Genomic DNA, 144,179 nt, shown 5'->3' on the forward strand with positions numbered 1-144,179 from the left:
ATCGTGAGTTACAACTCCCATCATCCCCAGCCACAATGGCCAAAGGAGCAGAAAAGCAGCTGCTTGCATGTAGTCCCAGGTTCACTCCCTAGGAGCATCTCCAGGTAGGCCTGGGAGAGTCTCCTGTCTGCAACATTGGAAAGCTGCTGCTGCCAGTCAGTGTAGACAATACTGAGCTGGGTAGATCAGTGGTTGACTCAGTAGAAGGCAGCTTCCTCTACTCCTGTGACAATGCCACTCTTTCTTGAGTAATGAGCTAGCTCACCCGACCAAGTGGCTGGATGTCAAGCTTTCCAACAGCTGTTGCAAAAAGAAGAACAAGGATGCACAGAAAGTGGCAGGATAGAATCAGAGTTGAAAACAAGACCCACCATTTAATGGCTTCATCTTTTATTTTCCATTAGGAGTTTAACAGCCTTTAGAAAAAGGTGGAGTTTTCTTTTCTGGGTTACTAAGGAAGAGCTGTGTGTGAACAGCTTTAGTATCAGACCCTTAATGATAAAAGTGAATTCTTTGGTCTTGGCCAAGGCAAATTGCAGGAAGGATTTAAATGTGGAAAAAGTGATCAAATGGCTTCTTTACGATGGTATTAAAGACACATCATTGTGTCAAGTAAAACAAACAAGGGATTACAAATACAGATGTCTGCTAAACAGCAAAGGGCTTGTAATTCACAACCTAAAAGCAAATCCCTGCAATGAGAATTGAGATTTTGTCTTGTTTTCTTTTCACAGGCTCCTTCCCAAATTCCATAGTTTGCTAATCCATCTAGGCTTCGCATGATGCATTAGGCCTTCAAATGAACGCTCCCATTATTAATGTGAGTAATATTCTGTGAACATTATACCAAAGCACCCAGTATTGCCAGCAGTCAATGGATGGGGTTGCATCTTCAATGCATCAGTAAAACTGACACGAATGAATGTAACTTCCTGCATGCTGAAAGCTGAGCAGGTAACTTTAGGCCTCTGGAAAACTCTAGGCTGGCATGTTTGGTCTTCCACATTCAAGACAACTGCAGGGCAAATGGATGAGACAAGCCAGTTGTCCTGCTATGCTGGGAACGACGAAATATCAGTGTGATGAAGTCAGGATGCTTTGCACCAAGAAGTTAGCAAAAACCTTAAAGAAGTTGGGTGGGGGGTGGGGGAGATGAAGCCATAATTCCATAGTAGAGCATCTGCTTGCCTGCAGATGGTCCCAGGTTCAATTTTATGGCATCACAGGGTAGTTTGACAAATTCATGGAGGACAGGTCTATAAATAGGAACATAGAAAGCTGCCATATACTGAGTAAGACCGTAGGTCCATTTCACTCAGTATTGTCTTCACAGACTGGCAGCAGCTTCTCCAAGGTTGCAGGCAGGGATCTCTCTCAGCCCTATCTTTCAGATGCCAGGGAGGGAACTTGGAACCTTCTGCTCTTCCCCGAGCAGCTCCATCCCCTAAAGGGAATATCTTGCAGTGCTACATCAAGTCTCTCATTCATAGACAACCAGGGCAGACCCTGCTTAGCTAAAGGGACAGGTCATGCTTGCTACCACAAGACCAGATCTCCTCTGATGGTTACTAGTCTGATGGTTATAGGCCAACTCCAACCTCAAAGGCAATATGTCTCTAAATACCTGTTGCAGGGGAGCAACAGCAGAAGAGAGGGCATGCCCTCCCCTCTTGCCTTTCACCTCGGTTCGAATTTGGACCAAACCGTACCAAGCGATTCATACACACCTCTACCCTCCATTCCAAGCAGGTACAACATTTGCCTCTACAGCAGCTAACACTGCATCCAGGGAGAGTTTCTCCCTGCAATTTGGAATGCAGTTCATTCACTTTGGACCCAGGAGGTATGAATACAAAGCATAGGGTTGGGACTAATTGGGGCACTCTCACTGGCTTGGTACCTGGATATACTTGGGTAGACTGTACCCAATTTGAAAAATGTCTGAGCAGCAGGGGTCTTGGCAGGATCAAAAGGGGAGGATAGATTAGCTTGCATCACCAGATTGGAGACTCCACAAAATTCCTCCCAAAACTGGTAAGGATGTCAATCATGACTTTAATTGGAACAAAATTTGTATTTACATAAGAAAAGCCTTGCTGCCTAAGGCCTACCTAGTCCAGCATCCAATTTCCCACAGTGGCCCACCAGATGCTTTGGAAAACCAAACAATGAGGATATGAAGGCATGCCCTCTCTTCCTGTTTCCCCCTGCAACTGGTATTCAGAGGCAATCCTTTCTCTGAGCCTGGAGGAAGCCTATAGCCATCCAGATGTGATAGACCTTTCCTCCACAAATGTATCTAAGTAAATTTTAAAGCCATCAGCTGGTGGCCATCACATCCTGTGGCAAATAATTCCATAAAAATTAAGTATGTGTTGTATGAAAAAGTACCTCCTTTTGTCAGAGGAGAGCTGGTCTTGTGGTAGCAAGCATGACTTGTCCCCATAGCTAAGCAGGGTCTGCCCTGGTTGCATATGAATGGGAGACTTGATGTGTGAGCAGCACTGTAAGATATTCCCCTCAGGAGATGAAGCTGCTCTGGGAAGAGCATCAGAAGGTTCCAAGTTCCCTCCCTGGCTTCTCCAAGATAGGGCTGAGAGAGACTCCTGCCTGCAACCTTGGAGAAGCCGAGGCCAGTCTGTGAAGACAATACTGAGCTAGATAGACCAATGGTCTGACTCAGTATATGGCAGTTTCTTATGTTCCTACGTTCCTATGTTTATTCTAAATCTCCAGGCAATCAGTTTCATGGGATGACCTCTGGTTCTGGCATTGCAAGGTGGGGTGGTACTTCTCTCTGTTCACTCCATATCATGCATAATTTTATAAACCTCAACATTGCCATCCCTTAGTCTTTTTTTCTAAACTGATGAAGTGCCATTAAGGCAGTGTCGACTCTTAGCGACCACATAGATAGATTCTCTCCGGGATAATCTGTCTTCAACGTGGCCTTTAAGGTCTCTCAGTGGTGCATTCATTGCTGTTGTAATCAAGTCCATCCACCTTGCTGCTGGTCGTCCTCTCCTCCTCTTTCCTTCAACTTTCCCAGCATTATGGACTTCTCAAAAGAGCTGGGGTTTTGCATGTGTCCCAAGTATGATAGTTTTAGCCTGGTCATTTCTAAACTAAGCCCAAAATGTTGTAGCCTTACATTGTAAGGAATATGCTGCATCAGAACAACAATCCTCTATTTAACACTGACTTGTACAGATACTGTTATGATTTTGAATACTTAACCAGGAGACACATGGTGGCTGGCGACCAGATAAAGTTTCTCAGTAGTACTAAAAAGGTCAAGGTCAAGTGTGTCGTCGACTTGGTGTTGACTCCTGGCAACTACAGAGCCCTGTGATTGTCTGGGAAACATACCATCGGGGATTTGAACCGGCAACCTCTGGCTTGGTAGTCAAGCCATTTCCCCGCTGCACCATGAGGTGGCTTCAGTAGTACAAAAGGCAGTGTGCCATCAAGTCTATTTTGACTCCTGGCGCCCAGAGAACCCTGTGGTTTTCTTTGGTAGGATACAGGAGAGATTTACCATTGCCTCTTCCCATGCAGTTTGAAATGATGCCTTTCAGCACCTTCCTATATCGCTGCTGCCCAATATAGTACCAGCGGGGATTCAAACTGGCAACCTTCTTGTTAGTCAAGCATTTCCCCACCGTGCCACTTAGGATGACTGTCAGTAGTACTACTCAGGAGTTATTCCAAAGGACTACAACATTTCAATAGGACTTCCCTAGTAATTTAGTCAGGATGGTTAAAGACTATGCACGAGTGTTGTCTGCTGTCAGATATTCCCTAGGGGATGGAGCTGAAGCTCAGTGGTATAGCATCTACTTTGCATGCAGAAGCTCCCAAATTCAAATCCTGGCAACATCTCCAGGTAGGGTTGAGAAAAACTCCTGCCTGAACCCTTGGAGAGCTGTTGCCAGTCAGTGTAGACGATACATCACTAGAAAGACCAAGGGTATGTGACTCAGAATATGGCAGCTTCCTATGTTCCTAACTAGTTGTGTTTCGCCTGGAGAAGAGAGAACAGGCAACTTGATAGCACTCTGCAGATATCTGAAGGGCTGTCACTAAGGAGAGGGCAAGGACTTGGTCTCTATTTCCTCATATGGAAAAACTAAATCTAACAGGCTTAAGTTACAGGAGCGTAAATTTAAGTTTAACATTAGGATAAACTTCTTAAAAGAAACCAATTGCCTAGGGGTTGGGGTGGGCTCACCCTAGCTGGAGAGCTTCCAACAGAAGCTGGACAACCATTTGTGGGAGATGGTCTAACTCTGGTCCTGAAACAAGCAAGAGGCCTACAGGGTCCCTGCAAACTCTACGATTCCACATGCTTGTTTACTCTCAATCCCTTTATCACTTCACACTAAGGGCTACCTCAGATGTTACTTTGCATTGATATGGACTGAAAGCTCTACAGGCCAAGTTGTGAATGGTTGGCAACATGCCAATTTCACATCCGTTTCCCAAGGCTTGCCATATGCTTTTTGTAGGTTTTCTGAAAGAGAACCTCAGGAGCAAAGCCAATATGCTGTTAACAGTCAAAATCAGCTCTGATACAGGCATTAAAGACACAGATCTTTAGATTAGTGTTGATTGTAGGTGTTAAGATTTTGTTCCAAACACTGATTTGAGGCTCAACAGGTAAGGCAGCCTTCTGTACTATTTTCTGCAGCCCAGAAGACCACACTCATCACTCTTGTGTTGGTGAGAGTTCTTTAGCCCCCTTGTTTTCTACTATAAAAGCTTTAATTCCTTGCCAAAGATATAACAGTTTAGCTCAAGGTTTCTGGATGCAATTTCTGCAGAATGTGGCAGTCAGAATAGTGGTGTATTGTGCAGTGTAACAGTATATTCCATCAGATTCGAGAGTTTAGATAAGCATACTGTGGAAACAATTCACCCAAGAGTACTCTGTACTTTGAAATACCATGGCCTGGCTTTGACACTTTGCCAGGTTGCCTGAGGTTTCAAAACAATTTGCATATATATTTACATAATGTGAAAGATCTCTAAAGTTAGTAGTGGGGAAGGGAGGTGCAAAAAGCAAGCTTCCATTCTGACCCCTGGGTTCTACACTCTCATAACTTTTGTCTCCTTGAATGGCTGTTACCCCTGCCTGCCCCCCAACTCCAATGTGTAGGGCTGTCCTTTTCAGGAAAATTTTAACTGATTCCCTTTTGACATTTTGGGCTGAGAGTAAACATATCCTTAAGTTCCCCCGTGTAAAATAAGTTTGCCCCCCCTCCAAAATAATCTGAATGTAAACTGTTTTCTTTTGGAGGGGGACAGGCTTATTTTTCATTGAGGAATTTAAGGATGTGCTTACACCCAGACAAAATATCAAAGGGCGATTCATTCAAATTCTCCAACAACCCTCCTGTTTTCCCTGCATCAGGGTGGTGGGGGGGATCTCTGAATGCAGCCTCTAGAATTGTATTGCCTTAACAAGTGTGGTGAAGGGGCTTGCTTAAGTGGGGATTCTCAAATCTGCGTATGACATTATTTAGCTTCTTCACATTTTTTAAAAATGTGTGAATGCTAACCACCAGGAAATGGCTGATGTCAGCCTCTGTACTACCAGAAGGATCTATAACATGCAAGACCAACAGTTTATACGTGGACCAGACCAAGATGTGCACTTTGTGTAACTCACTTTTGTCCTTGCATGCAGAAAAGGGTTTTCTTATTGAGATGGTTAGTTTAAAGTCTTTGTACAGAGTGAAGACTCTCCGTAAAGAGTGAAGACTCGCACTAGGGTGTGAGTTTAAAATCTATGGCATACAGAAATCTGGAAACAGTAGTCTAGCCATCAATAAACACATGCTAAAAGTTTAAAATTGGTCTTTATTTTTCTCTTTAGGCATTTTACCAGCACACATGAGTGTCAAGTTCACTGTTCATCTTGCAATGAGCCATGGAAACGCATCTTTAGCAAAAAAAAAAAAAAAAAAAGATCCTGAGCAACTCTTGGATGTATAGGAGATTTCAAGAACTTCATCTTCTACGCTAGTTATTGTGCTCTTGAAGTGCCTGAGCCATGAAGAGCTTGCCCAGGTTCTGTGCAGTGAATTCCTTGATGTTCTGGCTGTATGTGTTAATTTGACCTGCAAATAAAAGGAGACAGCATGGAGGAGAAAACAAAAGTTAATTCTTTGCTCTAGGGAACAAGGCCGAGGTTTCCATTCAAAAATATCCATCCATTGTATTCTGTCACAGTCTAGCATGGCCAAGAGAACTCAAATCAGGGCTATAGGGTTTGAGTTCCCCTGAGTGTTATGAGACAAAGTAAACAGGTTGTAGTCTGAGGTACAGCTGAGAAGGGCAAAATCTGCTGCTCACTCCAGACACTAAACCAGAGGGAAAGGTTAAACCTCCAGCCACCCAGCTTTTGAGTCAGGAGGCAAAGAAGAAGCATTCCTTACCTCCTCCTTGGGCTCTGAATACTGAGTTTGGCTTGGAGAAACATGGGCAGGACAGGCTTTGGAAAAGCAGGCTTGACGTGGCTTCTTTCTTTGGTTCAAGGGCAGAGGGGGTAAGGATGGAGAAAGGAATGAATTTCCCAACCTTCCCTGCCCATCCAACTTGACAGGAGGACAGAGATAACAGCACCAAAAGGACAGCCATGGCTAGCTAGCAAGTCTAGCATTTTAGACTGGGGTCAAGGGAATCCTAATTTGGAACCACACACACAGATGGTGAGTCATAGACTCACTTCAGGCAAATCTGTTTTCAGTCGTAAAACAAGCACTTAATTCGCAGCATTGCTGCAGGTATAAGACCCATAAGGCTTTTTGTACATCCAGTCATTAATAACACCACATTTCATTTATTCATTTACATATTTGCTTTGGAGTGGTTTAATTTTTATGCATGATTTTACTTTCAAGGCCATGGATTACATCAGCATGAAGTTACTTTGTCTTAAAAGGAATCCTAGTCTCACTTCAAGAACTTTACTTCCATGTGTCTCTCTCTTCTTCCTTCCCCTCCTCCCATCTTTATAAATGGGCCGTTGTGGGTTATGGAGAATTAGAGCAAGGGCAGCCGAGTGATATGTATCTTTTTGTTGGCCTACGTGGCCCATAACTGTTTTGTAAATGGTTCAAAGACAACAAGAAATTTGCTAGTAATACTGTTTCAGACAAAACCCTGCGAGGAATATACACACAAGACTGTGCAGGATACTAAATTATATAAAATGGCGCAGGAATTTCTGGAAAGCTATGAAGGTCCACATTCACACTGAATCTCTTCTGCTGTGGGTCTGGCAACACTGCTTGCCTCTTCCAGTTGATATTTTGTGGGTCAAATTTTTGTTAGCTATCTCATATTATTAGCAATTTCTCACACCAGCAGGCTGTGAAGGCTTTGTCTGCAGTGCTGTACAAAATCAAAAGAAGTGTCTCCATCACCCCATTTTCTGGACAGCCTCTATTACTACAATTTGTTTCCCTTGTTCATTTGCAAGAGCAAGAAGACAAAGCCAGATTATTAAAATTAAAAACTGCTTAGCAGACCAATACACTTTCAATTTAATGCTCTACTTAAAAAAATGTTTTTAAATGCCTTACAGGCAAAACCAGCCAAGTTTTAGCTTTGATCCCCAACTTAATTCTGCGTGAATTAAAATAGTGAACACTGTCAGTTCTTTTCCTGACTCTGCTAAAAAGGAAAACATTTTGGCTGAAGGCTGTTGGGAGCGTAATCGGCTGTTGCTTTTCCCAACGTGAGAAGATGGACAAACTATAACCCACCAAAACAAAGACTGAAATGTAATTGGAAAAGTGAAAACTCTTCACTAGAGTGTTTTTTCCTTTAACAAGCTTTGTGCTGTTAGAAGAACTCATTACCACAATTCAAACCATACCCATTCAGAGCCAGCCAAACAGGATCCAAACTATACAACTGTGCTATAAAACCGTTACCGTGTGTCCTGCTTGTAGAGCTCATTTAAGTAACAGCTTTCAGTACAAGCTAAAACTCATTCCAAATTTTGTTATCAATCTGTGCTACTTTATTTATTTATTTATTTATTTATTTATTTATTTTTACATTTTTTAATCCCACTCTTCCTCCAAGGAGCCCAGAGCGGTGTACTACATACTTAAGTTTCTCCTCACAACAACCCTGTTAAGTAGGCTAGGCTGAGAGAGAAGTGACTGGCCCAGAGTCACCCAGCTAGTTTCATAGCTGAATGGGAATTTGTACTCGGGTCTCCCCGGTCCTTGTCCAGTGCTCTAACCACTACACCACGCTGGCTACTTTACCACCTGCTCCTGAGCCAACTGAAGACAGAGGGCAGTAAGTATGGTGCCACCAACCACTGGTTCCTGGCAAGCGCGTGTTCCGAGTGCGAGCCACACGTTCTGGCCCCACCTGTGCTGGATGCCCCACCCACACATCTGGGGTTGGTTACAGATGTTGGATTCCCAGAGGGACATGTGGCCAGAGCACCCGACATTGGCGGGTTTGGACAACACGCTAGGCATGGCGTCTCCAATCTGTGCCAGGAGGGTGCACTTGCTGGGAACCAGTGGCTGACTATTTATTTGCTACATCAGGGTTTCTTAACCTTGGGCCCCCAGATGGTGTTCGACTACAACTCCCAGAATCCCCAGACATGGCCTTTGTGGCTGGGGATTCTGGGAGTTGTAATCCAACATCATCTGGGGGCCCAAGGTTAAGAAACCCTGTGCTACATTATTATCCTGCTTTTCCTCTGAGGAGCCCAGAGTAGTGTACATGGTTATACTTATCTGCAACAACCCTGTGAGGTAGGTTAGGGTGAGAGACAAGTGATTGGCCCAGAGTCACCAAGAGAGTTTCATAGCTGAGTGGAGATTTGAGCTCAAGTCTCCCCGGTCCTAGTCCACTCTAAGCACACCACCATGCTGGCTCTCGCTTGTAACTTACAAGGACCTTACTTAATGCTGTGACGTGTAAGCTGCCCAAAGTGCATTTTATTGTATCTTTCAAACATTAGTTTAATTAATGGCAACAGGCCCTTTTCCCTGCCCAAGAGGAGGAGTGTGAGCCATTCTTATAGATAATTATTGTTTCACTAACCCAGCCTTGCGTCTTGGTTTTTGTGCCTTTATCCAAGTGCAAAAATACTGAGAAAAAAATGCCCTCTCATTCTTTACTTCAGTTCCCTTGGACAAAGGAGCTGCTTTTACTAAGCAGCTTTAAATCCAGAACGCTATGCGGTCAGCTATCTAGGGAACCTAAGAAACTACTATTATTAGAACAGCTATGTATCCCACGAACTGGATTACACAGCACTGGAGAAGGTGCAAAAGAGGGCAACCAAGATGATCAGGGGCCTGGAGCACCTTCCTTGGGATCCTAGGCTACAGCATCTGGGACTTTTTAGTTTGGAGAAGAGGCAACTACAGGGAGACATGATAGAGGTGTATAAAATTATGCATGGAGTAGAGAGAGTGGACAGAGAGAAATTTTTCTCCCGCTCTTAAAAGAAGAACCAGGGTTTATTTATTTATTGTTAAGTTTATATACCGCCTTTCATTAAAGCAATCCCAAGGCGGTTTACAGCAAAAATCGGTTTACAGGGTTATCTTATGAAACTAATTACCAGGAAATTTAGGACTGTCAGAGGAAGTCCTTCACAAAGCACATAATAAATCAATGGAATTCTCTGCCACGGGATGTGGTGATGGCCACCAGCTTGGGTGACTTTAAGCAGGGCCTAGACAAATTCGTGGAAGACAAGTCTATCAATTGCTACGAGTCTTATAGGCTATAGGCTGCCTCCAGCCTGAGAGACACGATGCCTCTCAATACCAGTTGCAGGGGAGCAACAGCAGGAGAGAGGGCATGCCCTCACCTCTTGCCTGTGGGCTCCCCAGAGGCATCTGTTGGTTCACTGTGTGAAACAGGATGCTGGACTAGGTAGAACTTGGGCCTGATTCTGCAGGGCTGTTCTCATGGGGAGAACCAGATTTCAGAATCATGCAGAAACCTGAGAGCTGCATTTTGTGATTAAAATTCAATTCTCTAGTCCAGAGTATGGTCTGAAGATGACAGCTTTACCAAAGCAGAAAAGATCTGGGTCTGGCCAGTGCCTGGATGGGAGATCAGCTGGCCTTCATATCATACCAGAGTGCCCCTTTTTATTCCAAAACCACATGGAAAAATAAAAGAGCGGACCCACAGGGAGGGAAGCTTTTTCTGAATGCTTACCTGCAATCAACAGAGAGTCCATCCTGGCAGGAGGCTGCGGTGGCTTGAACAATTTGTTCATGTCCTCTTCAGGGAGAGGCGGCTCTCCTCTGCTTTGACGCTGCAAGTTTTCTTGCTGACGTCTCTGCTGATACTGGGAAGTAGAGGAACAAACACACTGCTGTAGGCTATCTGATCCAAAGGGAAAGCTCCCAATTAATTGGAAAAACGTAGGAAAACTGCATGTTTACCCAGCTTTCAAAACATTCAATGCCAATTCTGCATTTCTGTGCACCAGGCAATTTACATAATTTACTGTTTGGCTTCAACATGTGATTTATTTATTTATTTATTTTAATTTTTTTTAAATGAGGTGGGGAGAACAGGGACATAGAATATTTTTTTAAAAGGCAATTCTAATCCTGCCCTGCCCACACAAATGATCTGTCTACACAGGGCAGAGATACCGTGTTTGTGTGTCCCTGGAACATGGGCCCCTTCGCTGCCATCTCTCCCCTCTGGCCATCTGACTGTCCTGCTGCTGCCACCACTGCAGCCAACCTGCCTCCACCTCCACCCGCTTGCCGCGTGCAAAGCCTGTGCTGCTTGTGAGCCCCCCACTGCCACAGGTGGAGCTGAGTGCCAGGGTGTGTGTGTGTGTGTGTTTGTGAGTCTGGACACAGGCCTTCCTGGAGATGTCCATGTATCTACAGCAGCAGAAACAATATGATCAACATACCTTCAGTTGTCCAAAAGAAAAGAAATGACTAGAGACTGAAGATAAATAAAGAGAAAATGGCCTAAATCTGCAGAACAAATAAATAGAAAGATAGATAGTATGGATTGGTGGACTTGGAGCTTATCAGAATCCAGCACAGTTCAAAAGACATCTGGGCAATTCCAGAGACAGAGAATCAGGCATGTTGCTGCTTTTTCCATGACTGTAGCTATAAACAAATTTTCAAGTATCTACCACTGGGAAGAGAGCATCACCTACTAGAAGGCCATATTTTTACAAAACCCACAAATATTGTAGATTGGGTCTGAAACATGCAAAATATGTTAACCTGAGGCAGTATAGATACAAAGAGGCCTAATGTGCCCCAGAAGCCTCCACAACTGCCATGCCCAAATCACAATCCTCTGGAAATTATTGGCCAAAGCCAAGAAAGCTTGGCTTTGGCATATAAGCTTTGGACTTTAAAAGGCAATATTAAAAAGACAGAACTCAGATTTCCTGAATTCAAAATGGTTTCCAGGAAGTTGGGCAGACATTTTGATGAGAATTCCAGGCCCATCAAATTTTCTGGAATGAAACTGGGTACTACAAGGCTCTCCAGACTTTTTGGAAGTGGTTCGTCTCCATCATGGAACTTGAATTCATGGCGGCGGGGGTGGGGTGGGGGAAGGGGTTGCACTCATAGAATAAAATGTGGGGTCAGAAGATGGAGCATTGAGACTAACATTGGGAGGAGAGGAGAGACACTGATCAATATTGTCAGAAAGAAGAAGCTACCACACAATGTCTGCCAAGATACACACAGGATCCATGAGGTTGGAGAGGGGAAAAGAGGGGAAGTGAATGGTATGGCACCAGTCTGGGGTGGAGTGAGCAAGTGTGCTGGTTTTTAGTTACGTAAAGCAAAAATCCAGTAGTGCCTTTCAGATTAATTTTCAAGACATCATACACCTTTGAAGGTGACAACTTCCTTCAGATGCAAAAGAAGAATAGTTGGCAGCAAGCAATACAAAGCAGCAGGTATAACGGTTGTTCTGAATAATCTTCATCTTTAAAAGGAACAGTAACTTCTTACAAATTATCTAGGAGAGCAAGGGATGCAAGATTACAAGGAGTGAATCATGTTATAAAATAGGAAGAGTGCCTGTGCTCACAGAATGTGCTCATCTTACTTAAAATGGCAAATCTTTTAAAATCCAGAGTCGCAGGATTTCTTAAGCTCCTCTGGTTGCTGAGCAAAGAAATGTCTGGTGACATTTTACTGCTTGATAGCAGAAGCAAAACGCATCCAGATTTAGAACACGTTAGCAAATAAGAGATTAAAGTTCTGTATCACAGAACTTAATTAATTAAAGCAGAAAAGGAGAGGAGGGACAGAAAAAGCATGAGGAGGTCATTTTACTCCTATATTTTGCAGAGTAGGAGCATTACCTATCAAAATTGCATGATCTTGCACACAACGGTTCTATAAAAAAATAATGAACAGAACAACTGTATGAGCCTCATACAGACATGTAAGAGCCTTACTGTGCAGAGCCATGCAAAGAGCTACATCTACAGCAATTATAAGCTAAGCAAGAAATGATGGGTGAAAATCCTGGATATCTCACACACAGAAACACACACACACACCACTTCAAATCAGTTTTTCCATCTCTAAAATCTCTCTCATAAACTTGCCCCTGCAGATTTAGATTAGTTTTCTCAACAGGGCTGTATATTTAGGGGATGCAAAGATCGTGCAATTTGCAACCTATTACAGAAGCCACATAATGTGGTGTTTTACCCCAAAGGGATGCGATTCAGCCCTCCACTAAAAACCAACCTGATGTTTCTGCTGCTGCTGCTTGCTGGTGTTCCTCAGGTAGGTGTTGTGCTTCACAATATCCTGGCTCATCTCATCCACTCTGTCCATCAAGAGCTGCAGGCTCTTTCCAAGGTGATTACTGAAATGCACAGAGAGGCAGTCTGATGTAGAGTTGCAACAGTGACAACTTGACAGTATTTTGCTTCTATAATAATTTAGTTAATCCTTCCCTGACAGCAACGTTTAAATACACTTCAAGATCATTTAAGAGACCAGCTCTTGCTCAAAACAGAAAGTTCTTTAGTATAATTGCCTGAACTCCATCTGTCAATGTCTTGTTCTCAAGGCCACCTCCCCTCTCCCCTGCAAATTTACACAGACACAACAGAGATGGAGGCTCTCAGAAACCTTAAGCCATGTGCTTTGTTATTCACAGTGGCCAACATGAAGGGCACCGAGTCATAGCACTGGTCCACCTAGCTTGGTATTGACTGGCAGCAGCTCTCCAGGGCTTCAGGCTGGAATTTTTCTCAGCCCTACCTAGACACCCTGGGGTTTGAATCTGGGACCTTCCACATGCTACGCAGATGCTCCATCCCGGAGCTGTGGCCCCATCCCCAGTGATCGGTTGACACAGTGAGAGCTACTTCAAGGCAGGGAGAGAAGAATAATTGCCCTGAAGGCTTGATAGGTTGAGTAGAGTGTGAGGAGGGAGATCAGAAAGTGATTTTCACTTCTCTCCCCTTCCCTGCAAAAGCAATGGGCAGTCTTCACGGACCATTTCTAGCCGCAGACAGCGCTTTTGCAGGGGGTGGAGAAAAGCAAAAATGGCTTCCTGATCTCCCTCCTCATGTGCTGTCCTGCCCATCATGCTGTCATGACAACTACTCTGAAGGCGCTCAGCCTTGAGGCAGCTCTGATTGCATCAATGGACCACTGCCTGTCCTGGCAATATTATAAAGTCTTTTCCATGATAGCTTTCCAATTGCATATGCTTGAAGACACTACCACTTCACACATGCCAAGGCAGCCCTGGAATCAGGTTCCCAAGCTGGGCTCCAGGGCAGGGGTAGGCAACCTTGGTTCTCCAGCTGTTGCTGAACTACGACTCCCATCATTCCCAGCCACAATACGTTGTGCCATAAAAATAAATCTCTGCTCTAGAGAGTCTGACTTAAGTGAAGTCCTAGACTGGACCCTTCACAATACAGGGTGAGTATCCCTTATCCGAACTGCTTGGAACCAGAAGTGTTCCAGATTTTGGACTTTTCCGGATTTTGGAATATTTGCATACTGTAATGAGATATCTTGGGCATGGGAACTAAGTCTAAGCACGAGGTTTTTAGGTTTTATTTAAATTATAAAAACAAATAAGCATTGAATTTACAATAACTACAGGTAGCTGTAAATATAATGAAAACTAATTGTGAGAAAACTTGCAATGCAATAACGTTGCTGGTCATGTTAGACTCAAACACGGCATTTTAGGTGGAGATGAAATTCAGTTTTCATGTGAAAATAATGTTTTGTCGGTGCTGCAGGCACACGCCGTGGTGGTTTCCAGATTTTGGAGCATTCCAGATTTCGGATGTCGGGATCAGGGATACTCAACTTGTACTGTATGTGCCCTCAAGGGATACCAAAAAATCAACCCATTTCATCGATACCTAAGAGCAGCCCTCCTGGATCACATCACAGGCCTATCTAGTTCAGCAACCTGCTTCCACAAGTAGCCAGCTGAGTATTTTTAAATAAGCCGACAATCAGGGCATGATAATAGCCCAACCTCACTAATTCACGATCCAGCCAAAGTGAAGTTCATCTACATCCCATTAATTTCAACCGAAGAGCTAAGCAAATGCTCAACCTTCTCCAACTGAAATGACCGAGACCTAAAAGTATTTCCCTTGGTTGGATTGTGCCCTGGGTCCTGCAAGCAGCACTGGGGGCAGAAAGCTGTTTGTGTAATTTATAATGCAAGGTATACATTAAGTAGCTAAGACTGCTCCTCATTGTCTCCTACCACCGGATATTTGTGTTTAAAAGTAATTTCCTGTCCAACCACTTGAGAATTTGTGACATTACTTAATCCAACAACTGATTTTCTAGCAAATGTTCTACTCCCTGGGAGAGAAGCAAAAAACTTCTTTAAAAGCCTCAACCTCTCCTGCCCCACAGGACTTCCATCACTATTTATTATGCATTAAGCTCCTCTTATGTCCCTTTCCCCAGCCCTGCGTTATGGGGAGGAGAGCCGATCTTGCAGTAGGGAGCACAAATGGTCCTCTTTGCTAAACAGAGTCTGCATGGGTTTGCATTTGGATTGATGACTACCCGTGAGCACGGTCTGATGTAGGCTATTCCCCAGGTGGGGCTGTGGCTCGGGGCATGCAGAAGGTCCCAGATGCAATCCCTGGCATCTCCAGGTAGGGCTGGGGGGAAATCCTGCATGAAACCTTGGAGAAGCTGCTGCCAGTCAGTGTAGACAATACTGAACTAGATGGAGCAATGGTCTGACTCGTTTTTGGCAGATTCCTATGTTCCTGTGTATTTTTTTAAAAATGCAAGCCTGTGGGTAAGAATTTGTTCTTTTAAAACTAATTTACTGTAATTAATATTGTTATTAATGATGACTGTCAAAGTAATGAGTGCATCTAAGAATATATATCAAAGAGCCTCTGTTCTACAGAGAAAGAAGTGGAGGCTACTTATGACACTGTGGTTCTCACAAGCACCAATTATTCTGTAGACAGCATTGCTGAGAAAGATGTCTGGCTAGGGAACATCATTCCATACGATTTGCTCGGGGGTCTGTTTGCCAGAGCAGGATTTTATGCTGGGATGCTGCTGTTAAAACTTGCATGGCTCACATCTCTCCCTCGAAATGAAAGCAAATAATAAAATGTGAAAAGGCAGCATTAACAGATGTCAAAGGAGACTGAGTGATAAGCAGATATTAGCTACAGGAGCGTTTCCCCCCAAAGTTCTCCAAAGAGCTCAAGACTCAGACTTACGCTCTCTCCTAGCAATAAAAAGACACTGACAGAAACTGGATTGCTTGGAATGTGTGTCACACCAGATTCCTATAGTTTTGTGAAGATCTCTCATCGCAAAATTGTCCTGAATCCTATTTCTAGGAGAACTACAAGAACAAGAGGATTACAATGGAAAATCTGATTGGGTTCAGAGGCAGACACTGTGTTGCGTGCGAGCTCACAGGCTTATCTGAAGTAGCTTTCCAGGAGTTTGGGCTTGCTTCTCCTGTCTCCCCCTTTCAGCCAATGTTGCAAACCTGACTGGCTGGCTGAGTGCGGGCATGCCATTTTTGATCGTGCTCTTTGAGTGATGTGGGTCACTTTTACTTTCTCCGCCATTAGTTTCTCTCTAGTTTCTTCTTCAACAACAAAATATTTATATAGTGCTTTTCAACAAAAGATTACAAAGCGGACCACATAGAGAAATAAACAAATAAGATGGGTCCCTGTCCCCAAAGGGCTCACAATCTAAAAGAAACATAAGACAGACACCAGCAACAGTCACTGGAAGTACTGTGCTGGGGGTGGATAGGGCCAGTTATACTCCCCCTGCTAAATAAAGAGAATCACCATGTTCAAAAGGTGCCTCTTTGCCCAGTTAGCTTTCCAGCTTTCCTCCTGTCCTGCAGCTCCTGTCATTCATGGGTTTTGATGTTAAAATCCCTTATTCTGTCAACCTAAAATTTTGGACAAGCTGTAGTTTTGCAGGACTGGTTCACCTCCTGAAGCTACTATTTTATACTGTTAGTTCCCAAGGCTCTAGTACAGGCCTGCTCAACTTCGGCCCTCCTGCAGATGTTGGTCTACAATTCCTGTAATTCCTGGCTATTGGCTGCTGTGGCTGAGAATTAAGGGAGCTGTAGTCCAAAAACAGCTGAGGGGCCTAAGTTGAGCAGGCCTGCTCTAGTACATGTACACACACACACACACACACACACGGGTTATTGGAAACTTTAAGCCTGCCCACACCACTCTAGTTGGCAAGATCTCTGGCATTAGAAACTGTGAACTGAAACGTATACACAAGGACTCTCCCCCACCCTCTCCCTTGCAGAAGAGATGGCTTCACAAGTTCACATTGGTTGTGCGCCAGTAATGTGCACACCACTAACTCAATAAGCACGCCTTGGAAAACTGAGAAACAATTCCAAAGGACGCCAAGGCCATTCTTACACCATTCTTAGAGTTGTTACAGAAGTAGGCAGGATGGAAATTTAAATAATTAACAACATTAAAAAAATATGTTGAGGATGATAGAAGTGCATGAGAAGAAACTGTCTTGGAGAAAGGAACATTGGTAGACCTACCGTGAAGGGTCCTTTCTCCTCAATGTACAGAGGCTATTCGTTAGAGTGGGTTGTGCTGCCACACAAGTTTCTGCCACACTGGTGAAGAGTTTCTCCCTTCAGCTGAAGAGATAAACTAGTGCCAGTTTAATCCCCATGGTGGGACTGGAGACTACTAGTAGAAGTAAGACTCTTTCACATGATTGCCAGTGAAGACTACTTGGTCTAGTCAAAATGCATTTGGCAAAATTTCAAGACGATCAGATATTGGCAATACTATGATCTGACATTTCATCTTTCAATCAAAATGCGACACTGCGACCACATGGGAATATTTATCTATACTTCTCCTATTCATTAACAACAATTTGGAAATGAATTATTGGATTTAATCTTTTTAGTCGGATTCATAAAACTATTTTAAATGAGATCTTACTGATCATCTTTCACAAACTTTGCGATATAGATACCATATATTTTATTGATTTTGATTTATTATATTTGATGTATGGATAGGTTTCAACCATACAGGTGAAACTCGGAAAATTAGAATATCGTGCAAAAGTCCATTAATTTCAGTAATGCAAATTAAAAGGAGAAACTGATATATGAGACAGACGCATTACATGCAAAGCGAGATAAGTCAAGCCTTAATTGGTTATAATTGTGATGATCATGGCGTACAGCTCATGAAAACCCCAAATCCACAATCTCAGAAAATTAGAATATTACATGGAACCAAGAAGACAAGGATTGTAGAACAGAACAATATCGGACCTCTGAAAAGTATACAGTGTACTGTGCTTGATTGGCCAGCAAACTCGCCTGACCTGACCCCATAGAGAATCTATGGGGCATTGCCAAGAGAAGGATGAGAGACATGAGACCAAACAATGCAGAATTGCTGAAGGCCACTAATGAAGCATCCTGGTCTTCCATAATACCTCATCAGTGCCACAGGCTGATAGCATCCATGCCACGCCGCACTGAGGCAGTAATTGCTGCAAAAGGGGCCCAAACCAAATACTGAATACATTTGCATGCTTATACTTTTCAGAGGTCCGATATTGTTCTATTCTTCAATCCTTGTCTTCTTGGTTCCATGTAATATTCTAATTTTCTGAGATTGTGGATTTGGGGTTTTCATGAGCTGTACGCCATGATCATCACAATTATAACCAATTAAGGCTTGACTTATCTCGCTTTGCATGTAATGCGTCTGTCTCATATATCAGTTTCACCTTTTAATTTGCATTACTGAAATTAATGGACTTTTGCACGATATTCTAATTTTCCGAGTTTCACCTGTATAGTTTTACAACTATAATTATATTAAAACATTCACATACAGTATTTGGATCCTTTGACGTTTTGATATATTGTTGAATCCGAATAGGGTTTTCTTTTCTTTTTCTTCTCTCCCCCCCCACCCCCGCTCACGCACCAGCTGCTCCCACAGACAGGACTGCATATCAACCAAAGCAATGTCCCATGATGCACCAGGAGAAGGCACCTCCCAGTTCCAGACCTGTCCAGCATACCAAGGAAGGAGCTCACAAGAGGAGGAGAAGAAGTTCTAACAAGAGGAAACTAAACCACATTGAACCAGACAAAACCCCACAGAAGTAGAAACTTCTGATGGGGTCGTCCATGGTCATTGGGCCACTTCAACTTGACAGTGAGCTCCCCAGCTCTTGCTGCTTGCATCTGCAGTGACTTGTATACGCGGCCTGATCGGCGTGCTCCATGGGTAGCAGAGAGGGGATCAAATCAGAGGGAGTGAAGGAGATGTAGCAAGAATAAAAAGGAAGGTAGCAGAAATAAAAGGATTAATAATAATAATAATAATAATAATAATAATAATAATTATTATTATTATTATTATTATTATTATTATTATTATTATTATTATTATTATTATTATTATTAGAGGAACCGGAGAAGAAGAAGAAAATGCAGAGGCTTTTCCAAAGCCCTGTTCTCGGGAGCAAGACAGGACAGGAACCGGGAGGTGCCTACTCCTGGTGTATCATGGGACATCACTTTGATTGACATGCAGTCCTGTCTGTGGGAGCAGCGAGGCAGCACAACCCACGCTAAAGGATACCCTCCTACACTGAGGGAGAAAGCGGGATTCTAGCTCAAGGGCCGAGAGGAGTGGCTTTGCTTTTAATTCTCTTCCCAAAAATTTGAAATTGGGGCTAACAGCATTATGAACTCTAAATTTTGTGCTGAACTCATGTTAGTGAGAAACATTATACACATTTATGCTTTTTTATTATTATTATTGACAACTATGTATATACTGCTTCAGGAGCTGTCAAAGTGGGGATGGGGCCCTAGTTCACAGTGTTAGAGCATCGGTTTTGCATGCAGAAGTCCCAGGTTCATTCCCTGGCAGCCTCGGGGCTGGGAGAAACTCCTGCCTGAAACTTTTGAAAGCCACTGCCAGTCAGTGTAGACAATACTGAACTAGATGGACCAATGGTCTGACTCAGTATATGGCAGCTTCCTATGGCTACACAGAAAAAGGAATAAGATGATTCCCTGTCCCAAAAAGGGCTCACAATCTTTAAAAAAATAAATTACAACATCTCTTTCCCCAGCCCTCTACACCTATACTTTTCAGTATAGGTGGAAAGAGCTGATCAAGCAAATGGATGTTTATCTTCCACCTTAAGGGATGCTTTTTGGCAAAATCTCAGTTTGAAGCGTGAAAGAGGTTAGGAACCCCACAGTGCATTTTTATTTCAAATTTGCTTTGAAATAAAATTAAATTAAAATAGAATGAAATAAGCGAAGCACTTACTTGCTTGCAAGACTGAGCAGCTCATGTCTATCTGCTACTGCCGACTTCTTCTCCAGCTCCCAAAGAAGAACATTGATCAAGTAGGAATTCTTGATTATGATGGGTACTTCCTCAAACATGTGTTCGAAGGCAATACTTGCTTTTTTCAACCTGCAAAGATAAGCCCTTATCACCAACTGGCACACTTATCTCTTCAAGAATTTCAACTGGATCTAGCAAAAACATTCAGCAAGTAAATCTGGAAAGCCTAACTTTTTTCACTCTTCTGATTCTGGTAACAGTCAAACTTGTGCAGCAAATTAGAAAAAGAGCTTGGAAATGGTTTTTTTAATTATTCTGGGAGCTTGCAAGCTGCTCGAGGAAACAAAGAAAATGGCTTGGACTCTGAATACGGTGGTGGTAATTTTCAGAATGTTTTCTAGGAAGCCCAAGGTTCCTCTAAGTTGTTCAGATCCCTCAGTATTCAAGGAATTTTGGCTCCCTGAAAAAGGCAACTTATTCAACACTGTCCGTTTCCATCAATGTGCTGAGTATACTGGGTGTGTTAAAAGCTGTGTTTTCTGTTCATGTAGAGCAACAGTGAAGCACGGCCAGTGCCCTGTACAAAGAGAGCGAGTGAGAGAGTGTGAGTGAGTTGTAGTTCTAACAGCTGGCGAGCCAGGGTTGTCTACTCCTGCCCTAGAAGGAAAACCAAGACATATACGGCTGAATATGTACATTAGAGTGGGGAGCTCTTACACTTTGGACTTGACACGTGGCACATTTGCCAGAAAGGTTGGCCACTGTTGATATAGCCAAGGAGTAAATTCAGTCACACACACCCAAGTAGCTCAAGCAAGAAAGAGCCCTGCCACAGGCTGCAAGGGGAACAATAAGGTCCTACAGTCATTGGATGGGGGGGGGAGCTTTTCTGAGCCCGCAATATAATCTGTAGCCAAGCATATGAATGAGTGTGTTCAAGTCTCATTGAATTCCACAGACCTCATGGGTGGAGAGCTGGTCTTGTGGTAGCAAGCATAAACTGTTCCCTTTGCTAAGCAGGGTCCGTCCTGGTTTGCATTCACATGGGTGACTGAACGTGTGAGCACTGCAAGATATTCCCCTGAGGGGATGGAGCCGCTCTGGGGAAACCACCTGCATGCTTGTATGGTTGCAAGTTCCCTCCCTGGCATATCCAAGAGAGGGCTAAGAGCAATTCCTGCCTGCAGCCTTGGAGAAGTTGCTGCCAGTCTGCACAGACAATGCTAAGCTAGATGGACTAATTGTCTGACTTGGAATAGAGCAGCTTCCTATGTTCCTAAGTACCATTGGCTGGGCTCTGGGCTACAGCCATGGCCATCAAGTAAAAGCTGAATGCAAAAGTAGTTTTAGTTTGTTTTTTAATCTCAATTCTTTTTTCAGCATTCTCTTCAAGAGGTGACTAATGGCAGATGCCTCTAAGAAGAAACGTTTCTTTGGAAGAGGTGGATTGATTCCTTCCTAAGATCTCAGAGTAAAAGTCCTTTTCCAGCTACTAAAGTAATTCTTTCCCTCATCGCTGGCCATCTTGTTTTTATCAACTTAGCTTTTTCCCTTTCTTTAAAAAAAAAAAAAAAAAAACCACGGCTAACTCACAGACAAGGAAAGAAAGGGACAGTCTGTTGGATGTTAGAGGTGGGCAGGGTGCTATGTAAATATTTGTTTCATGGATTGGAGAATGAAGTGCTGGTTCTATCTTTAAGACTGTAAAAAGAATCAGTTTGTATTTGAAGATGGAAACCAAATGTATTTAGACAGTGAGCAGTAGAGTAGTAACAGGGTTTCCTCTTGAATAAAATTCTTTTCAAAAGTCTGAGCAACTAAAGAGACACTGGCATTGTTAAGAGGGAGAATGAACATTTAAAAAGCTACATCTCACTGTAAATGATGCCAGGAAGTCGCAGTTACATCACACACTTTCTGTGGAGGGGGGAAGTTTAGGTGGGGGTTTCTACTAAAAGCTGTTACAAGAAATTTTATATATTTTTCTCTTTGAAACGAAAATCTATTCAAACATCTAGCCCAGTGGTAGGCAACCCTGGTTTTCCAGCTGTTGCTAAACTACAACTCCCATCATCCTCAGCCACAATCCATTGCAGCTAGGAATGAAGAAGCTGTAGTGCAACAACAGCTGGAGAATCAACGATGATCCTGATCTAACCCTGATCTAGCTCAACCTATGCATAAAAATGCTGGATGAAAACAGAATATGAAAGGCTGACATCCAGAGTCGCTTTCTGCAGATGCGCCAGTTTTTCCTGTTGTGCAGGAGGAGTGGCGATTTTTGACAGCCCACTCCTTCCCTCTGCAGTTTCCTATTCCTTTAAAAACTGAGGGTCCCCAACTCTCAGGAACAGTTTTGGGAGGCACAAGCAGGATTCTCCCTGGTAAAGCTGCTCGGAAGTGAGCAAACCACACACAAGCCATGGTGTCTGGTTCCCCCAGGCTAAAAAACATTGTGCTTGCAATCTACTACAAGGCTGGATGCTGTGAGCTACCAGTCAGCTGTTCTTGCTTTAGTCTAACCCCTGCACCTAGATACATAATATCCTATTGCTAAAATATTATTATTATTATTATTATTATTATTATTATTATTATTATTAATTATTTTTATATTTATATCCCGCTCTTCTTCCAAGGAGCCCAGAGCGGTGTACTACATACTTGAGTTTCTCTTTCACAACAACCCTGTGAAGTAGGTTAGGCTGAGAGAGAAGTGACTGGCCCAGAGTCACCCAGCTAGTTTCATGGCTGAATGGGGATTTGAACTCGGGTCTCCCTGGTCCTAGTCCAGCACTCTAACCACCACACCATGCTGCCTCTCCACTAAAATAATCTCCACTAAACTCCTATCCAATCAGGGTTTGAGTTCTCCACACAAGAACATTCTAGGGGTGTGCACGGAACCGCCAACTGCGGTCCGGCACTGGGGTGGGGGGGTACCTTTAAGAGCGGCGGGAGGGTTTACTTACCCTTCCCGCTCTGTTGTCATAATCCTAAAAGTAATTGGGGCGGCAGGATACCTCCCTGCCGCCCCTTCCCTGACGTTGCTGGGAAAACTCCCAGCAGTCCTTTGCGCGCACGTCACAGACTCTGTGACGTGCGCTGGGAGTTTTCCCAGCAACGTTGGGGAAGGGGCGGCAGGGAGGTATCCTGCCGCCCCAATTACTCTTAGGATTACGGCAACAGAGCGGGAAAGCGGCGGGAGGGGTAAGTAAACCCTCCCGCCACTCTTAAAGGTACCCCCCCCCAAACTGAACCAGACCGCCCAGGTCCGAGCCAGGCAGACTGGTGTGATTCTTTAGGAAGTGACATGTGACTTCTATCTGTATCCCATTCCAAAATGGCCCCCCACACTTACGCTTCTGGAGAGAAATCTTTCTCTTTACAAACTTCCATCAATTTAGGTGTCAGCCTGTATGCCTTTAGGGAGAGATATCCTTGGGCAGTTTTTATGGGATCTGAGAAAGAACAGGAGGAAAGCACAAAACATCACAGTATTTATGAACACTTCAGATTGAACAATGTTTTTTAAAAAGCTTATATAGTTTTGCTAAAGATTATTATAATATTATTATTATTACATTTATATCCCACTCTTCCTCCAAGGAGCCCAGAGCGGTGTACTACATACTTGAGTTTCTCTTTCACAACAACCCTGTGAAATAGGTTAGGCTGAGAGATACGTGACTGGCCCAGAGTCACCTAGCTCGTTTTATGGCTGAATGGGGATTTGAACTTGGGTCTCCCCGCTCCTAGTCCAGCACTCTAACCTCTACACCACACTGGCTCTGATGATAAATGTGGTGCTAAATGATAAAGATCATTTAGCACCACAACTCTGAGGAGCATTCCAGGACCTGTAAGCTAGCGTTTCCTGGATAGGGACTCTATCACCTTCACATTTAGTGCTGAGTGGGATAAGCTGAGCTCCTGCACAGCTTATCCCAATAGGCAGCAACAAAACAGGCATTGGACAGTGTCTGCCAGAAAAAAGCACTGTGCTGTGGATGTCTTTGGGGACTGGTTATCTAAAATGTGGTATGGGCATCTCACTTTTACTTTTAAATAATTTTGTATTTACAGTGTTTTTATTTCATTTGCTTCCACCCCACAAACCACTACTTTGAAAAAGCCTGTGAGCCTTTTGGAGACAGAAGAATTAATATTTGGGGGGGAAACTTTCTTTAAACTGATCTGAGCCATGTGATATAGTAGGATACAAATAAAAACAACAAAAGTAATACAACTTGTATATAAATTACTGTTTTAAAAAGTATAACTGCTTGTCCATGGTTCAAAGCAGCATAACCACTTAACTTAAAAAAAACAAAAACAAACCCCACACTAAAAACAATATAACATGACGAAAACAGTCCCAAAAATTAACAGATCAACAGCAGCTTAAGCTAAGCAAAGGTTAAACATTCAAGATTCAAACTGGCAAAATAAGAACATCTTGACTGGTGTGAAACTTGACAAGGACGTTGATGCAGGGACCTCTGAGGACAGAATTCCATATAGGGATGTTGTCACAACTGCACCAGACTCCCCAGCTCATTTCACCTCCCACAGTATCCAGACCTTCTACCTCAGACCTTGCTAGAAGAGCTCAATAATCAGTGAGGAGATGGCAGCCCCTGAGACAGGGTTTCACAAGGCGACAGCCTTGAATTGGGCCCACACAAGAGCCGGTCAAGATTTCTATAATACAGTCTACATGCTTGCCATTAACAGAAGGCAGTCACAGAACATATATTACATATGTGTACATATAACCAGGGGCAAGGGCTAAGGGCATTTCTGTCAGAGTGCTATTCAGATATAGCATATGATACTCTGTACAGAATTTAGCATCCTGAAAATCTCTATGCTTTTGTGTTAGCGTCCACATTTTATAGTTGCAAGAATAGGCATGTCAAGTGTGTGCATTGCACTTGGTCAAATCAAGAGTCAGGCTGAACAGGATTTCCAGTGGACAGAGCTTCAACAGCCTGCACAGCTTTTGGTTCGCCTACATGATTAGAAGCAGCACTAAGATCCTACAGGATTCTTCGCTGCTTTGAAGCTAACATTTTGAGTGCCCTATCAATCCATCTTTATTTCTGGATTTTCTCAGAATGTGTGTTCATCCTTCACACAAGAGTCTTCTTCCCTGGAATGATTTCTGCATGGTGTGCTAAGCTGGCATACTGGATATATAGCCTAGTTGGGGGTGGGGCCACAACACAGTGGTAGAACACGTGATTTGCATGCAAAGATCCCAGGTTCAATACCTGGCATCTTCAAGGAGGGCCAGAAAAGGCCCTCTCCGTTGCTGCCCCGAGGCTTTGGAATGTGTTCCCTAGGGAAATAAGAGCCTCCCCATCTCTGACAGCTTTTAAAAAGTCTTTAAAGATGCATCTGTTCACCCAGGCTTTTAATTAATGTTGTTTTAATGGTTTTAATGTTCTTTTAGAATATTGGGGTGTTGTTTTTTAAAATGTTGTGTTTTAAATTTCTTGTTTGTATTTTTAACTGTTTTACTTTCCATTTTTATTTTGTTGTAAACCGCCCACACACACGAGTTTTGGGTGGTATAAAAATATGTTAAATAAATGAATGAATGAATGAATGAATGAAGTGACCCTTGACTGAAGCCCTGGAGAGCCATTGCCAGTCACTACAGACAATACTGAGCTAGATGGACCAATGATCTAATGCAACTGAAGGCAACTTTCATACATTCACCGAGGCGGTAAATCTGCATCCGGACTGTACCACTTCAGGCTGCAGGTGGGGGTTCACATGACTAAATGCTCCTAAATACAAAACAACCCTATAATGTAGCAAACTAACATCTCAGGGAGAATGTTGGGCCAGAAACCTTAACCCTGATGTTCTACTAAACCTGACATGGAAGAAATTGTTTTGTATGGGAGAAGCATTCAATCATGGGAACATCACCTTCCATATGAAGTGGTAGAACCACATCAAATGCAGTTTTAGAATATGGCGGACTTCGTAATGACAATTAGAGAAAGACCTCCTGGGTCCTAGCCTAAGACCTGCACCTGGGTTGTCAGGCTTCCAGTATTCTATTAGAACAATATTTATTTTGGTAAATGATTCCAGTTGCTCTCTATTTTTTCTTGTTCTTTTTAAGATATATGGTTTTCATGTTGACATGCAACTGTTAGACTGGAAAATTTTCTGAATAAAAAATTAATCTCTAGGACAAGGGTTCTTAACATCTGCAGCAAGATAACAGCTGAGGTAGGCTTGCCAATAGTAAACTTAGGGAATAGTAAACTCAAAAAAAACATTTGTGTTGTGTGAAATTCAACATAGTAAAACCTTTAGCAATCAGTGATAAAATGAAAACCAAAATAGACTGAAACAAGTGGAAAATTCATCAAGATCTGATGATGCAATGTTTCCAGCCAGTATAAGTATACTTTAACAACTTGTTCTTTACTGTAATCCAATTGTTAACATACTGAAACAATTTTGGGGCAGCTCATAAGATTGATCGTATTCATTAGTATTTTTTCTGACAGATACTCAGGACGTTACATTTACTTCTCAGCTGGAAACTATACGCGAGCCTGCCAGATATGGCAAAACTGTGAGTGTTCGGGGAGGGGAAGGCTATAAAGCTGTTAAATTGCCTACGGTTTTGATACAGCACAGAACATCTGGTCTGGAGAGCTTGAGGAAACGCCATTAAAAAAAAAATCGGCAGAAAAGAAAAAAATCTTTGTGCTACGAAACAGTCCAGGTTTTGTATGCTTCTGTCAGATGCATAAAAAAGGGGGGCGGGGGGAATATTGGCAAACCACATTATGATTGGTCAGTCACGTACAGAGCCAGACTCTCTAGCAAGCAGGGTTTCTTAAGACATCTGGTCTAGTTCCACCAGCCCCTTCCACGAGGGAGGGCAGGCGGAGGAATAAAAATGAAGCAGCTACTCCGGCATTCCAAAACGTACACATCAGGGCTCTGATAGCAAGAAAAATAAACAGAAAGAAGGAAACCCTGTCTAGACTGTGCTGCTGCTGAGGCTGCTGCAGACACAGGGTTGGTATTTACTTGGAAAAGGCCTGCCAGGGCTGCTCTTGCAGGCAAGGGAAATCGAAGACAAAAATAGCAGTAATAATATTGGGGTGTGTGGGGGAGGGAGGGGGGAGAATAATACAGGAAGCAGCACACACTGACCGTAAATGAGAACGACAGACTCTTCAATGGCGTGTTGGTAACTGAACTGGGAGTCAAGGAGGGCTCGGGTGACAAAAGAGCCATAGTAGGTGGACTGGTACCAGCCAACGTGAAGGTGATCGATGTTGACGTGGCGAAGGCTCCGCATCATTTCCATCTGATACTGGACTGGGGAAGGGAAGGATCAAACACGTTAGAGGATACATTCATAGAAAACTCATTTCTACACAACGTGTCCAATTAAAGATGCCGTTAAGATCCACAGAGACCCAAACTAGGAGACCCCTGAGGCTGCAGAGTTGAGGGGGAAAGGGGGCAGAATTATTTTCTTTATTCTAGACACAATTTGAAGTAAATGGCCTCATTTTTAAGTGGGCTTTAGCAGGTCTACTGACTTGACTTCAGAGAAACAACAGAGGAAGATAAAATAATTTTTTTAAAAAAAGTTATCAATATTGACCAAAGGAACAGGTGAAAGTGTCCAAAGAAAGTCCTGAGGGAGAGTCTCTCAAAGGATGTCAAGAATCAAGGATATTGCCGTTTTGTGCACAATGTCTCTTTTGCAGCTGTGTTGTTCTCCCAAGTCCAAACAGCCCATTGGTTTTTCCTGATACAGCTGAACTATGAATGCTTCTAGGTCGGGCCTGAGCCCTCACCTGGCTAACAGCCAAGACTCTAGATCCGACTGTGTGGCTCCCTAGTTTGCTCCGATGTCTTTGCCTGCCTGCCCCACTGCACTCCTTCCAGTTTGTCAACTTTCCTCTCCACCTGTGCGCCTTTCTGCCTTCTTGCTACCTGGTTTGCTACCTTGCTACCTGGTTTGCTTCTTGCTACCCTACCTTTCAGATGGACTTCGCAGCTCAAATCCTGACTTATACCCACTACTTCCATTGGATTGGCCTTCCAGTGATCCATCAAGCCCTGGTTCCAGTTCTGTTGAGACTCACACTTCAGTTCTCTACATCTTTAATTTCCTATCACTTAGTACCAACAGTCTTCACCCCGCAACAACATAAAACTCCATGAATGCTTAGGGAAGATGAACATTTCCTCCCCCCCCCCCTTTTTTTGCATTTTAAAATTTTATTGATTTTAACAATACCTTAACAATCAAGTTACACTTAATTAAGTAAATACTAACTTCCCGCTTACCAGTCTGCGCGGTTCTTGTTAACTATACATATAAGCCATTGCTATAATAATACAAAACATATATACTCCATCTTACAATTCGATTTTACCCTACCCAACCTGCTGTAATTACTAAATTTCAAACCCTGCTGAAAGGTCCATGTTAGAAAAATAGTTCTTTAAGTAAAGCAAGAAAGGTTCCCAATCTTCTTTGAAACATTCCAAGTTTTCATCCCTTATAAGTGTTGTAAGTTTTGCCATCTCCGCATATTCCAAAACTTTTATCAACTAGTCTTCTTTTGAAGGCATTTTATTGGCTTTCCATTTCTGTGCGATGAACATTTACAGTCAGTTGTCCCCTGCTAACTGAACAAAGAGGCACCTTTTTAAAGTGGTGGTTCTCTTTATTTAGCAGGGGGAGAGCAAATGGCCCTATCAATCCCCAGCACAGCATCCTTCCAGTGGCTGCTGTTGGTGTCTCTCTTATGTTTCTTTTTTAAACTGTGAGCCCTGTGGGGATAGGCAGTCATTTTACTTATATATCTCTCTGTAAACCACTTTGGAGACTTCTGTTGAAAAGCAGTATATAAATATATGTCATATTTGTAATACTCTTTGTTATGACAGATTACAATAAAACTTGCCCGAGCCAGCCTCTCTTTCTGCTTCGAGTCTCAAGTGTATTACTCAGCCTAGCATGTTTACTGCTGCAGTACATAAGCTGCACAAAGATGTAATGGGTCTAGGCCTCCCAATGCTTCTCCTGTACATGCTGCACTTGCCAGGTCAAAGTTGCACAAGATCACGCCTATGCGCTTGAGCAACTCCCTGGGGGTGGGGAGCATGTGGTACAGTCCTTCAATGAAAACTAGCATGTCAGGAAGAAGACTAGTCTAAAACTCTCTTCCCAGCTTGCTCACTACTCACATGTTGATAGGAATATCGGTACATCAAGCATGGCCATAATGTTGAATTGGTTTATTAACATATTTGTTGACATTGGTTAAAGGTGCCCCAGTTAACTTGGGAAGCAGATTTTTAAAAACATACATTCAATACTAGCACTTATAAAAACTATTGAGGGTGAGCGCCATCTTAAAGGGACTTTTATCTCACTGCAGGAGAGAATGTTTCTTCCAAGCTTATGCCAGCTACGTCACACATGTATGATGTAAAAATAAAATGATGTATGCTTTTTGTTTCAGAACTACTGTTTTTACTCCTGTGCAAACTTGATTGATCAACTAACTAAAACCCAGGTGACTGATCAACAGAGATTTATTTAATTGAATTACAGCTCTAATCTTGAGTGGGTAGAAGACAGCTAACAAGGAATCAAAAGGAAAGGGTAGTGGGAAAAGAGGATTGGGGGTGGGGGAAGGAGAGGGAAGAGGAGAAAGTTGTGGAAAGAATGATAACTGACAGTAAGTTCCAAGTGAAGGATAATGGTTTTCATTTAGCAGCATGCTAAATGAAACTTACCTATAGTGTGCACTTGTGTAATAAGAGTTAAAAGATATGAGAAGGGGCAGTTTAGATGCAAGATCACAAAGAGATGCAACATGAAAAGAATATTTGTGAATTCAAAAAAGAGAGGGGCTTACCTTGTTAGAAAACAAGATGCAAAATGAAAATATTCTTATCAATTAAAAAGAACAGGGGCAGAGAAACCTAAAACAACCAACTGCATTGTAAACCTTGGGGCCAGCTTCAAATTTGGGGGGTCCAGGTCAAGACGACATAGCGGTTCATCTCACACACACACACACACACACACACACACACACACACACACACACCCCACTCCTTGTGAAACCCAGTGGCACAGAAACTCCCGAGAAGGTGAGGAGAGTCTGCTGCAGCCTCAATTACTCAAGGGAGGGGGCACTCAGAGCTTACACTTTCTTCACTAGTAGCATTCAGGCAAAGCTAAGCCTGAATGCTGGCGAATTCCTCCGTGGCTATGACTCTGCCAAGGGGACTAAGGGAAGCAAAAAAGAGAAAAGAAGAAAAAACCCGTCCTGCTGTCTTTCTAAATTGTGCAAGTCTGTTCAGTAGGCAGCCTGGGGCTAGAAGCCTCCTTTGCAGTGCACCAGGAATTCCCAGGTGCTGAGGCCAGCAACTCCCATAATCTCCAGACAAAGGCTACTGCAGCAGAGGATGATGGGAGTTGCAGTCAACAATATCTGGGAATCCCTGTTACAGGGGAACACTGCTCCCGCTTTCTGCATGCATATGTTAAAAAAAAAAAAGTATAAATGAAAATAAACACTGAAAAGAAGAAGTTACGGCAATGCGTGACTCTGGGTAATACTGGCCCTCCTGCCAATGCTGACCTTTGATGCAGGACCTGATATACACTACAACTAAGTTTCTCATTTAACCAAACTGACCACACAGCAGACTTGCAGGGACCACCCATGTAAGAGAATGGCGTCAAGCACCCAATTAACAACACCCATAATGGATTTTCATTTTGATCACCATTCAGGTATTTGAAAGTGGTAACAACGTTCTAAGAATTTTGAGTTTCAGTGAGATACTTACAGATGTTAAAAAGGGGTGTGTGTGTCTATTTATTGTGGTGTTTCTCTAATAAATCAACAAACTCTACCGCACAGCTATAACACCACAAAGTAGTTTGTTGGACACTAAGGGTTAATCTTGTAAGGGGCCTTTGTTACAAAACTATTAATTAGCAATATGAGCACACACTTCCTGGTAATCAGCTGACTCATTTCAAAGCAACAGAACCCCTCTGAGCATCTAAACCAGGAAAACTGAGGGTTTTTTTCCATTAATCCAGAAGTAGAATTGCAATGAAGATATTCCCTGCATTGCCCATGGACAGATAAGCCTCAACAAAAATGTACACACACTAAAATGTTACCATTCTCCCTTAACTATGGAATCATATTCTTCTAGCCAGTCTGCACCATGAAAAGATACTCTGTGCTCTTGTATTTATTCCTTTTTATCCCAACTTTCCATATAAGTGTTGAATACTTTTGAACTGAACACTCTACATGCATAAGATGCAGTACCTTCAGTGACCCTCACAGAAACCTTGTAGGGCAGGGGTGGGCAAACCTGGCCCTCCATATGTTGTTGAGCTACAGCTCCTGCTGGGAGCTGTAGTCTAGAAACAGGTGGAGGGCCAAGTCTGTCCACCCCTGCTGTAAGTAAAGTTGTGCCGTCGAGTTGGTGTCAACTCCTGGCGACCACAGAGCCCTGTGGTTGTCTTTGGTAGAATACAGGAGGGCTTTACCACTGCCATCTCCCGTGCAGTATGAGATGATGCCTTTCAGCATCTTCCTATATCGCTGCTGCCCGATATAGGTGTTTCCCACAGTCTGGGAAACATACCAGCGGGGATTTGAACCAGCAACCTCCGGCTTGATAATCAAGTCACTTCTCCGCGGCACCATTAGGTGGCTTCTACCCCTGCTGTAGGGTAAACCATATTAGAGGAAGGGATTGAGGAATGAGAGAGAAAAGCCTGCCAAAAACTGCCTAGAAAGTCTATGCTAGAGGCAACATTTGAAGCTAGGACTCAGATCTATCTGTATTGGTATTAGCAGTTCTACCAAGACTGCTCAGTTGTTTCGTGCAGGATGGCAAGAAGTGGGACGGGGCTATAGCTCAGTGGCAGAGCATCTAGTTTACAGGTAGAAGGTCCCAGATTCAGTCCCTGGCATATCCCAGTAGGGTTGGGAAAGACTCCTGCCTGAAGCCTTGGAGAAGCCACTGCCAGTCCGTGTAGACAATACTGAGCTAGATGGATCAATAGTCTGACTTCTCTATCCATCTATCCAATTTGTATACCGCCCCAAGCTTTTGTCTCTGGGCAGTTAACAACAACATAAAAACAAGTTTAACACATACACAAAAACTTAAAACAATTTAAAATCAAACACAGATTAAAACCTACATAAATTAAAAAGCTGAAAAAGCTTGGATGAAGAGGTGGGTTCACCCACCCCTTAGTATAACACAGCTTCCTATGTTCCCGTCTTAGAGCCCCAAATGGATACAGCTACACAGTTTTGGTACAGACCTGTCCACTCTTTAGCAGCAAGTCCAGAGTTTCATTCTCTCTAAGCCCAGTCGCTTCAAGTAGTCAAGAGCCCATGAGGATTCGTGTCATACCTGTAGAACTATGAGCAAACCCCAACAGCCTGTACCGTGGCACTCTAGAAGTCACCTGAATACTGAACAAGCACAAAGAGACTGGCCCAAAATGGCTGCCAGGTTTGTATGCAGCAACTTAACGTATCACCTGTTCGGAGAATCAGAAATATCTTCAAGCAACCAGGCATGAAATCAATACACGAAGCGGTTCTTTCCTTCTTTTAGGTCACAAGTGACTAGAATTAGGAATACATGACAGAGGCCAGCCCACTACCTTCTGCAAGGGAGTGTTAACGTGCCCAGAATGCAGCAGCTCACCTACTCATGGGTGACCAGGTAGCACCTCTCCTGCAGTCGCTGCACTGGTTACCCATTCGCTTCCAAATTCAATTTAAAGTCCTGGTTCTTATCTTCAAATCCTTGTGGGGCTTGGTGCCTGTTTACCTACAGAACCGCCTCTCCTACCCAGTTACAACCCGTCCTGTTAGATCATCTTAGATGACCCTTTTGTCGGTCCCTGATTTTCGAGAGGTTCGGAGTTCTAGGACCCGCAAAACTCTCTCCCCTTCCAATTCATCTAGCCCCTTCCTTACTGATCTCTATTCAAATTCAATCTTCTATTCTTCAAATCTCTATTGAAGGCTTTTCTTTTTCGCTTTTGCCCTGTAGTTTACTTTATTTGTTTTCCGTTAGCTACTTTTAGTTTTTAATTTAGAATGCAATCTTTAATGTTGCCTTATTTACATGTTTTTGTACACCGCCCAGAGTCTTTGGAGTGGGCGGTATATTAAATGTTTCAAATAAAATGAAATAAAACAAAAATAAAAATAAAGTCCTACTGAATTTAGAAGGACACGTTTGACATGCTTAATTTGTCCTTTTAATTTCAATGGGACTTCAAGTAAATTTAATCATTTCTATGCACATATAAAATGCTGTACAGTCTTTACCTCATACTTATCTTTACAACTTTTGAGATGGATTGGGATGAATAGCAGTGAATTGGCAAAGGCAGGAATTTGATCCTTTCCTGTATCCAGTAACAACATGTTATCTACTGTTTAGTGGTAATTGGTTTTTAAAATTGTGTTTCAGGACCACACTGCTGTCCTCTTTACAGCATGTTTATTGGTTTTAAATTCGGAAACATGCCTGTAAAGAAACAGTGCTAATGTCATCATTACAGAGTGCTGACAATAGGCTCAATTCTCCTCCTCTCTCCAATGGCCAAATCTTCAACTGAAATTTGCTATACTGTTTAAATAATAAGCTTTACAATAGTAACAAGAATGTGTGGTAAAGATCTTCAGTTCTTGCCCAAATAAACAGCATCCAGACAATACATACATTTTTATTATGATCTTTATACACACACACACACACACACACACACACACACACACACTTCAAGAGGCTAATTATGTTATTTTTAACTATTTCCAGAGAACAAAAGGAAGGAATTTGTGTGCTAGACCAATACGATCTTCCCTTTGTTAAGTAACAATTAAGCCACGTTAAATATAGAGCTATACGGTAATTAAGAAAATGTTTGAAGTACAAAATTATGCTGTACACAGAAAGTAAAGTTCATTCATCTTTAATTTTGCTTTCATTTGAAATTTGCATTTTTTAAAAAAATAAAAGCAGTCAGGAAAAATGTTTTTTGTGTTTTTATTATTGTTTAATTATTTGTTAGCTTTTTAAATCATTTTGCAGCCGGGCTTTGAGACACAAATGCCTGGGCCACCCTGAGTGAGAAGATCCTTTTCTCAAGAACTAGTTCTTTAGATTTTCAGTTTAGAAGTTGGACAGCACACAGTGGTGCTGTCTTGGATCAAGCTGCAGGGTCCCACAAATTCCCATTGACCCCTTTACGTGGGTTCAGTGTTCTGTGTTAAAATAATCAAGTTCTCAACATGAGTTAGGACCACATCTGAGCTCCTTTTATTCAGCGTTAGTAATATTCACACATGGATACTGAGGCTAGATAAAAAGGGCTGGAGAGAATTCACACAACAGGGCACATATACTCTCCCAAGATGCTCACCCCACCTAATCTCTGGTTTCCATTATGTTTAAACTGGGGCAGAGAGAATCAGAATGCACAGATCTTCATACCTGTATGTTCCATGTTTGGATGCATTGGGATTTACTTCCAAGTAAATATGTATAGGATTCGCATGGGGGTGTTTTCTGAAGCAATGTATCTAATCTGAATTTGCTAGTCACTCAAGGACATTCCGATTCAGAGCTGGGGGGGCGGGGAAAACACAAAATGGTCCTTCAAAAGGAACCTGGATAACTAGAAAACTGAAGGAGCAACGTTAGCTGGCATGGGGTGCTATTTAAGGCTATATTTTGTTTTGGGGGGTGGGTGTACATACACACACACACACACACACCCTATTTCTAGACTCTACTAGTAATCAATGGACAACATCCAGACTAAGTCATTACTAATGACATCAATGAGACAAGTAAAATGTAAAACTTAGCTCCTATTAATTTCAATGAGACTTAAGCCTCATTCAGGCACTATAAAACCACCTCGCTATAGCCATTACAGAGGGGTTAAGTCCCACACTTGCTGTGTCAGTCACCCTCGTGCCCTGCCACTCACACTTAGAGTGGGGCTTGTCTGAAGAGGGAAAAGCCCAATGCAAGATGGCGGGTGCTTCCGTTATTGCGAGACTGGATCGATCCAGTCTCAAAATCAAAGAAGTGCCCGCCATCACGCATTGGGCTTTTCCCTCTTCAGACAAGCCCCACTCTAAGTGTGAGTGGCAGGATGTGCTCCTGATCAACACAGCAGGGGTGGGACTTCCTCCCCACTTTGTTCCGCTGTACATGGCTACAGTGGAGCGATTTTATAACATCTGAATGAGGCTTTAGTCATGATGCACTTAGTCTGAATGTTGCCCAGTATGTCTAGAAAATTACAAGATTACCAGCCTTGTACCAACCTGTGACAAGTAAAAACTGCCCCCAAGCAGCTGAAACTTTACAAAACTTGTTTACTCGAGTGGTGGTTGCCATTTTCTTTTAGATAGCTAGCATGCAAGGTTTGATTAAACAGAAGCATTGTGGGCAGATGGACTAGTACGAATGTTTATGGGCAGTAACTTTTATGGACTTGTTTGCAAGGATGGGTGAGTACTGATTTCAGCTCTTGAAATCTGCTGAATGCAAAATGCTCAAGTACCATGGCCATTTTGGCAGGGTTTCACAAAGTTTGGTTGGCCATGGTTGCCAGCCAAGAAGTTCGGATACCACCAACAGTTTTTTGTCTGGTGTTGTACTGAATTCTAGAGGCACACTAATTTTAAGTAGAATAAACTGAGCCTACTTTCTGTTTCTCTCAACGCCAAAGTCACATTAAGGATTTAGAATGAAATCCATTCAATAGCATTATTACCACTCTTGGAAATCAGGACTGTCTATCCATTTCCCCTGCAATGCACTTATAAAGGAGAGGTTCTTATAATGCATGTGTGACACCATCATCTGTTACAGTAATGCCATCGGTTTTCATGATGGCATATCTGTAACAAAAAGACCGCCTGCTATGATTCCCTAGAACTCCATCCTTTATGCTATGAATCTGACTTGTATTGGACTGTCAATACACAAATTCTGAAGAGGTGGTGCTTGACTGGCCACCATCTTGTTTCAAGATGGCTAAGGGACAAATATCCCCAAGACCTCCACATGCCGCACATGTGGTTTGTATTGCACCATAAATACAAACGTTAGTTGGGACACACACACAGAGATCTCATAAGCTGTCTTCCCTTTGGAAAGTAGACCAAAAAATGTTAATTACACAGAACCATGAAGGGGAATTCAATGAGACTATTACTGTCACAGGCCACAGACTGAAATTTCAACTAAAGCAAACAAGTTGATTTATTCAAATGAAAAGGAAAGGAAAGATTGTGCCGTCAAGCCAGTGTTGACTCCTGGTGACTACAGAGCCATGTGGTTTTCTTGGTAAAATACAGGAGTGGTTTACCATTGCCTTCTTCCACACAGTATGAGATGATGTCTTTTAGCACCTTCCTATATCCCTGCTGCCCAATATAAGAGTTTCCCATATTCTGGGAAACACAAGTGGGGATTCGAACCAACAGCCTTCTGCTCTCTAGGCAGGTTGCTTCCCTGCTGAAATGAACATTTTAATCAGTTTCAAAAGAAAGCTAGGACTGGACTGCCATGTATATAATTTTATTTCCAATGGGATGTAGAATTTTCAGAAATGCTCACTACAACCTTAAAAAAGCAATGTGGATTGTGACATCACAGCAAGACACACAAAATTGGAAAGTAGTGAATGGAAAATTGGGAAGTGGTAAGTGCAATGACATTAGTAATAAGCTGCTACTCTCCAAGACCCTCCTATAAACTACAATGATAAATATATTATAAACTAGCTGGGCTGGGTGCAGAACATCTGTGCCTCTGTTTTGCCTCCCCCCCAGCACCATTTCCCTCACCCACCCACCGCTTCCCACTCCTGCCTCCACACACCGCTTCCTGCCCCAGCTGCCCCCCGTCATCATTGATTTCTTCCTGCCCGGGCTCCACTGCCGCCTTCTGCCCACCCCTCCCGTTTTCTCTGCCCGCCTGCCGCTGCCTTTTTTCCTGCCAGGCTGCCGCTGCTGCCACTGCCACCACCATTTTCTTCTCTCGCGCCTGTCCCCATTGCTATCCGGCAGCTGCTCGTGAACATTTGCGAGAGCTGCCACGCATGGGATTAGCGACAGGTATGCCTAAGAGAAATATATAGAGAGATTTTTAAAAACTGGTTTAAGTCATATAAATCCTGACAACTATATAATAAGCTGCAGTTCAGCAGTGGTTTAGGAATAACAACCAACTTGGAGTACCTGAAGTGCTGATTGCACATATTCCACTGGATATATTCCAAAAGCCATCAAAACTCCTATCCAGCAAAAACACAGTTCAGCGGCAGATTTATCTGCCTTGATTAAATTTGCAGAATATTGACAAAAGCACTTGTTTAGCCCCATGCTGCTAATTCACATATGATTATTAATAATGTACAACAGGCTTTTACTGAAGCCTAACTCACAGCAACATGCTAGCTAAAGCTAGAGTTGTCTCACAGAGAATAGGTTAAAAAAAAAACAAGCCCTGATGGTTGGATCCACTGTTCCCTCTAACAGGGATTCCCAGTTGTTGTTGACTACAACTCCCAGAATCCCCAGCTACAATGGCCTTTGGCTGGGGATGCCAACATCTGGGAATCCCTGTTAGAGGGAGCACTGGTTGGACCAGATGACTGTTCCAAAGTTTTAAGGATTCGATTCTGTAATATACTTCTTCCCCCTTTTCAAACATGGGTGTTCAGAGCAAACATTCAAATATGATAATAATTCAAATCTTGGCATATTTGACAGTCAGTTGGAGATCATCAGCATAAAAGATGCCAAGCCAGGTTGTGATGTAGATTCAAATACATTTCACTGTACAGAGAACTAGACTGGAACTTTGAATCCAAATGCCAGATTTTAGAATAGCTGGCAAATAAATCACCATGTAATTTTCAATCAGCCAAGTGCCTATCTGTACTTCCATTTGGGCTTCACAGGACCTCTATAAATGGGAAAATAAAGAGGACTAAACCAAACATGTGTCTTATGCACACACTAGCAAAGGTCAATTTGTAGAGCACAAACACATTATAGCTGATTCAAATTCCTCAACAATACATCACACTATGAAGTCTGGTTAAGTCTATAGTACGGGGACATAAAACAAAGGCTTATTCACATGAAATAAGCACCTATAGCGTTAACCAGATTACCACTGTGTTTGCCTGAAAATTGATAACTCCAGCCAAGAATTATAGCTTGAGAACCTATTCACTAAGGGATCTGCAAAACCACCAGGCACACTTTCCACAATGCCAATGCTACATATCCCCAAACACAGCCAGTGGTGTGCATATAGAGGGGTGCACTGGAGCTTGGGAGACCTGGATTCAAATATCTGCTCAACCATGAAACTCTGTAGGTGTTCTACATTAAAGGGCTATTGTGAGAACAGAAGGGAGAACTCCATGGAAGCTACCCAGGTCTCTCTGGAGGGAAAGTCTGATACAAATGCAATAAAAACAAAGGAGTATCATCATGATGTTCAACAGGGAAGCAGATGACTTTGATCAGGGGTTCTCAGCGTTGGATCTCCAGATGTTATTGGACTTCAACTCCCATAATCCCCTGCCCCAGTGGCCTTTGGTTGGGGATTATGGGAGCTGAAGACCAATAACATCTGGGGACCCAACGTTGAGAATCCCTGACTTTGATCATCAGTGAATATGGAGCTTGTTGCTAATAGCTCACTTGTGTGACTTCAGGTAACTAAGTAGAGGAATCCATTAAGTAAAGGACTGACAGTATTCAGTTGGCTATTTCAGGTAGATTGTGTCCATCTCTATTCAGATGTTCTGTTCAACACTTTTACGATGTGTACAGTGTATCTAGGTACAGATCTGTACACCAGTGTTCCCTTTAACAGGGACTCCCAGATGTTGTTGACTGCAACTCCCATAATCCCCAAGCAAAAGCCATTGCAGCTGGGGATTCTGGGAGTTGTAGTTAACAACATCTGGGAATCCCTGTTAGAGGGAACACTGCTGTATTTTCAGTTATTCATACATAAGATAGCAGGAAATGCAGGAATGTAAAATACTGTGTATGTAATGGCTATTTACACAGTTGATTAGAAAGAAAATCAAACTGCACAAGTATAATGCAGATAGTTTTTGTTCAAATACTATTTTATTTAACAGATGGTGAAGCATAACAGGAAGGAAAATTGTCCGTGTTTAAGAAAATGTGGCTCACTGCCAGAATGGCACCATGCTGACTAGTGCAGAAATAATGAAGGACAAAGTGTTCAGATCCATGAATAGCTAGAACTCTATTGGAGTACTGGCTCTGTGGCCAAAGAGATGCAAGCTGAACATTGTCAAGGCTATCACGGAGGATGAAGTGACTTCAGAATACTACTATTAAGACACTTTGCTGGAAGTGCCAGTTCCAGGATTTGGGCAGCCCTTGGACAAAATGTCCTCCCTGGGCACTCATCCTCCTCACTGCCATTTATGTGTAGGGAGGGAATGTCAGTTCAGTCCCCAAATAGCAGAGCAAAGCCAGTTTGGTGAGAAAGCAGCAAAGAAGAGGTCTTGAGATAGTCCTTTAGTACTGAAGAACTACAAGGATTTATTATTTGTTATTTACATTTTATATCCCGCTCTTCCTCCAAGGAGCCCAGAGCGGTGTACTACATACTTAGGTTTCTCCTCACAACAACCCTGTGAAGTAGGTTAGGCTGAGAGAGAAGGGACTGGCCCAGAGTCACACAGCAAGTCTCATGGCTGAATGGGGATTGGAACTCGGGTCTCCCCGGTCCTAGTCCAGAACTCTAACCACTACACTACACTGGCTCTCATTTAAATTAAATTTAAAGAAAAGGTTACAAACTAGTGTGGAAAAGCCTGCAGCTTAATTTCAGTTGTAGCTCACGGCCGAAGAGAGACAAACAGCCATCTCCGGAGATACAAAATGGAGGCTAGTACTGGAAGAGCAAAGAGGGAGGAGTCCAGCACTTTTATCCACAACCCTAACCGCCCCCCCACCCCTGGTCACCTTAAGTGGCACAGCAGGGAAATGCTTGACTAACAAGCAGAAGGTTGCCGGTTCAAATCCCCACTGATACTATATCGGGCAGCAGTAATATATTAGTTATTATTTATTTATTACATTTATAAACCGCCCCATCCAGAGGCTCTAGGAGGTGTACAACAACTTTTAAAAAGACATAAAAACACACAATTCAAGACAGTGCTAAAAACAATTCAAAAACTATTAAAACCATTTAAAACCAATTAAAATACTTTTAAACAACCAACAACATTTTACAAACCTTGGAAGGCCAGGCTAAACAAATAAGTTTTTAGGGCTCTCTTAAAGGCCGACAGCAAGCCTAAACTGCGGATATCTGCTGGGGGTGCATTCCATAGACCAGGAGCAGCTATAGAAAAGGCCTGGTTCCAAGTCACCACCAGACGTACTGGTGGGAACTGGAGACGGACCTCTCCAGATGACCTCAACGAGCAATGGGGATCATACCGAAGAAGGCACTCTCTAAGGTAGCCCGGACCCAAGCCGTTCAGAGTTTTAAAGGTAATAACCATCACTTTGTATTTCGCTCAGAAAAATATCGGCAGCCAATGCAGCTGTTTTTTTAAGACAGGCATAATATGGTCTCTCCGGGTTACCCCAGGGACCAAGCTGGCTGCCGCATTTTGAACTAACTGAAGTTTCTGTACAAAGGCAGTCCCATGTAGAGCGCATTGCAGTAGTCGAGCCTGGAGCTTACCAGCTGATGCACCACTGTTTTGAGATCATTCTCTTCAACTAATGGACGCAGCTGTCAAATCAGCTGAAGCTGATAGAAAGTGCTCCTGGCCATAGCCTCCACCTGAGATACCATGGTAAGGCCTGGATCCAAGAACACTCCCAAGCTGCGTACCTGTTCCTTCTGGGGGAGTGTAACCCCATCCAGCACAGGAAGATCTAACGCATCCCTTAAATTCCAGTCCCCCACAATGAGCGCCTCCGTCTTGCTTGGATTCAGCTTCAATTTGTTATCATGAAAGCTCAAAGCTCAATTTGAAGTTGTTGGGCAAAACAGTAGCGGGGAAAGTGACAGCACTTATTCTGCTTATGGCTCAGTACTGTGGCACAGTGGGGAAATTCTTGACTAACAAGCAGAAGGTTGTCGGTTCAAATCCCCATTGGTATGTTTCCCAGACTATGGGAAACACCTATATCGGGCAGCAGTGATATAGGAAGATGCTGAAAGGCATCATCTCATACTACGTGGGAGGAAGCAATGGTAAACCCCTCCTGTATTCTACCAAAGAAAACCACAGGACTCTGTGGGTGCCAGGAGTCGAAACTGACTTAATGGCACACTTTTCCTTTACTGTGAAAAAGAAACACTCTTGGCCCTCTACAGCAACAGATATCTGCTTGCTTACAGAATAGCCTCAAACTGAGCAGCTCTTCCAGCATCATAAGACTGGAGACATCTACTAAGCAAAGATTTCAAAACTGCATGTGGCGTCTGTAACGTTATCACTGTGAATAATGAAGAGGAGAATGTTTCAAAGTAAAATTACAGATTAAATGTTCTTTATGAGCAGCTGTTTTTAGCACAACCGTGGTTTCTATAGTATACATTTTCTTAATTGCCCCACCTCTGAATAACGTTTACTTGGATTTAAGAAACTCCAACTATTTAACTCAGAACATTATAAACATGTCTTTGATGCTGCAAAAAGGATATTCTGTTTATTTATATGCAAGTATCTCAAATTTATATTCCCCCCTTACATGATTTGATATGAGGCACAAACTAGGATGCTACCTAAAGATAAATGAAACATCTGGTGAAACATCATAAGCTGTGGGGTTCACAGCTGCTTCCAAGTTTAATTTCTCTGCAATGCCAGCTGTAAGATTCATTCACAGTTCTGAAGACAATGACAACAACAGGTCCAGGACATGGCCTTCAATCTAAAGGGGCCCCCAACAAACTGTTTCAACATTCAAATTAAATTTAAAAGGGCAAGGTGTCTTGTATGATGCTAACAACCACTTCTGTTGCATTAACACAAATACACAAAATAGCTCATTATTGTGCCTCTTGTTTTAATCTTTTTAGAGTCAAGAGTTAAGCTTGGTCCAATGCACAAGTTTAAAAAATAGACATGGCAAAAACGAAAGAAAATCACTACATCATGATAAAAAACTAAAGAAACATATTTAAAATAATGCTATAAACAAAATAAAGTTGTAAACTAAACACAAAATAAGCCAAGTTGTTTCTTAAGGATGTTTTATATGAACTTTTGAGAGAACCATTAAGCTTTAACAACTCATTGCTGAATTTTTAATTTTGTTATAAGCTCAAGGAAGTTTACGCTCTTACCACAGCAATGACAAACTGCTGCGAATTTTGCAGTTTTAAGAAGGCCCTATAGTGCTACAAGGAGAATTTTTTTTTTTTAAGCAAAGATCTGCATAGGAAAGGAACACACACTTGCCTTTTCAAACATCCATGAAAGATAAATCCTTTGGTAGAAAAGAAATCAACAGGATTTTGTATATAAAATATTTAATATTCCATCTTCTCACACTGTCAAGCTACTTAGTATTGATAAGGGATGATGTACTTAGAAAACACAGGTATTTCTAAGTGGATCAGTAGAAAATGAGAAAAGCTTGTTGGACTAGCCTATTAGAAATGGGGGGAAAATTCAATAGCAATAAATTTTAATTGAGGTGCTGTTGGTATGGAGAAGATTGTTATTTTATAAAGATCAATATTTGTGCTTCTATACAATTATGTGTTGAGCACACTAGTTCTGAGATTTAAGTGCTGTGATATAAGCACAAGTGGACCAAATAAAAGTTATCAGTTTATTATATATGTTTATAAGGGCTGTGTGGTGCTTCAGAACTGAACTGAAGTAAACCAATTTAAACAAATTTGTTTGATTCAGACCAAAAATGGTAACTATCCAAATAGGGTAAAATCAAAACAAATCTGCCTGATTTGGATCTGATTTGGTACTTCAGAAATGCTATTTATTTTTAATGGGAAACCTCAACAATTAAAGTACCTGTGCACAGAACCTTTGTGCCTATTTTTCTCCAGTTTGGCTGGCTTCATTGCCACAGAAGAGTTACTATCCCTACAATTTTCATCCCATTCTGCCAAGAAATGAAAGCACATGTCAATGGAAAAATCACAGGTCGACTGCATGTATTAGACTATTATTTTGGTGAGTATGTGAATTAGACCTCAGCAATTCTGTACTGCAAATACTGTAGCAATTGCACTACAGTATTCATTCACTGACAGGCTCTATCGTCACTATAAACTTAAATAGTTTTTATACCATTCTAACTTTCATGGCTTCTCCCAAAGGATTTTGGGAATACCAGTTTCATAAGGTGCAGAGAATTCAGTTAGGGAACTCTAGGTCTCCTATAACTACAGTGCCCATCATTCCCTGGAGAAAGGAAAGGCTATTAGACCAGTTTCTCTGTAGTATAGATATCCCCCAAATGTCAAAGCTGAGGGAGAACGACAGGTTGCTCACATGTAACTTGGGTTCTTCTAGTGGTCATCTGTGCTCTTACACGATTGGGCTTTGCACCTGCACAGAGACCTCGGAGTTTTCTCAAGCTAGATCCTTCCATTGACTTTTGGCAGGAGCCCCACCCCCTTGGGATATATGCGGCTACACAGGTTTCCTTCCCCAGTCTTCTGAGTCCGCCATCTGAAAAGACTACAGTGGGGAGGATGGGTGGGCATGTAAGAGCACAGATGACTACTTACAGGTAAGTAACTCAACTTACAGGTAACTCAACTTACAGGTAACCCAACTTACAGGTAAGCAACCTATCATTCTTCAACTGGATTGGCGGTTGGAGGTCTCTGTGCTCTACAGGATTGGTTGCATAGCAAGCTGCACCCAGTGCCATTCTTACCTGGAGGTGGGAATCAGGCAAAGAGTGATTGCAACACTGCTCAACCAAAGAAAGCATCTCTCAGGCACACATATCCAACACATAGTGTGCATGAAGGAATATTCGGAAGCCCATGTAGCGGCCTGGCATATGACCTCCAGGGGAACAGAGCTGTCAAAGGCCGTGGATGCCAACACCACTCACGTTGAATGTGCCTTGATGGTCGGCAGGAGCGGCTTCTTAGCGAGCTGGTAACTCAAGATGATGGCATACACTACCCAGCAGGATATGGTTTGTGCAGATGCCTGAGTGCCCTTATTCGGTCCTGAATGGGCTATGAAGAGCAAGGGGGATGTACATCAAGAGGATGTCCTGTGTACATAGTATGCCAAGGTCTGCCGTACATCTAATGAGTGCGGGTGGTGCTGGGCGTCATCATATGGGTTTGGAAAAAATACTGGGAAAGTCAATGGTTGAGAGCAGTAAAAGGTTGAAACCACCTTCAGGAGGAAGGCAATGTCTAGTCGGACGACTACTTTGTCCCTGTGGAATATAAGGTATGGGGGGTCCACTTTCAGGGCCCCAAGTTCACTCACCCGTCTGGCAGAGGTGATGGAGTCTAGGAAGGCTACCTTACAAGACAGGAGATCTGCAGGGACCGACACCAGAGGTTCAAAGGGGGCGTGCATAAGGCACACCAACACAAGCCTAAAATCTCAAGCAGGGGCCATAGTAGGTGGGTCTGGGAGACCAGGTGGAGAGTGTGCCAGATGCACCTTTATAGCAGCCAGATGCACCTTTAGAGAGACAAGTTTGAGTCCAGACTCCTTGAGGAAGAGAAAGTAGGAACAGATGGCCTGAGAGGATATTTGTGGCGGCGGGATGCTCTTGGACTCTAGGAACTTGGTAAAATGCATCCATAGGACTTAATCGTGGCTGGCTTGTGGGCCACCAAGAGGACCCATTGCAGTTTTTAAGGGAAAGGAGATTGGATCCACCATGTGGTCGAGCAAAGAAGCAGTAGGTCTGGGCGGAGGAGATGACCCTCATGCTGTGTGAGGAGGTCAGGGGTCTCTGTCAGGTGTACGTAGTGATTGTTGGAGAAGTGAAGCAGGCAAGGAAACCAGGAGCACCTGGTCCACCATGTGGTGATTAGGATGCACTGTGCCGTCCTCAAGAATTTTCTGAAAGTTCCTCCACAGGCACGGGATGGGCAGAAACATGTAAGCCGTCAGGCCTGACCAGGTAATCATGAACGTGTGACACAGTGAGTGGAGACCATGGCCTGCTCTGGAGCAATAGTGGTGGTATTGTTTCTTGACCTCTGAGGCGAAGAGGTCTATTGTGGGCGTGAATCACGCTCGGAATAGCGAGGCCAGGGTGTTTCTGTCGAGCTGCCACTCATGAGAGATGGACGCTGTCCTGCTGAGCGCGTCTGCCTGGAGGTTCAGGCTGCCCTGTATGTGTACCGCCAAGGGAGTAATCAAATGGCGGATACAAGATACAATACAAAAGTCCACCCGATGTTCTTCTCCAAGGCCGAACAAGAAGCGGTTATGGCCAGAGACAGGCAGTTTCGCCCGGCAGTGGGCACAAAACTTAAAAATGACCCTACTAGCCATAAGCCGAGGTAGGGTGGTGAAATGCAGAGACCCAAATGGCAGGGCGAGAAAAACCGAAGGAAAGCAAAACGCAAATGTAAAGAGCGAAATGAAACTAAAAACTAAAATTAGAAAGGCAGAACAAAGAAGAAAGGTAGGAAGGAATTTGCAAAAGCAGTGTTCTAGCTCAAAAGCACTCACAACAAAGTCGATCTGTCCGCGGATGAAGAAAGACTGGGTAAGGAAGCCGGCACAGCTGCATATATCCCAAGGGGGCGGGGCTACCTCCAAAAGTCAATGGAAGGATCTAGCTTGAGAAAACTCCAGAGAGGTCTCTGCGCAGGCGCAAAGCCCAATCATGTAGACCACAGAGACCACACTGAAGAATACAGAGTACACACTTAACAGCTGATGGCAGTTGAATTTGTTGGGCTGTAATCCTATGCACACTTACCTAGGGAGTAAGCCCTATTAAATGTAGTGGGATTTCAAGTAAACATGCATAGGATTATGCTAGACAGACAACTAGATCATTGTAAAGGTGTTTTTTGTTTTCTATTGGAACAATGTGTGTATGGGACATTAAAGAGGCATGCAATTTTAAAGAGTTACTTAACTTTCAATGTTACCTTTCCATTTGCTTTTTTAGCACTGTGCCAACAAGTACATAAATCCTGAGTTCCTGACGTACTACCTCAATGGTTCTCTGATCCACTTGCTGGTAATATGGCTAAATTTCAAACTGTAAACCTGTTTTTAAAATCCTGCCTTGTTTCAGATTGTTTTAAAATCTCTCTTAAAACCTCAAATGGAATATTTTAGAAATATTTCACGAGGATACACTTATATGCTTTTTTATGTTAGACTTGAACATATTTTGATTTTGTAAAATTATCTGTGTTTTCCCTTAAGTCAAATTAAGAGTTACTGGTCTATTTTTCTTGGCACATTTCTCCCCAAGAGACTACAATGCAAGCTACCATTTTTCAGTGCTCTGGCACAGTGACTCTCTCGGTAATAAATTACACATTGTTCACAATTCAGCTACTTTTACTTCTTTTGTTCCTTATTAACTTGGATCAATGCCACCTGGTTCTACTGATTTATTACAAGTTACCTTAGCTTCCACCTGTAGGCCTCCTATATCAACCAGTCTGGACAGCTGAGCTGCTGCTTACATTTCTACAAAACACACCCACGCGCATACACACACACTAACCACCTGGGGAAGGAATCTAATCATGGGCCAATTACCTCCAACTCTGGTTTCGTTCCCTTGGAGTTTGAGTCTCCCCAGCTGAAAACGGCACACCAAAACCAATGAAGCTGCTCAAACAGATCCCAACCTAACTTCAAAAAAGTTAAATTTACAAAATGTTGATTCTGACAAACAGCAAAACGACCCAAACTACTTACAAGCTCTACATGAAGAACTCTACAAACAGAAGACAAATTTGAAAGGCTCATTTCAATGGTCTACCTTACGCAGCCTAATGTGGTTAGTGCCGATCCACCCACACTGATGCAAGCACCTAGTGAACCACCAGAAGTCTTTCGAGGATCCACAGTAGTTCTCTGGAAGTGCTACTTAGATCAGTAACACGCTATTGATGGTCAAGCAATGTCTTTAATCTAAGAAGTGCTTCTGGAGTGTGGGCATGCTACTTTGAATACAAGCGACTCTCATTATCTGCAGGGGTTCTGTTCCTGCCTACAACCGCAGATAACAGAGATGCGGATAATGAAACCTTGAGTGAATAGGAATTGGGGGCTTAGGTTCCTGGAGAGAAAAAAGGCTAAACATGGGAGAAATGCGAGAAAGGGTGTAACATGCCATGCCCTCCAGGTCTCCATCTGTCCAGCAATGCCCCTCGCAACCCACGACTGCACTGATTTTCCGGGGGGGAGGGGGAGAGATTTCCCCCAAGGAAAGAAGCACAAAATGGTTCAGATCAGCAAAATGGTGACCAGAAATTACCTCAGAGATAATTTCTGGCCAGCTAGGAACCACGGATAGCCAAATTTTAACCCTTTAAAAACCTGTGGATAACGATGCTGAGTGCACATAGTCCGACTGCGGATATACAAAACCACAGATGTCAGGACCACAGGTAATGAAGGCCACCTGTAGTTGCACTCTAAAAGCACAAGACTTTGGGGTTTTCGCTTTGTGGGGTCGTCTTTCAGTATGTTTTTGGTGGGGTCTTGTGGAACCCCTTTGTGGGGTCTTGTGGAGCCGCAGCTTGGGTGGATCAGCATGGCCTGTGCTAGACTGTACAACATTTACGACAATGTATGGTTATAGGAAGTGTGAGGATGGTTATGGGAAGCCACAATGCAACTGGCCCTATCCACCCCAGCACAGGACCTCCAGTGACTGTTGCTGGTGTCTATCTTATGTTTCTTTTTAGATTGTGAGCCCTTTGGGGAAAGGGATCCATCTTATTTATTTATTATTTCTCTGTGTAAACCGCCCTGAGCCATTTTTGGAAGGGCAGTATAGAAATCAATCAATCAATCAAATAAATAAATGGCAAACAGGAGTCTCTTCCAGGTAAAAGCAACAAACTAACATCTCTTTCGAGGAGTTATTCTAGGTTAACTAATTCCCAGGCAAGAGTACCAAAACACAACTATTGAAATCTCATCTCTAGCTCCAAATAATTCAATATGCAATAATAATTCAATATGCAAACATAATTTCTAGTCCTGTCCACTGTTAAAGCTTTCCATGAGAACACACGAACTGTTCTTTTGAGCTCCTGGGCTTCTCCACATTCTCAAAATAGAAGCAAAGTAAATAAATTTGACCTTCAAAACGAGTATTCCAAACCTTTTAACTGAGCTATTGTAGGAATCACAAGTACTTCAAACTTCATTCATGTGTTGTTTTTTTAATGGACAGAAGTATCATCAGTGCCACTGTGCTACCCAAGGTGGACCTCAGTAACAGTATTGCACACAAAAACAATATATTTAGAACAGGTTTTCATACCTTGTGAATATGTTTTTAGACCCCAGCTAACCAAGCAAGGAGACCTTTGAAAGTGATTCTCTTCTGTTTAGCAGGGGGAAAGCAACTGGCCCTATCCACCGCAGCACAGTACCTCCAGTGACTTTTGCTGGTGTCTATCTTATGTTTCTTTTTAGATCGTAAGCCCTTTGGGGACAGGAGTTCATCTTATTTGTGTATTTTTCTATGTAATCCGCTTTGAGAAGTTTGGTTGAAGTGCGGTATGTCAATATCCTTAGTAGTAGTAATTTTTAAATAAGAACTTGAAGCCCTCATGGCAAGCTAGATTAAATATGATGGTAAGCTTAAATAAGATTTTGAGCCCTCATTCCTCCCCTTGGAATAAGTAAGGCACGTTTGGTAAAGGCTCAAACCAGAATAAGCACAGCACAGCTTCAAGATCTCCTGCTTCGTTTCCTGGACACTTTTCCACATTCTCTCTTACAACTTTTCACTCACTTCAAGTCAGTGCCGTTTTCTCTGTGCTAGTTTTGAATTACTTGGATACTAGAGACAGAATGGATTATAAATATAATTTTGGAGCCTGTGCCTAAAGCACTTACAAGCACGCAACCCAGGGGGTGGGGGCAGAGAGAGACAGGGGAAGTGTTCAATCTTCCCTTCTGCCTACAGTCCCTCATGCTGTCAATGACAAATGTTAAATGTGGCATTTGGCCCATTAGCTTCTCCTTCCTCACCAATGTCAACAGCATCCACAAGGAGGGGAACCAATCAAGGTCAAGTCTGCCGCACCTGGGGAGGGGGCATTTAACCTTTTCCCCTAGCACTGAGGTCCCAACACAAATGGCCCTCAGAGACTATTAGGCCCGGGAGGAAAACTTGCATTGGTCCCAATGGAAGGCTTCTTCCTAGAGCTAACAGCAGTGTTGTGCAGAGGCCATTTGTGTTGGGACTGTGAAATGTCATGATGTGAAAGGATTAATTATCCCCTCTCTGTGTGCCACCTGATTGTCTTCCCCACCATGAACATTATTTACTCGGGGGTTGGGGAGTGAATGGAACTGTTGAAATATTTCAAGTACAGTGGTCCCTCTACTTACGAAATTAATCCGTTCCGAATGCACATTTGTAAGTCGAAAAATTCATAAGTCGAAAAGCGGTTTCCCATAGGAATGCATTGGGAACGGATTAATGCGTTCCGGAGCCTAGAAAAAAGACCCAGACCCCCAGTAAGGCTTGCAAACTGCACAGGAACATTTCTTTTCAAGAATAAACAGGCAGTAAACATGCAGGCAAGTCAAGGAAACCGCATGTAAAATTTGTAAGTCGAGGAAACCCCATCTAAAAATTTGTAAGTCGAAAAAACCGCATCTAAAACCGGATCTAAAACTGCCGTTTGTAACTCGAAAAATACTTATGTCGAGTAGTTTGTAAGTCGAGGGACCACTGTACGTAGTTTAATGAATGTGGAGTTTGGCCCTCTGGTACTGTGGGACCTCCGAGCAGCATTTGGTGGTTGCAGAGAAGTAAAGAGGGGCCCAAAGCCTGAGTACACGAGTGGAAGGCTGCAGGTAACTCTTGGGATCCCAGACAGAGAGATATGGGGCCAAAAGGCCATCAATTTATTTGACTTCTGCCAGAGCAGTGTACTACATACTTGAGTTTCTCCTCACAACAACCCTGTGAAGTAGGTCAGGCTGAGAGAGAGGTGACTGGCCCAGAGTCACCCAGCTAGTATCATGGCTGAATGGGGATTTGAACTCAGGTCTCCCCGGTCCTAGTCCAGCACTCTAACCACTACACCACGCTGGCTCTCTCTATTAGGCAGTGGGGTGCCCAACAGCTTCTCCCTGGGGTGTGTGTTTGGGGGTGTGTGTGTGTGTGTGTGTGTGTGTGTGTGTGTGTGTGTCCCCATGAGAAATGAATTTAACACAGCATGCAGACACAAAGCCAGCCTTCTTGGCCTCAAACAGGTCACAAGCTTGTTGTTTCCTTCCTACTGAAGTTCTTTGTCTCCAAACTCTGAGGAAAGATTTCTGAAGTTTTCATTATCAAATAGTTTTCGATTTGAATGTGAAATGGTACTTTTATTCATACCTTTCAATAAGTTGAATAGCTGTACACCTCTTCTCTAACAAAACCTGGATTTCTGAGAAGCTAACATGTCCATTGGCAGAGCAAGCAGGGAAGCACAACCCATTGTAAGGAATGATGACCTTGTATGCTGTATGAGAAATTGCAATGATAACACTGACTTCAATCAATACACTGCCACAATTTGTTGTTTGTTTTTATTTGTGCCTTTTAACATATATTACCCTGCAAACCTTTTGTGATCCTCATTAACCAAGCACCCAAGTTTGCTTTCAGCACAGTCGTGTCTAAATAGTGTACTACAAGTCACCCCCTAACTCCTCCATGGGACTTCAAAATCAGGGATCACTGCGGTTATCCCTCTAGATAAGCATTTAATATTCCTGCAAAAATCAGAAAACAGCTAATCTTTACTCAGCATGGTATTCACAGGCATAAAATTTAACAAAATGACCCCAATAAAAGTTAATCAGAAGTGTTTAAATGTATTGGCAATAAAACAAATTTTATGGCTAGCAGAGTCAGTTATCTTCTGTGACAAATTAACCGAGCACTCAGAATGAGATGCATCAGTACCATTTTAATAAAGAAAAATGAATGAGAGTCAGACACAGGAGAAAGGACCAGAGTGCTACTTCTCTAACAAAACCTCACACACAAAAAGATGTTTCCATTACCATACCACCATTATATTCCATGTTAACACACACACAAGTTCTCCTTATTTTCGTCAGCTAGTTCTGTTCTGGATAAATTAACAAAAGAGAGCAAGAGAGAGAACAGTGTTTGGAGATTTAGCAATACCAGGAATCCAGAACAATGTTTTCCAAATTCTCAAAGCAAGATTGGAACACACTTCACTCCTTAAGAAGTTTATTTTTATAGTCGTAAGATCAAGAACTGCCTACTCACAGAGGAGCCCAACCTGAGCAATTCTGCATGAGTTTAGGCATGCTTCCTGATTATAGCTCCCCTACTTCCAATACAATGAGTCAGGTACAGAAGAACATTTCATCTCTCCCCTGAGGATTCTGTCTGACTCTGCACTTGAAATGACTGGATGATGCAATCGCACTCCAGAGACATGGCAGAATTATTTGCCCCAATCACAGGCAAGAGCAGAGCAGCAATGTATCTCCAGTGAGGTACTTCAAAAATATAAGCAACCACAGTAGCCCTATGGGCAGCACATTTCTATAATCCAATCTGGATGTTACAAGACCATGAATAAATCTGCCAGTCTCTCTGTTCTTATGTTCTTATAAGGGGCTTAGACAAATTCATGGAAAACAGGTCTATCAACGGCTGTGGGCCACTTCCAGCCTCAGAGGCATGATGCCTCTGAATATCAGTTGCAGGGGAGCGACAGAAGGAGAGAGGGCATGCCCTCACCTCTTGCCGGTGGGCTCCACAGAGGCATCTGATGGGCCACTGTGAGAAACAGGATGCTGGAGTAGATAGCCCTTGGGCTAGATCCAGCAGGGATGTTCTTACGTTCAGAGGTAGCAGTGGGCATGGAAGCCAAAAGGTGCTTCATGAGGCACTTCGACATCCACAGAAGTGGCCAGATGCAACACCAAGTCGGTGATGCTGTGTCTATGCTGGGTGTTGGTGTTTGCTCTGCTCCAGATTGGCTCACACTTTCCTAAGAGTGCAAGCCCATCTGGAACAGAGCAAACACCAACACCCAGCATAGACATGGCATCACCATCTTGTCAGGATTCAGCTTAGTTTATTGGCCCTCTAGTCCATTATCGATCCCAAGCAGCAGTTCAGCTCTTCTGCAGCTTCTCCCAAGAGAGGGGTGGGTATCAGCATGAGAGAGAGATGGGTACCACCAGCATAGTGAGGTCTCTGTATTCTGTCCCTGGGTGACAGCAGGGTAGGTGCTAACTAGCAAGGGGACAAAACAGCCCTGCAATTCAAGGTAGCTGCTATATGGCACAGAGCAACAGTCCCCAGCACCACCATCCTACAGTACTGAAGCACAGTGCCTGCAATCTCTATTCTAGGCAGTTGGTCCAGAAGGTTATTGTGTCCATGGTATAGAAAGCTGACAAAAGGACCAGAACTAACAGGGTTGCACTGCCTCTTGTCCACAGGTGGCAGGGTGGTGAATACAGGCGGCAGTGCTGTGCAAAGAAGCTTTTTTAAAAATCAGTATGACCAGTATGCTAGCTGTGACCCTACTTGTCACAGTCGGACCTGACTTCAGTCACTCATGCTTTGGTAACATCCAGATTGGATTACTGCAATGCACTCTAGGGCTGCCCTTGGAGATGGTTTGGAAACTTCAGCTGGTCTTGTAGTAGCAAGCATGACTTGTCCCCTTAGCTAAGCAGAGTCCACCTTGGTTGCATATGAATGGGAGACTTGATGTGTGAGCACTGTAAGCCATTCCACTAAGGAGATGGAGCCGCTCTGGGAAGAGCAGAAGGTTTCAAGTGCCCTCCCTGGCATCTCCAAGCCTAGGACTGAGAGAGATTCCTGCTTGCAGCATTGGAGAAGCCACTGCCAGGCTGTGTAGACACTACTGAGCTAGATGGACCTATGGTCTGACTCAGTATATGGCAGCTTCCTATGTTCTGGGCTAGATTCGAGGTGCTGGTCTTGACCTTTAAAGCTCTACATGGCTTGGGCCAGGGTTCCTGCCAGACCACAATCAACTGTATGAACCTGCCAGGGCCCTCCACTCGGCATCTCAGGCCCTGCTCATGGCCCTACCACTAACAGAACTGGATGGTGGGAACTAGGGCCTTTTCGGTTGTGGCCTCTTGGTTTTGGAACACCCTCCCCAAAGAGCTTCGCCATGCTCCCTCCCTTGGTATTTTTAAACAATTTAACACACATCTTTTAAAAGAGGCTTTAAAATGTTTATCTGCTGCCTATATCCGATAGGTTCTTCAATTTTTATAGTTCTCAGTTTTCAGCTTTTTACCAATAACTTAATTTGAAACTTAAAAATGTAATTTTAAGTGTGGTTTTAGCCTCGGCTTTTAACATGTTTAACTTTATTCATCTTTTATTTTACATTGTATCTATTTTATTAATTTTATGTATGAATGTTGTGAGCTGCATGGAGCAGTAGTGTACTGGAGGAGCAAGGAGAGCAGGTCCGTACCTGCTCCACTGTCACACTCCCCAGCACCCCTCGCATGGCAAATGGCCGGCACGCAAGGTGTGCTGGGGAGGGGATAATCAGCCATGTCAGTGCGCAGGGGGTGCTGTGGAGTGTGCCGCTAAGAGAATATGGAGAGCCATGACATATGTTTTGGTATTCTAAATCAGCTCCCCATCTAGAAAGAGGGCAGGGCACATCAGACATCTTACCGCCCATCTACGTTTTGTGTGTACTTCCTCTTCAGCTATCATAAACAAGACTCACATTTTAGGCTCTATTCACAAAAGCAAGCTTTGCATCTCTGTCTTCTAAATATGTCCTTCATTTAAGAAGCACTTGTGCTGGCTGTTTCCTTTAAACACAGCTTAAGTTGTTTGTGTTTAAGAGGTGGTAGAGAAAAAGACCACAGAAGAAGAATTGAACATTAGGCCCCACATGAAAGCGGGAATAAGATTACATTTACTTGACTGTGCAACCTGATGGTTATGCTTGGCAGCCTATTAGGAAACAAGGCAAATTCTCTCCTGAGAGGATACAGAAATGGCCAAATTGAAAAATTAAATCCAATCATTAGTCTTGTTGAGTCTGCAAGTTCCTAAGGGAAAGATCTGTCCATCCTCTCCCCAACACAACTCCTACAGCTTAGCAAAGCTGAAGGGCAAACACAGATTTTGGTTGTATAGCCTGTACACTAACATTTACCAGTTTTCTCTTGCTTGTCTCGTATTAGGAGAAATCCAAAAGAGAAGGGCATAATCCTCAAGATCATCCAGAGAGGTTCGTCTGCAGTTGTCTGCAGTTCGTCTGCTGCTGCCGCCCCGAGACTCTGGAATGCACTCCCTACTGAAATAAGAGCCTCCCCCTCTCTGACAACTTTTTAAAGTCCCTAAAGACTCATTTTTACACCCAAGCTTTTTAACTTGACTGTGGTTTTAAACTGTTTCAAGGTTTTCATTTTTAATTTGTTTTATGTTGTTGGAGAGCCAGCGTGTTGTAGTGGTTAGAGTGCTGGACTAGGAGTGGGGAGACCCGAGTTCAAATCCCCATTCAGCCATGAAACTAGCTGGGTGACTCTGGGCCAGTCACTTCTCTCTCAGCCTAACCTGCTTCACAGGGTTGTTGTGAAAGAGAAACTCACGCTCTGGGCTCCTTGGAGGAAGAGCAGGATATAAATGTTAATAATAATAATAATAATAATAATAATAATAATAATAATAATAATAAGCCCAGAGTCAGAAGTTTGGGGCAGTCTACAAATTTGATAAATAAAATAAAAATATAATAAATATTTAAGGCAACACATAGAGGACTTGGTAATGTACAGAGTACTATACAATTCCAATCAAATATAAGCTGCCGTGTTTAATGAATTACTCTGTGTGAGCGAAGCAGGCATTCACAACTGACATTGTCACATCCCTAGAAGACAACACTGCCAGTACCCCAGAGGGGTCCACCAATTTTGGACATCTGATGATATTTAGAGGATTAACTATAGTTTCATGCAATTATGAATTATTCTCCCCAGGGTATTTTCTGCACATAAGGTTCTATAGTCAAAGCAAAGCAGGTCTGGCCCTGAGCACTGCCTATGGCAAGATACTGCCCGGGAATGATACAAAAGCTGATCTGAGCTGCCTGAAGAAAAAGCAGGCCGCGCGCGCGCACACACACACACACACACACACAAAAACTACAGTTATTAGAAAGGATATATCCTCAGATGTGCACGATTATTACTAAATACAATTATGTTCACTGTGTACTTCTACTCAATAAATGCAACCAATCAATTAAAAGCAGGGCTGTAAGTATACTGCATTTCCCAGAAAATGAAGATATAATGCAGAATGTGGTATTGGGCACAGCATTCAACCTCCTAAAAATCTCAGCTTTTACTCTGAAAGCAAGTTTCTAGCCCTTATGGCTACAAAGATGTGCTTGAAAATGTGCAGACAATCCCTGCCGAGATCTCAAAAGGTATGTTGAGTGACTAACAAAATCAGAATTATTGCTCAGTGGAAGAGCATCTGCTTTGCATGCAGAGGGTCCCAGGTACAATTCGAGACAATTCCAGGAAGGGCTGGGAAAGACTCCTGCCCAAAATTGTGGAAAACTCAATATAAGACAGCTTCCTATGTTTGTTTAGAACAGCTTTTAAAAGACAAAATAAATTATGCAAAGAAATATGTGCAAAATATGCTTCATTTGCCTAATGTAGGAAGATTGCAGGATTGAGCTTTTCTTACCTATAGGTTGCTTTTCCCATTTATAAAAGACTTCAAAGCAGCTTACAACACACACACAAACCCCACTATAAACTAACTAGACCACAGCATAACATCAGCAAACACTACACGATAGCATACAATTAGTCAGTTGAACAATTCTGCCCAGACCAAATGCCTGATGGAATAAGAAGGGCCCAACTACGTAGTGGAAAACCAACAGCATGGGAGTCAAGCAGGCCTTCAACCACAACACTGGTGCAGCTATCAAAAAGATCCTGTCAAATGCCACTGCATTCACACTCCGACATCAGTGGAACATGGAGCAAGGCCTCTGCCGACGATCTGGGTCTACAGGCAAAGTTGTATGCATGCGGTGCTTTAACTAATAATTTAAAAGCAGTAAAAATTCTGAGTATAACCCATTGTAAGGCCATCTTAAGTGGTGCAGCAGGGAAATGCTTGACAAGCAGAAGATTGCCAGTCCGAATCCTTGCTGGTACTATATCGGGCAGCAGCGATACAGGAAGATGCTGAAAGGCATCATCTTATACTGCGTGGGAGGAGGCAATGGTAAACCCCTCCTGTATTCTACCAAAGAAAACCACAGGGCTCTGTGGGCACCAGGAGTCGAAATCGACTTGACAGCACACTTTACCTTTAAGGAATGATGCTGACCCACCTGCACTATAAGGCAACCCTGCATATTCATTCATTGTGCTTTATCTCTTAATCAGCTAGGCATGCAAAATGGCAAAGAACCATGACAGACACCAAGGCCCAGTTCCCTAGAAACACACTATTCCAAATGGACGCTTCTGAGATTTCACTAGTTAGATGGCACCTATATTCCAGCAGAATTCTTTCAGATTAAAAAAACAAGTTGTTCTAGTAGGAACTAATCAGACTACTTTCCTTTCACTGTCCAGAACTGGACTAAATCTGGTACAAATTGAGATCTACAAGTTAGATCTCTTGCACCTCAAATGTTCATGCATCCACCATCTTGAATTGGTGTGGATGACATCATCACAAACTATGCAATTGAGGTTTCCCTGTGTGTCACTCACTGCAACTGTACCCAATTTGGTTAAAATGGGTTAGGCAGTCCACAAATTAGCCTGCTTGCACTTCAGATGTTCATGTGGCTGCCATTTTGTATTGGAGTGAATGACATCAAACCATGTCATTAGGGCATCCCTAGGTGTCCCTACAGCTGTAGCAAATATGGTTCAAATCAGTGAAGCAGTTCACAAGTTAGCCCACTTGCGCCTCAAAAGTTTACATGCCTGCCATCTTGGATCGGGGTGGATGTCATCATCACAAACTACGCCATTGAGGTGTTCCTACAACTGTACCTGCCACAAGATGTGGTGACAGCCAACAACCTGGATAGCTTTAAGGGGGGTTTGGATAACTTCATGGAGGAGAGGTCTATCATTGGCTACTAGTCGGAGGGCTATAGACCATCTTCAGCCTCAAAGGCAGGATGCCTGAGTACCAGTTACACGAGAGTAACAGCAGGAGAAAGGGCATGCCCTCAATTCCTCCCTGTAGGCTTCCAGTGGCATCTGGTGGGCCACTGCGTGAAACAAAATGCTGGACTAGATAGGCCTTGGGCCTGATCCAGCAGAGCTGTTCTTATGTTCTTAAAGTCAGCCACAGCTGTTGAGGGGTTTTCATGTGCTAACAAGCTTCCCTGTACTAGGGTTAGTCCCACTATTCCACTTGCTTCTCTTCAAAATGTACATTTTGGTTGAAAACACACATCTTTTCTTTCCACAAGACTCTACTGAATTATATCAAAGCGAGGCCTAAATCACAAAGGAATCGCAGCAGTTTAACACAGACAAGTCTTGAAATAATATTGCGATCAAAGTAGAAAGCAGCCTAATAAAACCCAGGTGGCTCTGGCTTATCATACATGGTACTCATTACTTCAATTGCTCCGTTTAATAGATTGCCTGGTGTCAGCAGAAGGAGGTTGCTGCTATTAGTTCCTCCAGTTATAACCCTACATGTGTTTTCTGGAGCTCTCTGATAAATCAGCTTTGTCCAGGAAAAACCTAAGGTGGGGGCGGGGGCGGTAGTCTATTTTAGAAGTCAAACCTTTTGCCACTGCTGGCAAAACCACAGAAACCACTGTGAATTTGCTTTATTCACTATTAACAAGACTAAACTAGTTCCTTGGGAGGTTCCCGATGACTCAAACTTGCCAGTGTTTTGTGTGGGTGGATGTGTTGTCCCCCCCACCCACCCCACTTCCAAAGCCACACAAAAATGCTAACTTTGTTGCAAGATGGGTTCTATAAATTCCAGATAAAGGTGGTCTGTTATTTTCAAACTTTTCCTTTCGGTGGATTTGCAGTTTTAGACAGCCACTCAGTGACTGTGCCGTTCTAAAAGTCTAGCATAGAAAGCAAGCCTTGCCTTCTGTTTGGAACTCTTCTTTAAAATACTCTCTTGTGCAGGCACACAAGGTTCATCCATACCTCAAAGTGTTACTTGGCAGATTCCGCCAACCTGCCACATGAAACGTTTGTTGAAATCTTTCTTTTTGCGTTGGTCTGTCACCCGATCAAAGAATTTTTAGCTGATCATAGAGGAAGCTGCCTTATACTAAGTCAGACCCTTGGTCCATTGAGATCAGTATTGTCTACACTGGCTGGCAGTGGCTCTCCAAGGTTTCAGGCAGAATCTTTCTCAGCCCTATCTGGAGATGCCAGAGATTGAACTTGGGACCATCTGCATGCAAAGCAGATGCTCGGTCACTGAGCTGTGGCCCCATTCCCATCATGAGTCTGTCAATTAAGTTTGCATATGGGTAAATACAGTAGTTCTGAAGTGAGAAATGCCTCACTTTGTGTTTAGATTATGCATTCATGTGCCCATAGGAGGTATTACCTTAAGAGGCATTCCCCCTTCTTTGCACGGAAGGAAATGCTTCTAAGACAACGTTAGCAGATTTTTAAATTATTGTTATTATTTCAGCTCTGCTGCTTTCCTCTCTTCTGGGTTAATTTTTTATATTGTTCTGCTGCTTTAAAATTCATTAACTGGTCACTTTATTTTTAGGACGACTTCAAGCACCTGCATGCTGAGCAAGTTGTAAATTATTATACAAGAACCTGAATTAAACACAGTTTTTAAAAATCTGGTGCCCAATTAGGGACCTACTTTTATTTGATTCTTTTTTTAACGGTGAATTAATCTAATTAAATGTAGCAGACCTAGCTTTGACCAAAACACACTTTTTAATATAAAATTAGATAGATAGCCACAAGTTAAGAAAAGATATTCAAGTGCATGGCCTGCTAACAAGATCCCACCTCACTGCAGTTTGTTACCAAGAGCACCAAAACTGTCATAAAGTGACAATAAGCCAATGTATGACCAGCACCAGCCCACGTTAGTCGTATGGACTGGCAGGAAATCAGTTTGTTTGAACATGCGTAGCTCTGGCATCTGTATTTTCCAATGGTACAAGTGACGAGGCTCAGAAGAAATGAACATTATGTTCTATTGCCATTGCTCACACCAGCTCCTTGCAACCAGACCACAGCAATAACATCCTGACGCTTCTTCCAACAAGGGGAAGAGTGGTCCAGCAAGCAGGAGAGCAGTGGGTGGACAGACAGGATATCAAACCAAGCAGCTGCATCGTTTATTCTGTTCTGCACAGATAAGCCTACCTGTAGGCTTTTGCTTTTGAGGAGGCATGATTGAGGATACGTAGTTTGGGTTGGGAGGGCATGTCTTTATAGGCAACACCTTCTAAAAGCCACACACTTGTGCTTTTTCTCTAACTATACACATTTTCTACCATCTCTATTAGCCATAAGCCATTTTGTTATCTTAGCAGAGCTCTCTAAATCGCCAGTGATGTGGCTTTAAAACTTGTGTGTGTCTAAACATGCATCACTGGCAATATATAAGCAATGAGCAATAAGAAAGTGAAGAGGGCTAGTCAAAGGCTGGAAGCTGGAAAAGAAAAAAAAGAAAGACAGCAAAGAAATGCCAGGTTTACTGATTCAGTTTCTCCCTTCTGGGATATTGTGGTTTATTTTTATTTTTTTTTCAGCCGTGCGTGGCACTACACCCAAGGATGAACCATTTTCAAAGGCTTCCACATAACAAGGTTTCTATTTTCAAGACTGTCTCTCATTAAGGCTGAAGAAGAGGTGCTCTTGGGCTGGTTCAAAGTGTTTCAGGTGTGGCACCCCATGTCCAAATGTCTTCACAACCAGTTTGACTCCCAACAATCACTGCATTTTTTCCTAGCATCTTTGACTTATCAGGATGCTTAGCGGGGAAAACAATAAAGACTGCACAACTCTGTGTGCTGAAAACTTTTACAAGTTATTGTTCATACACAGTACTCATACACTAGTCTAAAGGTTAAGGTTCAGCTACTCAGGATGAAGTACTGCAGCCGATTTTGTTCTTTTAACAAGTCACACATGGTGACCAGACTAAATTTAAAAGTATAGAACAAAATAAAATACAGATCATAGTCCTACATCTGAGTTAGGCAATGTTGACAAGGTCACACAGACACAGACACAGACAGACAGACAGACAGACAGACAGACACACACACACACACAGAGCTAATCCTTTGGATGAGAAATAACTTCTATAGGCATGGTGCTTATACACCTGCTACCACACAAGAATAGCTTGAGATTATTTATATATATGAATTATTATAGATATATAGATAGAGATAGAGATATATACACATACACACACTCCTGTGTAAGGTTATTTAGTATTCAACAGCTTTACTTAAGCTCCTTCCAGACTGAGCCTCCCTAAGGAATCAGTTGTGGCAGGGGTTCTCAACCAGTGGTACTCCAGATGTTGCTCAACTACAACTCCCATCACCCCCTGCCCAATAAATTATACCTAGGGGTGATGAAGTTGTAGTTCAGTAACATCTGAAGTACCACAGGTTGGGAACCCCTGAGTTAAAGGAAGAAATAGCTTCAAGGTGTGTGTGTGTGTGTGTGTGTACACACGTACACACACGTGGGAAGATTTATTTTTCATATTAATATACTGCCCAATATAAAAATAATGAAACTTTAACACCTTTTAAAGTTTAAAGAGAACAATTAGTTATGAAGTGGCTAACCAAGATTATTATTACTACTACTACACTTTTAAAACATTTTTAAAGCTACATGTAATCCCTATGGATACACAAAATGATCAGACACAAAAAGGAATGTTTTCACTATTTTAATAGTCTTGACTGGCACAAAGCACTTCATGTTCCTTGTCAATTCTCTATAACAGCCCTCTATTTCAGCCATGCCTATGCCCATTTTCCAGATGGAGAACTGAGGTTCAATAACTTGCCCACCACCACACACTGACATGAATTTTAATTAGTCTTAGCTTAATGCTTTCTATAATGCTGTACACTACACTGGTCATGGACCAGCCTAAGCTATTCCAGGCAGAATCCACTCAAGAACCACATGTATTTTTGCAGACCACATGTATGCATCTAAGGTACAGACTGCCCTCTCCTGTATCAATCTAGTTTACAATCAGTTTATTCACAGAATCTTTTTTGCTGCTAAAAAAATCTAATTGGGCAACTATTCTAAGAATTTTCAAGCATTAATAACTCATCCAATGTACGTTGTGTTGGACATCCCAGACGCGTTTACACAACTGCATGCCATTCTTGAACACCTTCCGCTGTAAAAATCGCTGTGTCAGTAACAGCTGGCACAAAAATCAAGAGACTAAAACCCTGTGTGGTGAGCTTGGGTCCCAGAACATAATATTCTCAGCTTGAATGGCCATAAACGCTAATAAATATTAAATCCGCCCTGCAAGTAAACCTACTTCAAATGAAAGTTGCAAACATAATGCCGATTTTTGCCTAGAATAAACTTGTAGAAAGCCAAGTGTTGAATGTGCCGACATTAAAAAACAGCATATATTTTTATGTCAGCCTTCCTAAAATCTTAAACTGCTATTACATCTCTGCAGAATCTCAAAATTTACTAGCAATTCCTAAAAGCACCAAGGAAAGAAAAAGAAAGACTGAATACAGCAGCTACAAAGTGAAGGTTGCCAATTAGGATAGGATGCCACTTTCAAAATGCCATTTTCAAACTGCATAAAAACAAGACTGGGTCACGCTCCAAATACCCATTACACTGCAGGTTATGGCACTAAATGGGACTTTTTTCTTTGAGAAGAAAGCATCTTGGTAAACTCCGAAATATCTGCATACTGCAAAACTTCGTACTGACAAGTAAGAATTTGAGGACGGTGCTCAAGAAGTTGACTTTTCTTCAAGACCTGAATCACAACAGTTTTATACTGCTCTATAAACTATAACATGTGTACATGGTATGATACTGGAACAAGGGCGAAGGGAATTGCTGGTCTAATTTAACTTGATAACATCCAAAATTGTGTGCTGAGAGCTATTAGCAGACATAAGGAGCCTTATCAGCAAGCTACCAGACAAACAGTTAAGACTACCCAATTTCACATCATTAGGACAGATCACATTTGCTGGTCTTTGAGTTATCTCAGATATCCTATTAACCATATTAAATGCTGGCATTTACCCATCTCCATAATCTGATTGCGGGCATCTTCAGAACACACTCAACTACTGCTGCATTTATTTACAGGGGTGGAAACTGTTGATTGTCTTGCTTTAATAAAAATGACTGACTTACCACCTTAAACGGCGCAGTGGGGAAATGCTTGACTAACAAGTAGAAGGTTGCCGGTTCAAATCCCCACTGGTACTATATCAGGCAGAAGCAATATAGGAAGATGCTGAAAAGCATCATCTCATACTGCGCGGGAGGAAGCAATAGTAAACCCCTCCTCTATTCTACCAAAGAAAACCACAGGGCTCTGTGGGCTCCAGGAGTCGAAATCGAGTTGACGGCACACTTTACTTTACCGCCATGGATGTTGGATGGAACAGCCCAAAGTTTTGAGCCAGAATTTCCCCTCCTATACAGCTACTAAGTTACAGGAACTTCATATCTTGCTGGATTAAGCAAGGCTAGGCAAGAAAGAGGTTATCTAGGTAAAGAGGTAGACTGCAAATTCCCAGTGTTCACTGCACAGATCAATGCTGCTTCATAAGGGATATTAATGTATTTGGCAGTGCTATGACTTAGGTACACTAAAATATTGTACTGGCGAGGACGAGGAGGCACAGCTCAGTAGAAGCTCATCTGCCTTGCACGTAGAAGGTTCAAACCCTGGCATGTCCAGGTAGGTCTGGGAAATATCTGACTAAAACCCTGTGAGAGCTGCTGCCCATCGCGAGTAGACAACACTGAGCTAGATGGACCAATGGTCCGACTCAGTATAATGCTACTATGTAAATCAATGCACAAACTTGTCATATAGAGGCAGCAATAGACTTTTGACCATTTTCTTTTACTAAAAGCATTAAGGAGCTGCAGTTAAAAGATTTCCAAATAAACAAAACACAACACAAACTTGTTCACCTATAACCATGTCATTACTATCCCCTCCTCTTGTATTTACTCAAGTCATTTATGTATGTATGTATGTTATACTGGAGTCAAGTTCCTTTTGCTACTCTCTGCACTCTGCTGCGCTTGTCTGCTCAATTCAAATGCTTACACTATTTTCTAAAACATTCTCTTTGTCCCTAATAATAAAGGTCTAATCTTTTTGATAAAGTCCACTTCCCCAGCAGCTTCAGAAGAAATATTTAATATACAACTGCTATGGACACTGAGGAATTCAGACACAAAAAAGGGGGGATGCTTAAAACCTGTGTATTTAATTCACTAGTCCCCCCCCCCCCGCAATACTGTCTTCCTTTATTTTGAAAACACTATTGCAGGACAGGCAATACGGTCTTCAAAGTGAATAAGGTCAAAACAAATCAGACAGCAGACATGCCAGGGATACAATAAGCAGCAAAGATTAAACTTGAAAGATATGGAAGTCCTCCTGCCTGATGGACCGCAAGATTCAAAACTTAAGTAACATATGACAATTTAAAATATTCAAATAAGCAAACACCACAATCCAAAGCAGACACATAAATAAGGAACCAACTTTTAAAATCTCTAAGATAGTCTTTGTTATGCCCTTTAAAATGGGGCCAGACACACCTCCCTTGGAGACTATTCCATTATTTGGGTGCCACAACAGAAGAGGCCCCTTTTTCATCCCTGCTCATCACACCTCTACCAGCAGGACAAGGAGGGCCTCCGAAGCCAAGGATTTTTATTACATTTTTACCCTAGCCTTCCTGCAAGGAGCTTAATGTATCAATGAAGCTATGGACTGGTGCATTTCAGTACTCTAATCTCAGGTACAGCTGTGGAAATAAGTATAGTGACGGAGCCAGGTACGAGCAGGGCATGAAGCAAAACCTGAAGGATTTCACTGCAACCAACACCAGGCTTTACGAGGCAGCCTGGGGAGATACAATATGTGAAGAAAAGAAAATGTGAAAGAGAAAAACTTGTTCATAAAGTGAGCTAGAAATTTAAGCCTAAAGAACTGCTTGTTATGCCAAGTAAAAAAGAGAGAATACACAAATAGACACAGCACGTATTTTCAAAAAGGACTCCAATCCAATAGCAGACCCCAAGAGCAGGTCATTTGTTTACTTGTTTATCCTAAAAAGAATGCTATGTTTCAACTTTAGAACTATTATCAAGTAGCTGGCAATTTTTAAAAAAAACCTGTTATATATCATAAGACTAAAACCCTGATATTCACATGTGTGCACTGTATCTGAGATTTTATATTTTTTCTAGAAAGGTTATTGTTGAAACCAAGAAAATTCACATCTTCCACTAGAGGGAAAATATTTTAGAATTTCAATTTTGGCATTTTAGCTGCACATTAATAAAGTCAAATCTGAAAGTATCTTAGATTGGCATAACAACTGAACACTTCATAAATCCCAATGCTGTAAACTGTTTTGGGTTTGGAAAACTAAGTACTTTTTTAGCAGTCTTACCTTATGCCGCAATGTCCAAAATATCAGAACATGCTTAATTTTACTATGAAAGTTATATTTTAATGTTCCTAACTTATAAATAAATACAACCATATAAAAATGTACAATTATTTCCCTTAACCACTACCACAGCTTAAATATAAAGGGATAAAAGTTATTAATATTACTCCAATACGTCATATTTTACTTTTAACCCTCATATTTCAATATGAAGTTATCTCAGCTGCCCAAGACTAAAAAGGGCTTTTGAAAATTTTATATATACATACACATACATATAAATTTTTCACTTAACTAGAGCCAAGATCTTTCCATAACTTATCAGAATAATTTACAAATGGAACAGTCGACACATTTGTTATCATGACCATTCATCAGAAAGGCTGTAATAAGTTAACATTTTCAAAATATTGCGGCACACAGCATATGCCTATGTAGAACTCCAGAAGATTAATATCAATAGTTTAGCATTTAGAATATCTCTAGTTATATGCCTACATAAAACCATTTTCCCCTTTTAAATCCCTGTGGTCATACTTTTTCTCCGATACTCATTCTATCAATTTAGGAAAGTTTTTTTAAAAAGAGATTCACACCACATTATTTTTTTCCATACAACTGCAGCCATTGAAAGGTGATGATGTTTTGTGTTAACATTACAGGCTACAGGAAATAAAAAGTTTCTTAAACAGATGTTTGTCTTGTAAGCTATAAAATGCATAAGAAAGAAAAAACTTCATGGAGTACACCATAGGCTTGTATGTCATATAATTATGACTAATGGATAGGAATTTAATTTAGTTGGGACAAGTATGCTACCAAGGCAAAACCTGCAGGTTATTATTAGATGAAAACATGCATATGCTACAATGGAATCAAATTAAAGATACTAAAACTTGTGAAGTTGGGCATCAGTGTTTCAAAGGAGAGAAAATTTTCAGTTTCTCCGCTCGACACACAGGTCAACTGAGTCCTTTTTGTCCAGCACAATACAGGGAGAGAGGTATTAGAGGAGCATGGGAATGCTGAATGATGGGAGTGTTCACTTTGGAGTTGGGACTTCCTCTAGCAATACAGTAAGGCTCAGATGAGTCATGAGACAGTACAGGACCAGGACAATGTGGGACATCATTGCTGGTGCCAGGCAGGCCAAACTCCCCAGCCTGATTTGGGCTTCAAAGACCAAGGAAGAGTGTGGGTACCCGGAGGGCAAGTCATAAGCAATCACAATTTGTGATATTGCACAACATTATTAATAATGTGGCATGTCTGTTAGAGCATCAGTCTTTGGTTCCAGTTTCCCAGCTTTGTGAAGCTTGAATCAAAATGACTTAACTTTGGTCTTAAACTTGCAGGTCTTTTGACCACCAAATTTCTTCAAAGAAGGGCCACAGCTCAGGGGCTATGGCATCACACTTCCATTTTCTCTCTCCCAGCAGCTACATCAAGGAAAAGTAGCCCAAGAAGAAAACTGCACCAAGAGCCACAGTTCAGAAACCAACTTTAGGCACATGCCCAACGGAATGCACCAAACTCTCCAAGAAATGTCCCAACTAGTTTTTGCAACTCTTCCTCACCCGTTTCAAAAATGATGGAAGCTGCTATCCAAAAAACCTAAGTACAGAGCCCCACAGGGCATGTGGAGGTAGTCACACTGATCTCTGGGCTGTCTCCACCCCCACCACCACACACAGTCCAAAGTTGTGAACACATCCAAATTGCAAACCAACACTACTTCTCCCCGCACCATCATATAAGAATGGTTCTGTATTTTAAGTGGTCACTGAAAGTGTCTCAACAGGGTTCATATTCACATCCTTATGGCTACAGTTATTAGCTCAAGCACCTGCCACATATTCCCATGACATATAGACTGAAACACTTTATAAAAAACATATAAGGAGGGACAGAGAGAGGAAAAACTGATGCAAGCTCAGGCAAGTTTCTTACACAGTCTGAAATAATAAACTAGCACATTGTGGACTCTAAGGAGAATAATGGAGATGAAGCATTAAAGGATGAGTTTACTATTATTCCAGAGAAGCATTTGCTATAAAACCTAATGCAGCAGTAGTTGAAGTCTAGGAACAGAGTCACCTGGTAATATGTTCAAGGCCCATTTCTCCATTTGTGGATAATGTAAGAGGTTCCCTGGATAAAAAGCTGTTCACTGTAAAGTACAACATAATTAACTACACTTAAAATGCAAAAGCAACTTCAGACTGTCTCATATGAAACCATATTAGAATGCCAAGGAGAATTATATTTCGGCTTATAAATGGAGACAGATCCAAACTAAATGGGATGAGGGGGTGCATCAGCCCTGTGCCCCCTCCCCAGCAATGTCTATAAGAGGCGACACGTTATATCATGTTCAAGTGCGATATAACATCCACACAAATGTCAGCAAATGCAGAGAAGCAGGGATGAGGAAAACTGAACACAGCACATGTCTTTTTATTAAATGTTACTGAGGAGGTTTGGGGCTGCTGCCCTCAGGAGCCACCACACGTTCCTTATAACAGATTTTGACCCAAAAGTTCGTGAAAAGGGTTCCAGCAGACAGAGCAGAAGACGCTGTTCACTGAATTCTACTCAGAAATCTCCGAGGTAAACATATACTGGTTACCTCAGCACCTGCAGTTTTAAAGCAAATAGAGTCAACTGGAAGAGACAGACAGTAAATTATTGGATTTGTATTTAATTCAATGCACTTTATATTATATTTACAGAATCTGGTTGTATAAAAGAAGTATTTGAACCATAGAAAATGAAAACATACACCCCTTTCTACAAGACATGATGACTAACACACACAAATGAGTGATGTTTTTTAAGCTGGGTAACAGTGCCCCCTAATGGAGATTTTAATAAGCAGCCTGTTTTGAAAATTCACCCTGATTTTTATGAATATTGTCTTACACCCTTGCTTGCCTACAATAATTTGTTAGAGGTATCTAGTCGGTAAGCACTAATCTTTTGAAAGACATCTTGAGAAACCTATGACAAAGCGGTACTTCTTTTTTTACATTCTAGCATTCTAAAACCCCATAGAAAACTCTTTCAGCCATCATGAACACATAAGATTAAACAATTTACTGTCTGTTGAATTTGAAGGAATTCAGAGTAGAGCAAATAATGTTTCCAGAAGTTCATCAAGAGAGGTTATCCTTGGCCCTGAAGGGATCAAAATCTAATTTTGCATCAGTAAAACAAAGCTGGAGCAAACTAAAACCCTATGTCAACCACCATTTTTCAATTTCTCATTCAAGATAACTTCCCCTGCATCTGCCTTGAGTCCATTCCAGTTATTCAGCTATCAGCAGAACTATCCCTCTCCTCCCTTTCTATCCCCCGCCCAAAAAACCTGGCGCTCTCACACACACAGCAAAGGAAACTTCTAGCATATAAAAATGCGTGTGTGTTGGTTTTTTTAATCCACTACAGAAGTAAAAATGAATTAAGTGCATCCACCAACCACTTCCATGATGGCAGTATCCTTTGTCTGCCTAGTTACAAAGCAATTCTTGAGGAAATACCAGCTATGAATTCCAAGGAAATACAGGTGCTCCCATGTAACATGGACATATCCAGTAAATGCCTCGATACAAAACCAAATCTATTCTCAGCATCCTTTTAAAAAAGCAAACCACAATGCATGTCTTCTTTGTGCTGATGGGAAGATACCATGCATAACGGTCATTCATAGGATGGACATTATTGCTACAACAGCCATCCAGATACTTTTGGAAACTCACAAGCAGACATAAAGGCAGTGACTGTAGCTTTATTCAAATGTTCAACACACAGAGTATGTGCACGGTGTACACTACTAGAGATTTGTGCACAAGTAATTACTCATGTTACGTTGAAAGCAGGTGCAGCAGTACACTTCATAGGAAGCTGCCATATACTGAGTCAGACCATTGGTCCATCTAGCTCAGAATTGTCTACACAGACTAGCAGTGGCTTCTCCAAGGTTGCAGGCAGGAGTCTCTCTCAGCCCTATCTTGGCGCTGCCAGGGAGGGAACTTGCAACCTATATGCTCTTCCCAGAGCAGCTCCATCCCGAGGGGAATATCTTACAGTGCTCACATGTGGTTTCCCATTCATATACAACCAGGGCAGACCCTGCTTAAGCTAAGGGGACAAGTCATGCTTGCTACCACAAGACCAGCTCTCCTCCCCGAACATAACAAGCTGCCTTAAACCAAGTCAGACCATTGGCCCATCTAGCTCAGTATTGTCTGCTTTTCAGAGGACTTGTACCCAGGTTCACTTTTAAAATGAACACAGGTATAGTCATTCACACAAAAACACATATCTGTACATCATGTGTCCCTCAGGGCTCCATATTGTCTCCGATGTTGTTTAACATCTATATGAAACCGCTGGGAGAGATCATCAGTAGATTTGGTGCAGGGTGCTATCAGTATGCTGTTGATACCCAAATCTGTTTCTCCATGTCAACATAATCGGGAGAAGGCATAACCTCCCTAAATGCCTGTCTGAAGGCAGTGATGGGCTGGATAAGGGAGAACAAACTGAGATTGAATCCAGATAAGACAGAGGTACTCATTGTGCGGGGTTGAAACTCGGGCGATGAGTTTGCTCTGCCTGTTCTGGATGGGGACACATGTCCCCAGAAGGAACAGGTACGCAGTCTGGGGGTGTTCCTGGATCCAAGCCTCTCCCTGGTGTCCCAGGTTGAGGCGGTGGCCAGAGGTGCCTTCTATCAGCTTCACCTGATATGCCAGCTGTGTCCATTTCTTGAGATAAATGACCTCAGAACAGTGGTACATATGCTGGTAAGCTCCAGACTGGATTACTGCAATGTGCTCTATGTGCGGCTGCCTTTGTACTTACTCTGGAAACTGCAGTTGGTACAGAATGCAGCAGCCAGGTTGGTCTCCGGGTTACCTCAGAGAAACCACATTACCCCTCTACTGAAGGAGCTACACTGGCTGCCAATAAGTTTCCGGGCAAAATACAAGGTGCTGGTTACAACCTATAAAGCCCTAAAGAACTTGGGCCCTGGGTATTTAAGAGAACGTCTGTTCACCCAGGCTTCTAATTACATACTGTTTTAATAGTTTTAACATTGTTTTAAAATTTTAACTTGTTGCAATGTTTTAACTTTTTTGCTCACATTTATTTAAACTAATATTTTAATTTTTTCTGTTATTTATTTTTTGTTGTAAACCGTCCAGAGACATAATTTTTGGGTGCTTTAGATGTTAAATAAATAAATGAATAAATAAACATTATGTCTGAATCAGACTTCTTATTTCTTCCAGCCACCTATATATTTAATCTCCGTAGACGTGCCTCAGCCTCTGTGGGGATGCATCCCGGCAACCCTGCGGATTGGCTGGGAAGCGGAGGCGCCGAACTGGCTGGGCAGCAGTTGGCCGCGTAGGGGAAGTGGCCTCTTGGGGAGGAAAGGAAGGAAAGCAGGCAAGCAGAAAGGAGAACTGAACAGACTGGGGCAGAAGGGAGGGGGCAAACTGTGAGGAGAGAAAGCGGCGGAGCCTGGCTGGCCAGAGACAACGGCTGGCCGCTTTGGAAGACGCTCGCTAGAGGGAGGGCCGTGCAGGAAGGAGCTGGCTGAACGCTTGGCCGCCCGACACCAGGGACTGGCGACAGGAGGAGGTGGCGGCAACGGCCAGCGGGGAAAACACAAGCAGGCTAAAAAGCGGCGGGGGGCGGGGAAGCACGAATAAGAGAGAGAAAAAGAGATAGAAAGAGGGGGAAACGGAGAAGGGAGCAAGCTTGGGCAGAAGGCTTGGAGGGGAGGGGAGTAGGGCAGAAGGTGGGGGGGAGTGTACTGCCACACAGATGCTCTGTGCGGGATCAGCTAGTCAGGTATATTGCCTTTGAACACGGAGGATTAAGTTTAGCGAGCACAACTAAATAACACAACTAAATAGCCACTGAGAGGCCTATTCCCATGGACCCAGGGGCCACATGATGCACAAGGCAATGCCACTGTTCCTGATTGGCCTGTTCCTGATCAGTCTGATGCTGCAAATGTGGCAGCCAGATCTGGAGATGTTGTGTAAGAGTGCAGTCACACAACTACTTAGAACAGCACACATTAGAAACCATTTAAGTTCCACTGCACAGGTGTAGGCATGCTGTTGAGTAACTGCGCTACTGCACTCTTGAGCAACATTCACAAGGCTGGCTTCTATGTACGTTGCAGAGCCAGCTGACTGGAAACACTGGCATTGCCTTGTGTATCATGCGGACCACCATATTGTATGGTACACAAGAGTCACAGGGCAGCATCCCAAGTAAGTGAGTCATGACTAAGTCCCACTGAAGTGAATGGGACTGACTAGCTGTTGCCCAACATGTTCAGTGGTCCAAGGGTCTGACTCAAAGTAAGCAGACCCAGGTTCAAACCACCAGTCAGTCACAAAATTTACTGATCTTTGGCCAGTGATATAAACTTGGAATCTAACTTATCTCACAGGGTTGTTGTGGGAATAAAACCGGGGGGGGGGGGGGACACAACTTTCTACACTACTCAGAACTCCTTGTGGGAAAGGGTGGGATGCAAATGTTGAGGGCGGCGGCGGCAACAACAACAACTGGTGTATAGAGCAGGGATTCTCAGCATTGGGTCCCCAGATGTTATTGGACTTCAACTCCCATAATCTCTAACCAAAGGCCACTGGGGCCAAGGATTATGGGAGCTGAAGTCCAATAACATCTGGGGACCCAACGTTGAGAATTCCTGGTATAGAGCATCTGCAGTACAGTAAGTAACCTACTAGGTGCCAACACTTGCTAAACTGAATCACTGATCTCTGAAGACAAAGCCCAAGCATACGCTTCACACATTTGAAACTGATAAGCTGAAACTACCAAACTGCTATTATCATAAATGTTCTGAAACTTGAGAGGTGGTGATTTGCTTCAACTTTATTGCTTCTTATTTTAAAGAAGAATGTTAGGACAAACCTTCTCTCAAATGCCAATTCTGGTCAATATCTGTTTACATTTTTATTATCTGTTTTGGTACTTGGAATAATCTGCTTTGAGCTTCCAAACTGAATGGAAAAAGCAGAGTATTAGACAGACCTCATATGTCATCACCTTATAAACCTCTGGAAAATATCACAAGAGAGAAGGTGATAAAGGTACTAATCATGAGGTCACCAATACTAGTAAAAACAATATGTGAATTGATCTTACATGGCCTTTTACTAAGTGCTCTATTCACTCCATCTCTTTCCTCTCGAGCTCAAAAATCCTCCCCTACATAAAACACACCCTCAAAACTCCTCTTCCACTATATTAAAAAGCCATTTTTGTGGGTGGCCTTCAAAACGGCCTCCTTAGCAAGAAATCCAGCTACCCAAATTGCAATATTGGAAGCATCATATCATCCTGTCTAAGAGCAAACAGCTTCTACAGGGCTTGTACGCGCTGCGGATGCCACAGCACGTACAATGGGGAGAGCTTCACGGCTGAGAAGCAAATAAGCAGCAGGCTGGAATAACATCTGACACAGAGAGGAGTTTTATTCCAAGTAAGTGGCCGGCATTCAAAAAGGAACACACCACACTCTGTTAATACTGGCTGCTGATAAAAGGGGCACATTTATGAGAGAGTGACAGAAAGAAGGCACAAAGTGAGTGGATAACAGCTAAGCAAGAATACCGTACTTAACTTTTCCATCGAAGCAATGCCATTTACAGGTACATACTGCTATCCAGTTGACTATAAGTCTAATGTAAGATTTGAAAAAAAAGACAACAGCAACAGTTTTCCCTTGAAATACAGCCTCTCAGGGAGAGGAGAGTGCTTTAGGGTGACAAAACCTTCAAATCCAATTTCTTCTAGGAATTTTCCACAGCTTTGAAACTAGAAGTATTCCCTTAATAATCCAACAAAGATTGGCTTGGGGACTTGGACCGTATTGCTCAAGTATGGTTAACCAAGATATTACTTTTGACAGTACTTTCCCAAAAATCAAATGGAGTTTTTCTGTTAACATTAATTTCAATGTATATGCCAGCTCCACAGCACGTGCTCTCTCAATCTCAAAGAATAGTCTAAGTAGCACATAAAGATAATTTCATTATAAAATCAATATTTTCTACAGAATTTTGTACTCCCAACAACTTTGGGCTCCTTCCCACCTCTACAACATGCAGGTAAGATTGTGGAGAATTTGAGCATCTGCATCAATGTCTGCAAAACGTTCCAGGATTCAGGAAGCAAAGTGGTTGTGTGCTCTGCATGGCCCGCACTTCATTCTCCAACAATTTCCCCATCCCACATTCCAACTCTTTTCCTCTACAGATCATTAAAGCTAAACAGTTTCATTTTTCAAAAGAGAAATTTCTCGATTCTCAGGATTCCAAGGGAGCTACAAGATTGTGCACCATAAGCCATATGCCACACTTTAAGAGAAGGATGTGTCTAGACTCCAGCCCCATTATTCTTTGGGTGCAGCTTTAACCATTCCAATTCTATCTTCTCTACAAAATATAGCATCGAGTAGGCCAAGTAGAATCCAGATGTTCTATCCATGCTATTTTAACACTTTACTCTACAAACATCAATTTTATAGGCCACTCTGACCAAGTTTTGAGTTTTCTGGAATCCTAGTTGTTGCTCAGACCATTAACATACAGGCCAGAAACCAAAAGGAGGGATGAAAAGAAAGAAGTGCATGAGCAGGAACCATGCACACTGCCGGAGATTTGCTCATGATTTCCCTTCACAACAGTTCTCTCTGCTGTCCCATGTGCAACACGCCTCTTCTCGGACCCTTAACCAAACATGTTTCTTGCTCTCTCAGACAAACCTCAGTTTTTTATTGTGTTTAGCTTTTATGAACAGACAGAGGTAGGGGGTGGGCAAACGAGATAACACAGTCCTGGGCTCCAACAAGGCTGAGAACCTCCAACATACTATTACTACCGTTATCTAGAGACAGCATTTGGGGGAGGTGCAGGAGAAGGGCCTCCACACTGCTTTGCCCTGAGTTACCCCTCTGTGATCCTACATACAAATAATCCCATGTATTAGAGACCTCTTCACTAGTTTCCTTTATTTGTTTGTTTAACATATTTTTATACCACCTCAAACTTAGGTCTCTGGGCAGTTTACAACAAAATAAAAACAGAAAGTAAAATGTTAGTTAAAACAAAAACAAAAAGTTTAACACATTACAACAATTTAAAGTTTTTAAAACTATATTTTTAAAAAGCATTAAAACCATTAAAACAATATCAATTAAAAGCCTGGGTGAACAGATGCGTCTTTAAAGACTTTTAAAAAGCTGTCAGAGATGGGGAGGCTCTTATTTCACTAGGGAGCGCATTCCAAAGCCTCGGGGCAGCGGCAGAGAAAGCCCGTCCCTGAGTGGCTACCAGATGAGCCGGTGGCAAATGCAGACGGACCTCTCCAGATGATCTCAGTGGGCGGTGGGGTTCATGACGAATAAGACGTTCTCTTAAAAGTCTTCAGTTTAGGCTTCTTGTACTTCCTTTCAAACCTCTTCATGACGTATGCACTTCTATATGCTCCTCATTCAATCCACTGCTTTGCATGTATCAATTTTCTGTGATACCAAGGTTACGCTCTCTATCCGCACCCCACAACAGCATCTCCTTTGCACTGAAGGCTCTCTACCACTGGACTGCCCTTTCCCTTGATATCTAGCATGCTTTCAATAACAAAGAAGTCAGACAGATGTCAAGGGGAAGGGCAGTCCAGTGGTAGAGAGCTACAAAGGAAAAAGGATTTATGTGTGGGGTGAGAATAGAGAGGGGAAACTGTCTCAAAGAAAATAATCCAAGTGCCTTCTTAAGACACAGTTTTTTACCCTGGCTTTCCCCAGTTGACCGCTTTTATTTTATTTTCATCCCTAATGTGTGTCTCGGCTTCAATTGTAGACTGTAAGCCTGCAGACAGGATCCGTTTTTATACAGCATCTTACCACTTTTCAACTAAGCTTTCTCAAAGCAGCTAGGCATCATAATCATCACCTTTTAAAACTATTTGCTAACTGGAAGAAAATGCAACTCAAAAACTTCTGCACAGATCTGAACTGTCAAAGAGAGAAATACGGATTTTTAATGAACTAGAGAAGGAGAAGCTTGCATCAGTTTGTTTCATGGATAATTTTTATCCATGCTTACTCACTAATCTGAAGTGGGATGGGCAAATTACGATTGCTGTGGCTGTTTCAAGAGATTTGCAAGACCAAGCTAGAGTCTTAAAATACGATTTTACTTTCCTGGGTGTGAAGTCTTTAAAAGTGAAAGAAACTAGAAATCTTGACTAAGTGGACAATATTTATTTAATCATATTTCTATACTGTCTAATATAGAACTCTCCAGGCAGTGTACAAATTAAAACACAGATATAAACACAATATAAAACAGTTAAAATTCATAAAACTGAAACAATTTCAGTGAGTAGAGAAAATAAAATCTAAGTTTCAGTTAAAATCTTGTTTTTTCTCCCCTTTAAATGTTATCTACATTTACCATTTACACTTCAAAACCTTTAAAATATAAAATATATGAGGATCATTATACAGCATTCCAAATATTCAAAGCACTTCCCATATTGACTTGATTCTTACAACAGCCATGTAAGTACTACTCCCCATTTTATAGATGAGGAGCTAATATAATGATCTAAGCAAGCTCATGGTGGGGGTGAAATTTGAACCAGGGACTTCGTGACGTATAGTTCATAACCTAAGTCACTATACAATGGATGGGCTGACCACACTCTTGCATGGCCTTTTGCTGGTTTTTTAAAACAATCATGCCTGTGATCCATCAACATGCATTATATTTACAGCAGGAACAGCTACTCAATCCAGTAACACCGAGCTTGGTAAATCCCAAGTACTAGGGAGCCATGGAGCCTAGAAATTTAATCAGGGTATCTAGACTAGGATAATCAAGCGGAATAGTTATTTTATTAATACTTTATTTAATAATGAAATGAAAGTCATTTAATAACTGTTCAGTTAGAGTGTGGTTTGGTCCAGAAGGCATTTCTTAAGATTCTTTAGCAAGACAAAAATATTCAGGAGCTTAACAAGGGTTACTTATGCCTTAACTGTTAACTCAGAGCTGAATAACTGAACAGTTAATTAATAAAATATTTATTTGTTGTAAGCAGCCCTGTTTCTGTTCTAAATATGTGTAAAAGGGGATAAAGTTAAACCAATTACCCTCCCCCTCCACAAGATCCCTCACTAAATCCAGTAATTTTGTCAAGTGTCCGCTCTCTGGCTCGCAAATGTTTGGGCTGGCTCCCAGATCCAAAGAAAAATTGCAAGGTCCAAGTTATCAATCAATCAATCTTTTATTACAGTCACAGACCAACATAAGGGCCGAGTTAACAGAGGGCATAACTAACCTGTGTTAAGCTCCTGAATATTTTGTCTTTCTTAAGCATCTAAGAAATGCCTTCTGGACCAGACCACAATCTGCCTAATCCAGCATGCTTTGCAAGAATCCCAGCAACCTTTAGCCACACTGGGTGGTCTAGCAAAAATAAGGCAGAGATACACTAGCACACCTTATGTCCACCCCCTGCATTATACTGCACCAACTTTATATGGTTATTGTAAGTGATTACCTTCATCAAAGTCAGCATCGTCTTCGGTATGCTGAGGGAATGGAAAGCAATTGGTGATTTCAAGTCTGTCGTCCACCACCAGCCCCAGCAGCACACCCTGGACCACTTCATTTCCTTGTCCTTCTTCTTGGTAATGTTTAATGATCTTCAGCACCACCTGAAAGACCAAAGTAAAAATTGGCGTTCTGTGAGCATTATGTACTCTTGTCGGGTTTGGGGGTCAGGGTGGAAGAACAGGAGCTGCAACAGGACTGAAAGCATTGGCAGAGTTTTCTAAACAACAAGCCAACACCAGGATACTATGAACAGTATATATTTGTGAGAGGAAGTTCCGACTGGCACGTCACTCACCCCCTCCTTCAAACTCTTCAGATGATCACCGCTGTAACCGTAAGCAGTGCAGGAGAAAGGGTGAGTGATGAGCTGGGCGGGACTTCTGGACTCGCACTGGACACCCTACTCATATGGAGCATATTTCGTTTGAATAGAACAGGGCTAAAATGTCTGCTCAAACTGAACGAGCAAAGAGGAGAGAAGGTTCTGCTAAGGAAACCTGATGAAGATTAGCCTTCTACTCAAATACCTCTATATCCTAGATTCGAATGTGTACTTGACACTTCCCATTCTAGCGAACTAAATTACTAAATATAACAAACAAATGCCTTCCAGCTGTAGCAAGATTTGTCTTCAAGGTAACAATTCTCTCCCCTGCCCCTCGAAAGCTAGAAATCACCATCACTCCCCCTTAACTGCACCGTGACTAGAGGACGATAGTTTGGGAGGAAAGGGGCCCCTGAGATATGCACAGACATTCCAGATCCAATGGTGACCAAGGGCTGAGCAAGGGTGCTGCCCTCATGCTGCCCGCAAGTGTTGGTGGCGGCAACAAGCAGGTGTGACCGCTCAGCCAGCTGAGGCCGAGCATCTGACGGAGGGGAAGCAAGTGGCCTGCTGCTTTCTTCCCTTCTGCCCGAGTCTGAAAGGTGGGGAATTGGCCACGGAGGATGAGCAGGTGCCGTCCAAGCCCAAGCCCCCTCCTTGCTGTTTCAAAGGTGGCTGGAGGGAGAGTAAAACGGAATTGGCTCCAGCAGTAAGGAAGCTGGCTTCTTGGAATCAACTTCAGGGATAAGTATGGGAGAACTTCCACTGCCCTCCACGTAAGACAGGTGGTTGCCAGCTCTCACAGAGAGGAAGCTCTAGGAGGCCGAGGCCAACAAGACAAACCAGGCTCTTCCTGGCTCCAGCAGCTGGCCCCAAAGCAGCTTCCTGGACCTTATAAACTGAGATGTTGAGGAAAAGTAGGAGGAAGAAATTTCTCCTTCTCTTTGCCCTGCCCCACTTCTCTTCTCCTCCCTGATTTTTATTTTTTTTTAAACGCAGGCCCCCACTTGAAGCTAGCTAGCAGACACCATGATAGCAGCAAGACATTTTTACATTCTCAAAGCTGCATTGCTATCAATCACTTTTACACTCCCTTTGTAAGTGCCTAGGTCTGCAGGAAATAAAGCCATTGAGCTCTGTGCCTTTACAACATGTGCTATTAATCTTGTGTAAGCAGCACTGAAGTCTTATTGATCTGTCAAGGGAACCAGGTACGTAGACTGAAGGCCTGAAGCGACTGTTAAAAAGGGGGCATCCATGCCCTTAACAGTGCATCGTCATACCCTCTGGCCCATCAGACCTTGTGGCAGTTTACACTGTGATGTGCATGGATTTTTACCGTGGACAGCGAAACTGAAATCACGTTTAAGATTCTGATAAGCGGCACTAAAGTGGATTATCTGCCTATGAGAAAATGAGACACTTTACAATGCTCATTCCACAAGACAAGTTTTATTTCCATGGAAACTGCTGAACTCCCTTGTAGAAATATTCCTGTCCAGGAATCAAATAGGATCCTGGTTGCTTGCATTCCAGAGAATACAAGCGTTTGATACTGCTGTCAAATCGAAAGACTATAATACTAAAATTAAGAACTTCCTAGTTGCAACAGGAGAGTGAGACTTTTTTTTTTTTTTGGTAGCACCTTCTCCTCTTCCCATCTTGCCCCCCCCCCCGCCACATGACCAAAAATTCAGTTTCAATGACCAACAGGGAGAGCCTCCGGCGGCTCCCTACTGGGTACTGTAGTCGCCAACATCTGGGAATCCCTGCTACAGGAACACTGGCCTCCAGTATATTCTGCCACAGCAATAACACATTGTTTTAAAAAGCTGCAGGCAACAGGAATCAGAAATGCAAATTCAAAATGGCACCAAGCTACTTTGTGTACACTGACCAGAGGAGGAGGATGGAATGTTACATATTCATCCCACCACCCAAGACTGGCCAAAAGTTTTACACCTTCACAACCTTCCACTGGTTTCAGGAGCTTGGAAGAAGTGGGGAGGGGGGGTGCTATTCAAACCCCATTCGTATTTTTCTGTAAGGCTAGGGATTGCTTTCCTCCCATTTAGGCACAGTGGACATGGGGGGGGTGACAGTTTTGCTGCTGGAAAACATTGTATTGTAGGCACATAAAAATTCAGAGCCCCAGAATCCTCTGCCCTGTAGCATTTAAAGAAAGACATACAGTAAATTCACAGACATTAGGCACCACCCAATATGAATATCTGAAAAAAAGCCAGGAGTCTTAGATCAGGGACTCCGATAGCAGGGTTTGAACACCACCTTCTCTGTGTCAGAGACAGCTGAGTGGGAGAAAGCCTGGCTGACCTGGGTTTTGCTGCGCGCACACACCCCTCCAACAATGGCAGAAAAGCAAAGTGCAGCAAGTCAGCCAGCCCAGAAAGAACCAAGTGAACCAGGGAGCAAATAGGACAGCCAAGAACTGTCCTGGATTTGGCTCTTCAGTTTAAGCTTCCAATCTTTAGGAAAAGGTCTTGACAAAAGAAAATTGGTTAAGGCCTGTGTTAGCACCTGTAGATTTTTTAAAAAAAATCTAGGAGCCCACTCAAGAACTGAAGAGCCAGGCAATGGACACATGACAAAATTACTGGGCTTAGTGACAGACATTGTGGAGAAGGAAGGTAAATGGGCTTCTCTTTATCCCCTTTACAAGTAACATACTTAGAACAGAAAGAGAGAGAAAAAGGTTTTATTAAATAACTCTGCCTCTGAATATCCTAGTCTAGGTGTCACAGTTACATCTTTAAATCCTCCCTCCCCTTTGAGACCAAATCTCAAGAAACAATAGAAAAAATACAGATCAGAGCCACTCCTAAGTGATCATAAAACTTCAATAAATGTATACTGGAGAATATTTATTGGACCGAGGATATATCCATTATATCCCAGGAGATGCAATCAAATAAGAAATCAGGTAGACTAGCTCAGCCTGTGCCCTTTAAGATGGCAGACAAACTTTTCTGACACTAAGTTTTCACATTCTTATTGCTGTAACAGCAATATGCCAAAAGAGCACAGCATCTCCGCATAGGTTATGTTGTTAGTAAACATGCAAAAGCAAAACATTAAAAGAGCAATATCTGGTACCATGTGGTGTTATGAAGCCAGCATCTTGTCAAAGAGTGAGCATCAGGTCTACATGCTTTACGTCAAGGCTCACAGGCAACATTTCACTTGACAATAGCTCTTCCTGTTGGGAAGGAAACTTGGCAACTGTCCTCTTGTTACAGCATGGCAGCAGAGACAGTTGGGCATCTGATTGCTTTTTGCATCAGATGGGTCTCTTGCATTGCAATTATACATGCATAACTGAGAAGTCTGATGGATTATGGTTTCTTGGTGCTAGTTTTCTGGTTGTTGCTTACTAACATAATGAACAATGTGTGTTTCCACTTATGTTCGCTCAGCGCAGTGGATTTTGACGTCGTTCTCTTCAGAGGCAAAGGAGCTCTTATTAGTAATTAATCCTCTCATTGCCACCACCAGATATGGCCTGCTTTCCCGAGGAGGGAAAAGGCATTACTGAGCTCAAGAAGCCATTTGCAATGCTCACCCAAGGCAGATGCCAATTAAGTCTGAAGCTGGGCTATCTTAAGCCTTGAGTCTCATGTGCTGACAACTTAATCTTGGCACTGCTTTGGATTGGTGTACAATGATGAAAAAGATACATGGTCCTTAGGAGTTGAAAGAGGAGCTTCTGAGCCCTTGTGAAGAGGAACTGGGGGCTCTCGTGATCCTCTCCTGCTGGTTGAAACAACTCATAGTTGATGGGGCAGAAGGCAGGATAGCTGAATTCAGTGGCACATTCCTAAAGCTCTAGTCCAATTGGGTACCACAGCCTAATTTTAGATGGTGGAGGGACAGTGTTCTCTCCAACAGGGATTGGATGTTGTTGACTACAACTCAGATGCTGTATGATGTCAGATGTTGACTAAAACTCCCAGAATCCCCAATTGCAATGGCTTTTGCTTGGGGATTATGGGAGTTGTAGTCAACATCTGGGAATCCCTAATCGAGGGAACAGTGGTCTCCAGTGAGGAATGCAGGGTTTGGGCAGGCTTAGAGATCTGAAGGCCTGTGGAGGGGAAACGTTGCTGTGGAGCAGCAAAGTTCCAAGTCCCTGTGAATTGTCGTGGCGGCACAGAGAAGAAGGTGCCTGAGCCCTGCTATCAGAGTCCCTGATGCAAGACCACTGGCACCTTATTGGTATTTGTACTAAGTGGTGTATAAGGCAATGCCTGTGGATTTCCTGCATGGTTTTGTCTGAATGTTGCTGTGCAAAGAACTCTGGCTCTCAGAATGTTTATGTCCTATACCGCTGCCAGTGGAAGTAGCACTATGGAAGCGCCCATGCTCTGTTTTAGACTACTGTATGACTTCCCACCTCCGCAGTACCAAAAAGGAGCTGCTTTTCACAGTGTGCAGCAGCCCTGGCAGATCCCTAATGCCGAAGTTCGGCTAGGTGGAATGTCGGCCACTAATTTCAGCACATGCAGAGCACATTACACCTATAGATACTTCCCAGATAGATACACTCTATTCTTGTTTACATCCATGTATTTAATCAATCTGTGGAGTGGGAGCAAGGGCTGTGGATAGAGCCGATTTTCACTTTCTGCTGAAGGTATGTAGGTTGTGAGAAAGGGCAAGTGTGCATTAGGAGGTCGGCGATAGAGGTGTGCGTGGAACCGCACCTCCACGGTCCGGCTCTTTAAGGGCAGGGAAGGGTGTACTTACCCCTCCCACCGCTTTTCCCCCAAGGTGTGCCTGTTTTTTAAAGCATTTGGGGCAGCAGGGTACCTCCCTGCTGCCCCTTCCCCCGTTACTCGGCAAAAGGCTTCATAAAGCCTGACTGTCGCGTGCACACACAGTCAGGCTTTATGAAGCCTTTTGCTGAGGAACGGGCAGCAGGAAGGTACCCTGCCACTCCAAATGCTTTAGAAAACAGGCGTGCCGGTGGGGGGAAAGCAGCGGGAGGGGTAAGTACACCCTTCCCTGCCCTTAAAGAGCCGGACCGTGGAGGTGCAGTTCCACGCACACCTCTACCACCGACCTCCTAATGCACACTTGCCCTTTCTCACAACCTGCTGGCGGTAGACAGCAGCCAGGCAACAGCTGCAGTGGGGAGGTCATGGGGGAGGGGGGAAAGCTGAGAAGACTTGCAGAAGACGGGTGGGAGGGGGGAACTGCCAGCCCCAAAGAGCGCACAGAGACTCTGTGCGGGTTCAGCTAATTATTATTACTATTACTACTGCTGCTGTACTACTTTATGTTACCAATTTGATTTTGGCCCACATCACTAAATCTGAGTTGTATTTTCTGCCCAATTGGAGCACTCATACATATGGTTTTCCATATACACGCCCAACCTTTTCCCTCTCCTGTTCCTGCAACTGAAAGCATCTGCAGTATGGAGGTCCACATTTCTGCTTGGCACTCTCACCATGGTGATTGTTGGTGAGGTTGAGGAGGGGAATCCCAGCCTCTTTCTTCAGCTTGAAAATGGGGAAAGGGCCAAATTCATCCCTAAGTTATAATGAGCTTCAGAGAGCTTGTCCCCTTAAGCTGAGCAAGGTCTGCCCTGGTTGCATACAGAAGGGAGACTACAAGTGTGAGCACTGTAAGATATTCTCCTCAGGGAATGGAGCCGCTCTGGGAAGAGAAGAAGGTTCCTTTTAAAATTTCTATTGGTTTTTACAATATCTTAACAATCCCATTACATCTAATTAAGTAAATATAGACTTCCCGCTCATCAATCTGCATGATTCATTAACTATACAAGTCAACCATTGCTATAGTAATTCAAAACATATATCCTAGACATTGCAAACTCGATTTTACTCTACCCAACCTGCTATTATTACTAAATTTCAAACCCTGCTGAAAGGTCCATATTAGAAAAATAGTTCTTTAAGTATAGTAAGAATGGTTTCCAATCTTCTTTAAAAGATTCCAAGTTTCAAGAGAAGAAGGTTCCAAGTTGCCTCCCTGGCATCTCCAAGCCTAGGACTGAGAGAGATTCCTGCTTGCAATCTTGGAGAAGCCACTGCCAGTCTGTGTAGACAATACTGAGCGAGATGGACCTATGGTCTGACTCAGTACATGGCAGCTTCCTATGTCCCTATGTTTTAAACAATCATTCAAAAGAAGAAATGTCTCCCACTTCCAATTTTAGTAAAATGTGCTGAGAGACAAGCAAGATGGGCTTCTATTTTCCATCACCCTTGCAGCAATAATGGCTGAAATCACTGACAAATCAAGACAGGTCTGGAACTGTGAAGCTTGGGCTGGAGGAGGAATTTCATAGTATCATTATTCCCAAAGACAGAATAGTTGCTTCTAGTGGGTTCCTGATCAGTATGCTTTGATTTAATATGCTTTTATTTTCTTTCCTTGCAGATGTTGAGTTCATGATAGAATACCTTACACAAGTTTACATAGGAACATAGGAAGCTGTCATATACTGAGTCAGACCATTGGTCTATCTAGCTCAGTACTGTCTTCACAGACTGGCAGTGGCTTTTCCAAGGTTGCAGGCAGGAATCTCTCTCAGCCCTATCTTGGAGAAGCTAGGGAGGGAACTTGAAACCTTATGCTCTTCCCAGAGCAGCTCCATCCCTTAGGAGAATATCTTGCAGTGCTCACACATCAAGTATCCCATTCATATGCAACCAGGGCAGACCCTGCTTAGCTAAGGGGACAAGTCATGTTTGCTACCACAAGACTGGCTCTCCTCTAAAGGCAATAAAACCCCTCCAAGCGCTACTTTCTTTCTACATAAGAGAACCGCCTTAGAAATACAATAAAAAGCAAGACTACACACAATACAGAGCAAAAGCATGCCATTGAAAGAAGGCTGTTTAATTCACATCAAGCAGAACAAACAAGTGAGGCCTGCTAAGATTAAGCTGTGTCAGTAGTAATTGCTCACAGAAGGCACACACAATCTTTCCAGTGAAAACAGATTGTCCTCACACTTTTAGCCAGAGCTCAGACCTAGCACTTTCCAATGCCAAGTTTAAGCTCTGAATCATGTAAAATCATAATTTTCCCTCACCACTACCAACCCCCTCATACATATGATATAAAGAATTCTATCTTCCAACAGGCTCTGAATTCTTGCATTACATATTAAACACTAGCCAGCCCCCTCACTTCCATTACACACTAACTCCTGTCACTACAAGTGTGTACTCTCTCTCACACTCTCTCTCCACATATAGGATTCAGATATACCAGATCCTAGTTTAATGCATCAGAGAAAGGAGCGGGGAGGCTACCTATAAATTCAGAGCAGACAAAAGAATGTACTTTGGCAGGCAACCTATTATATAAATTTGTGGAATTTACTGCCAAGATGTAGCAATAGCTACTACCTTGGATGGCTTCAAAAGAAGAGCCAACAAACTCATAAATAGTATCTACCATAATTGCTAAAAAGAACCTCCAGATTCAGAAGCAGTACACCTCATGGCACAGAGGGGAAATGACTTGACTAGCAATCCAGAGGTTGCCCGTTCGAATCCCTGCTGGTACCTATATCGGGCAGCACCTATATAGCAAGATGCTGAAAGACATCATCATCATCGCATACTGCAGAGCAGATGACAATGGTAAACCCCTCCTGTATTCTACCAAAGACAACCACAGAGCTCTGTGGTCGCCAGGAATTGACACCGACTCGACGGCACACTTTTCCTTTGCACCATTAAATATCCGTTGCTAGGAAACAACTACGGGGGGGAGTACTGCCTGCGTGCCTTGTCTGTGGGCTTACCCGAGGCATCTGGCCGGCCTCTACAGGAAACAAGATACTGGATTAGATGAACTTTGGTCCGTTAAGAGAATAAACTCAACAGTAAATCCTCTGACATATTTACACATGGGAACCGGCACAGCCAGCATATTTGCCCTCACGACACAGTGAAGAACAGACGGCGGCGGCGGCCTCCCTCCACTGCCCTTTCCCGTCCCTCCCATCCACTCGTGTTTTCTTCCCAACTGCCAGCTCACCAGCCCGTCGATCTGCACTTGCTTCACTGCGGAGTCCCCCGGGGCTGCTTTGGCTTTGGCTTTGCTGCTACCCGTGGAGGCGCCGGTGACGGCTGCTTCCTTGCGAGACGCCATGCCTGAAGCAGAGAAAGAAGAGAGAGCACACCGCCCAGGAAAGAAAGACTGAAACACCGGAAGTGCGCCCACAACAACAGCATCCGGGTGGAAACTAATGGACCCGAACTGCCGAGGAATGAGAAACGCGACCCCTGCGAGAAGGTTCCGCTTTGGAGCGGAACGGGCTTCCCGTGGGCGTGTAAGATTGCGCCTCAGTCCGTAAAAGGCCGGATTTGTGCGGGCGCGAAGGTGATCAGAAGCGGGAAGTTGACATGCGCGCGAAAGAGAGCTAATCATTTTCTCTGTGTCTGTTCTGCGAGAAAGCGTGATGATGTTTCAATGTCTCTAGAAACCGTTGCAAATGCAGGCACACTCGAACATTCATCGCGTTAGTCTTTAAGGCACCGCAAGACGCTGTTATTTTTGCAGTAGCACAGTGACAGCTGCTGCCACTCTGGAAGCCCCTAAATTGGTGGCTCTCATTTTGCGAGTTGAGCTTATCCCCCAGACTTTGCTACTCGTCGTGGCTCAAACACTAAATAGCAAACATGAATTGCCCTCTTTGCTAAGCAGATTCCACCCTGGTTTGCATTTGAATGGGAGACTACATGTGAGCACTGTAAGATATTAGGGAAACGGTCCACTCTAAGAAGAGCAACTGCATGCTTGCATGCAGAAGGTCCCAGGTTCATCTCCAAGATAGGACAAGATTTTTTTTATAGGACAAGATTTTTTTATTGAACCAACAAACTACCAAAGCATACAGTACGTTGCTGAGAGAAATCGCTGCCTGCAACCCTGGAGAAGCCGCTGCCAGTCTGTGTATAGACAGTAATGAGCCAAATGGACCAACGGTCTGACTCGGTAAAAGGCAGCTAAGCGCCCTTTGTTTCTAAAACCATCCAGTTTCTTGAAGCTGTGAGACCATTTCGAGAGATCATATCACCAAACTGCCATATGAAAAATCCTCAGTTTTTTAACTTTTTTTTTTTTTTTTTTGGCCTTCAGGCAAGCGTGCTGCGCGCCCTTAGTCCTCCAGCAGAAGGGTTGCGCTTCCGGCGGAAGAGGAAGCCACCGTGGTGACAGCTCTGGGCGCGGAGTGTTTGGTCCTTCTATGGTCCATCGGTACCACTACCGCCGCCATGAAGATCAAGCGGCAGAAGCACGCCAAGAAGAACATGGGCTTCTACAAGTACAACTTCGGCTTTCGAGAGCCTTTCCAGGTGCTGCTGGACGGCACCTTCTGCCAGGCAGCCCTGCGCAACAAGATCCAGATCCGAGAGCAGCTGCCGGGTTACTTGGCTGGAGCCACCCAGCTCTGCACCACGCGGTTAGTGAGCGGTGGGGGTGGCCCTGGCTTTAGTTTAGGGGTGGCCGACCTCAGGCTGTCCAGAAGTAGCTGGACTACAACTCCTATCATCCCCAGCCACAGCTGGAGAGCCTCAGTTGGGCTGCCCTTAGAAGAACCTGGTTCGGGACAGGAGCGCTCTGAGGCAGCTCAGCTGCCGCGTGACGCGGCCAGCACGTGGTTCCTCCCTTGGGGGGAGGGGTCCGTCCTCGGCACCAGAGTGCCTGGAGCACAGCTGCTGCTAAGGGGCGTGGTTTGGGGGCGTGACGGAAGAGCTCCTCGCGACCGGGGGTGGGGGCGGGGGGGACAGACGCTGGCGGTTGGTGACGGTTGACCATCTGGGCGCCCGAAGGGCAAAGAGGCTCCAAGCCAGTGAGCAGGAATACCACACATCCCTGCTGGTGTTTATGGTCAATGTCTGAGGGCTTCTTTGCCTTCTTGTATCCTGTCCTTAATAAACTCTGTTAGCCACCCTTTGACCAATGTTTCTCTAGGCGGCTCACAACAGTAAAAAAAGAAAAGAAAGGAAGTCTAATAAAAACACACACACGACCGACAGATTGCTACCCAAAATATGATGCATCTTTTTAAAACACCTTAAAGGAAGCTCAGGAAGTACACTTTGCGCTGCCCATTTCATCCTCACCACCACAGCAGGTGCACATAACTTTGGAAAAGGTGCACAGCATATGCACGCAGCATGCACACAGTTATGCATCTTCAGTGTATGTACAAAAGGATGCTTTACTTTCAGTGCCCTGCATTTGAGGGGTCCTCTATTCAGGTTCGCTTTGAATGCATGTACAGTCGTTCACACAAAAATGCATGTGTACACACACATAATGCTTCTGTCAAACCAAAAACAAGGATGGGTTCTTAAAGACCGTACAGGTTTATTGTGGCTTTCATGGTTCACAGCCCTATTCACATCTGATGCATGAAGCACTATTCTTATTTGGTAGCTGCTAGATCTTTTGCTGTTTATACATGCTTTCCTACATTAACATGTACTCAGAGCAGCACATATGCTATTTATCTATTTGTATTTCTATCCCACACTCCTTCCAAGAAATTGAGGGAAGCGCACACAGTTTATTTCCCCACCATTCCATTTTATCCTCTCAACAACTTTATGAAGTAGGTTTGCTTGTTCGATTTTTGACCTGCTTTTTGACTGAATGGTCCTTAAGAACAGCTTACAGTGGATTGTAGCGAAAATAATTTTAAAGTAAACGAAAATATGCCACAGGGATACACATGCACAGCCTAGCAGCTTTTGCCCTCTGGCTGATGGCAGAGACCAGAGGGGGCTTCTGTTTGCATTTGCCGCTGCCCAGCAACTGACTGAGTGTGTGTCAAGATCACTCACTGGGTTTCATGGCTGTGCAAGGAGTTGAACCTGGACATTCCCTGTCCTAGTCCTATGGTACTGTGTTCTCTATTGGCTCATACAAGTTTTGCTTTAAAAGCCATTACAAAAAAACCATATAAACTGGCCACTCTTAATTAACTGGCCTCCTCAGTGATAGAGTGCAGTGAGAGATGCTTGGACTATTTAAATCTTAGATTGTGTTAAATGTTTTATAAACCACTTTGAGATTGTCTTAATGGAAGGCGGTATAAAAATTTAATGATAAATAGATGTTAACTATCACTCCGAGTGTCTTGAGTTTTTCAGCTGCTCTCTGTTTTGGAGAGTGTGTGTGCAGATAGGTAGAATGACTGTTTTACCTTACTTGTGCCTTTTCAGAAGTTACTGTCTTTTTCATTTGGACTGAATCAGAGTCACCTGGTATCTGTTGATTCATAGCGGAAGGCTGCTCCTCAAGTCTGCAATCCTGTGCACATTTACTTGGGATTCAGCTTCATTGCAGACTTACTTTCAATAAACAGGCTGTATGTAGGCATCGTTGATAAGAAATGCAATTAGGGACACTCTGCATATACAGTTTATTAGGATAAATTGACTTTAACAAGGCATTTTAGATCCCAAGCTACATGCCCACAACAGTTAAAGTAACAATCATAGTTGTAAAGCTTTGCTGTGATTGAACCTCCCTGAATCAAAAGAGGGAAAACTCCGGGCTGGTTCTCATGACCAACAGCTGAGTAGGAGAAGTGTCCTACTCCATGTCATGTGTTGGCAAAAATAGAGGTGGGAGGAGGAGAAAGTGATCGTGTGCTATCTGCAGTCTGGGTAGGATGGTGGCGGTGGCCAACTCACCTCATGTACCCAGCACTGTATTGAGGGTGGAGAAAAAGCTCATTCCATACTCTCCTATCCAGATTATAGCTAGCACAGAGTCACTTTCCCCTCCTCCTACCTCAGTTTTTGCCAACACACAACCATTCCTCATAAATGCACACAGGCTTGGAGCCTGGTTGGACACTCTTCCTACCATGTGCTTGCCTCACTCTATGTACCCTAATATTGGGTTGGTGGAGGCAGTGATACAAGACCAAGGGGTGGTAAGTTTAAGCACAGTCCAATTCATGGTTTCCTTGGAAGTAAGTTTCATTGTATTGAGTGGAGCTTACTCCCAGGTAAGTGTGCATTGGGTTGCAGCCTATAATTCATAGGCTGCAATCCAGTGCATGCTTACCTGGGAGTAAGCTCTACTCAGTACAATGAGATTTACTTCCAAGGAAACCATGGAACTCTTTAGACTTAACTGACATAATTGGGGCTTTTGTTTGGAATTTAAAATTCCTTTCCATTTTTGTTGCGTAAGACTCTCTGCTATCATTTTCATCTCATTTTCCTTTTAGATGTGTCCTTAAAGAACTGGAATCCTTAGGGAAGGAATTGTATGGTGCAAAGCTAATTGCTCAGAGATTTCAGGCTCGCCACTGTTCTCATTTCAAAGACCCAGTGAGTGGTTCAGCCTGCCTGCTGTCCATGATCGAAGGTGGCAATCCACACCATTACTTCATTGCGACACAGGTAAACATTTCTTTCACTTACGGCTAAGTGAATAAAGTGACTAGTTTCCTCCCCCGCCCTCGGAGATCCTAGTCCATCCTAAACAGTGGGTTGTATTTCAGGCATGCTCAGAGCAGACAGGAAGTAGTTCTCATTTTTGCTAGCTTCCCGCACCGAAGAGCACCACTCACTAGTTCCTTTCCTGTCTCGCTCAGGGTGGCCTAACTCTTTTTCCTTCTATCTTCTGCTTTGTCCCCCCTCCCATATTGTGCGAGGGTAGGAAGGGAGCCGTGTTGATTCGGTTACTACATTATTACCAAAATTTCCTTTTTCAGTTTTTTATTCGGCAAAATTGGGCTCCATCTCCAAAGTTGTTCTGTTTCTTTTCTACCTTTCCTCCACTGGGTTCCTACAAATAGATCCCTCTCAGACTGGGGACATGCTCCAGGGATCCCTCTCAGAGAGTCCCCTTTTGGAAATAAGGTGCTCACTCCAGCAAGAGTACATGGAACTCTTGGTGGGAAAGCTGGCAGCAGAACCCATGTCTGGCAAGAAGGCATTCAAGAAGATGAAGCATTTTAAGGAAAAAACCAAGCCGAAAAAGGCTAGGAAACAGCCCGCATCGCCGTCCTCTCTGAGGCTTAGGGAGCAGCTGTTGGTGCAGGCTGTCTGCGCCCAGCAGATTCCAAGGCGCCTGCCTGCGACTGCCAAAGAGCACAGGGAGAAGCCACAGGAAAACACCAACCTCAAGGGCGCGCCTCCAGCTTCTCCGGACCAGGGAAGCAACACTCAGCCCGTGTTGCCACTCAATCCAGCTCTCCCTGTCCCTGGCAGCCTCTCCTACTCGGGCAGTGCCAGATACCAGAGGAGCAGCCGATTTGCCCGGAACAGCCTGTACCAGCCCCAGCCACACCGACTGAACAGGACCCGGTCAGGTCCAACAGAACAGGACCCAACCCGGCCATGGCTCGGCCCCAAGGCCCATCGAGCAGGTACCCGATTTCCCTTCTTTACCCCTGGACTCTAACCCAACTCCCTCAGTTTCAACCTAGGGAGAAACCGAAGGCTCCAGCTACCCCCACCAACCCTCAGCCAACAGAATCTACCAAGTGACTTGAGCAGCCTTCTCGTGCTGGGCAAGGAGAAGTCTTGGCATTCCTACAAACAGGTGTTGACCTGAAACGACACCCCAACAGCTTGAAACGCCAAGCCTCGTCCTTAGCATCGGTTCTCCATCTGTCTTTACATGGGATAAAGAACCTCCACCCTCACATATCCAGGTTCCTCCGAGAGGCAGCGAACGTAGCATCTAACCACCGTCTCCATTCATGGAACTTGAACAAAGTCCTCAACACTCTAAACAGAGCCCCCTTTGAACCAGTCTTTATGGTCCCCTTGAAACTTCTCTTGTACAAAACCCTATTCCTGGTGGCCGTTACCACAGCCCACAGGGTTTTGGAGTTAGCAGCACTATCATCATAGGAAGAACTGTGCAGCTTCGTACTGGATGCTTTTATCCTTAAGGTCGATCCTACCTTCCTACCCAAGGTCAATTCCACCTTTCACAGAACCCAGAACGTGGTTCTCCTCTCCTGCCCCTCCCCCACTCACCCCAGTGAAAAGACGTGGCACATGCTGGATGTCTGTAGGGCCCTACGGACTTACCTCCACCATACCAAACCTTTCCACTGGTCTGATTCCCTTTTTGTTTCCTTCCACCCCTCTTCACAGGGATCCAAGGCCTCAAAATCAGTTCTGGCATCCTGGCTCCGCAGGTGCATCGTCCTTGCCTATGAAGCATCTGATCTCCTGGTACCTGGCAACATCACAGCCCATTCCACGTGTAGCACCTCCACCTCAGTTCAGATGCCTTTTGCCGATATCTGCAGAGTGGCCATGTGGTCTTTCACTACACCTTTTATTAAACACTATAAAATCTCCTTTCTGACATCTTGGGTCGCCTTCAGAAGTTCGGTCCTCCAGCAGGTGGTCTGAGGACATCTGTTCTCTCCCAACAGTCTCAGCTTGGGCATGCCCCACTCTTTAGGATGGACTACAATCTTGTGGGGGAGAGGAACGTTGGTTCTTACCATGAAGGGTTCTTTTTCCCAGGGATCGTAGTCCATATGGCCCACCCTTGGATGTACATAGTTCTTGTTTAATGCAAGAAATGGGAGTTTGCCACTTGGGGTGATCACGGCTCCCAGGGAAGCCCCCGTCTTTGTTGAATCTGTTTTGGTATTTTCCTTCCTATATATTTTAGACCAGTTGGTAATGAATTTTGGAAGAGTAGAATCAGCTTTCCTTTTTGTATAATTAACAGGGAAACTTCATACTTGACTTTTGCAGCTCAGCTCAAGAAGTACAGAAGAGTACTTGAAAACTCAGCTTACAACCTGGCTCTAAAACATTAGCTCTTCTATTAACTCAGAAGTGACCCTTATTGTATTCAGAGGGACTTAAGCATGCTGTGTTGGGTTGAGGTGGGAATAAGCATGCCTGCATCAAGCATTCTAAAAACAAACTTGTCACAAAGCGGGTGAAGTGGGGGCATTTATCGATAAATGTTACAAAGAGGTTTGTAGAGGTTGGGGTAGCAGGGGGTACCTGTTCATACAATGTTATCTTTTAGTTCCTAGATCAGGAGGCAACTGCTATCTACCTCTTAGCAGTGGCTAAAGCACTGGCAGTGGAGCAGTCCCTTTCTGGCATGATAAAAATAGGCCCAAAGTTGGAGTTGGGACATGCAGCTCTGTGTATGGAAGAAGTGTCTGTCTTAAGAATCACGGCTGTCTTGCCATGGCATGATACCTAAAAATTGCTATGTAAAAAATGCTAGAGAGTTCAAAGTATGTCACACATATTATCTCACTAATCCTTACAACAACCCTGCAATGTAGATCAGAATTATAGTTCCTATTGCAAACAATAAGTTCATGGCAGGGGTAAGATTTGAACCAGGAGCCTCCAACTTACTGCTGCTTTAAGCTGCTTCAGCAGATTTAGTAAGATAAACAACTAAGTGAAGAAAACTGGGGCTTCCTGCTATTAGGGAGTGTTCTTAATGAGGAGTTACCTGCGAGTACTGTGCTGCCTTCATTTTCAGAGCATGTGTACAAAACCTGATTTGTCTTAAGGTAAAAAGGCAAAGTGTGCCATCAAGTCAATTTCGACTCCTGGCACCCACAAAGCCCTGTGGTTTTCTTTGGTAGAATACAGGAAGGGGTTTACTGTATCACTGCTGCCCAATATGTGTTTCCCATAGTCTGGGAAACATACCAGCGGGGATTTGAACCAGCAACCTTCTGCTTGTTGGTCAAGCATTTCCCCACTGCACCATTTAAGGTGACTTGGGTTGTCTTAACATGTGTTTTATCTATTTTCATTTGATAGGATGAGGCTTTAGCAACAAAAGTTAAAAAAAAGGCAGGAGTTCCTCTTCTCTTTATAATTCAGAACACGATGGTGCTGGACAAACCTTCTGCCAAATCTCTGGCATCAGTACAAGCAATGCAGAAAAATCAACTTATTCCAGAGCACCAGAAACTGAGCATAGTGCAACTCAAAGAAGAACAAGGCCTAGTGAAGGCCTCGGAAGCTAAAAAAAGGAAACGAAAAAGAACTGGTGGTCCCAATCCTCTCAGTTGTCTGAAGAAAAAGAAGAAAACACAGGAGACCCCTCAACCTTCAGCAGCTAAGAAGAAGCGGAATAGGAAACACAAAAAACAGAAATTGGAAGCTATAGCTGGAACTATGCAATCAGGACCACAGAATGTGGAAACATGAAAATCATGTAAGGAAATCGGGGCGGGGGTGTGTGTGTCAAGATTTGGATGAAAACAATGTCTGTCTAAGCTAGTATAAAACTAATTTTTTTAAAAAAATACATGCCTGGTTTTGTGTACGTGTGTGTGTACCATTTATACAGAAGGTCATGCAAGCAGCTCTTCCCCACCCCACCATTTTAGATCTCATTCTGGAGACATTTACTAAACTGTGTACAGTCATCTCTCACCAATCAAGGTTTTAAGTATCCACGACTGGGTAATTGTGGCAGATCTCACCCAACCATGTCCTGAGTATCTGCGGTTTGGTAAGATTGCGGGCAATTTGGGGTGGGGTTTGTTTGCAATTTTGGGGGCTCGGGGGTGATTTATTTTTCTATTTTTAACTGTATTTTTTGGTCTTCTCCTGACCAAATTTTGGTCATTTCCTGCAATTCCCCCAACCCCATTTCCAATGTGTTTCTATTGCTCACCAACCGTGAGGTTTTCCCGGAATAGAACCCTTGCGATTGGTGCTGGATGACTGCATATTTATATAAGCAGTTTTGTACAGTGCTCAATATGTTTACTTGGCGCTAATGGGTAGTTGGCTCAGAAGACAGTATTCGTTAGAGCGCTTCATGGAGCACATCACTGTACATCGACTTGGAGAATTCAGATAATTCAAAATGTAGAGAACATTTTGGTTCTGGTCTGCATGAAGCAGAAAGAGCTAATCGAATGCTGGGATGGTAGATTGGAGTCCATGATTTGGGAGCATTACAACTTGCAACTTTCTTCACTTCCAATCACTGCACTACACCACTTCAGACTGCAAGGGAAGAAAGTTGCATGTTGTAATGCTCCCCAAGCCATGCCAAAAAGCTACCATAGCAAATTGGGCTAGGACATTTCTCCCTAATGTGTTAGTCTTTTCTTGCATGGAAGTTTTTTTATAAAGTGGGAAGCTTTCAGAAGTGGTATCGCTCACCTGCAGTCTGAAGTCCATGCAGCCACCTCATTCTAAACTCCAGCCTGGTTTCTAGCAGAGAGTTTAAAAAACCAGAACAACATGGGCACAATTCAGTCAAAGCTGCATGGTTTTTATTGGGAGAGTCAAGCATGTTTTTAACTCTTCCATTGAAATAAATGAGATTTAGAAAATGCTTAACTGTGAATTATGCCATAGATATAGATATAGATATTTGCCACTGAAGATTAATTTTTCATGCATATCACATGTGTAACCACAAGGAATTCATTGTACTGCTGTTCCATATCCAATTTAATGACAAACTCTGAAATGGATAAGCCCTTTCACTAGGAAGCCTCTATCTCTCCCTGTTATCTGATTCAGATTCAGTCAGGTTCCAGCCCACTGGGAACTGAGCAACTCCCTGAAAGACCATTTGTAATGCTGAATAACAAATCCTAGAGCAAGGACGGTGATCTCAGGGGAAATTCTATACAGACAATTTGGTCTTTCTGCCCCCTCCCCCACAAAAAGTGATTAATGGACTCTGTACAGTCAGGAATGATCCATCGTTTTAATTACTGCTGAAGGTTGAAAAAGACAAATACCAAAACGATTGCAAAGACTGGGCAAAATCTGAGACGCAGAAGTTCTGTGCAGATGAATATGTTGGGAGAACAGTTAGGATCTTGTCTGCTAGCCCCACTTCTGTCCCACATGAGTTTGAGGTCTTGTCTGCACTGAAGTGTGTGTGTATGTGCACACACACACACTACCCTTAACATGCTTTTGACATTGTACTTTCCATTTTTTGCAAGGTGCAGAAAGCACAAACAGCCTATGCATATAGACACCTGTGCAGATGGGAATGTAAACATGAGAGAGCTGCCAGCAGGCATGATCCTGACCTCCTCCCTGCTCCTCCCCAGTTCGTTTGTACAAATGTCTGTACAGAAGTAGAGAATGAGACTTCGAACTAGTCAATCTGTAGATAAGAAGTGGGGGAATAACCCTGCATCATGATTGTATAGTTCATGCTAACAGTCATCCTGTATATTAGCTAGCATCTTTTTATTTGTTTCAGGTTGCGGGCAAGGCTGTTTCTGTTCCACACAAAGTAAATTTTTCTGCTTAGGCAACCCAGTTTTGTGTCCAGGAAAGCTGACTTCTGCAACCTGCATAAATTATGAAAATATATATGCATATTTTGCATAACGTTGCCATCATTATAATGCATAACTTGCTATGATTTTGCTAATCGGGTGGGGGCAGGGGCAGGGCAAGGAGCCTAAAACTCTTCTCTGATTTCCCCTTAAACCTTATTTAACTACCTTTCTGGCTGAGATTTTAGGGGACTCTACACTTAATGGTGCAGCATGGAAATGACTTGCCTAGCGAGCAGGAGGTTGCTGGTTCGAATCCCTGCTGGTATGTGTCCTGTATCGGGCAGCAGCAATATAGGAAGGGGCTGAAAGGCATCATTTCATCCTGCATGGGAGGAGGCAATGGTAAACCCCTCCTGTATTGTACCAAAGAAAACCACATGGTTCTGTGGTCACCAGGAGTCAACAACGACTCAACGGCACAACAACAACAGCAACACTCTTATCTTTGCCCCCATAAGGACTAAAACATTGCTTATTTTTTTAAAAAGGTGGAGAGAGAGAGATTTGCAAGCTGATTTAAGCTTTTTATAATATTCTGTGCTCCTGCAGGATATGCATACAGGTGGATCATGAGATTTCATGGTCACCCCACACAAGCATGAAACGTGGATGGATAAATAATTCAGCATCTCTAAAGTCTCTGATCTTTATTAAATAAATCCCAAACACCATATTTCTTACCAAATTACTGTAAAGCTTAACAAATGTAAAGGTAAAGCGTGCCGTCAAGTTGGTTTCTACTCCTGGAGCCCACAGAGCCCTGTGGTTGTCTTTGGTAGAATACAGGAGGGCTTTACCATTGCCATCTCCCATGCAGTATGAGATTATGCCTTTCAGCATCTTCCTATATCGCTGCTGCCTGATATAGTACCAACAGGGATTCGAGCCAGTAACCTTCTGCTTGTTGGTCAAGTTTTTTCCCACTGTGCTTAAGGTGTTTAACAAATGAAAGTGGGTTATATCCAGATCACACAAGTGGAATGACACTTGCACAAACGTTCTCTGCAGCCCCTGTACTATTTCTCACTGTTTCCAAGGTCCACAAGCCCTTAGAAGCAACTCTTAGAATCTGTATGGTTCCATGTTGCTTTTCTGTAGCTAAAAGAATAAATTAATAAATTAACAGAATAAATTAAGCAAATATTTAAAACTTATTGAGGCCTTGGGATTTGCATTTTTTCCTTGGTGCAGAAGTTAGATGCCTTAAAGAAATTGTTTTGTTTTAAAACAGAGCTCTGGGAGTAGCTTTTGACTCTTGGTGCTCAGGTTTGTGAGTTAATTGTGTTTTGTGGTTGCAACATTAAAGTAAGGTGAAGTGTGCCGTCAAGTCGGTTTAGACTCCTGGCGCCCACAGAGCCCTGTGGTTTTCTTTTGGTAGAATACAGGAGGGGTTTACCATTGCCATCTCCCATGCAGTATGAGATGATGCCTTTCAGCATCTTCCTATATCGCTACTGCCTGATATAGGTTTTTTCACAGTCTGGGGATTCGAACTGGCAACCTTCTGCTTGTTAGTCAAGCATTTCTCCATGGTGCCATTAGGTGGCTGGTTGATGCATTACACTAGTGTAAAGGGGAATCTTTGATCTACTCTTCATTTCTCTAAATTTGGCTAAAGTGCACTTGACAACCAGCAACTAAACAAATCAGCTGTCTCCATGATAAAAACATTGTGTCTGGTTATGTGAGATGAAATGAAAGTTTTGTCTGATGTATCTTGGATCATCTTACGTGTATATATGCATGCTCATTCCTTCCTGTTGAAGCAAAATGATGAGTATGCCTGTGTGGATTAGACCCCAGTCCAGGTATGTATTTGTAATATTTATACTACCTCACTATGTGGTTGAAAAAAGCCTGCAGGCTGGTTAGAGATATAAGACATCCTATGCAGCTAGGATAGCACTTGGTATTTAAATTCCTCCTGGTTCTGCAGCCATCAAGTAGTTCTGCATGTGACTCTTGCAAAGTTTTACGAAGTAGAGCTGTACAAGCCTGATTTGCTGCATCTGTGGAATGTCCTAATTGGTGTACTGTGCTGGTGTAGCACAACACTGGGCAAAGGGCTTCTTTAACTGATCCTAGTCACGTTTTTGTGTTGTATGTATAGCAATCCATAGAAGCCAGCTGTGAGGTTAGAATAGCTATGGTCACAGTAGAAGACCATCCAAGTATCATGTATGGCAACGGATCACAATCCAGATCTATAGCCACAGTAGGAAACCATACACAAAGAGAAGGAAGGAGACGAGACAGGTAGGTGTGTGTGAGAGAGAGAGAAAAGCCAACACAAAATACAGAAGACTGAACTAAGTTGTTTGCTCCAGGGCCTTTCATCAGCTAAATAGCAGATGATCAAGCTCTCCTGCAGTCAGTCCAAATATCTGCAGCTTCTAAGAGCTACAGAGTTAAGAACATAAGAACAGCCTTGCTGGATCAAGCCCAAGGCATATCTTTCCCCTGAGGCTGAAGGTGGGCTATAGCCACCAGAGTTGTGTGTGTGTGTGTGTGTGTGTGTGTGTGTGTGTGTGTGTGTGTGTGTGTGTGTGTTAATTGCTTGCTCCGTTAACCTCATCCAAGGTACTTGGTGAGGTTTGCTGCCGGGAGCCACGCGGCTCCTGTTGCAGCACGTGATCGCTCCGAAGTGGGCTAGACTCTCTTAGCCCGCTTTTGGGCGATCATGAGAATAACCTCATTGCAATCTCTCTCTCCCTCTCCCTCCCCATAAATGTGGGAAGCAGGGGAAAAACCACTTTAAAAAAAACAACCCACAGATAAGTTGTTTGTTTGATTGACTTTCCTTTCCACTTGAACAGCTTGCTAGCGCCTCTCTGCTGCCGCTGCCGCTCTCCTCCACTCTGACTGACAAAAGGGAAAGCGGGAATCCCAGAGAACCTGATTGGGGGGACTGCAGCTCACACTCCTGGCTACGAGACTGGTCTTGGGGCCCTCTCAGAGGCTGTGGGCCAGGATACATTTGTCTCCCTTTGTCTTATTAACGGCACACCTATGCACATTTAAGTTTCTTCAGTACTCTTGGGTGGATGCCATCTGGCCCTGGCGATTCTGGTAATTTTTAGTTTTTCAAGACCGTTTTTAGAACAGGCCTGCTCAACTTAGCACACACACCCCCAGCTGCTTTTAGACTACAACTCCCATAATCCCCAGCCACAGTGGCCAATAGCCAGGGCTTATGGGAGTTGTAGGCCAAAATCTGCAGGAGGCCTGAAGGTGAGCAGCCCTGATTTAGAACATCCTCTCTCATTGCTTCAAATTGGCCCAGTTTTTTAGTTTCCAAGCCTGAGAAACTGTTCTTCGGAGCAGCTTTATGGTCAGTATCCTCTGCCGTGAAGACAGATGCAAAGAACTCATTCAGCCTCTCTGCAGTCTCCTTATCCTCCTTTATAATCCCTTTCACACCATCACCATCGTCTGCCTCTCTGAGGTTTGCTGCTTCTGATATATTTAAAGAAGTTTTTGTTATCCCCCCTTGATACTTCTAGCTCTCAGACTCTCTTTTTGTATCCCATATTGTCTCCTTTCATTTCTTTTGCCCGAATTTGTTCCTTTCTGTTCTCTTCATTTAGACAGGATTTATATTTTCTGAAGGAAATCTTCCCTTTTAAAGCTTCCCTACTTGTTAGCCATGGTGCTGTCCTCCTGGACTTGGTGGCACCTTTCCTCCTTGGTATACAATCCAACTGAGCTTCTATTATTGTGGTTTTAAATAAGTTGCATACTTTCTGGAGTGATCTGACTTTCCTTTTTACCATTCCCTTCATTTTTTAGAAGTTTCCTCTTCTGACGTCCAATGCATCTGTGTTGGACTTCCTTGGCAATGCTCCACCCACATATAAGCTGAAATGGATCACACTGTGGTCAGTGTTCCCCCAATGTTTCTACAACTCTGACATCTCACACCAGGTGCTGGGCCTCAGGATTAAGTCCAAGGTTGCCTTCTCTGTGGTTGGTTCCACAGCCAGCTATTCTAAGGCACAGTCATTTAACATGTCTAGAAAACTGGCCTCTCTGTCAATACCCACATGTGAATTTGCCCAGTCTATGTAAGAGTGATTCAAGTCTCCCATTATTACAGCTTGCACGCTCTCTCTCTGATGCCTCTGATTTGTTTCTCCAACTCCAGGTCACTCTCAAATGTTTTGATCCAGAGGGCGATAGAACGTCTGTATGCAGTATGTCTCTAAAGCTGTGCTGTGGTGTTGCTGCACCCCTCAAAGGCCATATTGGGGTTGCCAAGCAGCACTTCTGCAGATCTCCCCATTGTCCCATATGGGAAAACCTGTGGAACTGCTGCTTGCACAACTGCCCCATTTGTGCAATCCCAGTGCTTCCTACCAGCTCCACAGTACAGCATTATGGAGATGTAATGCTGTGCTGGATGTCAGCCAGTATATCTGTATATGTATTTTTATATACACACACACACACGACAATGGCCATTCACAACAGCATTTAGCCACATGAAATGGAAATCTGCATCAACTGTCACTTTTCTTTAGTACATAATACTGTGTGTGTAAAGACTGAGCCCAGTATTAAAAACAGAACTCAGGGCTGAGCCCTGGCATAAGTTAAGACTTGTCTAGTATTAAGTCAATCAGCTTGGAAGCATCAAAAAGGTGGGTCTGTCATGTTGGCTTTTTTCCTCCTCCAGGTTAAAAGGAAATCACAGTGGTTCAGAGATAAAGATGAGCTGCTTTTCAAGTCAGCAGGAAATTGCACTGTCTTACATCTTTGTTCCCTGGCATTATGCCCTTTACAAGACAGCCTTCAGCAGGGAATCATAGCTGCCAGATGTACTGTGTGCCTAAAGCCTAAATTTGAAACAACCCCACTTTGGATGACGAGTAAGAGGGACGCTATTTATACACACCAATTGTGGCAAAATTGGTATACACAAAATCTGTGAACTGCAGATCTGACACTTATTAGAAGGTGGCTGGTACAGCTTAACTTTCATTGCAGATTGGCTATGATGATCCCTTTTAAAGCCACAGATACTGCAAGTATGTTTTCAAAGCATCTGCATTTGGTTCTAGTGTATTTGCCAGGCTATCCAGTTGCTCAGTGTAATTACAAATATCAGTGAACCTAGAGTGATGGCAGCATCTGTCTCATACTCCAGTTCACACCAGTGGCAGATGCTGTAATTTCTCTTAAGAGGTCTCAAAATTCCCCACTCATTTCAAGCTCAATATAACCCACCTTAGAGCTTTTAACATTAAGTCTTTTTAGTTAAGAGTTTCAGAGCAAGTCCCATTTCTAAACTGCTCGTGTTCTCTTCTGAATCAATTCAACAGCAACATTTGAAAAAATAAAATAAAATTGGAGATGAGGTTTTGAAATCCAGCCACTATTTAATTGGCATCTTTGGATACAGCCAGGCGTGAATTGAGGTCCGGGATGTGCTACCTTTGACAGCTGTTTCCCCAGTTGTATCTTCCCTCATTCCCTCTCCTGCTGCCTCAGTGTAGAAAAGGGTCTAGAAAGGACTGGTTTTCTATGAAGTGGAGCTGAAAGTCCACTGTGTCCAAAGACACCAGTAGATTAGTTTTATAACAAATGGTCCCAGTTCACTCACACACACACACCCATACCCACCCCAAGCTTCCTCCTCAACCTATTCCCTGAACCTTTTTTGCAGGTGGGATTCTTCTGGTGTAGTAAAAGTGGCTATGAAGCCTTAAGCCAGGCATTCCCAACCTTGGGTCCCCAGATGTTGCTGGATTACACCCTCTCATCATCCCCAGCCACAACAGCTGTTAAGATTCATTGAAGGCAGGCAGGATATAAGTGCAGTAAATATATAGTTGAATAAATCTCTTTAAATCATTAAGAGTTCAACATGCTTTTTCTGCATTACTTTAGAACATTTCCTCTAGTTTCCTTATTTCTAGAGGTAGACATTTCCTTATTTCTAGAGGTAGAGTAGGGATGTGTGGATCGATTCGGGTACAAATCGATTTGTACCTGAATCTAGCTGATCTGGAGATAGAACAAATCATCCCTGTGGTCCATTGGCTAGATTCGGGTCCAGATCAAATGGTGCCAGATTAAATTTGAGATTTGAATTCCTCCTATTAATTTCCCCCCGATTCCCAGCGTTTTGTTTTTTTTTTAAGCTAAATTCTAGCCCTTGTAGAGGTGGAGTTATAGAGCAAAATGTGCAGTCACTATTTTTCAAGTGTTTGGATTCATTGGTATGTAATAACTTTTCCTCATAATGAATCTCTGAGGATTCATTACACACCTTCATTTCTTCTATTCATTTTGACAGTCATTGGACAGTGCCAACTGTCAACTGCCATGTGCCAACTACACCCCACCCTCCCACCTGCAAGGCAGTGGGGTACTACTCAGTTTATGTTCTAGGAATTTTTTCAAGTGTTTAGACTCTTTGGTTTCTAATAATCTTTCCTCATAATAAATCCCTATAAGGATTCATTTTTGAGAACACCTCAAAAATTCCTAAAATATAAACTGAGTACCCAGTGGCTTGCAGGTTGGGATGGGTTGTTGGCACATGTGATTCCACAAATTCCCCACCTGCAAAACAGTGGGGTCAAAATGAACAAAAGAAATGAAGGTGTGTAATGAAGACACCAAAGAATCTAAACAAGTCAAAAATTCCTAAAAAAACAGAGTACCCCAGTGTGTGTGTGTGTGTGTGTATAGTTGACAGTTGGCACTATCCAATGACAGTCAAAATCAACAAAAGAAATGAAGGTGTGCAATGAATCCTCATAGGACTTCATTATGGGGAAAAGTTATTATACACCAAAGAATCCAAACACTTGAAAAATAGTGACCACACAATTTTGCTCCATAATTCCACCTCTACAAGGGCTAGAGCTTAGCTTAAATAAAAAAAGAAAGCTGGGGAACCATGTTAGAGTTAGGATAGGGCAACTTCAAATCCCCATTATTTCCTATGGCAGAAATTTACAAAATCAGTGGGGGTATGTGTTTAAAAATCAACCTAGTGCCTCACTGCTTTGCAATTTGGTGGCTTCCATAGGGATCTACCCACAACCCAAGTTTGGTGCCCCTGGAACCTATATAAGTGGTCCAAATCGATCCGGATCCAAATGGAATCTGGGGTGATTTTGGGGGGAAAGATTTGGACACAAAACAAATCAGGGGCGATTCGATTCGGGCACAAATTGAATCGAAAAAATTGATTTGTGCACATCCCTAGTAGACACCAATCACAACTTTGATACAATTGTGACTCAAAGTATGAAAACTAGGTTTTCTTCTATTGGGAAGACAATTGTCACATGACCTACCCCACCATGGACAGCAGTGGCAGGAACAGAGTTGAAGAGGCATCATTGTGTTTTATTATAAACTGCCTTTGGGACCACTGAGATAGAAAGATGAGGTATAAATCCTTACATTTATTTGCTTTGCTTAATGAACACACACTTCTGACAAAGCCCATACAAATAATAGCATCAGTATGCAATAGCTTATAACAACTTTTATTAGAAAAGTTATACATAACAGCAACTATTTTCAAGAATATTAACCTTGAAAAGCAACAAAAACCAGACTAACAAACTTTAACAAGAAACTAATGACCTTCTCTATAATTAAACATTCAGATTATCTACAATGTCTCTTTGTACAAAGGGGGGGAAATCATGGTTGTACAGGCACATCATGTCAAAAATAAAGCTGCAGTAACTATTTTATACAATTAACTTTCTCAAGGATTATTAAAACATGTTGCAAATTTAAAAACATTCACATAATTTTACACTTGGGTATACAATGAAATCTCAGTCCCAGAAGAGAATCATTTCACAAAAGTGCCAACATTTAAAACGAAACCTTTAGTGAGTAATTTTGCCCTAAAGTAAGTTGGCATAACCATCATCATCATTATAGTCGTCACATGATTTCTGGTATAAACTGGTCTTAAGTGTAACACCTTTTTTTAAAAAAGGGAAACCAACTTGGGTCATTTGCAGAGCTATTCAATGTTCCAGGAGTGTGCATTATTGGAAAATAAATGTCAACATTTCAATTTCAATACTTGCACAAAATTATGCTTGATAAAAGTTTACCTGTCTCTAAAATTTACCCTGGAGCTTGCTGGCCCATGGTATCCTATGTTAAATTTGTACAAATTAATTTGCACAAACCCCGAGACCCTTCTAGCTACCAGATTACTTAAATCAAGTTGTTTGCCATCTACTGTTCTAGAAGTATGCAATCTGTTCTAGAAGTGCGGTATTTCTTCAAAGCTCTAAAGAAACGAAAATGCTCAAGACGGATTCAACAAGCTTAGCTCTAGTTAGCTGTCTAAGAACAATCTCATCCTCGCAACTATAGCTGTTGACAAGTGGATCACATTGAAAATGGCTATTACATACCCAAGAAGTGTTCCATCTTTTGCACTGACATAGGTTTTGGTAAAACTATTATTTCCATGGACACTGATTTAGGTTTAGTCCCATGAGCTGCTTGAACCTTCTTCTGGAGATACCATGGCACAGCAAAGTCAACTACTGCCAGGCACTAACATTCAAGCTGGCAGCTCCAAGGGCACCATCAGAAGCAGAAAGATGCTAAAACACTGACAGTAGTTTGGGGAAGAAAGAATTCACTACTGTGAGGAAGCAAGAGCACATTTTGGGCACATTTGGCAAAGATGTTAATGAGATTGACCTTCTGGGGTCTCCTGGAGTTGATTAAAAATAGCATTCTAATTTACTAAGCAGATAATTGTAAAACAATTTTAGTCATAGTTACATGCACCAATATTGCACACATCTTTGTGAATTGTTTGTTTTAAAACACTCTTTATAAAAAAGGTCCTTGAGTCACTTTCTCTGCAACTGGAGCTTAAGTCACCCAGTGCAGAAGCGGTACTAGAAACAAAAAAGTGGTAAAATGTAATAGAAAAACCCAAAAGCACAAAAGCCAACAACTGTACAGACAATGAAATCTAGACTTCTTCTTTTGTGGTCCTACACATGGGACAATGTGTAAGCATTAATGAAGCTAACTATACAGGTAAGCCAAGCATTCAAATAATATGGAATCTGGGACCAGGAGTCGCAATGATGTCACTGTATGGTTCTTCCTGCGTCAGCTCTATAGCTTGCTGCTTTTTCAGTACCAAGAAGCTGTAGAATTTTGCTGCTGCTTGTTTGCGGTTTGTATTCCTGCACAGCTCAAGCAAACTGATGGATTCTGCTCCAGTCTTGGCAAGAGCTCTCTGAAAACACAACAGAACTGGTTAGCAACCGTCACTTCAGAGCTTATACAGAACATAACTAGTGCTAGGAGTAAGATGAGGTTACTAGCCCACCCATGCAAAAATACTTTTTAGAACTGTTCTAGAAAGAAATCTCACGCTTCTTTGAAGCCTGGAGAAAGGTAGTGGCCCACCTCAACCTCTTATTGAGCCTCACAAAAGTTTAGGAAAGCAGAGAGGTATCTTATTACTTTCTAAGAGCTTCAGAAGCTCAGTGTGACGTGGACAAGCCCCCGCCTCTTGTAGCCTGTTCCTGGGGAGGAGGGCAAGGGCTTAAGCCTGCAGTCATGCTGGGCTTCTGAGCACTTCAGATCATCCCTAGAATTGGGGCAAGCCTGACAGTGAGCACTGATTAGTACGGAAGTCAAAAGTTGACCAAATAACAAATATAAGCAACTTTGTAGCAAGTATACTCCCTTCTTGAATATATATTAAGGAGGAGGAGAGCAATTGGCCCAATTCAACCTCAGCATAGCATCTCTCCAGGGTGCTGCTGATGTCTACCTTGTGTTTCCTTTTAGACTGAGCCCTTGAGCGACAGGGAACCATCTCATGATTATTATTCTATGTATGCTGCTTTGAGAATTTTGTTGAAAAGCATAGTAGTAATAAATAAATAAATATGTACAACTGAGCCTCAAAAAAGTAGATCTGATGCAATGTCTGATGTATTCAGAGGCATTACTATTTATGTGGAGCAGAAGAGGAATGTCCCTGCTTACATGGGAGCCTTTCAGAGTTTCAGATCAGGGCACTACCATCTTGAGTCAAAAGAGACAGAATGCACTGCTGGGTGTTTAGGAATTCCTAACCAAGATGCTAGAGGACTTGCAGATGCTGAGTCTGTTAGCAAATATCTTCACCTGTTAAACTGTTGTACCATATATTGCATTTTTGTTGTCAGTTTAGAGAGAACCAAGTTTTTATGTTTCACTCAAAAAGTCCTAAAAAGCCAGTGAGGTATATAATGCCAACAGATGAATCACATTTAAATACACTTTTCACACACTACTACCAGAAAGAAAAACATTTTATACCTGAAGACCATGAAGCATCTGTTGAGTTCTCTTGTTCCACCGTCTTTCCTCTTGATCTTGGTCGCCTCCCGTACCATCTTCTTCCTGGAATCAAAATTTCAGATTCAGTTCAGATAAAGCAATTACTGTACATGATTCTCCTCTGCTAGTAAAAAAAGAATAGCAGGAAAGCCAGACTGACTAGAGTATCACACTCAGGACAAAAGAGAAAAAACATTAGAAGAAAGCCATGCAAATAATCCTAAACACAAAATCTGGGGACACTTGACTCAATGAAACTGAATGATAGTCAGTTCAAAACAAACAGAAGTAAAATGCATAACTGATGGAATTCAGCACAAGGTGTTTACAATGGCTGCTGGATTAAATGGCTTTACATGGGGACTACAGAAATTGATAAGAGATTCATAGGTACATAGGAAGCTGCTTTATGAGTCAGACTATTGGTCCATTTAGCTCAGTATTGTCTTCTCTGACTGGCAGCCAAGATTTCAGACAGGAGTTTTTCCTTAGGCCTATCTGGAAATGCCAGGAATTTAACCTGTGATGTTCTGCCTTAAGCAGAGGCTTTACCACTGAGCTAAGATCCCATCTTCAATGGATGTATCAACTGCTATTAGCCAAGATAACTATTTAGGGCTTCCATGTTCTACAGAAAGAGTTCAACTATTTCTACCACCACCTTGTATTCTATCCAAAGAAAGTTAGGATTCTCAAGTCCTATTGAAATTAATGGAATTTAAACTAGTCATGAATAACTTGTCTTATTGATGTCATTGGTACTTAGTCATGACTAATTTTTCTAGGACATAAGTACCACTGGTTCAGTTGGGATTTTCTGATGTTTTTGTGCCTAGTCAAAACACACCCTGCAAATGCAAAACAAGAAAAATCTTGACATCTCCAGATCATCATTGCAGATCAAAACCATACCATTTCATTACTGAGGAAACGACCAACAAAAACTCTGAAGACCACGAAGAGTACAAGTGCTCTGTGCCAATGATAAATTGGTTTGTTTGATGCGCATCTTGCATTGATATTAAAAAAATAATTATTCCAAATTCCAACATGTAATCTTGGTATGGTATGGTTTCCTAAGAGTCGGTTTCCTTTATTTTAGCCAATAAGGAGGTGAAGTAATTCTCTTAATGTGCATTTCAAGTGTTCTAAAGGAATTCTTAAGTTATTTTGCTCAAAAGTGTTGAACACAAGAATAGCCCTGCTGGATCAGGCCCATCTAGTCCAGCGTCATGTTTCACACAGTGGCCCACCAGATGCCGCTGGAAGCCACAGGCAGGAGTTAAGGGCATGCCCTCTCTCCTGCTGTTACTCCCCTGCAACTGGTACTCAGAGGCATCTAGCCTTTGAGGTGGCCCACAACCCTCCGACTAGTAGCTGTTGATAAGTCTTGTTTCTACAAGACAAATGAATAGCTTCATTCTTGTTCAAGATTTTAGTGATTGGAAATTGAGAGCTGCCTAGTCAAATATGGTCCAACAACCGCAGACCAAGAGGTACGAGAGGTCTCCTCTCTCTCCTCCACACTGTCTGAAAACAGTATGATGGATGCAAAGGAGGGGGGAAAACCTACCCAAGAACAAGGGAAGGTTCTAGGGCCCTGACCCTCCAGCAAAAATAATGGCTGATATGGGATTTATACTTCAATTTTCATTATCTGAACTAAAAGCAGCAGCATTAGGTTACAACATGCTCAACCCCCACTGAGAATGATCAGCTGGTACATTCCACAAAACAAGAAGTACAAGCTTATTTATCTGCAGAAGCAGTAAGGGACGGTGTGTGTGTGTGTGTGTGTGTGTGTGTGTGTGTGTGTGTGTGTGTGACAAAAAATCCAAGTTAAGAAGCTGTGTAAGATCTTTCTGTATGCTTAGTACTACAATGGAAATACCAAAGTTAATAAACAGTTTTTGCAGCAACCATATGTAAAATTTTCCATTTTCCAGAGTCCACTTTGTTAACGGAGCAAACACAACTTGAGGAGTTTCCCAACAGATCCTCCTGTGTTGTACCAACATTGGAATAGCTCAGCACCTACCTCTTCCTCCTCCTCTTCATCCTTCTTTTCTTTTTCATTCTCCTTTTCAGGCAACAGCTCCAGCTCTGGAATTAGCTGGCAGATATTCTGAGGCTCTTCTGGAGGCAATTCCACTGGTGGCATTTCTATTTGCTGCAATGGTTGAGCCTGAGGACAGAGGCATTCAGATTCTTAACCATGAGAACTGGGCAAGTAGTGAGAAAGACACTAGAGCCAAGGACACCTTAATTTAAAACCTCTGGTTAGGCCCAGCGTTTCACGACAATGCCTACTGCCGAATACCTCAACTGTCTGGCATGACACCACACACTAGCAAGCCAACAGAGCAGCCAATCATGACTTTACTGTAAGATAAATATGTAGGAACCCAGGAAGCTGCCTTCTACCAAGTCAGATCATTGGCCCATCTAGCTCAGTATTGTCAACCCAGACTGGAAGCGGCTTATCCAAGGTTGCAAGCAGGAGTCTCTCTCAGCCCTATCTTGGAGATGCCAGGGAGGGAACTTGGAACCTTCTGCTATTCCCAAAGTGGCCCCATCCCCTAAGGGGAATATCTTACAGTGCTCACATGTGTAGTCTTCCATTCAAATGCAAACCAGGGTGATACCCTGCTTAGCAAGGGGGACAATTTATAATTGCTACCACAAGTCCAGCTCTCCTCCCATCATGCAGGAAAAAGTGGGTACTTAAACCTACTGTCACTAATCTTTCCTCACTGTCACCTTTTCCTTTCACTTACAGCCAAAGAAACCATACTACACTTACAAATGGATTGTCTAATATTTGGATTATTTATGCATGCACCAAAAGGCACTATTCTTTGTGCCAAATATAAAACTGCCTTAATGGCTATCCTGAATGCCCAATCTTGAATCTACACATTTCCTTTAGAGTGCCAATTTTAATCTAAAAAGCCCCAAAGATCTGGGGCTTTGTTAGAGGCCACCTTCCTCCTCGCCCCATCACAACCCAAACATTAACAGAGAGCACTCTCCTCACAATAGAATCCATGCACTGTTTGAGGCATGCAGAGGAGCACATTTCTTCCACTCACAGGAAGCACAGGCTCTGGTTCCACTTGTGAGGCCTTTCGCTTTACACCTGTCTGAGGTGGAGGCGGTGGCATGACGGATTCATCCAGGTTGGTCCTGCTGCCTTCCATCATGGTTTCCTGAAGGCGACTTGGCTCTTCCAAGATGGGTTCATCTATTTCACAAAAATACTGATAAGTGAATTATATACTCAAAAGCATATAACTCCACATCCTTTTCTATATTTTTATAAGACAAGAGTTTAGTCATTTTGCAGTTCACCTCTACCCCATGTGGAGTAAAGACACAACTATTAAACACATGCTTTTTCACCACTTGGATGCACCCCACCCAAAAGACGCAAAGATTTGGGCAGTAAGCCCAAAAGACACAAAGATTTGGGCAATAAGCCATATGAAAGTGTTTCTACAGGTAGAAAATGTCGTTAAAGAAAACGAACCAATAACATTGCGCTGCTGTGGTTCCTCCCTGGGTGCTTCTGGATTCTCGAAATCTTTAAGAAATTCATCCAGGTTATCAGCTTCTCCTCCTTTCCTTCTCTTTCTAAGGTCTTCTGGTACAAGAGGTGTAAGACAGCGAGTGAAGAGCTAGAAGCAAAGCAAACCAGATTATGTACACTGTTAAGTAACAGCCTTCGGGAATGGCTGTAACACTCACAGAAGCTACAGAACTGAACTTCAGTAAACTTGCCATTTGCAATTATGACATATAACACTCATTTTAAGTTATCTGCTAGCTCCCAAAGCATGGCTCACCTTCAACAGTCTGTTATTCCACAGAGGCTGAGCAGGTAGAGAGAAAAGTTTTTCAACACCCCCAGTCTCTTTCCACATCATTAACTTCTTTGTGGGAGGTGCCAAGTCCAGTGTAGTGACAATATCAGAGTAGTCACTTAGCTGGGCTCTGATCGTTTTGCTGTCCAGTTCTTTCACACTGTCCACAATCAGCTTCCTCTTCCTCTTCGCCTTGGTTTCCTTAACTATTTAGGAAAGAAATACAATTTTAACACAAAGTCGCTGAACACAATGGTAATCATCATTTAGAATCAGATTAAGTGTTGAGCTGCTCAGGGGAAAACAGTTTTAACTCTGGTATTTGAAACATTTTTCTTTATAGTTATCAGCACAAACAAGTGCCATGAAGATGTAAAGGCTATACAGGCCGAGAATTGCTTATTCAAACTGCTTCAGACTGGACAGGTTCCAGATTTTGGACTTTTCCGGATTTCGGAATCGTCCATTGATAGGGCTTGGGCATTGTGCAGCGTCGTAATAAAGACCTCCTTCTTGCCGTCTCCCTCCTTCTCCTCCTCTCTCCCTCTGCCCTTCCATCTGCTGAGCTGGAAACAATCCAGAACAATAGCCACAGCAGGGCCTTGGGGCGGGGTACACAGTGGAACTCTCGCAAGAGTGCGCGAGAGTTCCAGCGGAGGGAAAGGAAAACAATGGCGGCGGCGAGGAGGCGGCAGTGGTGGGCGGCGAAAAACAATGGCACCAACAAGGTGGTGGAAGGCTAAAGTGGAGGAGGCAAGCAGAGGAGGTGGGAGGCAGCGGCCTGGCCCAGCCCTGAAGGAGGTGGCGGGACGGCCCTGGCCCTGAGTAAGGCGACTTGACCGCATTTTTAAAGGGAGTTGAAGCCCCACCCACCCACCCCGTGTCCAGATTTTGGAGCATTCCGGATTTCAGGTGTCTGGATAAAGGATACCTAACCTGTACTACTATGAATGGCTGATTAACCAAATTTTTTATCAGCAGAATTTCAAACAAGGATCTCTGAAAATAAGAGAGGACATTCTTTACCAAGCTTAGTTGACAGGTGCTTGCTGTCGGGACTCAGCACTTTGTGAGGGTGGGGGGACAGCAGTGAGAGGTAGAATCCATTAAAAAAAATCAGTGGGGTAAAATCCATGAAATCAGTGAGGAGTAGAATCCAAAATATATCAGCTAACTTTGGGACAGCCTTTCTGGATTTTCCCTCAAACCTGACCTTAGAAAATTTACTGGATAGGCAAAGGGTTAATTTTAGATTGGTGTAAGGCAATCTTAAAGAGCACATAGAACTAAAAAGCAAGGTCTATACCAGCATTCCCTGTAACAGGGATCCCCAGATGGTGTGGGCTACAACTCCTATCATCTCAAGCTGCAGTGGCCTCTGGCTGGGGATTATCTGGGTTGTGGTCAACAAGATCTGGGAAATCCCTGTTACAGTCAGTAGTCTCTACTAACTATTGCCAATTTCCACACATTTAATCATTTAGTGCAGGCTCCCTCTCCCTGAGAGAGTTCTTCACAGCCCATTTCCACTTCTTTGTAATTTTGAAGGGTAGGTCGGGGATCATTTCAATATGCAATTATTGTTTTGGTCAATTAATTTCACCAAGTAATTTAAGTGTGTATCACTAAGATTTACATTATCTCTTTAAACATAATATATAAGAATGGTCAAGATCCAAAGAGTTTTGTGAACAAGCAGAAAGCAGTCAGGCATGCTTTTGGGGGAGGAGTTGTCAAATTTTTCCTTTTGGCTGGCTTTGGAGCAGCAGTGAAAAGGAGGGGACAGCAAAGTCTTGGTGTGCAAGTGAAATATCACTCACAATCTGAATCCTGACCTATGTTCTTAACAATATTTGTCTAGTCAAAGATCTGAAGAGCTTAATTTTTAGAATTATGCTACAAGTCTGCAATATTGCCACATGCTTGATCGTTTTCACTTTCAGTAACATCAGGGCCTTACTAGTATAGTATAGTATTTTTATTTATTTAATACATTTATATAATGTATGACAGTTACATTAGAATTGCTTACTTACCAGTGATATCAATAGGCTCCAAAGCAAAAGCTTCTTCTTCATTTGGAACCAGTGTTGTCTGATCAGTCATGGTTGGCAATGGTTCAACTGGATCTACTGAATCTGGGCTATCTGGTCCACCCACTGTGAATCAAATAATTTAAAAAATTAAGTTTCTTAGAGAACCATCATAGCCCAAATTTTGACAAATTCAAGAGAATGGTTATGTAATATATCATCCGCAACATAATTTGACTATTTTAATGTTTAAAAATCAAATGCTTGACTGAATACTCACTTGAAACATTATCATCATCATCCAGATCATCATGAGGAGGTTGTTCAGGCATCATTACTCCTCCTTCTGAAAGAGCAGGCGGGTCATCAAATATGCCTCCTTCATTGTTGCTGAGAAGTTTGTCATCTGAAATGGCAACTCAAAGAATTAGGGTTGGACACATGTCATGTATCTCTAGACCCATTTCAAACTGGCTGTCAGGCGGGCTATGGGGTGGAGACTGCCTTGGTCAGCCTGATGGATGATGTCCAATTGGGAATTGACAGAGGAAGTGCGGCTCTGTTGGTCCTTTTGGATCTCTCAGAGGCCTTTGATACTATTGACCACAGTATCCTCTGGAACATCTGAGGGGACTGGGAGTAGGAGGCACTACTTTGAAGTGGTTCCACTCCTACCTAACGGGCAGATTCCAGATGGTGTCTCCTGGAGACTGTTGTTCTTCAAGATCTGAACTTTCATATGGTGTCTCTCAGGACTCCATATTGTCTCCGATGTTGTTTAACATCTACATGAAACTGCTGGGAGAGATCATCAGGAGACTTGGTGCAGGGTATTATCAATATGCTGATGACACCCAAATCTATTTCTCCATATCAACATCATTGGGAGAAGGCATAACCTCGCTAAATGCCTTCCTGGCAGTAATGGGTTGGCAGTGGGATAACAAACTGAGGCTGAATCCAGTTAAGACGGAGGTAATTATTGTGTGGGGTGGGAACTCAAGAGATGGTTTTGATCTGCCGGTTCTGGATGAGGTCACACACCCCTGGAAGGAACAGGTTCGCAGTCTAGGGGTGCTTCTGGATCCAAGTCTCTCCCTGGTGTCCCAGGCTGAGGCTGAAGCTGTGGCCAGAAGTGCTTTCTAGCAGCTTCGGCTGATACACCAGCTGCGTGCATTTCTTGAGATGAACAACCTCAGAATGGTGGTACATATTCTGCTAACCTCCAGACTGGATTACTGCAATGCGCTCTATGTGGGTCTGCCTTTGTATGCAGTCCGGAAACTGCAGTTGGTACAGAATGCAGCAGCCAGATTGGTCTCTGGGTCATCTAGGGGAGACCATATTACTCCTATGTTGAAAGAGCTACACTGGCTGCCAATAAGTTTCCAGGCAAAATACAACGTGCTGGTTATTACCTATAAAGCCTTAAACAGTTTAGGCCCTGGGTATTTAAGAGAACGCCTTCTTCACCAGTGGCCCCATCACCTGTTATGATTGTCTAGAGAGGTTCGTCTGTGGTTGCCGCTAGCTTGTCTGGTGGCTACTCGGGGATGGGCCTTTTCCATTGCTGCCCCTGGGTTTTGAAATCGCTCCCTGTTAAATAAGAGCCTCCCCATCTCTGGCAACTTTTTAAAAGGCACTGAAGACTTATTTATTCACCCAGACTTTATTAGATTTATAGTTTTAATACTTTTAATGTTTGGTTTTAAATGGTTTTAATGTTAATGATTTCATTTTTAATGTTTAAATGATTTTAACTGTAAGCTGCCCAGAGATGCAAGTTTTGGGCAATATAGAAATATGTTAAAAAAAAAAATTAAGAGTTTCAAAATGTAGACGATCCTTAGTATTAAAAGCGCACAGCAGTGGTCATGTTTTTAATCATGCACCATCAACCCATAGTTCAATGAGACTAAACAATTCACATATTTCAGAATATGTACACCATTATGCAAGTCATCTGTGCAACTGTATGCGGTCGAGGACTAAAGGCTCCATCATGCTAAAACATCCACATGTCAACAACCTTACTAAAAGTATCAATTTTGTGATCAATACAGATAATTGTTAGCAGCAACAAAATTCATCAGGGAAGTGCTGCAACGTCTTTAGGGAGGAAAGCTTCATTAATGGATAAAATCAAATAAAGATATTTACAACATATTTATACTAGTATATTCTTTCAAGTTCCCATGAGTCACATTATTCTTAAGGAATGGTGAAAAATTAACAGGCGAAGTTTTCTAGAGTCAACACTTAGTTTAACAGACCCTAGTATTGAAGACCCATGTCAAACATGTTTTAAAATATTAAACTGAGTCCAAAGGAAACCTACTGCAAGTGGGGAAAGCTGCTTTTTACACAAGGGAAGGGTCGATGATTTCTATACCTCTCCATATGCAGTCCACACCATTTCCAAGGATTCATCAATCCTCAGAATATGCTGTTCAGGACACAGGGCTACAGTGAAAAGGAGACAGCAGGAAAACCCTATTCCAGGACTGGAGCTGATGGTATGTCGGGTGCAAGTCACTCTTTGGGCAGGAGCTCAGCATCTCCTTCAAAGCACTCAGCTGGCAACTCAGATATTCTACTGGCTGTCACAGAGCACCAGGAGTATATCAAAGCAAACAACGCAACTGACTCCAAATTACATATGACTATGTGGGGTGTAAGCTGGTCGTGAGCAACAAGTGTACCAGCTTTTGCCATTCAGATTGTTTCTAAGGATTCAAAGCACAACTTTAAGACACATCCTCATCTATGGCCTGTGATTTAAGGGCAGCTTTGCAAGTAGGATGAAAAACTATAGCATAGTGGAATCCACCATGGAATCTCAGCTATGGGCTGGAGAGCGCCATTCAGAGACCATGTATAAAACGGATCCACTCCCTTCAGGACTGAAAGGTAGAGGATCACTACACAACTCACTAAATTCACTACAACCATCTCTTTTAAAATTTCATCTTGGGGAAGATGGCTAGTATATATGGGGGCGGGGGGGGAGCATAACCTTGCACTTCAGTGAAGAAAATATACATCAGTGGGGACATCAGGAGATATGTTGATCACACCCCATCACTCCAGAAAACACATTCTTGTTGGTTGCTGGTGCCAAAGAATCCAACAACCCCACTCAGCAGTCAGCTAGCCTTCTACAACAGAATTTGCAAAACCAGAGAAGGTCCTATTGCATACACAGGAGCTTAATATTTCAAGTATGCAAGTTAACTCTCCTGTGGTTGTGCAAATAAAAAATACCACCAAGAAGTTTTAGAAGGCTAAAGATTTCTATACTGTGTGCTTGTCAAAGCCACATCTGTGTCTAGTTCGGTGCCAGAAGTTGGGGGGGGGGGGGGAGACACAATAAGAACTGCCGACATACCCAGGATTCCACCATCGTTTCCCTCTCCAAAGTTGTCATCTTTGTACTGATCTTCATATTCCAAGTGATTGGATTTCTCATTAAGATGACTGGTGCTCTGCTCAGGCTCCAGTAGAAGGTTGGAAGCACTAGTGCTATCCAACATGTCATCTGGAAATGCACTGTCTTCTCTCATCATTTCACGGTCATCCATTCCAAAGTCACCTGTTATAAGATTAACCATCATAAATGCAAAGCACAGAACTTTCAAAGGATGACACAATCAATGATACAAGAATCCCATCCTACCATTACAAGTGGCATTCTGCATTTCTAGTTTTACAATTCTACTGCTACAGTACTGAACTTTTCACCTCTCACACTGGAAGTCTGCAGTTGGCTGATGGGAGAAAGCTTCAATATTATGACAGGAACATTTATGAAATTTTTCTCAGTTACTTTAAGACTATGTATAATCTGGTTATTAAAGGGCTGGTTCACATGAACAGCAACCCAAACATGCGAAAAGGGCAGGGATGCATCGACTGCGAACCTTCTCTGACTTCATGAAAGACATCCTGGCACACTGTCTGGGCATCCTTCAATCATGTGTGCAGGCTGTTCCATGAAATAGCCCCTAAATATATGCTCCAAAACTCTGTCCTTCAGTGATGTCAGGGTAGGTACATTCTCAGTGTGTCCCCACCCTCTTCACATATGGGCTGCTGTTCGTGCAATCTGGCCCCAAATGATCCAAGTAATACATGCTTGGCTCACAAAGCTTTGTCTTTTCTGTGGGGCCCACATGATCAGTTACACCTCTGGCCTGGAATTTATCCCATCTTTATGCTGGGTTGCCCTCGAACAAAATTTATCGCTAGCACAGAAACTGGCAGCCTGTATATCAGGTTTTTCCAATTCACTCTCCAAGAAACATTATAGTATAATTAAAATATTACAACTGCATACCTTCAAAGAGAACTATGCCAAGTTTTTAATCAATGGGTTGAATCCTAATATTTTGGGGAGGACTGTCCTACTGTTGAACTTAAGCAAGGACCCTTTCTGCTCACGGAAGGAGCTTTTGTGTAAGTTTAAGGGCAAGCGTCCTTCCGTAAACACTCCACCAACAGTAAGAATATATCCCAAAATATTTACATAAAGAACTCCCCTGGGACTACAGCAGTTGTGGCTAAATTTTTCTATATTGCCATTAGGTTGAGGTCCCTATTAAGTGCCTAACTGCGAGAGCTGTCTGTTGTTTTTAAATAATTGTTGTTTTTAAATAATTTATTATTATTGATTGTAATCTGTCATATTGTGTTTTAGCATTGCTTTATTGACGTATTGTGTATATTTGTTACTACCATTTTTGCTGGCCAATGGCCGTAATAAAACTGATGATGATGATACATAAAGAACTCTAAAGCTCAATGCCACTTAAAGGTAAAGTAAAGTGTGCCATCAATTTTGACTCCTGGTGCCCACTGAACATCTATCGAAAGTACATGATCATCTCCAACACCATACAAGCATTTCAGCAGCCCTTGTTTTTAATATTAGTACACTGCAATCATTACAAATACACTAGTTAACAAGTTAAGGTTTTACCAAAGTCATTATCCTGAAGAATACTGATGTTGCCCACTTCTTCTCGCATTGTGATTTCCTCCACTCTGCTTTGGTTCAAACTGAATTGCTGAGCCACATCGATATCACTTTGAGAGAACACATGTAACATTTGAGAAAGACCAATAAGAAGCTATTCCAAAAGGTAAATAGATAGTCATGCTTGGTTACAGAGTCAACCTTTTAAACCAACGGCTATTAAGAGGCTTACAACTTGCTGAGCAAAGGAAGTGAAAAAAGCTACACATTTTCAGATGCAATCATGGTAATGTTCTGAAGCATTTAGTTAAAACCAATACTGAGTCCTTGAGGAAAGAGATGTGAGAATCTGCAAGGATGACATATTTTGAAATAAAAATAGGGTATAAATTATGTATTATACAGCTCACATCACTACAGCACATATTTAGAAGTGATAGCTATCCACCGATGAAATTCAAAATCAAACAAAGTGCATGCATTATAGTTAACAAATTAAGAATCGGACAATTATAACCAGTCATTCTCAAACAAATGTGCTGAGGTGCCTGTGTGTCTTATGGGATTCAAGTGTTTAAAGCAAAAAATTAAAAGCTTTCCATTCATGCAAGGACCTCTCATTTAGCAGAGATATTCACAACGCAGCAATCTGGCTGCAAGGGGTGGAGGAGGATGGTAAAGGTAAATATCTACTATTATGAATTCAAGGGTAATAGTGTTAGCAGAAAATTAAGACAAGCTTACTCTAAATCTGGCAAGGGCTGGTCAAAGTCATGGAATTCTTCAGGTAAGGTGATAGCATTGTAGGCAGCTTCTCTATTTTCCTCAGGCAAGTCAACCACACCTGAAAGAGAGATGGTCAAACTGTTATATCAAAACACACAGTATTTTAAACATTCCTTTAAAAATCAGGAAAACCCTTAAAGACTGATACATTTATTGTGGCATGGATTTTTGTATTTAATTACTGATTCCATCAGATTCATGAACCTAGTTTAAAACAAATATATATGTTCTCAATTATTATGCTACACCATCAAGTTCTTCCATCCTAAGACTCTTTTCTGTAACACTCAACTCTGCTCACTTTATTTACTGCAATGAGGAGGGCACATAAACACAACTGCCTCAGTACTGCAGTGTCCAGTCAATTGGTGCTCTGGCTAAAGAACAACATTTGTTCATTAGGATGCTACTGGGAGGACTGTTCTCTCTCACGCAAGATTCCCCCCACATTACATAATTACATTTGTTCAGAAATGCCTACCTGTATTGAACAGGCCTTACTCACAACTAAGCAATGCCAAGCAGCATTCACATCTTTCGGGGAATGTTCCTCCCATCAGCAGACGCTCCTTCCATTCACTTAAGGAACTTCTGTTGATGGGGCACTAGTCTAGATGTCACTCAATATGAAGTGGGAGAAGCATCAGAGGGGAAAATATGGGCTGTGTGTATATAGTAATAACTTCGCAAAAAGCAAATACACAGCAAGTACCTGGACGGAAAGCCATCTTGATCTTAATGAATGCTTCATTACAGTCTGCGAGGAGGTATTTTGCTTTTCTATGGTAGATTCTAACGACTCCCAGTAAAAGATGTCCTGAAGTTCGAAGAGCCATCTTGACCTGAAAATTTGTTTATAAGTAATATGTAACATCAACCAACCATGTCTGATTAAGAAAATGCCTTTAAAATGAAGGGTGACTCTTCGAGCACACAAACTAGAAAGAGTTTTATACTGTCAGATATGAATGAGCAGAATGAAATACACTTTGCAAAGCTATCCTTTCAGTCTTCTCCAAAACCGGGATATCCCATTGCTGACAAAAATATATCTAACAGTGGTAATTTGTATTAAATTATCTTTACAAATTATTACAGGTTTGTAAATTACAGCTTGCCTGTGACAAATAACAATGGCTTTCACTGAAGTAGAAAGGGGAGTTATGGTGAACTGAAGGAGAATGAACTCTCCTCGTCCACACACATACACTCAGGCTACATACTGGTATGCATGGACAGGTGGGCTAATACATTTCTGTGGACTTATTTTCAATAATGATCGTTACTATGTTTAGAACTTTTTGAAAGGAAATGAATAATTACATAAGACAGCAAATTTCCACTCTTCTAGGGTTACGCTTTACATGGTGAAATGATGACACTTTGTCTGGCTGTTACTGCAAATGGGACGCTTTGTTAAAGGCATTATTGAGTTTACTATTCAGAGTTACAAATGTAAAGGTACGACAAAACAGTCTGCCTGTAAACAGGATTTGCCATTTAATTCTTTATATTAAAGCTCTGTAGCTACTACCCATGATAGCTAACAAGTCTCTATATCAGGGCTGCATAACTTCAAAAGCTGCTATCAGGCTACAACTCTCATAATCCCCAGCCATAGTGGCCAACAGTTAGGAATGATGGGTGCTGTAGTCCAACAGCTAGAGGGCTGAAGCTGTGCAGCCCTGTTATAGTGAGAGAAAGACCAGTATACCTCTGAAAACAAAACACGTTGACAAACAGAGCAAGTCCACTTCATGCCCTGCTTGTGAGCAACTAGACAGGCAGCTACCGTTGGAAACAAAACACTGGACTAGATGGACTCCGACCCAAAAAAGTAATCTGATGTTTGAACTACTGATGGTAGTTCAAACTGGTAGTACAGTGGTCCCTCTACTTACGAAATTAATCCGTTCCGAATGCACATTTGTAAGTCGAAAAGTTCGTAAGTCGAAAAGCAGTTTCCCATAGGAATGCATTGGGAACGGATTAATGCGTTCCGGAGCCTAGAAAAAAGACCCAGACCCCCAGTAAGGCTTGCAAACTGCACAGGAACATTTCTTTTCAAGAATAAACAGGCAGTAAACAGGCAGGCAAGTCAAGGAAACCGCATGTAAAATTCGTAAGTCGAGGAAACCCCATCTAAAAATTTGTAAGTCGAAAAAACCGCATCTAAAACCGGATCTAAAACTGCTGTTTGTAACTCGAAAAATACTTATGTCGAGTAGTTCGTAAGTCGAGGGACCACTGTACTGAACTACTAATGGTATATGCACTTTTACATCAAGGTACCTTATATTACAAAAACAATGCAGAAGCATAATAGCTTGAAACAAAAGAACTGGGGCTTTTTTGTCCCTTCCCATCTTCTGCATAAAAAAAAAAAACCCCAAACCTGAGGACAACCTGAAATAGGGCTATGGCAAGTGGTGGAAATCCCACTCCTGTGGAAGTACCTTTCCACTTATGCAAAAGCTAGTCAGGACTCAACCCATTATCTTTATACAAAGGTAATATAGAGAGGTGATACCTTAGGCGAGATGATGCTCTCAACACTGCTTTCCAAGTTGCATTCAAACACGTGTGCTTTGGTTAGCTTCTTATCCCAATGGGCCGCCAGCCAGATTTTGGCTAGCGGCCCCCGCTTGCTCAGGACAAAGTGAGCGTAGAACATTGTGCCAGCTGCCTATGCCCAAACCTGTAATGAGTTAAAAGTGAATTTTATATAAAAAGGCTACAGAAATAATTCTTGCACATTGTTTTGTAGAAGCTATAGTAATGCTTTCTTTTAACCAACAAAAGAATAGTTTGAGTTCTCTGGAAACAAGCTGCATGCGTGACACTCAATTTACAGCCTTTCACTATGTACTTTAACAGGGAGTTTGGAGAACTGATGAACCCAGGAATGTCAGACACCAGACTGAAGCAGCCATTCCTACAGCTTGTTTCCTCATATAGCAAATCATAAGAACAACCCAAGGCCTATCTAGCCCAGCATCCCGTTTCACACAGTGGCCCACCGCCAGATGCCTCTGGGAAGCCCACAGGAAAGAGTTAAGGACATGCCCTGTCTCTTGCTGTTGCTTCCCTGCAACTGGTATTTACAGGAATATTGCCTCTGAGGCTGGACGTGACCTGTAGCCACCAGACTAGTAGCCATCGATAGATCTGCCCTCCGTGAATTTGCCTAGGCCCCTTTCAAAGCCATCCAAGCTAGTGGCCATCACCACATCTTGTGGCAGAGAATTCCGTAGATTAATTATGCACTGTGTGAAAAAGTACTTCCGCTCGTTGGTCTTAAATTTCCTGGCCTTCAGTTTCATGAGATGACCACTGGTCCTAGTGTTGTGAGCAAGGGAGAAAGATGCCTGTCCACTCTATGTATTCCATGTATAATTTTCTACACCTCTATCATGTCTCCCCATAATCACCTCATTACGAAACTAAAAAGTCCCAGATGCTGTAGCCTTGCCTCATGAGGAAGGTGCCCCAGGCTCCTGATTATCTTGGTTGCCCTCTTCTGCACCTTTTCCAGTTCTACAATGTCTTTAAGTGACCAGAACTGTATGCAGTACTCCAAATGTGGCCACACCATACATTTGTATAAAGACATTATAATATTAGCAGCTTTATTTTCAATCCCATTCTTAATGATCCCTAGCATGGAATTGGCCTTTTTCACAGCTGCCGCACACAGAGTCGACACTTTCAATGAGTTGTCCACAATGATCTCTTTTCCTGGTCAGTCACTGACAGCTCAGACACAAATATGAGGTGGTGGGGGTTGCCCCAAATGCATCACTCTACATTTGCTTACATTGAACTGCATTTGCCATTTTGTCACCCACACCCTCAGTTTGGAGATATCCTTTTTTTTTATTTATTGAATTTATATCCCGCCTAAACATACATCTCTTTAGAGCTCCTCACAATCAGTTTTGGATTTCACTCCCTTAAATAGTATGGTGTCATCTGCAAATTTGGCCACTTTGCTGGTCATCCCAACTTCTAGGTCATTTATGAACAAGTTAAAGAGCACTGGTCCCAGTACAGATCCCTGGGGGACCCCACTTCCTGCCTACCTTCATTGTGAAAACTGTCCATTTATTCCTACCCTGTTTCCTGTCCTTCAACCTTACCTATCCACACATGAACCTCTCCCCTTATCCAATGACTGTTAAGTTTACTCAAGGGCCTTTGGTGAGGAACTTTGTCAAAAGATTTTTGGAAGTCAATCAATCAATCAATCAATCTCTTTATTTCAGTCAGAGGAAGTCAAAGTATATACTAGGTCAACCGGATCACCTTTATGTCTGTTGACACTCTCAAAGAAGTCCAAAAGGTTAGTGAGGCAAGATTTGCCCTTGCAGAAGCCATGCTGGTTCTCCTTCAGCAAGGCCTGTTCTTCTGTGTTTAACTATTTTTGTCCTTAAGTATGCTTTCTATCAATTTACCTGGCACAAACATTATTAAGCTAACTGGCCGGTATTTTCTCAAATCCCTTCTTGATAATCAGTGTTACATTAGCTACTTTCCAGTTCTCTGGTACAGAGTATGATTGTAGGGCTACGTTAAATATTTTTGCAAGGAAATTAGCAATTTCACATTTGAGTTCCTTCAGAACTCTTGGTTGGATGCCATCTGGCCCTGGCGACTTGTTAATTTTTAGTTCAAGACAGTTTAGAACATCCTCTCTCATCATCTTAAGTTGGTCCAGTTCTCCAGCCTCCAAGCCCGAGAAGCTCCATTCCGGAACAGGTATATGGTATCTTCCACCATGAAAACACATTTAAACTTTCAGCTTCTCTGCAATCTCATCCTACTTAATCCCTTTCATGCCCTCATCTTCTAAAAGTCCAACCACCTCCCTTGCAGGTTTTCTGCTTCTGACAGATTCAAGAAGTCTTTCTTACTCCGTGACACTTCTAGCAAATCCTCCTCCATTATTTTTTGAACCCCTTATTTTCTTCTTACATTTCTTTTGCCAGACTTTATGTACCTTTCTGTTCTCTTCATTTGGGAAGGACTTTCAATTTTCTTAAGCAAGTCTTCTTCCCTTTTATAGCTTCCCTGACTTGTTAGCCATGCTGGAGTCCTCCTGAACTTGGTGGGACTTTTCCTCCTTCTTGGTATACATTCCAACTGAGTTTCTGTTATTGCGGTTTAAAACAAGTTGCATGCTTTCTGGAGTGATTTCACCCTCCTGACCAGGACTGTCTTTAGAGAGCCCTCGGAGGGTGTGGGCCAAATCAGCCAGTGCGGAGCTCCCTTCCAGTTAATTCTAATGGAGGTTAAGAGAGCAGGGCCTGGGGCAGTCATCCTGCTTGCCATACCTGCTCCTAACTTTCCCTTTCAGCTTCCTTTTTACCAGTCCCCTTATTTTTGAGATGTTTCTTCCAAGAAACTTTCCTGGAATGTTCTATTTGCATATAACCAGAATTGGATCATACTGTGGTCACTGTTCCTCAATGGTTCTACAACTCTTACATCTTGCACCAGGTCCTGGGCACCACTCAGGATGAAGTCCAGGTTTGCCTTCTCTTTGGTTGGTTCTGAGACCAACTGATCCTTGATGTGATCCCAGTGTATTCACACCACTGGGATATGTGCCTGCACAAGAGACCATTCAGGAAGACTCCAAAGCTTAGTGCGATGCTCTCAACTCCGCCCACGGCGTGTATGCGTCCATCAGAAGGGCAGGTGGAGCACCAATCTCCTCAGTTCCTTCCCGACCACTGACCAGTATGAATGCCTTGGGAGGTTTTTCTGTTTTGGAATCTTCCTGAACAAATCTTTGCAAAGCTTTGGAATCTTCCCAAATGGGCTCCTGCCTAGGAACATATCCCACTGGTTTGAATACCCAGGATCACTCAAGGATCATCTGTTACAGGTAAGCAACCTGTTTTTCTAAGCCACAGTCATTTAGCTTGTCCGGACATTTGGCCTCACTGTCAATAGAAGCACATGAATTTGCCCAGTCTACGTGAAGGTAATTGAAGTCATCCATTATTATAGCCCTGTTTCTCTTTGATGTCTCTCAGATTTGCTTCTCCAACTCCAGGCCACTCTCAGTGTTTTGATCTGGATAGCGATAGCATGTACCTAGTAACACATTTCCTCTCAGTCTTCATATTGTCACACATAATTTTTTTTTGGAGGACTCCAGTCCTCCTAGGTTTTCTAGCTTGTTGGATTCTATCTCTTCTTTAATATACAGTGCTACTCTACCTCCAATTTGCCCCTCCCTGTCCTTTCTGTAGAGTTTATATTCAGGAATAACGGTGTCCCACTGGTTCTCACCATTCCACCAGGTTTCCACTACACCCACTATATCTATGTTTTCATTAGCAAGTTACAACCAAGCACTCCAGCACTCCTTGGCTCAGAGGCTTCTAGTGTTAGTATTTAAACAAATAAATGCCAAATCTTTTACCTGGCATTGGTGTGTGCTATCTGCCCTACTGCAATTTTGGCCAGCGGTCACGTGTTTCTATCTCCTCTACTCCTGGTTCTACTCTGTCCCCATCTGGTTTATCTGAAACATTTGCACCCTCGCATCTTGGGGGATTTTGCTTGCTGAACCAGATACCACCCAGTTCCCATTGGAAATCCCCCAGGCATCATTTTAAAAGCTGCTCTGCAACCTTTTTAATTTTAAATGCCAGCAGTCTGGTTCCATCTTGGTCCAAGCAGATCCTGTCCCTTTTGTACAGGCATTGCTTCCCCCAAAATGTATCCCAGTGCCTAATAAATCTAAACCCCTCCTCCCAGAACCATCGTCTCTAATCCCTGTATTGAGACCTCTCAGCTCCATCTGTTTCGCTGGGCCTTCGCGTGGAACAGGTAGCACTTTAGAGAACACTACTACCCTGGGGTTCCTGGACTTCAATAAGCTACCTAGCAGCCTAAATTTGGATTCACCTCATGTATGAAGATAGGATTCACCTCATGTATGAAGATCATGCCATGTAAACTCACTTCAGGATACTAAGGTAAAAGATCAAGTGTGCAAACACCCCTTATGTGTATGGAAAAAAACATAGATTTGAATTGTGCTTCTTTGATTATTCCATTACTCTATCCAGCATTGCAATACAAATCAAGCAAGACACTACCCAATACAAAACAACAAAACAAAAAACAAAAAACAACAAAACAAAACAAAAAACCACAGCCAGTTGAAGCCAGAACTGCTTTTCTGACCTAGTCAGAAGAAGAATTCCATTTATCAGCTTCAGTATATGAACAAAGTCCCCCTCACACACATTTTAGAAACCAACTAAAAAACTATGTGCTTTACTGCAAGCCAGAAAAAGATGCATATTTCACAAAGTCAATTAATTCAGTAGTATTGTCATCAATGGCATTTGCTAATATAGCTATACTAAGCAGAATACACCTCATGTGTGGTCACTATTTTTTCAAGTGTTTGGATTCTTTGGTGTATAATAACTTTCCCTCATGATGAATCCCTATGAGGATTCATTACACACCTTCATTTCTTCTAATGACTTTTACTGTCTTTGAACAGTGCCAACTATCAACTGTCATGTGCCAACCACACACCCCTCCCATCCATGAGACAGTGGGGTACTACTCAGTTTATGTTCTAGGAATTTTTTCAAGTGTTTAGACTGTTTGGTGTCTAATAACCTTCCCTCTTAATGAATCCCTATGAGGATTCATTACACACCAAAGACTCTAAACACCTCAAAATTCCTAAAATATAAACCAAGTACCCAGTGGCTTACGGGAAGTAGTTGGAACATGGTATGCCACTAATTCCTCACCCCCACCCGCAAAGCAGTGGGGTCAACATGAACAGAAGAAATGAAGGTGTGCAATGAAGACAACGAAGAATGGAAGTTGGCACTGTCCAATGACAGTTAAAATGAACAGAAGAAATGAAGGCGTATAATGAATCTTCATAGGGATTCATTATGAGGAGAAGTTATTAGACACCAAAGAATCTAAACACTTCAATATTCCTAAAAAAATAAACTGAGTACCCCACTGCCTTGTGTGTGTGTGTGTGTGTGTGTGTGTGTGTGTGTGTGTGTATGGTTGGCACATGACAGCTGACAGTCTGCACCATCCTACAACAGTCAAAATGAACAGAAGAAATGAAAGTGTGCAATGAACCCGCATAGGGATTCATTATGAAGAAATGTTATTATACACTAAAGCAAATAGTGACTGCACATTTTGCTCCATAACTCCACTTCTACAAAGGCTAGAGCTTAGGGTTTTGGTTTTTTTTTAATTAAAGCTGGGGATCCATGTTAGGGTTAGGATAGGACGACTTCCTGTCCCCATTATTTCCTATGGTGCAAATATACAAATCAGTAAAAACTTTTTTTTAAACCCCACAACCCATTAAAAATCAACCAAGTGCCCCACTGCCTTGAAATTTGGGTGATTGGTGGCACCCATGGGGACCTACCCACCACCCAAAATTGGTGCCCCTAGAGCCTTTATAAGTGTTCCAAATAGATCTGAATTAAATCACATCCAAATTGAATCTGGGGTGATTCGGGGGGACAGATTTGGACACAAAACAAGTCGGGGGTGATTTGATTCAGGTACAAAGCCAATTGGGGGGGAAATTGTGAACATCCCTATTGAAAAATATGTAGGCCAAAAAGTGCTATGTGCATACCACATTGAACCAGGAAGACAAATCATCATTTTCTATAACACAATTACAATGCAGTGTGTAAAATTTGTACTTCATGTACACACATTATCCAACAACAACAAAAGGCAAAGTACCATCACTCTTGATAAAAAGCTATGTTCCTTTTTCAAGGTCATACAAATATTTGACATACATTAAATGGGATCAAAGTACTGCTGTTCCCAGAAAATTTGCTCTATAATTTCACTTACTACTGTGACAATTTCTATGTTGTTTTGTGAAATTACACACAAAAGTTTCTCTAAGTCCTGTGATTTTTACTTAATAGTGCTGAAGTAAATGCATAACAGCAAGATTTCCCCTTCTATTTCAATCAGTTCAAATAAAGAGTACATTAGTTCTGGCTGAAAGAAATCAGATGATCCGCTTAAGAAAAAAAAATCTGTGATTGCCAGCTCCATTCAAATTTAGCTTCTAGCCATTAATTTACATATTCCAGTTCTATAACTCTGCAACTGTAGTACCTGAAACTTTAAAATGTCTAAAGCCACGTCTGGCATATTTTGTTGCTGTCCATATGCTACTATCTGCATATCTGAGAAGGGGAGATGACAAGAGAACAACATTCCAGCAGTGGGAGGGGGAAACATAATGCCCACTGCAATCTTGTAAGAAACTTGCCAAGCATCAGGGAGGCAGAGATAAGTTTACAATTCTGGCACTGCAGAAGTCTGGACTAAAATACACCCAAAATTGCTCTTCTCTCTCGTGATCTGTAATGTCTTCATTACCAGCACCTTTTTTCTCTAGAAGACAACGGCATACACTAACTCTTCCGCAAACCCATACACTAAAATCCCTCTGTTCTCCTGAAATCCCAAATCTGACAGGTGAACAGACTTGATATCAACCTAATGCACAATTCATGCACCCCTGTGGATCTTTTGGAAATACCGTATACAATATCTTCCCTTGGCCTTTGTCTGTATGCCAGCCTCTCCCACACCAACCAAACATTTCATGAAGCCAATGGCAGAAGCTTCAGCTGTCCAGACTATTATTTTCATAGGACACAATCCGGACGTCAATATTTCAAATTCCTAAGGCCTGGCAGAAGATTTGAGCTCTCCTTGGCAGAGCTCGTTTACCAAATCATTTGTGCGCTACATGACTAATAAGATCTTTTTACTATAAAGTGACGTCTTGCGAAAGGGTTGGGCAATGCAAAACTTTTTTAAAAAGCAAGCCCCACTAACACCACCCTGCAATATCATGCCACCCGATCCTGCCGGCCTCCTCGGAAGGACACAGCTCCACGGCGCCCTACTCCTAGACATAAGTGTAGTGCACATTGGATCCGTATCTCCTTTCTACTATGACTACTACAACTATTTATGTGCCGCTTTTCAACGAGAGCTCCCAAGCCGTTTACATAGGAAAACTCAAGATGGAGCCGTCCCCAAAGGGCTCACAATCTCAAAGAGAAACACAAGGCAGACACGCCAGCAGCAAGTGCCACTGGAGGGACGCTGTGCTCGGACTGGAGAAGGCCAGTTGCTCTCCCCCTGCTAAACATAAAGAGAAGCACCAAAAGGTGCCTCTGGCTTGCCTTTTCCAAGGGGAGGGCAAGGACCCTGAAGACCACCAGAAAACGGCCGAGCCGATTTCTCGGGAGAAAGCAGGGCATCCTTCCTCCCTGCAGCCACCCTCATCCCCGCGGCCGCCCGCCCGCCCGCCTCCGAGGAAGAGGGTTAACTGGGTCGGAGGAGATGAAGGCGGGCGACTGGAGAAGGCGGAGGACGCCACCCTCTCCTCGCCAGAGTCGCGTCCCCGGCTGGCTGCGGTGAGCAGTGCCGGGGCGATTCACACCCAAAGGCTGCCACAAACGAGGAGCCCGGCCTCCCGCTCGGCTCCAGGGCGGAAGCCGCCTGCCCGGGCCGCCGCCGCCGCCACCCCCCATGCCCTCGCCGACAGGGCTCTCCCTCGCCTCCCACACCCGGGCCTAGGCCTCCAGCCCCGCTGCGCTCCCCGGGGGGCCACCCAGCCCTCCCCGGCTCCGGGCCTCACCTCGGGTGCTGCGCGGCCGCCGAGGCCAGTGGGCTCCAGGGGCTGGGGTGAGCGTTGCGGCCGCCGCTGCGCCCCTTTCCCTCCGTCTCCCCCCCGCCCCCCTCTCCGAGCCACTCCAACAAACAAGATGGCGGCCTCTCCCCTTCCTGCCGCCCAAACCAGCCGTTCAAAAATCGGCAGGATGTTTACCGTTAAAAAAAAAAAGGAGGAGGAGGAGAGGCGGGGGAACAGAGAAGGGAGTGAACCCAACGCGCCTGCGCAGACGAGCGCACAGTTGTGCGGCACGGAGCCGAGTGCGCCGAATGGCGCAGGCGCAAGTCGCACGATTGACGTAAACCAATGAAAGAAAGCAGAAATTGTCCTCCGAGAATATTGGCTGAGGAATGTGCCATGGAGACCGGTAATGGGGCGGGGCCTGCGGAGTGGCGAAGGAACTTTCTAAGCCCCTACCAAGTCCATGAGAACCCGGAAGTCCCATTCAAATGTCTTTTATTATTTTCAGTGGGATAACCACCTTAATAGGAATTTTGTGGGCGAAAAAAATAATGTTAAAAGAACCCAAGCAGATTGACAGCTATTGGAAAAGACTGGGGGCAAGAAAAAAAGATGGCATGGATTTCTATTTCCCTGCCAAATATTAGAAAAAGGCACTTAAAAGCTTCCTTTATTTCATTTTTCATAGAGTGCATGTTTGCATACCATATTTACTTGAATACAGGATGTATCTGAATCTATTATGAGCCCCTTAAAAAAGAAAAAAAAGGACTCTGAATTTAAGATGACCCCCAGATTTCTAACTTTAAAGTATTTGGAAAAAACCTAGTCTTGGATTCAGGTAAATACAGTATTTTTGAGTTTCAGAACTCTAGTTTAGTATTTGTTGTAGCTAGGGCACTGGCAGCATCAGCTCTCAGCTGCAAGGTCTCATAGTGACCACTGGGAGGTGGTAGTTTAGGGACATGGATAAAAGTGCTGAACTCCTCCCCTCTTTGTTCTTCCAGTGTTAGGTTCCATTTTGTCTCTCCAGAGATAGCTGTTTGTTTTAGTCTCTCTCTTCAGATATGAACCACAGCTGAAATTAAGCTGCAGGCTTTTTGACATTTGTTTGTAACCTCTTCTTTATATAAATCTTTGTAGTCAATATGAAAGAACTGTCTCAAGATGTCTTGCTTTGCTGCTTTCTCACCAAACTGGTTTTGCTTTGCTATTTGGGGACTGAACTGCCATTCTTCCTCTAGAAAGGGTTATGGGTCCAAAGCTAGTAAATAAAAGAGAAATGCCTAGAGAGTTAAATAGAAAGCCAAGTAAAAACTTTGAAAATGAAGACAGCACAAGGATTCTAGATGACTGAAAAGTTTCAAGGTCCTGAGTACGAGCGCTGGTCTTTCAAGCTGGAGATGCTCCTCAAGAGTCATGGACTTGGCAGTGTTCTGCACGCCCAGTGTCCTGCAGATGGGAGTGGAGAGCTGGTCTTGTGGTAGCAAGCATGACTTCTCCCATTAGCTAAGCAGGGTCCACCCTGGTTACATATGAATGGGAGACTAGAAGTATGAGCATTGTACAATATTCCATCAGGGGATAGAGCCGCTCTGGGAAGAGCAGAAGGTTTCAAGTTCTCTCCCTGGCTTCTCCAAGATAGGGCTGAGAGAGATTCCTGCCTGCAGCCTTGGAGAAAACACTGCCAGTCTGTGAAGACAATACTGAGCTAGATTGGCCAGTGGTCTGACTCTGTATATGGCAGCTTCCTATGTTCCTGAGATGCAGGAAAGGAGCGGAAAGGATGGGAAAGAGCAGATTAAAAGGCATCAGGAATGATTTGCTTGGTGGTGATTGACCCAAATTTAGTGCATCTGAGAGACAAAGAAAATGCAAATAATATGTGGGAAACTTTGAAGGAATTATATAAAAATAAGTTTGTGGTTTCCAAAGTGCATCTAGTAAGGAAACTGAGCAATAAAAGTCTTAGAGAAGCAGAAAATCTGTCCAAGCACATTAATAAAATGTTAAAAATTGCAAGCTCAACTGCAAGCTCAAGAAGTAATCGTGCCAGATACAGTTTTGATAGGATTGCTGTTGAATAGTTTGCCACATTATTTTGATAGTGTGACTAGTGCCTTGGAAGTCAAGGAGGATGCAGACTTACAGTTTGTAATTAACGGTCTAGAGAACTTTGATTTGCACAGAAGGGATGATATGCAACCAAAGGAAAGTGAAGAAAATGCATTTAGAACCTTGCAAAGAAATAAGAAATGCTTCATTTGTGCAAGCCCCAAACATTTGCAGAATAAGTGTCCCAAGAATAAAGAGTCTGCAGACAAAAAAGGCAAGCAAAACAAAGCTGCAAAGAGTGAGTCATCTGGGAACACAGAGTACAGAACTTACAAGCAATCAGGGACTAAAGCTAATAAGCAAAGGATATACCTTGCAAGAACAGAGAAAGTTTTGGAAGCGAAGTCTGAGAAATGCAGCAGTGGTGTTTGCATTGACTCAGGTGCTACAAGCAACCTGATTAAAGAAAGGGAGAGATTTATAAACCTAGATACAAGTTGTAAAATCCCTATATACTTGGCTGATGGAAAACTAATGTATGCAGAAGGGAAAGGATCTGCACAGTTGCTCTGCAAACTGGAGAAAGGAGAAACCATTGGGTTAACAATTGAAGAAGCTTTGTATGTGCCTACTCTAGAAACAAGTCTGATGTCTTTAAAATATGATACAGAGTGGGGCTACGAAGTAAAATTTAAAGGAGGGAGGGCACTGTTTCATTACTCATAAACAGGGATTGCTTATGAAAGCAGTTTTACAAGAGAATGGATTGTTTGAGGTAAAATGTGTGATTGAAAAGGCCAAAACTGTGAAAGAATGCACACACAAAGTACATCTGAATTTGTGGCACAGAAGGTTAGGCCATAGAGATGCCAAAATGATATGTCAGGCTGAAAAGCTGGAATTGGTAATGTGTAGGAGTCTCTCCCCATTCATATAAGTAGAACATTGAGAGTGACCCTAATTGCTGTGAACTCTGAACTCAGAGTTCACAGCAGTTAAGGTCACACACAGTTCTACTTATGTATGGAGAGAGACTCCTACGCATTGCAATGAACGGAAAATTTATTAATATTTTTTTAAAAAACACACAATAAATCCTACAAACTTGGGGCTGCCTGCAGGGAGTTGAGGCCATATCTACCATGCCCCAAGACCCACTTTAGGGTGCCCTGGCACCCTCCAAAGGTGATGAATAGGGCATCCTCAAATCCCCATTATTCCTTATGGGAGAAATGCAAAAATTAAAAAAATCTTTTAAAAATCATTAATAATCACAGGAGTAGCCAATTGCTTTGGCATTGGGGGGTGGTAGGCACCCCTGAGTACCTACCACTCCAGTGGGTGCTCGTTATCACCCAGATTTCAAGGAAATTGGTGAAAGGGGTGATTTTTTAAAAAAATTGAAGTTGGCTCGACTTTAGCTTTCCCCCCATAAGGAATAATGGGGAAGTTCAGCAGCCCCATAACTCCACTTGGGGGCCAACAGGGTAGCCCAGAGTGGGTTGTGGTATACATAGGGTGACAACCACCCCCAAAATGACAAGCTCATGGGGCACTGGGTTTTGTTGTTTTCAGTGTCTGAGGTGTCCTGAGAATAGATTCTCTGGTAGGAAATGAGAGTGGATTCTTTCTAAGTTCATTCATCATTTTGCACCAAAAGAGGATTATGAATAAACAAAGATGAGCAGTGATAGGGGATTTTAAAAATCACCCCATTCACCAATTTCCTGGAATCTGGGTGGTAGCAGGCACCCATTGTGGCACTACCACCCAACCCACTCTTCTGCCCCCCTTTTCTGCCCCAAATGTGCCACAAAGACATGCCTACTTAAAAAAAAAAATTTAAAACACCCATTTTCCCAATTTCTTTGAAATCTGTGTAGTAGCTTCCTTGCACCCATTGAGCACTACCACCCACCACAACCCTCTTTGGGCCACCCTGGTGCCCCCACCCCATTATAACTAAGTTATAACTAAGGCTGATGAAATCCCCATTATTCCCTATGGGGGAAAGCTTAAAGATGTATGCATTTCAATTTTTTAAAAAATCACCTCTTTACCCAGTTCCTTTGAAATCGGCATGGTAGCTTCCTTGCATCCATTGGGCAATACCACCCAACCCACTTTGGACACAAAATGGCGGTCCGAATCTCCAAATTTTTCGAGCCTAAATCTGGGGTTATTTGTTTTGTACCCAAATTTGGGCAATTGAGCACAGGGGTGATTTGTTCTGTCTACAAATCACCCGAATCAGCTATATTCAGGTACAAATCATTTTGTACCCGAGTCGATTCACACATCCCTAGTGCTTACTAAGCCATTGCACAAGGATCATTTCAAAACCTTGAGAGAGAAGTTGGGACTTAAACAGCAGCACGAGCTGATGCGAAGAAGTGTTGGAGTGACCAGTGGGGGGTGGGGGGGTTAGGGACATGGATAAACGTGCTGGACTCCTCCCCTTTTTGTTCTTCCAGTTTTAATCTCCATTTTGTCTCTCCAGAGATGGCTGTTTGTTTGGTCTCTCTCTCTCCAGCCATGAGCTACAGCTTAAATTAAGCTGCAGGCTTTTTCACATTTGTTTGTAACCTTTTCTTTAAATAAATCCTTGTATTTCTTTAATACTAAAGAACTGTCTCAAGACCTCTTGCTTTGCTGCTTTCTCACCAAACTGGTTTTGCTCTGCTATTTGGGGACTGAACTGCCATTTGTCCTCTAATACAGTATTCACTGAAACCATACAGTGTGTCCTTAAGCATGTTTACTCAGAAGTAAATACTACTGGGAGCACAGGGCTTACTCCGTAGTAAATGTGCATGTGATTGCAGTCTTAATTGTACATCTCTTGTTAGAGGATTGGAATTTTGTTTTGTTTTTTCAAAAGCTGCACAATATGCATATTCCTACATTGGCTTTGACCCAACTGCAGTATCACATTATTTTGTATCTCTGATTCTCTGCACCAGTGTAGTAGCAGTGTCTATGCCACAAATAATCCTTGCTATGGATAATCTGCTGATGCAAAAAAGGAGATTTAAAAATCATTGTTATTGTTGTTTCTAGGCATCTAAATTGTACAAACATAAGAGATCCTTCTCCATTGTTAAATGACATGACCCTGCCTAGGCAATGACCTGATACTCATGCATTATCTTCAGGGATGATGTCCCTGTTATGTCCGCTCCATATTCACTGCTCCCACTGTGAGCAATCATTTGGGTAATTTTGGATAGTGTGTCATGAATATGCGGATGTAACCCAGACCTCTTATTCCTGTTTTCTGCTGTGGAAGTCCATACCTTGGGTGTGGACTTAAACTTGGACTTTAAGTTTAGCTTGACTGAGGGTAAACAAACTGGCTGACATCCAGAGCAGTGTACCACTTCTAGAAGGACTTTATGCAAGCTCAAAACTCTTCTGATAGCTAGTTGTGCTATACCTGGAACTTGCATTCTAGACTATGCTGCACAACCATAAGCATGCTTGTGGTTGTGCAAGAGTTACAGTATGTATGTGGCACACCTCATTTATTTCAGTGTGCAATCACAGTTTTTGCACAACTAAATCATCACACTAATGCAATGGTTCTCATTCCACATGTGGTTACTTTCTCTGGCCACTGTAGCTTAATTCAGACAAAGTGGATCTGGATGGGGTTTTGGTGATTCAGGAATAGATGTTCAACTTTTTTGGAATGGGGTTGAACACTTCTGGAAGCAGCTGGCTTGTGGTTTGAGAGAGCTACCACTTCTAAGAGCCTTTTTATCAGCTTCATGTTATATTCCAACTACACCCTTTCCTGGATAAACCAGACTTGACTATGATTATTCATGCACTTGTAAACATAGGTTGTAAGGTGTGCTACTTTAGGCTGCCTTTGAAGACAATCTGAAAGCTTCAATTTGTGCAGACAGCTGGTCTCGTGGTAGCAAGCATGAATTGCCCTCTTTGCTAAGCAGGTTCTACCCCGCTTTGCATTTGAATGGGAGATTACATGTGAGCACTGGAAGATATTCTCCTTAGGGGATGGGGTCACTCTAGGAACAGCATCTGCATGCTTGCATGCAAAAAGTTCCAAGTTCCCTCCTTGGCTTCTCCAGATAAGGCTGGGAGAAACTCCTGCCTGTAACCTTGAAGAAACTGAGCTAGATGAACCAGTGGTCTGACTCAGTGCAAGGCAGCTTCCTATGTTCCATATTGCTGCTATGAGAATGGTGACTGCAGTCACTTGATCAGACCGCATTACACTGCTATCAAACCAGTTTCATTGGTTACAAGTTTGTTTCCAGGCTCAGTTAAAAGGGACGATTTTGACCCTGAAAGCGCTGTATGATCTGGGATCAGAATAAATCAGGAATTCGCTCCTCCATATGAGCCTACCTGAGAGCTTCATTCTACACCAGAGGCAAACATTGTAAATAAAAGTCAGAATGATGAGGATAATTTTCCTTTCATGCTTTTTGTCTCCAGACTGGCAGGTCCTGGCCTGAAAGATCTTATGTGTCTTCAACACTGCATTCTTAAACTAAGAGTGATTCCAGGCATGCTCCTTTTCTCATAAGCCAATTGTTGCTTTTCTACTTGTGGTCACATGTGGAGATGCAACATTCCTTCCACACCACCATCAATATCGTGTGTTTTGGGGAGGTAGACTGACCCTCTCCAGTTTACACCTCCTGTGATTTGTAGAAGGCATGCACCTCTAAAACAAGACAGAACGATAGCATTAACAGCAGTCCACACTTGTGATCACTGTGCTGCCATACTGCTGATCTGAAAAAGGAATGATTTCTCTGCATTAATAAATGTGGTGATTGAAGTGCAGGGAAAATACAGGTGGACAACCAACAATGTCATGTAACCCCCCCTGTAGAGGATTACCAGCCTTTGTCTCAGAGCAAGCCCACATGAGGGGAAGAAAAATGCTGAATCATCCCCTCTATGCTTTCCAAGCAAAGGCTTCTCCCAAAACTTTCCTGTAATCTTGGTAGGATCTAGGCTGCCACCCCCACCCCCCACAATTATTGACAGAGTTTAAATCCCACCTGGTCTTGGGTGGAAATCCCAGGGAAACTCTACTTTTGCTACTGGAAAAGCATACAAAAACCTTCCATGTGCAAGCTTACACGTGGTGAGAAAACTAACAGCTGCCGCTCCTGAGGCGTGTGTGTGCAACAGAGTGAGACCCCCTTTCAGTCCCCTTTCTTCTGAGTCAAAAATCCACTCAGAGAGGCTTTTAAAATACAAGGAACAAAAAATCGAGGGTGGGGGAGTTTTATTCAAAATACTACAGATAGCTTCCATTTGAGGCTCTCTCAGCTTTTAGTTTCAGGTAAACAAAAGCAATACTCAGTGGTTACAAGAATACTTCAAAAAGCATCCCAGATGATATTGGGGTGGCACACTTAAAAAATTGTGGTTACCCAGCTGCAAAGAACATGGATACAAAAACACCTTTAAAAGTTTACAGAGTCTTTTGCAACGCCCAGCTGTATGGGCACAGGCTTAGCTTAGTGATGTTACAGGTAAACGATAGAATGGTTTGGCATATGAAAAACACAGAAAAGAAATATAAGTTTCTAACACAACATCTGACTAACAAACTGTTCCCTATGCTAAATCTTTTTTTCTTTTAAAACTCATCCAACACCTGATTAGAATCAAGCTTTCTGCAATCCTGTCTCTCAAGGATCTGCAGTTCCTTTTGCAGCCATACTCCATGGCCGCACGTCCTGTTCTCACCCCCAGCCTGCTCCCTTCTAACAAAGAAAGTCTTCTCTTCCTCCCAACTCCTCTCTAGATCCCACCCATGGTGTGCAGATTGGCTTATCCCTGGAGTTCATCAGCCTGTCAGTCAGGACAGGTTTCACTTCCTATCTTTAGGGGAGAGGAGGGGCTATTCAGTGACTGATCATTACACTCTCATAAAGAGTGAGCAAACAAGGTGTGACAACCGCAAACTAAACATCTTAGCTGACATCCCTATTAAATTTCTCCATAGTAATACTCAGGGAGTAGCCTAAAGGACTGCTGCAATTCAATAGGACTTCCCTAAGTAAATTTAGTCAGGATGTTAGACCCTGTCTGGAAGTGCCCATGTTTACTTAGGAATAAATATCAAAGATCTGAACTTACTTACATGTCTTAGAATCTAGATCTATGAGGATCAAAGAAAGCATGTGCCATCTTTCCAACAACAGTGCTTCACCACTGGATATGTTATACTTGTGAGAATTATCCTTCTATGAAACTCAGGAACCATTTTCAAGACCCATATAATAACAAACATTCCATATCTCTTCAAGTTTGCATTTGCTTTCCCTGAGAAAAAAAAATCTTCTATGCTTGGCTGTCAGTTCCAGTTCTCTCCAGTTGGCTGCCCCATTTGCTTGTCTTCCTGCTTTTGGATGCATGCAACTGGTTTGCATAATAACAAATCGCAGGCATGCTTCTTTTAGTTTGATGGGAGCTACTTTCCCTCATTGGAAAGGGCTTCTGTGATAGCTGACAATACATGATAGCAGCAGCAGAACCAAGCTGCCAAAAATAGTGATAATTATGTGTACAGAGGTGTGGAGGAATGATTGCTTGATTTTGCCCTTAACAATAGTTTGTTCTAGGAAGTCAGCACATTCAATGAGAATGTGGTGATTGTAGGTCGGACAGAATATTTCTGAGCAATTCTGAGTGATCTAAATGACTGATACCCTGAATCTCAGCTGTGAATGAGATAGTAACCATTTTTGTGTGCTACTATGTATAGTTTAGAGGTGTCAAGAGATTGTGTTTCTCAAATTTCTTCACCAATTTGGTTCATTCACACCTATCTTTTCAAACAGTAATAGTTTGTTCTTATATTAATCTTTAGAAGGAAATATTTTACCTCTACATTTCACATAGTCATTTCAGTGAGTATAAAACTATTATTCCTCTTCTTTTGCAAACTACGGTAGGGCTTTTGTCAACCTACTTTGCCAGGAAGGACTGCTGTATTTCCAGGTGGAGCTTCAAAGAGATTTCTGGAAAACCAGTGATTTCCTCCTAACCAACAGAAACAGCAATAACACTCTCACCAAGCCCAAGTTTGAATGTGTTTTTAGTGCCTATTAATAGCACTAATAGCATCATTAATACTGTAACTTGAATAAGTTATTTGTAAGTTCAGAAACATTAATCGACTTATAATTAACACCTTTCTTCAATAAATAATAACCTTTACTCCTTTTAGCACTTTGTCATGCTCACAATCATAGTTGTTAAATGGGGATTTCTTTCTAGGATCACTTAAATTGAAACATAAATTTAAATCACTTTTACACATAAACAATCATGGGAGGGGGATTCCCCTTTAACCACTATGATGGGGGTGGGGGGGGCATAGCTTAGTGGTAAATAATACAGACTGCCCCATAAGTCTTGAGGAATATACACTGCCCCGAGACTTGTCCCCTGCAAAGGCAAGTCTTGCCTCATTAACCTTTTGGAGTTCTTTGAGAGTGGCAACAGGCATGTGGATAAAGGTGATCTGGTTGACACAGTATACTTGGACTCCCAAAAAGCTTTTGACAAAGTTCCCCACCAAAGGCTCTTGAGTAAACTAAGGGGTCATGGGAGAGGGGACCGATTTAAGTGTGGAATGGAAACTGGTTGAAGGACAGGAAACAGAGTGTAGGAATAAATGGACTATTTTCACAATGGAGGGAACTAGGAAGTGGGGTCCCACAGGGATCTGTACTGGGACCAGTGTTCTTTAATTTGTTCATAAATGATCTAGAAGTTGGGGTAAGAAGGGAAGTGGCCACATTTGCAGATGACACCAAACTATTTAAGATAGTGAAATCCAAAACAGATTTTGAGGAGCTCCAAAAGGATCTCTCCAAACTGGGGGAGTGGGCAACAAAATGGCAATGCAGTTCAAAATGGCAATGCAGCTCAGTGTAAGCAAGTGTAAAGTGATGCATATTGGAACAAAAAACACCAACTTCACATATACACTGATGGGTCTGAGCTGTCAGTGACTGACCAGGAGAGGATCTTGGGATCATGGAGAAACAGCTTGTTGAAAATGTCGACTCAGTGTGCAGTAGCTGTGAAAAAGGACAATTCCATGCTAGGGATCATTAGGAAGGGGTTCGAAAATAAAAATTATAATATCATAATACAAATCCATGGTGCGGCCACATTTGGAGTACTGCATGCAGTTCTGGTCACCGTATCTTAAGGAGGACACTGTAGAACTGGAAAAAGTACAGAAAAGGGCAACCAAGATGATCAAGGGCCTGGAGCACCTTCCTTATAAGACAAGTCTACAGCATCTGGGGCTTTTCATTTGGGAAAGAGGTGACTACGGGGAGACATGATAAAAGTGTATAAAGTTATGCATGGAGTAGAGAGAATGGACAGAAAGAAATTTTTCTCCCACTCTCACAACACTAGAACCAGCGGCCATCCCATGAAACTGAAGGCCGGGAAATTTAGGACTGACAAGAGGAAGTGCTTTTTCACACAGTGCATATTTAATCTACGGAATTCTCTGCCACAGCAGGATGTGGTGATGCAGGGGTGTAGCAAGGTTGGAGTGGGCCCAGAGACGAGATTTTAAAATGCCCCCCCTCAAAGTCCAGGGCCTCCACACACCCCAGGCCCCCAAGGATTTAAGTCTGATATTCCAAAATAAGTATGCTGCCTGGAAATACATTTCACTGAATACACACACGCACACGTCACAATATATAGTGATATACATTGAGTACTATACATTTGTTTTACTTTTAATGCCTAGAACACACTAGAAAGATGAATGATTAAAATGGCTCCCTCGCTGCAGATTAGCAAAGGAGACTTTCAACCATGCAGGGTAAGCCTATGTTTGTTTTCTCAGAATTCTGAACAAATTCAGTCAAGTTCGATTCCAGGAGGTTTTTCACACGAGGCTTTTAAAGCCCTTTAACACACATCTCCTCTGGAATGGAGGTGCTGCATTCACATGTTGGCCAGATTTACCCTGAAGTCCCTGCGAGTTATTGGGGAGCAGTTCACACACAAGAAAAATAAAATAAAATAAAAGCACAAGACATGCTTCACAGTTCTCACTCAGACCTTCTGGGTTGCAAAACAACTTGACCATAAGTGCATTTATAAATGAATGAATGAATGAATGAATAAAATAAATATAATACTGTTTCTTCCAGAAGTTTTTGTAATTTTCTGCCATGAAACAAGCCACTTATAGGACTTTTTAGATAGTTTTTTTTAAGTCAGCAAATTTTCCAAGCTGTTTAAAAATAAATATTCAGAGACTTCTCAGTCCCTCCCCCGCCCCATATCAAAGCCCTATGGCAAGCAGATGCCTATATATCTGGGGCGGGGCGGGGGGAGGGTAACCACAAAAAAGGAGTTCACACTCTACCTGACAAATGCTGGGCTGAGCAGGGCAGCAGGGGGTCTTCTGCTGCAGAGAACGGTGGTGGCCACTCTGGCTGCCTCCTCCTTCCTGGCTGGCTTGGGCCCTAATCGAGTTCAGGCTTCACAGAGGCCTACACGGAGGCCTCCGTGGAAGCCCCGCCCACCCGCCGATCAGCTGAGAGGCGGGAGAAAAGGAGCTCTTGGCAGCTTGCCTGCTGCTTCCATTGCGGGCCAGGAGAACAAGCTGGAGAGACGGCAAACAGGGCAAGTGGCTGAGGGGCCTTGGGGCTGGGCAGGGGGCAATGGGGAGTCACGTGAGGTGCCTCTGGGGGGCCCCTCCAGGCAGTGGGGCCCCCAGACAACTGTCTCCCCTTGCCGATTGTTGTTATGCGCCTGTGGTGATGGCCACTAGCTTGGATGGTTTTAAAAGGTGCTTGGACAAATTCAGCCAGTCTATCAATGGCTACTAGTCTGGAGGCTATAGGCCACCTCCAGCCTCAGAAGCAAGATGCCTCTAAATGTTGCAGGGGACCAACAGCAGGAAATAGGGCATGCCCTCACCTATTGCTTGTGGGCTTCCCAGAGGCATCTGGTGAAACTGTGTGAAGCAGGATGGTGGACTAGATATTTATGTATTTATCTATCTATCTATTTATTTGACATATTTGAATACTGCCCAAAATGCAAGTTTCCGGTGGTTTACAACAAAACAATAAAAACAAGATAAAAAGATTAAAACATTACAACAATTGAAATTTAAAAATGCAATTAAAACAATATCTTTGTTTTCAATGTATTTTGATGAGGCCTTTGGCCTGATCCAGCAGGGCTGTTCTTGTGTTCTTATACTTTGCATGCAGAAGATCAGGTTCAGTCATGAGTATTTTCACTTAAAGGATCAGGTGGCAGGTGATAGAAAAGATTTCTCCCTAAGACCATAGAAAGCTGCTGCCAGTCAAAACAGAGAGTAGTAGGATGGATGGACTCTTCAGCATCATTATATTGCGGGGATCAGCTTTCATTGACTTTTTAAAAAACAGAATTTTTCCTACTCTAAATAGAAGCTGTTGTTTTTTAAATGGAAGCATCATACATTAAAAGGACTGGGTTTTTTAAAAAAATCCTTACATGGAATGAATCAGTGCTTCAGATCAGTAGTAGCCCATATGGGGGGTGGGAAAACTGTTATTTATTTTATTTTCACCCAGGCTTTTAAGTGATACTGTTTTGATGGTTTTTAATGTTGTTTTAGAGCATTGTTTTAAAAATTTTTAAATTGTTATGTTTTAAATTTCTTGTTTTTGTTTTAACTAATGTTTTAATGTTGTTTTTATCTGTTGTAAACCGCCCAGAGACATAAGTTTTGGGTGGTATAAAAATATGTAAAACAAACAAACAAACAAACAAATATATTTTTTTTAAAAAAAGTACTCTCAAGAATGTTTACTCAAGAATGCCTTTTCAACTACTTTCTTTAAAAAAACTATTAATGCAGTAAAGGTTGCAGCTCTGATGGTACAGTCCTTGCCCAAATAACAAATGTGGATTTGAAGGTTAATCCCAGTAGCAAAGAGGCTAGCACTAATTGGGTGGAAGTTCTGAGATATGGCATGCATGCCTAATTCAGATGGCTGAACTGGCAGTGAAAGTATACCCAAAATGTGGCAAATTGGCAAGTTATTTTGGATTATTTTAGTCCCCTTTCTGGAATGTTTCAGATAAACTAATGCCTCCTCTCATACCACTTTTACTCTTTTCGTTTCTTGTTGTTGTTGGATGGCCTCTCCGCAGGGTACTGAGAGTTTGGGAACTTAGAGGGAGCTAGATCATAAATAATTTATTATGAACCCTACAAAAGAGCCAGCGTGGTGTAGTGGTTAGAGTGCTGGACTAGGACCGGAGAGACCTGAGTTCAAATCCCCTTTCAGCCATGATACTAGCTGGGTGACTCTGGGCCAGTCACTTCTCTCTTACCCTAACCTACTTCACAGGGTGGTTGTGAAAGAGAAACTTAAGTATGTAGTACACCGTTCTGGGCTCCTTGGAGGAAGAGCGGGATATAAATGTAAAAATAATAATAATAATTCTTTCATCATTATTAACTCCCTCCAATAAAATTATGAATTAGGAAAAGGTTTTGAACTTGGTTCTGGAATGAAAATGAATTGGAAATTATTTATAAAAACAGATAAAAATGCAAAACACAGTAAAGTGGTACCAAGAGTGTCACATCATGCACATATTTTCATCTAATTAGATGAAACATAAAAGGCATTGGAGATTGATTTACAGTGTCTAGTCTTCTGGATTGCAGTTGAGCTAATTATGTTTGATTTCTAGGGTTCCCATTGATTGTCAGGCTACTGTTATGTCTGCCAGGGGGCACTGTGGTTCAGGTTACGTGCTTCTGGACATATTTGCCTGTCTCTTGCAACCCAGTATAGACTGAAATACACTGAAAAGCAAGCAGCACAGAAACTGAATAAACAAACAGAATGATTGCATTATATGATTGCATATGACTGTAATCAATTGTTGACCAGCCTAGAGTGTTGAGAGTCCCACTGTTGTACGTTCTAGTTTTTCATTGTGTTTTTGTCTGAACAGCCTGAAGTATTCTGTTGCTGCTGCTCTTGCCATAATAAATCTAGTCCAGAATAAATTTCCCGTGTCCAATCATGCGGTGTTTTTGCTCTGCCCTGGGTGTGATGCAGGTTGTCCAGAACCTGAAGGATATACTCGTGGCTCACCTGTAGAATAGAGCCAGGAGAGAGGGCACAGCTGAAAATGTTGAGGGTAAGGAGAGTGAGATGACAGTTAAACTGGAGAAGGAAGGAAAGAGAGAAGTGTGCGAGAGAGAAGAAAGGGAATGGAAGTAGGAGGCTTCGGATGTGTAGAGCATCTGAGAGAACTGAACTCTGAGGGACAGAGTTGTTTTGAGCAGCAGGGTATCTGGCAGTCTGCCGTATAGGGACAACAATGAAGGAACAGTTTAATATCACATCATCCATGCCACAACTGCAACGCCTGAGAGACTTCTTAAAATATAGGTACCTATAGATACAAATTATATAGATATACACTAGATAGATATTCATAGTTGTGTTCCAGGGGGCATCAGGTTATGTTTATGTCGGGGGAAATTCTTTGTTACATAAAATCCATAGGTCAGCAAGCAGACTAATGAAGAGTCACTGCAGCTGATACTGTGCTGGTCCTAGGGGGAAGGGGAAATTTTCATCAATCTCCTCTTCCCTCTGAAGCCAGCTGTGACTCCCCGAAATATGTCCCTGAAGGTTGCGTAACCCTCGGGGAATATTTTTGGGAATCACAGATGGCTTCGAAGGAAAGGGTAGGTTGACAAAAAATGCCCCTTCCCCATAGCGTGCATGCGTCATCACTACACCATTGCTTCATTATAATAATAATAAAATAAAATAAAATAATAATTAGTCTGGATGTCCACCATTGTTTTTAACCATAAAATAAAATAAAATAATAATTAGTCTGGATGTCCACCATTGTTTTTAACCATTAAGGGTTTGTGTGGTATTTTCCCTGCTCCCATTTTTTTAACCCAAACCATGGCTTTCAACTGCCACAGCGGTCATAACATAAACCTTGGATAAACCATCTTCATATGGTCAGTGGATTGAAATAAAACCTTATTGATTGATTGATAAGCCATTTGTAATATCAGTTTTGTCCAAATGCCAGGGAATTAATAATACACTCACTTCTTGGGTATAATATTGTTCTTGCATTTCCTGTATCATTAGCACTGTCGGAAGGATTCAAACTTTGCCAGCGATCCAATTAGCATGTCTTTGCCCTCAGTCCTAGCTGGCTGGATACTTTGAACCCTATCATTGGTGGCCAGTAGCCTCTCAATACAAAGGTCAGGAACTGAGATGACTTTGCTGGCTACATTCTCTTAAGACTTGGCATCTTTCCAGGAGTTACGGCTCTCCTTTCTGAAGGGAGCAGGATGGAACCACATGCCTCTGTGGAGCTATGTTGTATCCCTTATAGGGAAATGTGAAGCTATTAATCAAACTAAATAATTTCCCCAGATATTTCCACTGCAGTGTTAATGGCCAGATTGTCCCATAGTTTTGACTGATTTTATGGTATTTTGTCTAGAAATTCTATTCCCTTCCTCAATGGCTGGCGGTCTTCCATCTGTGTTAATCCATTATCTCTCTTTCTGGAAGCAAGGTCAAGTGTAATCGCTCTGTTTAACAAATGATATGTCTGCCAAGCCTCCTGTACTTTGCATGGATTTGTGAGACTGAATCCTCTCTAGATCTGGCTCCATTTAAGTAAAATTGAGCAATTGATATACAGCACCTGAGGATTTATTTTTCTCAACAAATGTATGGGGAAATCTTGTCCTGGATTTGTCTGGAAACCACCTTTCTTTTCTTTTTTGCACACTTGCTAATTTTGCAACTTTTCAGCAGTGGAAATGTATTTGAAAGGAACCTGTTTGAATCCATCATATCCATGACAATTCCTGTATTGAGTTAGATAGAACTCTACTCCCACCCAGTTGCAATTTTGAGGCTGCATCTGGGGGGTCTAATCTTGAGACCTCTTTGGAATGTTAATACACACACACACACACACACACACACACACACACACCATCACTAATTAAGTTCCTTTCCTACACTTTCATGTGCATTTCTCCCCTTTCTCTCTCTCTTCCTTACCCAGTGTTCACCTGATTTCCCACCCCGCCATCCCTCACAGCAT

General features: G+C 42.8%; 3 protein-coding genes across 5 annotated transcripts; 1 reads left to right on the plus strand and 2 right to left on the minus strand.

The window, feature by feature from the left end:
- Positions 1-5,842: 5,842 nt before the first annotated feature.
- On the minus strand, positions 5,843-85,175 carry EIF3H (eukaryotic translation initiation factor 3 subunit H). Its single transcript, XM_053247492.1, has 8 exons — positions 84,992-85,175; positions 76,571-76,727; positions 27,092-27,259; positions 23,256-23,355; positions 19,874-20,023; positions 12,762-12,882; positions 10,219-10,351; positions 5,843-6,122 (listed from the first exon to the last, which is right to left on the minus strand). Exons 1-8 carry the CDS (start codon positions 85,103-85,105, stop codon positions 6,025-6,027), a joined length of 1,041 nt encoding a protein of 346 aa, XP_053103467.1. The 5' UTR covers positions 85,106-85,175; the 3' UTR covers positions 5,843-6,024.
- A 941-nt stretch (positions 85,176-86,116) lies between these two features.
- Positions 86,117-93,481, plus strand: UTP23 (UTP23 small subunit processome component). 2 transcript variants are annotated; one of them, XM_053247495.1, is made up of 3 exons: positions 86,117-86,417; positions 89,205-89,379; positions 92,752-93,478. In XM_053247495.1, exons 1-3 carry the CDS (start codon positions 86,230-86,232, stop codon positions 93,142-93,144), a joined length of 756 nt encoding a protein of 251 aa, XP_053103470.1. In that variant the 5' UTR covers positions 86,117-86,229; the 3' UTR covers positions 93,145-93,478. The 2 variants fall into 2 exon arrangements, with proteins under 2 accessions (XP_053103470.1, XP_053103469.1); XM_053247494.1 differs by lacking the exon at positions 86,117-86,417 and adding an exon at positions 87,231-87,572 and having other exon boundaries at positions 92,752-93,481.
- Positions 93,482-102,750: 9,269 nt separating this feature from the next.
- Positions 102,751-139,445, minus strand: RAD21 (RAD21 cohesin complex component). 2 transcript variants are annotated; one of them, XM_053246849.1, is made up of 14 exons: positions 139,426-139,445; positions 119,796-119,963; positions 117,978-118,107; positions 117,224-117,323; positions 116,483-116,589; positions 114,893-115,096; positions 111,785-111,910; positions 111,508-111,630; positions 109,454-109,677; positions 109,138-109,285; positions 108,701-108,852; positions 107,647-107,793; positions 105,588-105,671; positions 102,751-104,511 (listed from the first exon to the last, which is right to left on the minus strand). In XM_053246849.1, exons 2-14 carry the CDS (start codon positions 119,937-119,939, stop codon positions 104,320-104,322), a joined length of 1,881 nt encoding a protein of 626 aa, XP_053102824.1. In that variant the 5' UTR covers positions 119,940-119,963; positions 139,426-139,445; the 3' UTR covers positions 102,751-104,319. The 2 variants fall into 2 exon arrangements, with proteins under 2 accessions (XP_053102824.1, XP_053102823.1); XM_053246848.1 differs by lacking the exon at positions 139,426-139,445 and adding an exon at positions 127,971-128,216.
- Between the last annotated feature and the right edge of the window lie 4,734 nt (positions 139,446-144,179).

This window comes from Hemicordylus capensis, chromosome 4 (assembly GCF_027244095.1).
Source record: "Hemicordylus capensis ecotype Gifberg chromosome 4, rHemCap1.1.pri, whole genome shotgun sequence".
In the NCBI taxonomy this organism is placed as follows: Eukaryota; Metazoa; Chordata; class Lepidosauria; order Squamata; family Cordylidae; genus Hemicordylus; species Hemicordylus capensis.

Bases quoted from the DNA above. Each gene is read 5' to 3' on its own strand.
- EIF3H (XM_053247492.1), bottom strand. From the start codon at position 85,105: ATGGCGTCTCGCAAGGAAGCAGCCGTCACCGGCGCCTCCACGGGTAGC. The intron at 23,356-27,091 runs GTCAGTGTGTGC...GTTCTTTCTCAG, and splicing joins GTCTGTCGTTCTCATTTACG to ATCCCATAAAAACTGCCCAA. The intron at 10,352-12,761 runs GTTGGTTTTTAG...TCTACTTCCCAG, and splicing joins AGCAGCAGCAGAAACATCAG to TATCAGCAGAGACGTCAGCA.
- UTP23 (XM_053247494.1), top strand. From the start codon at position 87,373: ATGAAGCACTATTCTTATTTGGTAGCTGCTAGATCTTTTGCTGTTTAT. The intron at 87,573-89,204 runs GTAGGTTTGCTT...TTTTCCTTTTAG, and splicing joins CCTCTCAACAACTTTATGAA to ATGTGTCCTTAAAGAACTGG. The intron at 89,380-92,751 runs GTAAACATTTCT...TTCATTTGATAG, and splicing joins ATTACTTCATTGCGACACAG to GATGAGGCTTTAGCAACAAA.
- RAD21 (XM_053246849.1), bottom strand. From the start codon at position 119,939: ATGTTCTACGCTCACTTTGTCCTGAGCAAGCGGGGGCCGCTAGCCAAA. The intron at 107,794-108,700 runs GTGAGTGGAAGA...CTCTGTCCTCAG, and splicing joins AACCAGAGCCTGTGCTTCCT to GCTCAACCATTGCAGCAAAT. The intron at 104,512-105,587 runs GTATAAAATGTT...TTGTGTTTTCAG, and splicing joins AGATGCTTCATGGTCTTCAG to AGAGCTCTTGCCAAGACTGG.